The 138401-nt window shown below is 36.3% G+C and overlaps 11 protein-coding genes, 3 long non-coding RNA genes and 3 pseudogenes across 17 annotated transcripts; 7 read left to right on the forward strand and 10 right to left on the reverse strand.

Moving 5' to 3' along the window:
• Window positions 1-1172: 1172 nt before the first annotated feature.
• LOC108857760 (uncharacterized) lies at window positions 1173-2803 on the forward strand. Of its 2 annotated transcripts, none has more exons than XR_001950377.2 (3): window positions 1173-1724; window positions 2186-2277; window positions 2428-2803. It is a non-coding gene; the product is annotated as an uncharacterized LOC108857760 (long non-coding RNA). The 2 variants fall into 2 exon arrangements; XR_001950378.2 differs by having other exon boundaries at window positions 1176-1637.
• A 24693-nt stretch (window positions 2804-27496) lies between these two features.
• Window positions 27497-29305, forward strand: LOC108859851 (putative F-box/kelch-repeat protein At1g27420; annotated as a pseudogene).
• A 454-nt stretch (window positions 29306-29759) lies between these two features.
• Window positions 29760-31859, forward strand: LOC108836660 (PHD finger protein ALFIN-LIKE 6-like). The gene is made up of 8 exons (XM_057010831.1): window positions 29760-30059; window positions 30159-30209; window positions 30292-30427; window positions 30721-30777; window positions 30848-31076; window positions 31179-31409; window positions 31503-31564; window positions 31650-31859. Exons 1-5 carry the CDS (start codon window positions 30021-30023, stop codon window positions 31072-31074), a joined length of 510 nt encoding a protein of 169 aa, XP_056866811.1. The 5' UTR covers window positions 29760-30020; the 3' UTR covers window positions 31075-31076; window positions 31179-31409; window positions 31503-31564; window positions 31650-31859.
• A 921-nt stretch (window positions 31860-32780) lies between these two features.
• LOC108858338 (pachytene checkpoint protein 2 homolog) lies at window positions 32781-34263 on the reverse strand. 2 transcript variants are annotated; one of them, XM_057010833.1, is made up of 6 exons: window positions 33897-34263; window positions 33755-33818; window positions 33573-33668; window positions 33413-33480; window positions 33227-33330; window positions 32781-33130 (listed from the first exon to the last, which is right to left on the reverse strand). In XM_057010833.1, the coding sequence occupies exons 3-6, from the start codon at window positions 33640-33642 to the stop codon at window positions 32995-32997; spliced, it is 378 nt and encodes a 125-aa protein (XP_056866813.1). In that variant the 5' UTR covers window positions 33643-33668; window positions 33755-33818; window positions 33897-34263; the 3' UTR covers window positions 32781-32994. The 2 variants fall into 2 exon arrangements, with proteins under 2 accessions (XP_056866813.1, XP_056866812.1); XM_057010832.1 differs by having other exon boundaries at window positions 32782-33130; window positions 33755-34263.
• Window positions 34264-39254: 4991 nt separating this feature from the next.
• Window positions 39255-39805, reverse strand: LOC130494877 (uncharacterized). Its single transcript, XM_056985700.1, has 2 exons — window positions 39748-39805; window positions 39255-39502 (listed from the first exon to the last, which is right to left on the reverse strand). The coding sequence occupies exons 1-2, from the start codon at window positions 39803-39805 to the stop codon at window positions 39255-39257; spliced, it is 306 nt and encodes a 101-aa protein (XP_056841680.1).
• A 13268-nt stretch (window positions 39806-53073) lies between these two features.
• On the forward strand, window positions 53074-53984 carry LOC108859643 (putative F-box/kelch-repeat protein At1g27420; annotated as a pseudogene).
• A 515-nt stretch (window positions 53985-54499) lies between these two features.
• On the reverse strand, window positions 54500-55484 carry LOC108859642 (uncharacterized). Its single transcript, XM_057011279.1, has 2 exons — window positions 55266-55484; window positions 54500-54781 (listed from the first exon to the last, which is right to left on the reverse strand). Exons 1-2 carry the CDS (start codon window positions 55398-55400, stop codon window positions 54686-54688), a joined length of 231 nt encoding a protein of 76 aa, XP_056867259.1. The 5' UTR covers window positions 55401-55484; the 3' UTR covers window positions 54500-54685.
• A 17993-nt stretch (window positions 55485-73477) lies between these two features.
• LOC108858340 (uncharacterized) lies at window positions 73478-76519 on the forward strand. Its single transcript, XM_056986039.1, has 2 exons — window positions 73478-73704; window positions 74201-76519. Exon 2 carries the CDS (start codon window positions 75253-75255, stop codon window positions 76192-76194), a length of 942 nt encoding a protein of 313 aa, XP_056842019.1. The 5' UTR covers window positions 73478-73704; window positions 74201-75252; the 3' UTR covers window positions 76195-76519.
• A 91-nt stretch (window positions 76520-76610) lies between these two features.
• On the reverse strand, window positions 76611-77426 carry LOC130495059 (uncharacterized). Its single transcript, XR_008934315.1, has 2 exons — window positions 77086-77426; window positions 76611-76973 (listed from the first exon to the last, which is right to left on the reverse strand). It is a non-coding gene; the product is annotated as an uncharacterized LOC130495059 (long non-coding RNA).
• A 1023-nt stretch (window positions 77427-78449) lies between these two features.
• LOC130495061 (uncharacterized) lies at window positions 78450-79727 on the reverse strand. 2 transcript variants are annotated; one of them, XR_008934317.1, is made up of 3 exons: window positions 79228-79724; window positions 78960-79022; window positions 78450-78833 (listed from the first exon to the last, which is right to left on the reverse strand). It is a non-coding gene; the product is annotated as an uncharacterized LOC130495061 (long non-coding RNA). The 2 variants fall into 2 exon arrangements; XR_008934316.1 differs by having other exon boundaries at window positions 78450-79022; window positions 79228-79727.
• A 6588-nt stretch (window positions 79728-86315) lies between these two features.
• LOC108863503 (probable beta-1,4-xylosyltransferase IRX10) lies at window positions 86316-88116 on the reverse strand. The gene is made up of 4 exons (XM_018637950.2): window positions 87900-88116; window positions 87446-87834; window positions 87122-87363; window positions 86316-87032 (listed from the first exon to the last, which is right to left on the reverse strand). Exons 1-4 carry the CDS (start codon window positions 87985-87987, stop codon window positions 86519-86521), a joined length of 1233 nt encoding a protein of 410 aa, XP_018493452.1. The 5' UTR covers window positions 87988-88116; the 3' UTR covers window positions 86316-86518.
• A 272-nt stretch (window positions 88117-88388) lies between these two features.
• On the reverse strand, window positions 88389-89129 carry LOC130494878 (uncharacterized). Its single transcript, XM_056985701.1, has one exon. The coding sequence runs from the start codon at window positions 89127-89129 to the stop codon at window positions 88389-88391; it is 741 nt and encodes a 246-aa protein (XP_056841681.1).
• A 3836-nt stretch (window positions 89130-92965) lies between these two features.
• Window positions 92966-94625, forward strand: LOC108863504 (lecithin-cholesterol acyltransferase-like 1). The gene is made up of 2 exons (XM_018637951.2): window positions 92966-93500; window positions 93573-94625. Exons 1-2 carry the CDS (start codon window positions 93100-93102, stop codon window positions 94501-94503), a joined length of 1332 nt encoding a protein of 443 aa, XP_018493453.1. The 5' UTR covers window positions 92966-93099; the 3' UTR covers window positions 94504-94625.
• LOC108863506 (ubiquitin-fold modifier-conjugating enzyme 1) lies at window positions 94510-95779 on the reverse strand. Its single transcript, XM_018637952.2, has 3 exons — window positions 95268-95779; window positions 95120-95181; window positions 94510-94842 (listed from the first exon to the last, which is right to left on the reverse strand). The coding sequence occupies exons 1-3, from the start codon at window positions 95598-95600 to the stop codon at window positions 94713-94715; spliced, it is 525 nt and encodes a 174-aa protein (XP_018493454.1). The 5' UTR covers window positions 95601-95779; the 3' UTR covers window positions 94510-94712.
• Window positions 95780-96414: 635 nt separating this feature from the next.
• On the reverse strand, window positions 96415-98415 carry LOC108805395 (probable beta-1,4-xylosyltransferase IRX9H). Its single transcript, XM_018577432.2, has 3 exons — window positions 97479-98415; window positions 96918-97167; window positions 96415-96826 (listed from the first exon to the last, which is right to left on the reverse strand). The coding sequence occupies exons 1-3, from the start codon at window positions 98153-98155 to the stop codon at window positions 96656-96658; spliced, it is 1098 nt and encodes a 365-aa protein (XP_018432934.1). The 5' UTR covers window positions 98156-98415; the 3' UTR covers window positions 96415-96655.
• A 9683-nt stretch (window positions 98416-108098) lies between these two features.
• Window positions 108099-109210, reverse strand: LOC130494879 (uncharacterized). The gene is made up of 3 exons (XM_056985702.1): window positions 108929-109210; window positions 108290-108833; window positions 108099-108210 (listed from the first exon to the last, which is right to left on the reverse strand). Exons 1-3 carry the CDS (start codon window positions 109020-109022, stop codon window positions 108099-108101), a joined length of 750 nt encoding a protein of 249 aa, XP_056841682.1. The 5' UTR covers window positions 109023-109210.
• Window positions 109211-118731: 9521 nt separating this feature from the next.
• LOC108860438 (splicing factor U2af small subunit A-like) lies at window positions 118732-119597 on the forward strand (annotated as a pseudogene).
• Window positions 119598-138401: the final 18804 nt, after the last annotated feature.

Raw genomic sequence — 138401 nt, forward strand, 5'->3', positions numbered from 1 at the left:
GAGGAGAACTTCAACATTAGGAATCCAATAGAGGATGTGAGACTTATTGAGAACCTAGCCAACAGCAGCAGCACCAAGAACACTGACTCTGACAAGAAGAAATCGGTTGCAGCCATCAGAGAAGACCAGTTGAATGAAGTCAGAGCGAAAATAGATGCTTTACATGCATTTCTGGGGCAGCCAGTCTGCTCAGCGGAAGAAGGAGAGGCTAGAGAAGATGATAAAGAGGAAGATGTGAACTACATTGGAGGTACTGGATTCCAGAGATATGGAAACCAGAGTGGAAACAAAAATTTTTTTGGCAGTGGTCAGAAGAGTAACTACAACCAGAGTTCACAGTATCAGAAACCCTTCACCAACACAAGAAACTACGGCAACTCAGCTTACCAAAACCCACCGCCACCCACCCAGGAGAGTAAGTTTGATGCCATGATTGATAGAGTTCTAGAAGGTCAGCAGAAGCTTACAGTAGACTTCAATGGAAAGATTGACTCTGTCTTCAACAATCTGACCACAAGGATAGACACCATTTGCACACAAGTTAAGAAACTTGAGAAACAGATTGTCCAGACTGAAGACTCTATCAGGAGGATTGGAACTTCTAAGGAAGTAGGGGAAGGAAATAGGAAACATCACGTGAATGCCATTATAGATGATGATTTCTGGCAAGTGGTGAAACAGGAGAAGCTACAAGAAGGAGACTTTAAAGTGGAAAGTTCACTAAGTCTCGGTGGATCACAATGGTGTCGACCGACACCAACTAGTCCACATCGATCGACATCAATAATGCCATTTCCGGATACGACTGCAGATTGCAACGCGGTTAGAATATTGACACATGCTGAATTCACAGTTTCTCTTCCATACCCACCCACCCACACCTACGAAGATATCGACCGACAAGACGAGCCACTCATCGATCGACACAAAGACGAGAAACGTATCGATCGACCCTTTTCTCCACCTATCGATCGACATGCACCTCTCACATCACTACAAGAAATATGAGTATTGGTAGCAGTTCACGGTAACACAAATTCACTAACTGCTACCAATAATAACAAAATCGGATCAGAATTCTATTGTAGCATTAAATTTAAGCTAAGATAGAATTTCATTAATCCGAAAGGCAAAAATCACTATCAAAGCTGAAAAAAAAACTATTTTGGAGCCAAAAAATTTAAGCCAATTTTTTGGGTTTTCTTTTATTTCCCACCAAAAAAAACAACGATTCCCTTTTCATTAGGGTTCTTATCATTCGTCTCTGTCACCTCCTCGAGTCTCATCCCTGCGTTTCCCCTTTGCTCGATCTCGAGCTCCGACCACCACTCTGTGGTCCCCACTCGCCCGCAATCGAACACGGTGGCGCCTCTTGTCCACTCTCGCCGCCGTGTCTCTGCTCATCAATCCGCCGTGCTCTGCTTCACACCGCAACAGTCTCGCCGTCTTCGTCACGTCGGAGCTCTCATCCATCGTCCATCTCTGAGTCCGTGATCAAACCACAACACGATATCACCTGCTCCAAATCAAGCTTCTCTGGTGCGTTCTTGCTTCACAACCGGCATCTCCGTCTTGTTTCTTTGTCGTCACCGGAATCATGCCACACTGTCGGGATCGAAGTGCAGAAAGCAACAATGGTGATCTTTAAACTATTTGCAAATATGGTCCTTCATCTTTGTAGAGTTTTGTTTTTGCCCCAAGCCTTTACCATGTGCCAGTGAAAGGTAGAAACGAATCTAAAGAAGTCGATTTGATTTCTTTGGACTATGTGCAAATATTGTGATTTATGCGTGTTTGTTTTGTCTCTTTCTTTATAACTCGACACTAGTTTGGTTAGTGGTCTCCGGGAAATTGCAGAAGAAATGGCCGCTTTTGCTTTTCTTTTTTTTTCCTGGTTTGCTTGCTTAATCTCTCTGTTCTTCATGAGTTTTATATAGCCACAGAGAAACTGAATGAAATCTTTCAAGAGTGAAATCTCTCTGTTGCTTGCTTAATCTCTCTGTTCTTCATGAGTTTTCAACTATGGTTCCTTCTACATATTTAATGTTGAAGAATATGTTGAATAGACATGGGACAAACTCTGATTTTTTCTTACCACGTGTGGGGAAGCTACGGCCGAGGCGGTGAAGCCGAAGGAGTAGAGACTGAAGTTTAATTATAGTCTTTTTTTTGACATTTTCTGCAGGAAACCTTGTGAGTTCAGGACAATGGTGGTAACAGATGCTGAAGGTCATCTCTTGGGGAGATTAATTGTGGAACTTTACTGCAAAGTTGTAGGTAAATCTCTCAGCCATCTCCTTTTTCTACAGATGATTGCAGGGCTTTTACTCATTCTTGTGTGGCATGAGTATTGTAAGTTTTGTTTTTCTAATTGATATGTATCTATTGTGGGTGATTTATGTGTGTTTGTTTATTCTGTTGTTGCAGCCGAATGAGCAGTCTTCTTGAACAACTGTGGCAACAAAAAGAAGAGAGAGTAAGAGAGTTCTCTAATGTGCAATCACAAATTGAGAAGATATCCGGAGAGATTGCTGGTGGTTTCTGTAATGAGGTTCCTATATCCTTAGCAATCTTAAAACAACTAAGATCAATGAAGTTAAAACTTATAATTAGAGATACATGATGCAGAGTTCGTGAAGACATGCGAGAGAGGTGGAAAGACTTGATGTGTGTTTTATAAAATTAATGAATAGAATTGTGAGTTTAAGATTTTTTGTTATATTAGTATGGTCTTTGTAGAAAGTGAAATGTGATTGATTATATGATTAACTGTAATCGATTATATTTGAGGTCAGTTCATGGACTTGGAACAAACCAATGTTAAAAATTATGATACTTTTGTTTCAAGCCAGTGTAAAATGAATAAATAAAAGAAACGTTAAAAATGTTATAATGTTAAAATCGGTTACCATTTTGTAAAAAAAAATTATATAAAAATTGTTTTTCTGTATTGTGTAATTTAAAAAGAAAAATCATAACCCTAAACCCTAAATATACCCTAAACCCTAAATATACCCTAAACATAAACTTTCCATTTCAATATTTTCATTATATAACTTTAATCTTAAATTTAAATTCAAAATTTAATCACTTAAAAATATAATCTCAAATTTAAACTCTAAACCTCAAACACTAAATCTTAAATTTACACCATAAACCTCAAACTTAAACCAAGCATACAAATCATAAATCTATTTTTTTCAAACTTATAATATAAATTTTATACTTAAACTCCAAATATATTCTAAAACTCAAACATATACTTAACTATAAATCCTAACCCTAACCACATACCTCATGTTAACTTATATCATAAAGCATTCACTCTTAGTTTTTAATTAAGTATTTATTTGTATCATATTAACCTATATTTTAAAATACAAATTGTCTATTTGTATTTTTTAATTTTTAAAAGAGAAAAACATAACCCTAACATTAATAGACCTTAAATCTGAAATAAATTTTAAACCCTATATTGAAACTCCAAACCCCAAACTCAAGCCATACATACAAAGTCATTAATCTAATTTAGTATTTTTAACATCAGTTCTTAAATTTTCAGGATCCTAATTCTATTATAACTTTTTCAATTATACTTTAATTGAAAATTGTAAACTTAATTTAATTTTAAAAACAGTATAACAAAGAAGAAAAAAACATAAAAAGAGAAAAAAGCATTGACCAATGAAGGAGAATGATAAGGATAACTAATAGATCAATCTCACCGTTGATTGATCTCAATCTAACAGATATAACTAATAGAGTTTTTTTATTATTTTAACTACAGATCAACCAATAGTATACAAGGACGGAGATCAGCCTCTCTTCTAACCACAACCGTTGATTATTCTAAATCTAACGGACAAGAATTCATAAGGTGTAAATATGTGTTTGTTTCTCTCTCCTCTTGCCCCGTCATTCTTCTCTTTCACATTTTCTCTGCTCTGTCTCTTTCTCTCTTCTCTCTATGCCTTAAACAAAATCTGTCTAAACCACCATCTCGATGAATCTGGAATGATGAGTTTGCTTGCCAGATCTTGTTTCCGATCTGTTTCCTTTTTGCGTATCTCTCTGTTTAGTTTGTATTGAAGAACGATGGATTGGCTACAGAGAAGAGTAAGTAAAAAGTTATCCTCTCTAGCATCTCTCTTTCTCCCTTTTTTAATTATAAAAAAATATTTCATCTGATTTAAGATATTGTTATCATTTTGTTCAGACGGTGAAAATGAAACACGAGATCAAAGGAATGATGATTCAGAAAGCAAAGGCTAGTTATCCTCTCTAGCATCTCTCTTTCTCTCTTGCACTCTCGTTCTCTCTCTCTCTCTACTCTGATTCTGATTTTGTTTATCTGCTCTTAGTTAACGAAGGTGGAGGAGGCTGAAGAAGCTTGAAGGTGGTGGTCTCGGCATCAACAGTGGTAGTCTCGGCGTCGACAATGGTGGCTGAGTGCGGTGGAGGAGATTGAAGAAGCTTTCTGTGGTGGTCGTGGCTGGTGGTATGGGCGTCAACAAGGAGTGCGGCGGAGATGAAGAAGAACGTGGTTTAGTTAGGGCTAGTTAGGTTTAGTTAGGGTTGGTTAATAAACCGGGTTTGTATGTAAACCGGTTTTTGTAATAAACCGATATCATTTTGTAAACCAAAATTTCAATAATAAATAATTTTATTCTCAAACCAAATTTATTAGAATTTAATTTTAATTTTAAATTTGGATTAATATTAATTTATAATTTTAATTAAAAATTAATAATTTAAATATATAAATGATAATGAATAATATAACATTATATCTATGTCAATATAATATAATTTACAGCACTATAAAAAGGTCATGAAAAAATATATTATGGCACTAAACGAACGCTATAAAAAGAATAATTAATAGTAGATAATTAACGCTATAATATGTCTATCTAGCGTAGCACACGAAAAACGCTACCATAGAGAAGGGGTCTACTATAGCTGCGGCTGTCATAGCGTAAGTGTTTTCGCTACTAAAACGATACAATAGCGTTTCTACGGCGCTACTAATGTTGATATTTCTTTTAGTGCATACCGAGTGCAACTACCATCGATAGACAGCAACCGAATCAATGCACTCAGACCCACACCGAAACCACAAGCTAATCCTACATAGATTACTGGTAACCCTTCAGACATTACACCTACATCAGAGGGAACTGAAGGAAGAAGGTTAAGGAGTAGGAAGGAGAAGATTCCTAAGAACCTTAAGAGGGAAGCTAATGAAAAAGAGATTGATGGTCTCACTAAGAGAGTTATCAGAATCCCACCAGAAAAACCTTTTGAGGAGGTTTACTTCACAAGCAGATTGTGGATGTTCTTCAGAGAAACAAGGGAGACTGAAAATGACATTAGAAGAAGGTTTGACAATGTCAGAGAAGATATGAGGAAAATGATTATTTTGCAGAAGAAGAGTGATCCTGGGAAGTTTGCAATACCCTGTGTAGTACAAGGGATTGAATTTCCTCATGCACTATGTGACACTGGTTCATCAGTCAGCATCTTACCAAAGGTCATGGCAGACCATCTGGGCCTGCAAGTAGAGCATTCACCAGAGATCTTTACATTCGTGGATTACACTCAGAAAAACTCTGGAGGCTTCATCAGAGATCTGGAAGTACATATTGGTAATGCTATCGTCCCTGTGGATTTTCATGTCCTAGACATCAAGCTAAATTGGAACTCTTCCCTTTTACTTGGAAGAGCATATATGGCTACAGTAGGAGCCATATGTGACATGAACACCAACAGGATGTGCTTGACTTTGATAGATCCGGATGTCCACTACGACCCTGTCAAGCTTGGGAAACCACCAGCCAAATCAGTGGTAAAAGATGATGATCCTGGTATCATTGCAGTTTGTCATTGTGAAGTCGAGTACGAGACAGAGTACTCAGGATCGATCGACAGTACCTTAACATCATCGATCGACACTCGCAAGTCAGAGGAGATCGACAACAAACATCGATCATCGATCGACAGAGACCCACCAGATGATGAACTCGATCTACCAGATCTTTGCTACCCGAATTTCGCCATCCCACCCAGCCGAAAGGAAGATGATTACTCAGTAAGGAGTTGGGCAGATAGCGGATTTCATGAGAGTTTTGCAGTAGACATAGCCACCTCTTCCCACAGTGGAGATCACAGTGAAGAACATGATGCAGGCTACTGGGAAGAGAGAGCTTGGGAAAATTACTTGGAGAATGATAGATTTGCAAATCGATTCCCACAATCGATCGACATCAAACGCCCACCATCGATCGATTATCTATTACATCCAGCAAAACGACATCGTCCATCGATCGACATGGCCAATATCACATCGATCGACATTAACATGGACGACTTAAAGGACAAAATCAGTATTTCACCGATTAGGGCATCACATGGGTATAAAAGGTTGACAACTACAAACACGAAAATTCAAACCTCTACACCTTTTACCCAGCAGCTTCCAGCATTCAGAAACTTATCAATGGAGGACTGCAACAACATGAACAATCGATCCAACCATGCAGCTAGACGTGCACCATCGACCGCCACCACCACATCACCATCGATCGACGCCATCAACAGAGCTCAATCTCGATTTCATGAACCTTATGATATCATGAACGTTTCACTAACACCTGATGAATTTGGAATTTACAGGGACACAGATGGCTATGCAAGAGCAATGGATGGAAGAGTTCTGCACATAACCAGGGAAGACATAGCAGACATCCTCCAAGGTGCTAATGGACCAGAAAACCTGTTCACACAGCAACGTGGCCATCCAGACATCCTAGCTCACGTCCAGGACAACCACCACGTCACCACAAGGGAGGATACAGTTCCTCATACCTTCGGTCAACCCAGGAGTTCACCATCGATTGACATCATTTCATCACTATCGATCGACGGCGGATATCCCGGATCGATCGACATGCCAAGAGTCAGATCGCCCGACAGACGATTGGAGTTTGGACGACGTGCCTTCAATACTGATGGATCCAGGAGATTCAAATGGGAAGCAAAAGATGAATATGGTGTCTACAGAGATGAATTTGGCTATGTTAAAGGAGTTGATGTTGAAATCATCCATGTTACCAAGGAGAAAATAAGGAGACTCAACGGGACCTGTGATACCATTGACAACACTGTTCACGAACGAGTAAACAGCCTATGCAGAACCACTCGCCAAATGAAGGGCGCTATACGTGCTTTGCAGTACCAAGGACAACATTCAGCATCGCTCGACACAATTGATCTTGAGTCGACCGACAGAACTCTCAGCGAAACGACCTACGCGCATTTAGTAGCGTCGATCGACACCGAGTCCTTAGCAGACCAAGATCAGTTTATTCATGACAAGATCGATGCATTACAGAGTGAGCTGAAGGAATTGTCCATATATACCTACCAGACCATCGACAGGAAGGTTGGCAACATCAAATTCATTGAAAATTCTGTCAGGAAGCTTCAAGATACAGTCCTCAAGATATATAAGAAACAACTAAGGTCAGATGATGCCACAAGAAGCTTCGCTTCCACATGGTTCAACAGTAGGAGACACAAGATTGATGATTGCTGTCCAGTAATCAGCAGTTTCTGCACCCCATGAGTCACTCACCTACCACAGTCAAGCTAAACGACTATAACAAAGCGCTGAGTGGGAGGCAACCCACTATTAGGTTTTCTTTTATTTTTCTTTATTTTATTATTTTTTCATTTTTGCTTTTATTTTTCGGATTTATTTTGTAGTTTTTAATTAGATCCAAGTAGAATGATGATTCCGTCGACCAACATTTACCATTCATATCGCTCAATACCACACGACCATTACTAACGATCGACGTACACCACTACGAATCGATCAACACCTTGTCGATCAGGTTTACTCATTCTAATTTATTTTCTTTACCTCACCACCGGCTGTGTTACACTGTCCCAGTGTAATTTAAGTCTGGGGGGAGTTTACTAATATGTGTTTTTATTTTGGTTTTTATTCAAATTGTTTTTCAAAATTATTTTTTCGTATAAGTACTAATAGGAATATTGATATAGATTTATATTTGATTGTCTGACCACTCTTTAGCACCATTCTAGATTACTGATCGCAGATAGTACTGAAGATGCTAAAGTGGATCAACTTGTCATCTATATTCACTAGCTAAGATTGTTTGAAGGAACCAAAGCTGACCTCCAACACTAATACTGACTTATTTGCTTATCTTGGGGCTTGGAAATCACTGGATCGGAATCCTCTTACAAGTCTGGAAGCTAAAAAGCCTGTGTGTTTCTGGTTCCCTTCCTTCTCTCTCTTCAGCGTCTCAAGATCTAAGTTTATGTTATAGAAGATTGAAATGATTTCTTGAGAGGCAGAGGGGTAGGAGTGTCTCCTGTGATCCCAGTATTCTAAATCTCAAGGATGATCACACATTATGGAAACGAGGGATAGGTAAATTACCAAAGACCCCATTATTCGCTACACTTTGTCAAAAATGTATGAGTTACAATGCAAATGTCAATGAGATGGACTAGATGACCTTTGTGGCATCGAAACCTGTTGAAATTGAAACTAATAAGAGATTCAGAGAAGAGAGATGAGGGGAGAAAGGGATCAGAGAAGACTACCTGTGTGTTCAGATACTTGTTGGAGTTGAATCCATGTGTCCTTTGATCGATACTCCCAAGGTAAAGCCTGCACTTTTATTTTATGTTAAGAAATGAGGTTAGTAGAGGGGAATGTCATATGAGATTTGCTAAGTTGTTGACTAGATGGGTTTGGTTGCTAAGCTAGGATAAGGCATAATGAACTTCTGTGATTAGGATGTTTAGACATGGATTGCAAACCCATAGAGTGATGACTTCAATATTTTGAATCTTTGAGTTCCTACTGTTTTCAAACCTTTTCCAAAGACTACTGTTTTTGCTTGAGGACAAGCAAATGAGTAAGTCTGGAGGAGTTGATATACCATGGATTTTACCCGTTTTTAACCATGGTATACTAGTATTTTATAATATATTTAATCTGTTTTCTAGCCTGTTAGGTATGTTTTCAGGTTCAGGAGCATTTCGTGAGAAAGTGATGATTTTGGAGCATTTTGGAGTACAAGAGATGATATACCCGAGTTGACCATTAAAGACCAAGTCGGAAGTCAACATTGCGATTATAATCGATCGATAATCATCCAGAGTTGTCGATCGATGTAGCTGAGAAGATCCGCGTACTAGAAAATTATAATCGATCGATACACATCAGTGTTTTCGATCGATATCGAGGACGAAATGGTTTAGCCGACTACTTCACCAAGACTTCACCAAATTACGAGATTGCCCCTGACGAGTTTTTAACCTAATGGAAATGCTTAAATATTCCTACTAAGTGTTTTTTGACGGCAACCTTCGAAAGAAGCAAGCTTTTGACAACTCAAGAGAAAAGCAGAGAGTGTGAGAGAGAGACTAGAGTTTTATATTGTTTTGAGAGATTGGAGAGATTTCTCATCTCCTTTTGTATTTCTACTTATTTCTATCTATGCAATTCTTTTATCTATCCATTGTCATGAATTGCTTAGCTATGTCTTTGTAGTCTACTTGTTAGATCTAGGGTTTAAATAGGTTTGTGGGATTAGCCCCAAACTATAATTGCTAAGTTGTGGTACTCATCAAATGGATTGCACCCTATGCTTTTTCTAGATTAGCTAACTAGAATATAGATCACTAGGATCTTTGATTATCTTGAATTATCCATTTGAGCTAGCTTCTCTCCCGTTGAGAAGAGCGACAACTCCTCCTTGAGACCTAGTGTTCATTATCGGCTCGCGCCTAGGCATATCTAGAAGCCGTCGATCAATATCCCGACAGGTGAATCGATCGGCGCTGCGAAAGGTGTATCGATCGATATCTCAAAAGGATATCGATCGACTCTTTTTCTGTGTCAACATACGACAGTTGAGACCAGAGATCTAGATTATTTAACCAGTGATACTTCACTTGAGTTAAGCGGCTGAGATCTACAGTATCATGCAAGCAACTTATTAAAGCATTTATAGAAATTATAATCTCCATTCCTGAATAAAAGCCCTATGTCTAGCACTCTTTATCACATTTAAACAACTCATCATATTGTTAGTTAGAGCAACTACCTTGCTCATTTTAGGAATTGTTACTTTTATTTCTATCATATAAACCAACTTCACCTAGGATTGATTAGTAGATTTTATTTAATTGGTTCCCTAGCTCCTCGTGATTCGATCCCTAAGTACTACAGCTGTACCTCTTATTTGAGAGAGTAAGCTCTACTGGGTAATTTGAGCACTATCACCAACCTTCGGGTTCTAAGGAATCTCTGGGTCCTAAAGAACCTCCGGATTATAAGTCCCTCGGGTCCTAAGAGACCTTCGTGTTCTAAGGAACGTCTGGGTCCTAAAGAACCTCCTGATTATAAGTCCCTCGGGTCCTAAGAGACCTTCGGGTCCTAAGGAACCTCCGGGTCCTAAAGAACCTCCGGATTATAAGTCCCTCGGGTCTTAAGAGACCATTGGGTTCTAAGGAACCTCAGGGTCCTAAAGAACCTTCGGGTTATAAGTCCCTCGGGTCCTAAGAGACCTTCGGATCCTAAGGAACCTCCGGGTCCTGAGGAACCTCCGGGTTACAAGACCCTAGGATCCTAAGATAACCTCTAGGTTATCTAAACCCTCCCGGTTTAAAGAAGGGATTCACCCTACAACCTTCGGGTCCTTGGATGAAAAATTCCATTCGGCCTTTGGATCCCTGGACGATAAATCCATCCAGCCTCCAGATCCTCGGATGAGATTTCATACCACTTCCAGATTACCAAAATCACGTCTTCAAAGACATGCCTAGCATCCTCCAGGTTCCAGGAAAAGCATGACATAAGGTCATCCCCGCATTAATTATGGCCTACCTCCGGGGGCAGATTGCAATGTTACATAGTTGGGAGTAGCCAAAAATAAATGGCAGAGTTCAACTAATATTTCCACCTTCTTCATTCAAAATGGACGCTACTACTCGCCGCCAACAACATATCCAAGATATCTTCTCCGATAGAGAGGATCAACAGGATATCTCCAAATACCAAAACAGACTCGCTGAATGTCCCCCTGCCAGAAGTCAAGGTACAATCCTCAGACAAACCTGGAAGTTACAGCTACAACATCCAAACCTCGAGGAGCATCAAGTATACTGAACGCAATAAGGGGACCAGCGCAAAGATCTGAATGAAAGTCCACTATTGCATTTAAAAGGTCAAAAAGGTGCAAGCAAGGCCAACATAATCAACAATGAGGATCCTCAGCTCTAGCATCCGGGTCATATTCAACCTCTTCATTCTCCTATCCTTGCCGAGACTTTCCTTCTCAGAAATCATGGATCCCGACTCATACATTCCTCCGCACGACTCATGAAACCAGAGAGTCCACGAGAAGCGCAAATTGAAGTCCCACCTGAACTAAGGTCGAGTTTAGTTCCAGGAGCAGCACAAGCATCTCGGGTACTCCGTCGACGTCCAAAGACAGTGGATTCACCTACGGACGAGCCATCCTGGTCATGAAGAAAGGCACCACAAGCCTTTGGACCGAGTATCTCAACTGCTAAGAAAATTTCTCTCCTACTCCAAGACCATGACTCCTATATGCAGGCCATCAGAATCGAGAGTGCAACCAGACTCGCCTAGTCCTCATCACTCAGACCAAGCATGTAAGACCGGCTAGGCCGCGGTCAATGCCTCACGTCGCTCAGTCCATACCCTGACCGAACCACTCAATTTTTCAATCTTTATATATACTTTCGCCTAAAGGCGAAGTCTATCTTGGACCTTAGCTTAAGACTACCTTAGTCATTCCCTAGCTTAGATCCTTTCAACTTATGCACAGCGGAATATTATCTATCAACCATTGGTCTTAAACCAATCTAATACTTGTCAGGTCGAATCACCTTAGCCATGATTAGTAGACACAACTACTACCAGCTCCAAGGTTGATCCTGAACCTAATCCAAGTCATACAATAACTGAGGTTCCATTCCCCTAACCATTCTATCTAGATCTATGCAATATTGCTAGATCATACCTTTGCCACATCCACGGAGCTTGATAGCTCTTTGTCTCAGCTGCCTTAGATGTCTAGCTAGCTCATTCAGCTAGCTGAACTGAACCACTTCACTTGAGGTGCCCAACTCTCTTCCAGCTGATCGAGCTGCGAGGTAGCTTTGCCTAGCTCCCCATCCACTCGTCCAACTCCCCATTATACCTGTATAAACTCTCCCCTTAGGTACTTAGTCATTCAACCAACCATCCCCACAGACCAAATACCTTTGGGAAGTCTTCAGCTGCAAAACCCAACGACAAGCAAACATGCTCCAAAAACTAATTAAAATTCATGATAATTCATAACTAAGAGAATGGTCAAGTCAGATTTCTGAGAACTGGCCTCGATCATACTGATCTCGCCCATGAACAGCCCATATGGCCATAACTGACCACCTCTAAATCAATGAGATAAAACTAATCTTTCACCATGATAATTCATGATAAATACCCATTAAGAGATATTTGAAGTCGGATCCTGAAAATTCCTTCAGGAACTATCAGATCTCCACTTACCTCCCCAACCAAGGCCATGGAGAGATTTCTCTGAATCGGCCACTCCATGGTTCAGTACCTCCATGTCTGAACATCATAGAATATGATTAATAATGCCCACCAGTTCCTGAGTCAATCAACCAACCACCCCACATGACTCAGAACTGATGAGTCTTCACTCCTCCTAACCGGCCATGGAACTATGTCCCACTGAACCTGATTAGGGTTACTCTTACCACTGGTGCATCATTTGATCAATCAGATCAGACACCTTGACCCCTCATCCATGGATCAGGTCGTCCATCCTTGCCCATGATCAGATCACACACAGCCTTCCTTGTATAAACACACCAGCACAATACTTGTGGTCCATACCAACAAGTACTAGCCTTACTCCTCTCCTTTGCTTGCTGTTGGATCCAAACGAATTGGACCTTACACTCCACATGGTTCCTCTGGTACTAGGACTCCCATGTGTCTCATCAGTGGGTCGGACTCATGGTTTACACCATGATCAAACCCAACACCAAACCATGATCCATCATTGATCACTATCCAATGAACAGCATCTAACCATCATCCCACATGGATGAGTTAGATCAGTTATGATCCGCCCCTTTGTCCAGGGTCTTGGATTCCTAAGACACATCACAATATACATTCCTCAAGGGGCGTGCCATGCCTGGCCTTGATCCCACCCCAAGAGACACAACACAGACATAAACATAAACATAAACATAAACATAAGTAATCAACACATGTTACCTCATACTTGATCTTGCTAGACCTTGTGCTTCCCTGATCAGGTCCGGCCTTGTGCCTCTTGCACTTGTCTTATTCAGGTCTTATCACATACCTCCAGTATTGATAAGATCTATCCATGGGTCGCACCCATCATCCCTTCCATGGAACTTCCATGAAAACAGTTTCTGCACTGCATCCACCTTCAAGGCTGTTCATGCCTTTGAGAGTGGAGTCCGGCCTTCTCCATTCTACTCTGACCATTTGCGTGTGTCCCTAAGACACAGAGGAAGCCTAGGGTGTGTTCATCCATGATCAAACACCACCCAAGCGTCGTCCATCACTTCTCACTTCAGTACCCATGAAACTGCCTTTCTACACACCACTGCCCTTAAGGCTGCTCTTGGACTTTGAGAGTGAATCCGGTCATCTCCCTTCTTCTCTGGCTATTTGGATGTGTAGTAAGGATGTAGAGGAAGCCTATGGCGTGGCAAACCATAATCAAAACACACCAGAGGGTCGTTCTCAACTCCCCTCTTGATTGCCATCAAAACTGCCTCTTTGCTGCCTTCAAGCCTCTCTTGGTCTTGGATTGTGTAATCCGACCATCTCTCTGTTTTTCTCTGTTTTTCTTTGTGTTTCAGGAAGAAGAATGAAGCCCTGACGTGCCTGCAAAGGCACGGACTTGCCTTCCTTATATAGAAGAAGGGGTGGTTACTTCTTAACCATTGCATCCCTTCATTAACATTTCTGGCCATTGATTTAATCAATGGTCCAGATCACACCTGTTCGCCTAGGGCAGTTACCAGACGTCCTTGACAGCAATAACTACTTCTAGACACGTCACACACAAGCCTAGGCTGGTTGCCCAAGCCCCTGGTTCAACCACAAGTGCCCACCGGCTCACCGGCACACCCGGGTGGTCCACATGGTCCGACCACTGTCCGGACCTGGCCCAACTCCCCAAGACTTAAAAACTCAGTCTAGCTGAGTTGAGCTGATCCCCAGCTGACCCAGCTGAGTGAGCTAGTTCATCCAGCTCAGGGAGCTGACACACTCTTCAGTGAGCTACACTGAGCTGCACTACACTTCATTTAGCTGGCCGAGCTTGCTCACTGCATCGCCCAGCTGCCATACACTTTGTACAGCTCCTTTATACTTGTCTCCTTCTTGGTTTAGCTATATCTTAGCTTCCTGATGCCCTTAACCTTACTTCCAGGCCATGATACCCTTGTGTTTAGGTCACATGAGCTGACTGGTGCGTCTCCTTGCACCATGGTCGATCCTAAGGATCATATCCAGGATCAGGGACATGACAAAGCATACATCCATTGAAGCACGTCTGTCTACATCAGTCCAAGCCACGACATCATGCCTATATGGTGTACCGACGAATATACTACCTGTTCCAGACGACGTGATTATATTGGACCTAGGGTTACCGTCTATTCTCCAGGTCATACATCTCTAATCAGGTTATGAAACCTTTCAGATCATGCGCAAGCACATCCAAGCACTATCGACAAGACAGTTTGATGGCTCAGAATTTGGCATCTTCTTTAGTAGACAAGCCGACGTCGTATCCCGAATTTATCAAGGAACTTGGTACCATGGTACAACTGATGAAGTCCTATGAAGAAGGTCATGTTATTTCCTGCCTTCAAACATGAAGCCAGAAAATAAGGGGCAAACTGTTGGGGAAAAATAATTCATGAGAAGATTTCCCCAGCTTCTGGCTTCCAGGGTCCGACCCCTGCCTGGGTCCGACCCCTGCTCCGAGATCAAGGTTCTGGGCCAGATAATTACTCCTGCCTCTGAGTAAAAAGGAAAACTTCAAGATAAAGGTAAACATCTATATTTATCATAATATGGTTGAATCTCTTTAAATCCAAGAGAAGAAAGAGGAAGTATTCCAATACATGGAGCCGCCTTTAATAAAATTGGAAATATTCTATTATCTAAGGATATATTGAATATTTCCAAATCCTAAAGAGGAGGCATGACTTCTACTATAAATAAAGGGTTAATAAATCCTAAAATGGGAGGTCAACACGTTCATCCACAGAGATCACAAGTTCTACAGCCGCCAAGTCAATATTTCGCACCTAGAAGACCTTCCACTTTGATTCGCCTATGATAGGTTGATCCCGACGATATCTATGAGCTAGATGAGGCTCTATACTCATTGATGCACGTCCACAGTAGAGGCAGACGTCAATCTACAGAAGATATAAACCCCATAGTCAATTCGACGGCTACCAAGGCATGAATTGACCAAAAATACTATCTCCACTGACATGCCTATGGAGGACAAATCCACGCGATCATCACCAACAATATGACGTACCTCTTCATGGCAGCACGTCTATAACTCCATATATTGGCTCAGGCTATAATCTCCAGCTCATCGGCAGGGACACTCTATGCTCCATGAAGCATATCAAAGCTCCATGCTCACTGCAGCATCCCGACAATCCCGTCATCTATTCCGACCATGCATCCTCTACAATAGGTGACTCCTATCAACTACAAGGCCACGTGCCTATCAGGCTACGTGCCTACAAGGCTCCGCGCCTCCATCAGGCTATGCGCCTCCAATATATGAACTACGAATTGCTTGATCCCCTTCCGAGGGGTACGTAGGCAATCCCCACTGTAGGATGCAGCTATAAATCCCCACTTCTTCCATGGTTCCATGACTTAGAACCTGGAAAGAACCTTCAGAACCAGGAACCATCAACTATACATCATGAAGACCTTGAGTCCTTCATTATGGACCCTGCGGGCCTCACCATAGATAGGCAGCCCTTGCCTAACGACCAATACCCCTTGCGGGAACGAAGTCCTTGACGATATATACTGGCCCATATCCTTATGGCAGTATCCTAAAAGCAGGATCTCTTGGTTCATCGACCACTGAAGCAGGAGAAAGCACTGCGACTACTTATCTCCTTCCTCCTATCATTCTGTAGGCTGAGCACGAATCGCTTGTACCATAAAATACCCTAACACCCACCAGCTCAAAGCATAATCATAGAACTCAGTAGCAGCAACTTGAATCTTCTTAGTTTCTGTGTAGTGCTGACAATTGAAGACTAGCTCAATCTTCTTCTCCCATTCTATATAAGCATCAGGGTCAGCCTTGCCATGGAAAGGAGGTATCTTGAGCTTTAACCCAGAATGCTCATCTCTCTGATACCGACGACCTTCATGATCACGTCTAGTTTTCCTGCTGCTATGTCTAGAAGCAGAGCTGTGCCTTTCTCTATCTTGTTCATAATAGTTATCAGTTTCTTGTGATCCAGCATGTTCTTGTCGTTCACGCATATTCCTCCTTGGTTCACGTTGATGATCAGATGATTGGTTTTGTTTCTTTTGGCGCAACACTTCAAGTTTCTCGTCCATCATCTTTTCCATAGCTTCTATTACTTGTTTGGTAGTAGCTTCTTGCAACAGCTTGTTCCTTCTAACGAAAACTGCATCATCCTCTTTGGATCCCATTGTTAATTTCCTGATACACAAGAAGATTGAACAAGGAAGTAGTTCACAGAATAAAATGATATATGATTTGAAGTTAAATAAGGAAACAAACGGATTTAAACAAAACTTGAGGCACACAAAACAAGTTTGAATCTTATCACTTTTGAAAGTTAAACACAAGCGATCAGGATCAACAGAAGATGATATATGATTCACCAAACAATGATCTATGATGGAAAGAACAGATCAAAAAACAATATCACAAGCAATTTCGCAGATCTGATAACGTAACCAACAAGAATACGAAGGGTTTTATGTGGAAATTGATCGAAACACTTAGATCTAGCAGATTTAAACCACGAAACAATAGACCTAGAAATCCTGAATATGAAATCGATCAGATCTAGTGAGAGACAACACAAGAGAACTGATCGATCGATGATTCAATAAGATTAAAAACAGATCTATGAAAATAACAAAGAGAAATCGAAACTCCCCTTCCAGAGTGCTCTGATACCACTTAATGAACTCCTAGGATGCTTCTCTGGATGGATATGGATAGATCCTTGCATAAACGAATCAAAGACTCAAGTTTATCAAGGCTGTGGATCGATTGGTGACACAAGAGGCTGCATAAAGGCTCCTTGATACTCCTAGGCAATAGATCGAATATTACACACCAAACTAAGACCCTTAGACACTGGATATTACACTCCAGCAGACTGGATACTACACACCAGACAGTCACCTCAACAAGGCAAGAAGAGAGAAAAGAACACAAAAGTTTTGATAAAAAAGATGCTTAGATAGATATGAGGGTTTGTGGTGACTTATAAAGGAAGTGACTTATAAAGGAAAAAACTTGAACAAAATCAAGCTTTTCGAAACCTAAAAGCATTTAATGGAAACAGGCTCCATTGGTACTTAAACAAAGATCAAAACATAAAAAAATTTCGAAAACAAAAGATGAAATAAAAACCATAGTCTGAAATATAACATAAGATAGATAATGCATCCGAGATGCACCCATGATACATCATCTAGGAGATGTGTAAGTGAACTTGATGCCTCATTAAAAACCTTAATTGGAAAACTCAATGGGATAAAACCAACCAAGGGAAAAAGAGTACACACAAACCACTTTTCTAAATGATGATCAGCTTGAAGGTAAGGCAGCTTGAATGGTGATAAGTGTGTCTTGGTTTCTCAAGCTTCGACCAAGACAATCCTCTTGCTTCCAAGATATCTTAAGTATACTTCCAACAGCTTCATTGAGTCTCCTTGTTCTTGCACGAGTCATGGGACCTTTGGGAATGGGTAAGGCATCATCTACTTCAGCTGGCTGGTCCTTGATCTCACCATCTCCATCATCTAGCTTGTCCATGATCATATCACTAGCCAAGGCGGGAGCTAAGCTAGGGGACAAAGACACGAAGAAGGATGCCACCAAGCCAAATAATCCGTCAGAGTAAGGTGTACTTTATGGTGGTTTTTAAAAATTTCTGTTTTGAATAATGTCGGATTCAACTATGAAATCCTGTAGAATCGAGTCTGGTCCTAGTGATTTATTTATTTCAGTGTCTCTTTATTTTGTTGGTCTTTGTGTGCGGTGTGGTCATGATCATCTACGAATGGTAGTTGCGTGGGAAAAACTTTATAATACAATCTATTTGCTTCGGGATCCATATGGTCTACTCTTGAGAGAGTTTGGTCTGAGCATGAGGCTTTTGATATAGAAAATATGTGTACAAGTCATTTTAGTGTTATTTTATGGAGTGCTGGAATAGAGTTATGAATAAGGGGGTTAAATCTGTGTCTGAGTGTTATTTTCTCTTTGTAATTTCTTTGGAGCCTGTCTGGATTTATTTATTTATATGGTAGAGATTTGGCATGGGGGTTAGCTTTGACTCAGGATTTTGATTATGGATGTTGTTGTAGGATATGTGATACACTAAAAATAAATATTTGCTACTCCCAAGTTAACAGTTGTAATTATAGTACTTTAGATTCAAATCCAGAGGACCAGTCTACACTTTATTTCTATGAGTTTCAAAATCAAGCTAAGAAGAAGATTTGTTTTGGTTAAAAAGGTGATGATAGGAAACAAGAAAAACAAGAGATTGATTCAATTTAACAAGGAGCTAGTCTAGGGTATTTCATTGGGTGTTGAATTGGAGCCAAACAATTATTCAAGCGCGATGAAGTGCTTTCTAGAACTCGGATCACTCAGCTGGAACACTCCACTGTCGTGGCAGTGATCGCTTTGCAGATCGATCTCACCACCTAACTGTCGTTGGGATGAGAATCGATAGCAAGCCTTAGAGAACATGTCCGATCAGTTCACTTACTACCCTAATATCTACTTTCGCTGATTAGGGATACTAAGCTCATTCAATACATGTCAAGTTATCTCCTAAGCGGTTAACTAGGTGATGAACTTAAGATCTAACATCAAGTGATCAGATTAATGAAAGCAGTAAGAACAGTATGAATGAAGAACAGTTATCAAATCGCTTATCTATGTTTAGCTCATGTCTCAACACCCTAAAAACCCTAGGCGAGCAAGGTCACTACTCAATCATGATGCAAGTAATCAAAGACATAATTCCTGAAATAAATTGCATAAGAACAGAGTAGAAACAAAGGGTTCAGATGATCTTCTCTATGGAGAGAGAGAGAGAGGAAGCCTTCTCCCTTTACAATAAGCAAATCCAATAATCCTAAAAAGTCTCCAATGGTTTCTTGTGTCTCAGAAAGCGTAGAATGATAAAGAGTAATAGAAAAATAAGATATATCAAAGCCACCGGCGGCTGGGAGAGAAAAACAAGGTAATTAAGGCAAATCCGAGATGTTGTATTTTCCTTATTCGTCGGGAACAACCTCGGGATCACTCCGTCTGCTTGTTCTGCTTGATCGGGAACAGTCATCAGACTGTTCTACGTGAAAATCACCAAACTGCACTGATTTCTACCTCTTTTGTTCCAACAGGTCCATCTCCCATCCAGTGCAACTCCAGACCTGTAATGACTCGAAAAAAAACTAGAAAGACTCGATAAAGACTTGAAAACCAATTAGAAAACATATATACAATGATAATACCTTGAAACCGAAAAATAGAGGTAAAAAATCTGGTCCCCGGCAACGGCGCCAAAACTTGATACACTAAAAATGAATCTTTGCTACTGCCAAGTTAACAGTTGTAATTATAGTACTTTAGATTCAAATCCAGAGGACCAGTCTACACTTTATTTCTATGAGTTTCAAAATCAAGCTAAGAAGAAGATTTGTTTTGGTTTAAAAGGTGACGATAGGAAACAAGAAAAAAAAGAGATTGATTCAATTTAACAAGGAGCTAGCCTAGGGTATTTCATTGGGTGTTGAATTGGAGCCAAACAATTATTCAAGCGCGATGAAATTCTTTCTAGAACTCGGATCACTCAGCTGGAACACTCCACTGTCATAGCAGTGATCGCTTTGCAGATCGATCTCACCACCTAACCGTCGTTGGGATGAGAATCGATTGCAAGCCTTAGAGAACAGGTCCGATCAGTTCACTTACTACCCTAATATCTACTTTCGCTGATTAGGGATACTAAGCTCATTCAATACATGTCAAGTTATCTCCTAAGCGGTTAACTAGGTGATGAACTTAAGATCTAACATCAAGTGATCAGATTAATGAAAGCAGTAAGAATAGTATGAATGAAGAACAGTTATCAAATCGCTTATCTATGTTTAGCTCATGTCTCAACACCCTAAAAACCCTAGGCGAGCAAGGTCACTACTCAATCATGATGCAAGAAATCAAAGACATAATTCCTGAAATAAATTGCATAAGAACAGAGTAGAAAACAAAGGGTTCAGATGATCTTCTCTATGGAGAGAGAGATGAAGCCTTCTCCCTTTACAATAAGCAAATCCAATAATCCTAAAAGTCTCCAATGGTTTCTTGTGTCTCAGAAAGCGTAGAATGATAAAGAGTAATAGAAAAATAAGATATATCAAAGCCACCGGCGGCTGGGAGAGAAAAACAAGGTAATTAGGGCAAATCCCGAGATGTTGTATTTCCCTTATTCGTCGGGAACAACCTCGGGATCACTCTGTCTGCTTGTTCCGCTTTATCAGGAACAGTCATCAGACTGTTCTACGTAAAAATCACCAAACTGCACTGATTTCTACATCTTTTGTTCCAACAGGTCCATCTCCCATCCAGTGCAACTCCAGACCTGTAATGACTCGAAAAGGACTAGAAAGACTCGATAAAGACTTGAAAACAAATTAGAAAACATATATACAATGATGTATAAAACACCATATATCAATATGTTCTCATTATATTCTCGCCTCTGATGAACCATGGTTTGTTATTGAAGATTAAATGAGATTACCGGTAATCATGAGAAAGAGGGTGGTGTTATGCGGCATGCATATTCTTTTATAGATTTTAATAATATGATAGAAAATTGTGGTCTTCTAGAATTCTCCAGTCTCGGTAATACTCTCTCATGGAGTGGTAGAAGGAAGAAACAAGTAGTTAAATGTCGTTTAGATCGGGCCCTTTGGAATAGTGACTGGCATAATCTATTCCCATACTCACATGCCGACTATCTGGTGATAAGTTCTAATCATAGACCTATAGTAGCTTCAGTTGAGGATAAGATAATCAAGTTTCGACGACAATTCCGGTTCGTAAGCGCTGGATAGGGGCAAATGGTTTTATGGAATCAGTTGAGAGGATGAAATTCGTGTAGAGGGGGGAGAGATGCAGGAGTTGTGGATAAAATTCATCATTGCAGACACGAGGTCTCAGCTTGGAGGAAGTCAAACCCACCTTATGGGAAAAAAAAAAATACTTTACAAAAGGTTTTGGAGGAAATTCAGAAACTTTACTAAATCAAATGAGGAGGTCTTAGAGGTGTCTAGGAAATTACATGACGCATACCTCGATGAGGAACAATACTGGGAACAAAAGAGTAGGACGACATGGCGTACATATGGAGATCGAAATTCAAAAAAATTCCATGCATTGACTTAACAAAGACGCATTCACAACATGATCATTGGGCTGTATAATGAAGATGGTAATTGGATTAATTCGGAAAATGAAGTAGAAGGGGTAGCAGTTAAATATTTCACAGATCTGTTTCATACAGAATATCCATGGAATATTGATAATTTCTCAGAGGAGGTCCCTACAACGGTAACGGCTAATCAAAATTTAAGACTGATGGAAAAGGCATCGGAAGAAGAGGTGAGAGAAGCACTTTTTATGATGCATCCCCAAAAAGCTCCTGGTCCGGATGGGATTACGGCACTTTTCTATCAGCAATCTTGGTCAATAAGTAAAAAGGATGTAGTGGAAATGTTTAATAATTTTCTTACTACATGAGTTTTTGATGAAAGACTCAACTTGACAAATATCTGCCTTATTCCTAAAACGGGGAGACCTAACAAGATGACGGACTTGAGACCTATTGGTTTGTGTAGCGTTGGTTATAAAATTATCTCGAAGGTTTTATTTTAGCGGCTCAAAGGCTTATTAACTTAATTTCCGAGACTCAATCTGCATTTGTGTCATGAAGATTAATATCGGATAATATCCTCATTGCTCAGGAGATGTTTCATGGACTACGAACAAATAATTCATGCAAGGATAAATTTTTGGAAATAAAGACTGACATGAGCAAGGCCTGTGATCAGGTAGAATGGTCGTTTGTCCAGAAGGCTGAAGATGGGTTTTTCTTTGGACTGGGTGATGTTGATGATGCAATGTATCTTTTCAGTTAATTACAAGATTCTATTAAACGGACAGCCGTCCCAAAGAGAGGTTTGCGGCAAGGAAATCTGCTGTCTCCATATTTATTTATTCTATGTACTGAGGCTCTTATTGCCAATATTCAGAAGGAAGAACAGAAGAAGCATCTAACAGGTTTGAAAATATATAGCAAGGAGAAGCCCCACCATCTCTCATCTCTTATTTGCGGATGATAGTCTGTTTTTTGGTAAGGCTACAGTGGAAGAATGTGGAGTCATTTTAAAGCTTTTAAAAGATTACGAGGCAGCATCTGGACAACAGATCAATTTCTCCAAATTCTCAATCCAATTTGGACATAAGGTTCCAGAAGATCGTAGGGTGGAGATTCACAATTTGTTGAACATCACAAATTTGGGAGGAATTGGTACTTATTTAGGCATCCCGGAGAGCTTAGGAGGATCAAAGATTCAGATCTTTGGCTTTCTAAATGAACGAGTAAATAATAAAGTAAACAGCTGGACAGTTCGGTTCCTTACAAGGGGAGGGAAGGAGGTGTTAATTAAAACGGTGGCCTCGGCAATGCCAACATATGTTATGTCATGTTTTAGACTTCTCAAAGGAGTAACAAAGAAAATAACGAGCACGGTTGCACACTTCTGGTGGGGTGGCAGTGGGAATAAAAAAAGAATTCATTGGTTTTCATGGGATAAGGTTTGCACTCATAAGGAGGAGGGAGGACTGAGTTTTCGAGATCTTCAAGATTTCAACACAGCATTGCTAGCTAAACAGCTCTGGCGGTTAATAGACAAAACAAATTGTTTGTTCTCTAAGGTTTTTAAAGGTAGATATTTCCGGAATACCGATCCTCTGGAGAATCACAGATCTTATTCACCCTCTTATGAATGAATAAGTATTTGTTCAGCTAGATCTCTGGTTAAAAAGGGGCTAATCAAAAGAGTGGGAATAGGGCAGTCCATTTCTATATGGACATATCCTTGCATCTCCGCTCCTCGCCCGAGGTCAGAAAAACCAAAAAATCTTACTCAATTTCTTAATCCATCGCTTATGGTGGAACATCTTATCAATCTGGTTGATCACTCCTGAAATGTAAATTTGCTTAACGCATATATACATCCTGATGATGTAAAAATTATTAGAGGGTTGGAGGTAAGCAGGTGTCAGAGGTCTGATTCTTATGGGTGGAGCTACACGAAATCAGGTAGATATTCAGTAAAGTCAGGTTTCAGAATAGAATCTTTATACCCATACAGGGCTATCAGACCTACACTTTTTTGGACCAAGTATTAAACATTTATTGGCTTTTTCTTGTAAAATTAAGTGTTCTCCAAAGTTGAGACATTTTGTATGGCAAGTATTATCAGGTACGCTACCAGTCTCGATAAATCTAAGGACTCTAAGATCGATTATGACACACCTTGTAGTATTTGTGGGGCAAAGGAGGAATCTACTAATCATGTACTTTTTGAATGTCCACCAACACTTCAAACATGGGTTTTGTCCAGGATTCCATCGCCCCCTGGAATCTTTCCATCTTCTTCGGTGTTTACCAAAATAAGGGGATTTTAACTATTTCCAATGGGTTATGTGGTATTTTTTGAAAAATAGGAATGATAAGATCTACACAAATAGGAACGGAAACGCGCAAGAGTTACTTTGTAAGACTGAAGTGGAAGGCGCGCTCTGGGTAGAAGCACATACAATGGTAGTCGGACAACATGGACAATTACAACAAAATCATGTTGGGAATTATTCGGATCATACCAGAGTTTGTTTAATTGACGGATTATGGAAAGAAGTGGATATTTATACCGGTCAAAGATTGTTCTGCAGGAAGGAGTCTTCAACGGAGGATATGATGGGAGCAATGAATATTCGACATAGCCTCTCTCCTCTCCATGTGGAGTGTGAAATCTTGATATCGGCGATGGAGTACATGAAATTCCTCCAGTTCTCTGATGTAGTTTTTGAGACGGTATGTTCTCAATTGGTGAAGATGGTGGTGTCGACACCGGAGGAATGACTAGCTTTCTCTACACATATAGAAAAATTCAGACGGACTAAGACTTTCTTCCCTACTTTCGGATCAGACAAATTCCAAAAGTACAAAATACTATTGCGGATAAGTTTGCACGAGGTGCGAGAAGTTTTCCTTCAGCTGTGATATATGTCGATTCAACATTTTCGGTTTGGCTATCTGAACCGGTAGTGTCAATTACCTAGTGTCGTTTATTGTTGTAAAAAAAAAGAGATAGACTTGTCAGCTAATGGTATTAAGCATGGGTTAATCTATGATACTATGAATAACACCAGGCTTTTTATGTTGATTATCAGGTAAAAGGTTTGGATGGTTGATGCCCTGTTCATTTCTCACATCCATGTAAACGGAGCAGCAAATTAAGTAGAGGCGTTACCGATTTTTAGAAACGTGAGGATACGATGATTGGATTTTGGATAAGAATACCGTTGACTTTATTTACAAATCAACGGAATATCATGATATAATCTGAATTTGATTAGAGCTTACAAACATTAACGTAGAAATAATAATTCATTTTCAATTGTGCTTAATTTATCCACGAAAACACCTGGTCAACGTAATCTAAGAGGTATCATTTTGGATAATGATCCACGTTACAACAGTTGAATACGCTTCCTGTTTTTATTTAATACATAGTTTTGATGCAAAGAACAATTAAAATGGAGTCGTCGATGTCGATCATACCCAGTTTGAAGGACGACATAGGGGCGATCTGCCTCTCACAAATCCCGCTCAAACTTTCGTGTTCTTTCTCAAGTCTGCCAGCGATGAAAGACATTCCTCAGGAGCGAGCATTTTTACGCCCTTCCGAAGTTGACCGAAGCGGTGGAGGAGTTTATCTGTGTTCTCATGCAAAGCATCCATGGCATAAAATATTCTGAAATTAATATAAAAAGTACAGTAGATGATAACCCACGTCCCTGCGCATAATGATTTTTTTAATGTATATTGTATTTAAATATTATAAATAATATATATTTTATTTTCAATAAAAATTTCAACATTTGATTAGGAATAGACATCAGGTACCATTGTGTTCGGTTAAGGTCTGTTATGTTTGCCTGTTTGGATCTTTTCTAGATTTAATTTGAATTTCTGCAGGTTTGGTTTGGTTTTAGATTCGGATAACCCATTTTTTTTTTATTAAAACTAAAGTTCATATATATTTTAAATTTGGCAAATATAAAAACAAAAATAATGTATAACATATAAATTTGAATAATATATGTCAAAATACTTAAACTTAGCATAAAAGTGTGTTTAAATTAAATATTTGGATACAAAATCGATAGATATTTTAATTATTTTTGGTATTTTGAGTATTTTTTAACTATTTTAGACATGCATTTTTAAATATTTTTATACATTTCTAAGTATTTTGGACAATTTAAAAATATTTCATGTATTTTGTCTACTCTTTTAGATATTATTATTTTTAATTTATATATTGAATTATATAAATCTGTTTCAAATATACTCGGATATCTGAAATATTTTGGTTCGGATCGGATTCTTTTCAGGTTCTCTAGATATCAAAATTTTGAATCTGTTTGGACATCTAACCAATTTGGTTAAAGTTTTGTACTATTTTTTTTATTGGATTTGGTTCGGTTATTTATATTCGATTTTTTCTTAAACCCTGTATTTTTATTGTAACAAAATTTTAAACGAAAGTATTGATGGTTCTTATTGTTTTTGGTATGCAATAATTTTTAAACCAAAACACATTCTACTATGTACGTGAATTATTTAGTTAATTATTAAAAATTGTTCAAGGCTTTTTAAAGATAAATGACGGCTGAACTAAAAATAATATTACCATTGATCACAAAATTTTCAATGTGAAACTTACCATTTATAGTCGTTCTAAAAAACCAAAAATATCATATAAGAAAAAATCTATTGTTTAATTTATTTTAATAATATAAAATTAAACAAAAAATATAATGATAAAAAAATTGTTATCAAATCTTTATTATTTATAATCATTAGTTGTGAATATCAACATAGTATATGTTAACCATATTATGTAATTTCGTAGCTTTTATTTAAAAAAATAATAGATAATATTCTTTTATACACTACTAATTAGTTTGATAGTTAATTTAATAAAAATATAATGTATGTTTACATTGACCAACCTATTTCTTTAAGAATTCTGAGAATAATTCTCATTCTCATGATAACATGTAGATATAAATCATTCTGAGAATTATTCTCGTAATGTTCGAAAGATTAATATATAGGGGGTATCTAACGATTGAAATTGGTCTATCAGTAAATTATGAAATTAGTATTTTGTTTTTTCTTTTCCAAAAAAGAAAAATAATATAAGTTACATTTTCTTGCAATATTTTGCAAGATTGTTTGCCGTATTATCGAAATTGGTCTATCAGTAAAGTATGAAATTAGTATTTTGTTTTTTATTTTCCAAAAAAGAAAAATAATATAAGTTACATTTTCTTGCAATATTTTGCAAGATTGTTTGTCGTATTATCAACAATTTTCATGAATTTTTTATCATAGTAAAAAGCCGATTTTTTTAGTAATCTATCAATACTAACATAAATATATCCAGAATTCACTATTTTCTCATTTTTTATTCATTACTATTCACAATCATCAATGTTTTGTTTACTATTCTAATCAAAATGAGTTTTAAAATCACACAAATAATTAAAATTCAGAATGATACAGTATTAAATACTACTACATCCATGCTATGCATGGACCACAATACTAGTAATCAGTCATTCTCATGTTGCGGATGGCGTCAATATTACCAATCCCACAGTAGTCATCTTTGAAAAGTAAACAGTTGACTATGATTAGTTTAACATGATAACACTAGGTCAATGTAATCCAACTGACATGATCCACGTTACAACAGCTGAATACGCTTCCTGTTTTTTTTATACATTGATTTTGAACATAATAAAGGATGCAGGAATGAGCTAATAATCTAAGTCGTGAAGAACAAGTAAAAATGGAAGAGGAAGAGGAGGAGGAGGAGTCGTGGATCATACCCGGCTTGACGGACGACGTAGCGGCGCTCTGCCTATCACGATTCCCGCGCTCACACTTTCGGATCCTTTCTCAGGTCTGCCGTCGATGGAAGAATTTCCTCAGGAGCGAATATTTCAACGGTGTTAGAAAGTTGACCGGGACGATGGAGGAGTTCATGTGTGTTCTGATGGAAGATATGCCTGGCACAATCGTGTACTGAAAAGTTTTCGACAGCTCCGGGAACAAATTGGGACGGATTCCTAACGTCCCTAACCCTGGGCCAAAGAAGTGGGGTTACGGCGTCACGGTGCTTAACGACAAGATCTTTTTCATCGGTGGATTTATGGGGGGCATTGGCTGTCCAATTGCTTCGGCTGATGTTTACGAGTTCAGTCCTGCTACTAACAGGTCTTCCATCTGAATCTCTCTTCTCTTACCAATCTGATCAATTTGTGACATACAATCCATACATCCTCTCTAAAGAGATCATTTTTTTTTTGGTCAAAAAAGAGATCATTTTTATTTTCATTGATTATTTGAGAATACTATGAGTTAAATGGTAAAATTCCCCTATGGATTTTAATTTGAAATATTACATTGTCCTCGGTAAAACTTTTATTTGGCTCAACCACTGGCATTAAGCATGGTCTTCTGGCCACAAGAATTCAGTGTCGTGGGTTTCTCTTCAGAAGTTGTGTGTTTTCAACTGATTTCTTATTTATCTTGTCGGAATGAGTCTAGTTTTACAACTGAGTTCTTGATTATCTTCGTCGGAATGATAAAAACAGTTGGAGAAAACTGGCAGACATGAAAATACCACGTTACAGCTTTTCACTATCTGTAGTGGATGGCCTGTTGTATGTGTTCCGAGGTTGTACCAAATATGGTTATCCCCTTTCAAGCTATGAAGTATACAACCCGGAAACTAACCAGTGGACCCTTGAGGATAGTCCAAACGCCCATGTCGACATTGGCTTTGCATTCTCCTTCAAGTCCAAAATCTACGTTTTTGGTAAGTAGAAACAAGATAATGCCAACAATGGGTTAAACTAAGTTTTTTTTTTTTTTGAATAATTGATAATGATCTTTTCAGACAATGGAACGCCCATAATCGACATATATGACACCGAAACGAATACATGGGATAAGTTAAAATCAGATGAAATAATGGGTGTTTATTCCTACACTGTTGTGAGGAACAAAGTGTATTTCTTGGACAGCGAACTGTCTGGATGTCTGGGATTGTTGGATCCAGAGACGGACACATGGTTCACAGTGAATGTGCCTACGGAGCCGGGAGGCTCCCAGTCTAAATTAGGGCAATGGAACAACAAAGTTCTTCTGTTTTTACAGAATCCTGTAGGTAAGACCAAAATGAACGCTTTTACTAAAGATGAAGGGTACTACAGGTGGAGAGTCTGTGATCAGATCAAACTCTCTGGTTATCACCTGTTCAACGTTCTCATCAAGTTCTAATTTCCCTAATAGTGTGTGTTTAAGGTTTTGGGGCTGCGAGTCTTTGTGTCTCGCCACAATTACCCCCTCAACTTTGTCAATGATTCTTATATATGTTTGGTTTGTAATGGACCACTGAACTCGTGTGCGTGTGTTTTTGTGTGTTTTGGTGAGTGCAAACTGTTTTTCCGTTTACCCTTCTTGATTTTAAAACGTTATTTTAGGTAGATTTTCTAACTGTAGAAACGTTATTTTAGGTCATTTGTCAGTAACTGACATACTGTGATTGAGTGGAGTTTGCACGAGGTACTACTCAGCAGAGGTCTTAGACAATTCACGATATTGGCGTCTACTAGTGTGAATAGTAGCTATAAATAATTACCGGGCCCTTAAACAAGATATTTTATATGATTGTATAGTTTTATAGCATAATTAGAAACATTGACTATATAACTAAGTAGTTTTCTGCCGGCATAACAACATCTTCAATCTCACTGCATAATTTACTTCAAAATAACTAGAAAACAACACAGGGTAAATTGCCAAAAATACCATTTTCTTTGTACCACTTTTCAATTATACACTAACCAACTTTAGCATTAAATTTTTAATTGACAAAATACCATTCGACCCTTCATTTTATTAATTTAACGTAGCTTTGTTTTCTTCTCCAAATCTCTGTCACAAATCAAACTGAGACAAGCTCCAACGACGGCGGACTCGACAATCTCCGACGAACTCGGCGATCTCCACGATCTTCGGCGAACTCGACAATCTCCGGCGAATTCGGCTATCTTCAAGTTTGTTTGTTGTTATTTTTGTCAATAGAGAGAGTGTTGGCGTGAGGATGAGCTGTTATCGAGGTATACCAATTACTTTGCAAAGCACTCTCCGGAGTATCGTTCCCATGGGTGAAGATGTTCAACGAGTCTCCTGATTTGTCCACTCTCATCGATGTGAGCCCCAGATTTGCTTTGATTTTCGAATTAAAAAATAGTCCCAGTCATTGATTTGATTTGATTGATTCTCTCCGATCATCTCATCTCTTCTTGCAGGTTCCCTTGTCTCATATTCCTCAATCTGTCTACAGAACAACACGCAATTGGGTGAACATGTCTCCAGTTGAATTTAAGTATTTCTCTGCGTTTATACTGCGTGATTTTGATCAGATCCTCCTTGATTTTGAAGCACAACAAGGGGCTGGTGACGACTCCAAATCCCAGGTGGTACAGACCTATTGCAAATAGAAATTCATGCATTGTGAATGTTCGCCGTTGTAAGGGTTTTGTTTCCGCCATGACCACCAAACGCGCTTACAAGCTCTGTATCCTTCTTTATGTTTCTTAATTACTCAATTTTAGAAATTTCTTTGTGTGTGAATCATTGATTAATTAAAGTTCCATGCTTGATCTGCCCTTTTTAGAACATTAGTTTGTTATGTGATCCATTGAGGTCTCTTTTAGGTGAAATAGCATCTGTTGAATCTGTGTCTGACCTTTAGAAGCTTATGTATGTTGCTGTTAAAAACAACGTGCATTTTTTTATGAATTTTTTATTTGGATGCAATCAGAAAGATGTATTGCCATGACTTGGATATTCTGTTTATAATGCTAAAAGGTGGATGCTTTTCCAATGACCATGATGTTTGGGATGTGCTCTGTACTCCAGTAGTTTGTGAGTTTCTACAGGTTTCTCTGTGTTTTTTTTTCCGTAGTCTAATTTTGTTTCTGTTTGACGTGTGCAGCCGATGAAAACTTGTGTCTTTACGGACTTCCAAACGGGTCATGGGAGGTTGATCTCCCTGTCGACGAGGTCCCTCCTGAGCTTCCTGAACCAGCTCTTGGCATCAACTTCGCAAGGGATGGTATGGCAAAGGAAAACTGGGTTTCTCTGATTGCAGTTCACTCTGACTCTTGGCTCATCTCTGCTGCCTTTTACATTGGTGCACGTTTCTCTTTTGATAAAAACTAGAGGTATAACTTTTCCTTCTCTTCCCACTATTCTATGTTCTTGTACACATTGTTTGGTGGTAACTTGTAGTTTTCTTGCCTCTGAGTTGAATGAATTTGTTTCAGGATGAGGCTGTTCCTGATGATAAATGATCTTCCAACCATTTACGAGGTTGTAACCGGCAAAGCAAAGCAATCCAAGGATCAATCTGCAAAAAGTGGCAGAAGCAAGTCTAGTGGTGTCACTCAAACGGACATAAAACTCTTCTTTGAGGCTGTGTGGAGAGGTTTTACGTCTAAGGCTTCTGGGAGATCATCAATCATCCAACTAGAATCGGTTTCGTTGAGTTTGTCATGGTAAACCAGTCTTGCTCTTTATCCAAACCTGTTTGTTTTAAGGATTGTATCCATAGATTAAGTTTCAAAGTATCCTTTTTTTCTCTTTGACAGGCTGAAAGTGCAATAGCTGCTCTCAACTGCAGTGGCGTGCTTCTTGGTTCTTTACCCATAAGGTCCCAACCATTTTTTTCTCAAACATTTTGTGTTACTTGGTTATGAGTCCAAATATTGACGTGTTTTTGATGGTTTGATTCACAGGGTGAGTCCCTCAAAGACACCTGTTCGTTCCCGTGCTGTCCCTTGACAACAACAGTAGCAGCTACAAGTTTATTAGACATAAATATGATTTATCAACTCTCCTATAAACTTGTCATAAACCCATCGAGAAAACAAAAAAAAAAACTCTTACAAACCCTTATAAGAGCTTATAAATTTATTTATAAATATTTATAATTTGATTTATCAATGTTTATAAATTTACTTTTGATTTATAAGAGCTTATAAATGTTATTTATAAGAGTTTATAAATGTTATTTATAAGAGTTTATAAATGTTTATTAAAACATAAAATGATTTATAAAGTCTATACACTTTATACACTTTTATAACTGATTTATAAGACTTTATAAAATGATTTTTAAACTTTCAAATATGATTTATCAACTCTTATAAACTTGTCATAAACCCATCAAGAAAACAAAAAAAAACTCTTACAAACCCTTATAAGAGCTTATAAATTTATTTATAAATATTTATAAGTTGATTTATCAATGTTTATAAATTTACTTTTGATTTATAAGAGTTTATAAATGTTATTTATAAGAGTTTATAAATGTTTATTAAAACATAAAATGACTTATAAGGTCTATAAGTTGATTTTGAGAGTTTATAAATGTTATTTATTAGAGTTTATAAATGTTTATTGAAACATAAAATAATTTATAAGGGTCTATAAGTTGATTATAAATGTTATTTATAAGAGATTATAAATGTTATTTATAAGAGATTATAAATGTTATTTATAAGAGATTATAAATGTTATTTATAAGAGTTTATAAATGTTTATTAAAACATAAAATTACTTATAAGGTCTATAAGTTGATTTTGAGAGTTTATAAATGTTATTTATTAGAGTTTATAAATGTTTATTAAAACATAAAATAATTTATAAGGGTCTATCAATTGATTATGAGAGTTTATAAATGTTATTTATAAGAGTTTATAAATGTTTTTCTAAAACATAAAATGATTTATAAGGGTCTATAAGTTGATTATGAGAGTTTTTAAAAGGACATCTAAAAATTTATAAACTAATTTATTAGGATTTATTTGTTAATTGGCTTTTGATTCATAGATCCTTATAAATGATATATAAGCCATTACAAATGATTTATTAGTTTCTATAAATGACCCACGAACCCTTACAATTTCTTTTTCTCTTTAATTAAGTGTATTGACTTGTAAGAGTTGTTTGCTTATCTTTCCACAATACAACGTACATTAGAGCTTTTGACCTACCAAACAATTTAAATGTTAGATTATTTGATTACAGAGTAGGATCATTGATATTATTGTCTTTTTTTGTTGTACTTTGATCCAGTGATCATGAAAATAAACAAACCCTCGTTGTTCCTTTATAACCCCTTATAAATTCAACCAACAAACCCTTATGTGTAAACAGCAAAGCACTTGCGGCATAACGTAGTAACCGTTGCTTGAGTCCTGATTCATAGATCAAGCTACACAAAAGAAAAGAAAAGATCCAGACACCACTGAATAAATTGTTTCAGAGCCACTACTACTTAATAACCAAGTCAAGAACATAGGAAACACACCTTTCCCACAAGCCATCAAACTCCTTAGCAAGTAGAATCCATTCATTAAAGCTAGAAGGTTGTCCATCAGGGCCCAGCTCCTCACATGGTCCTTCCTCAGTTAACTGTATGTAAATTATAAATAAGTCATGTAGAAGAGAAAGCAAAGATAACTGCCTTATAAAAGTAAATAGGGTCTGGATATACCTGAAAGGCGTGGACAAAAGGCTTAACTTGCCAGAACAAGAGAACATCATTATTTTTCACCCATTCCTCTATAAGATACACAGAACAAAACCATCAGTATATATTACTTTTTGCATTTCTCTATTGGTGATTGGAATCTACTACAGTGACGAAGTAGTACCTGTATCACAAATGCACATTTTCAACAAGGAACAAGTCGTGTGGAGGTATGAGAACAAGGCCATCCACATAGCTCATGCTCCTATTTTCCAGCATCCTAAACCAAATACACACACAAACTAATTCATTATTGAGAAAAAGAAACACGGTAAAGGCAAAAATGAGGAAATGAATTTCACCAACCGTTCAACAGCTCTCTGAACGTCCTCAAGACGGGCAGTTCTTGATGGCTTTAAGGAGACCTCCACTAGAAACACACAAAGAGGAAAGTCATGGAAATCGAATCGAGCAGCTAAAAACGCAAGGAAAGGAGAATAGCGTGTACCAGCAAGTCATTTCATTTGCGTTTGTAGATGAACACGATGGGGAAAGAGGGAGATGCGAGCGTAACGAGGGTAGAGAGTGAGAGGTGAGAGAAGGATCGCAGTCGTCATCCGATCTCTGATCTCGTCGCCGTCGGTCGTCCGATCTCCCGATCTCGTCGCCGTCTTCGTCCGATCTCCGATCTCATCGCCGTCGTCGTCCGATCTGATCTCCGATGTAGTCATGTTCGTTGAAGTTTTCTATTGAAGAAATAGAAAGAGACATGTAATTAGGTTAGAATTTAGGAAGGTCATTTTTGTCTTTTATACATTAATGAAAAGTGTATTTATGAAAATGTCCTTCTATTGGTGGTATTGTTGAATTGTGGTACTACACAAAGTGTAGTTATGAAATTTCCCAAAAACACAGTCATGAACAAACAAATATACATTACTCATGACTACATTTTTCATTCTATTTTTACAGTTGATTATGCAGTTGGTTGAAGATGCTCTAAATTTGCTATTATAGCTCGTACAAGTACTTAGATTCAGATTTTATGTGAATATGTAATAATTTTGTTCATATATTATTTTCACATGTGTTATATTATTTCACTAAATAGAAAACTACTTAGTTAAAATTATTACTCACGTACATGCATAAAAATATATAGAAAACTATCTTAAACAATAATATATCGCTGATTTAAATATGCTTCTAATTTTGAGTATAAGAATCATCATCGATTAACTTACTTAATGTTGAGTATGTTGAGTTGTATATCCCTTTTTTATTATTTGAGGAACACTTTTATTAATTAATTTCATCCTCATGTGTGATTAACACAATTGTCATTGTTTAGGTGTCATTATGAGAGCTCTCTTCACACCAAAAAGACATTTATTGCCTAGATAAATTACATGTAATGTAGTGATTATAGTTTATGTTTATCACATCAAACGTTTGATACCTACGTGTTTTTCTCAATCAACCTGATGGCTAAATGATTCAATACGTCAATATTTAATAATTTTACCAGCCTAAACTCAAATAACTATATCTCTATTTACCTAAACGGTGGTTCATGATGTATTCAAACTTATTGTCATGAACCAAAGTCAAGGAGATGGACATTTTATTATAAATAAGATTGTTCTCTTTTAAAAGAATATGTTCTTCATGACATTTTCAAAACTTATTATTTCTATTTTGTAACCTCAAACAATTTACGGTCAACAACATGTATCCACAATGCCAAGTGAAAAAAATGATATGGTACTGTTTGCATTACGACATACAACTACGAAAGTTTGTTACAAAATCGTTTGCAGTTTTTTTTATAAAGCGCAAGAGAAAAAAAACTAAATATAACATGAGAGTTGTATGCATATTCATATAGGAAGATCATTATAACATTATAAAACCCAAACTATAGTATGGGGTTTATCAGATTTTTATAAAGTGCAAGAGAAGAACCAAACTACACTAATGCTTTTTTAACTTAGAAGTGGTATATTCATATAGACGTATTTGCATTTCTCGGATGTTCCAAAGATAATGTTATCAAAGCCTCGATTTATTAAAACACTCTTTTTGTTAGTTGAATTTTTGGTCAGTATAATATTGTATTAACATATATCATTTGTCTAAAGATATATAATTCAAGTAAGTATAATAAACATATATATAATCCTGTTATATATGACAGAAGTTATATAAATCAAGTAAACAAATAGAGAATCAACCTGTGAATTTAAATTAATGGGGATTTTATTGCATCTCTTAATATCAAATTAAATAATATTGTTTTTTATATTTACTTGATTCTTTTTGCTAATTTTACGTTTGACCGTAATTTATGAGAATATAATTGAGCCAATTCAATATATTTTGTTGATTCAATTATTATGGCTTAAACCCTATTAGTTAAAATACCAATCATATTAATAATTTATGCAATAGCCAAAGTAGGAAATTGATATCCGCATGTTAATCAAATCACATTCTAGCTTCGTTTAATATAGGAAAGTTACTAATAATTTATTTAAATTCTCATTACCAATTAAAAATTATACACAAAATTCTAGGGATTTTTTCCATTAATCTCGCGATGTAATATATTTGATTGACTCAATTATTAAGGGTTAAAACTATTAGTTATTACTATATATAACACTAGATTTTGATCTGCGTTTTCAAGAACGGGGTTTTCTTTAGATTGCAAACAAATTTTATAAATAAGTATTTTGGAATTGGTGTACAACATTATGTTACAAAATCATTAGATCAAAGAAGGAAATCTGTGTAAAATTATATAATTTATAAATTAGTTTATATGAGATTTTGTTTGTACACTCTTGTATAAATCATTTTAGGCATGGACATAATCGAATCTGGATTCATGGAAAATTACAAAATTTGAAAAACAATTTCACCTACGGTCTCTGATCGATTATGGATCCTACCCGAAACCCAACTGGGTATCCAAAGAACTTGAAATGTTTGTGGATATTAATTATATTTGAGTATTTCAGATATGTATTCGGTATTTCGAATGTGTGTTCGGTATTATGAATACTTTCTTAAGTTTTGCATCCAAGTTTTCAGTTACGGTTTCGAGCTTCAGATAAATTTTCAATTTAAAAAAAAAGTAATTTGGGTATTAAAAATGTTTTAAGGTATTTTCCGTTCATTAGGTCAGATTTATGGTAAAATTTTGTGTTTATGGGAATTCAAATATTTTCAGGCATTTGTTTGTGTTTTCGAGTATTTTTGTGTTTCAGTATTTTGGATACGTCGAGTCTTTTGCGAATCCTAAAACGAATCCTAAAAATCCCAAACAAATTCCGATCCGTTACGTACCAAAAAATTATAGGTACTTATAGGTATTTGAATTATGGATCCGGACTCCAAAGATATTTGTTGAACTATTTATAATAAGAGGAGGAGCTGCCAAAAAAAAAGAGGAGGCTGAGTGGACGTAGGATCACACAATTTAGGATATTATGGGTGTGATTGGTTGGGATATAGGAGGTGACTTTAGCTTTAATTTTTACACTAGATTTTGAGCCGCACAACCGCGCGGGTGTTAATTTTTATTTTATATACATAAATATTTGGACTGATGATAAAGTAAAAAAAATTAAATGTTCAGAATTAAAATAATAGGATTACATTTAATAAGAAATCAAATATCGGGTTGTTAACCAATCCGGTTTTGTAGGAGTCGATGGTTATATTATGAGTGATATATTATTAAGCCATATTATTAATAATAAATAAATAACAACTGATTTCTAGTGAGAGTTCATTTTTAAAAAAATCACACATGAATTGAGGTTGCAATATTTAAATGTTTTAATATATAATATATTTAATATATAATATATTTAAATGTTTCTTTAAATATTTCAAATATAGTAATATAGTTTACATGTTGTGAAATGTTTAAAACCATCACATGTATTTGTTTCTCGTTATTATATATTTATATTATTGTATTTGTATTTAGTTAAAAACAAATTAATACGTGTATGGAAAAACAAATTTGATAATTATTTTGTATTTAATTTATGTTAAATTTTTACTCGTCCTTTAAAACTGCATTTCATTTTATATTTTTATGTTTCCTCAATTTAAATAATATATTATTGTATATAAAAAACTAAGATATGTTGATTTTATACACGTATTGTAGTTTGTCATCATATTATATTTTAAACATAAATATTTTATATGTATGAAAATAAAATTTATAATCTATCAATTTAATATAACTTTATCGTATGTATTTCAATATTATAATTTTATTTTAACATGATTAATTATGATTATAAAATAGATAAATGTATGAAAGAATTTTTATTTTAAAATTTGTATGAAAGAATTTTTATTGTTAAAATATTTAGATCAACATAATAATTTTCTTTTAATATGATTGATTTTGATTATATAATTGATAAATATGATATAATATTTATTTTTCATTTTGTAAACAAAAATTTATTAGTATATAATAATATTTCAAAACTAATCACGAAATTAGTTAAAATATTTACATTTAATTTTTAAAAATTAAGTTCTGTTAAAATCTTTTTAAACATATTTTTGAAATTTTAATATATGTGTTATTTAAATATAAGTTGGATTCAATATATTGTTACTCTTATCTATGAAATCCCTAAAATATTGGGAAGTTATTGGTTTTAATTAATTAAGCTTTTTATTGTTAGCTTAAAATAAAATGTATAGTTGAATAAATAATATACATATTAAAATTATGAGATTTTAAAAGAGGGCCCAAACTAAAAAATCACACATGAAAGAAGTCATGAATTCTATTTTAATATATAAGATACAACCTTTAAAATCAACAATCATGCTTTATATTGGTTTTTAAAACTACAATAAAAAAAATAGAAAAAAAGTTGTAACAATCTTATTTTCTAAAGCTCTATCTTTTTTGTTGTAGGAAATATATTTCTGTAGCAATAAATTTTAAAGTTACAACACTTAAATCTAAATCAAAAAATTCTACAGCTTAAATCCTACAGTAAATTTTCTACAGTTACAGCTGAAGTAATCACCCCTAATATTTCGTGATATCCGTAGGTTACTGAAATTTTTGGTAGGAAATATAAGTAGATTTGTTTTGATATTTTGGTTGATAAAAATAATTAGGAAAATAATGTATTTGTGTCGTAATAAACCAAATAATTTAGTTATTCTCTGTTTTCTATTTGGCGAATTGTATCTCTAATATATTATTAACAAAAAATTGTAGAATATATCTATTTAGCATATTCACAAAAAATGGAAGGTCAACATGAGACATCCAAGGAGCTTTTTTCATTTTCATAGACAGAAGTTTGATCATTGGAAAGATGGAGTGTAATGTTTCATAGTTGATAGCTCAATAGAATGATATAATTTCGGTATATTGTGTTAGATCAGTAATTTTTAATGTTGAGAATAATGAGAGGTTTAGAAGTTGTTGGTGGATCATAAGAATGATATACTTTGGTAAAATTATTCAGAAGTCGGTAAATATGCGGTATAATGTAACCGATTTTGAGGTTAATAACAAAAAGAGTATTCAAGGGTTTAATATATGGTATCTACATTAGTGAGCCAAAATCAGTAACAATAAAACATAAGGTAAGACCAACTAATATTAAATCTATTGAAATGGTCCAAACAACTTTTTAAATAGATTTTTTAGATTTCCTTTTAATAGTATTGATTTTTGATTATTATTATAATTATCATGTAACGGTTGATGCATAAGATAAGCCATACAAATATTAGAGCATATACGTTCACATTTATTCAATAAAATAAGCTCAACTAGACCTTATCCAATGCCTTATTTCTTCTATTAACAATTTGGATTTTCTGGATTACAAGGTTTGACGCAATTGGGATCATACGGGTTACAAACCGGGTCATGAATATTTCCGCCACCTCTATTAATTGTAACCATGTCAGGTTGTTTCATGACGCAATTTGGATTTTCTGGATTACAAGGTTTGTTACAGTTTGGATCATACGGGTTACAAACCGGGTCGTGATAATTCCCATCGCCTCTGTTTGGAACAATTGTCCTACCCTCCACAAGATCTTGTCCTAAAGATGTGATAATATGTCAGTCAATCAAAAATTATAATCTCCATCAATAGATTTTACTCTTTTTCTTGATTGTAACCTATCACAGAATTTTAATTACATATAGATTATCTTTTCTTCTTTTTGTAAACATATATGATTCCATCTTAAAAAAACATATATGATTCCATCGTTAATGTGTTAAACTACAAAGAGTGAAGAGTGTTTACGAAAATAGCTACAGAATGGGAAGTAGATTTACTTACGAAGGACAAGACAAAGAAGAGCAACCAAACACACAAGTTTAAAGGAAATGTTCTTCATTTTCCAAAGAAAAATATTATAATTTTGCTAAAAGTTATTCATCCTTCTTTATAGTGCAATTGTGCGTTATGGTTTGGCCAGTATATATTGAAGAATTAATATTAGATTTGATTTGACCATGAATTTAATCTAATAAGGAAAGCATGACTGAAATATGGAAATATTTGACCATGAATTTGACTACATAAATTTCTGTAGATCTTCTATAAATTAATAAATATAATAAATAAATATTCTATTAACATTAGATCAGTTCACAATGTGAAACAAATTGATATACTATGACAAAATTGTATATAAAATTAAAACTTTAATTTAATAGATTATATATTTAATTTGTTTAATCTGTTTTACATAGTACATGTTCATGATATTTAGTATTTCAAATTTATTTATCGTCGTAATTTCATTATATTTTAGCGATTTTTTGTGTATGTTTTTTTTTTGTTTTGTCCATATTTTACCATGTGGTTAGTATTTTATTTTCTTACTTTTGTTATATTAGTTTTTTGTCAACTATTAGTTTATCAGTTATAAGTTTACATCTACATTGTTTTATTTCAACTAACAAATATATAATTTTATATTATCTATTTTCTATTACAATTTTTCTTTTGATAAAATTAATATACATAAGAAACATTTAAATATATTTTTGTTGGTATATTAATTAAATTTTTATAAATATTTATTGTAAAATTTTAAGATGCTTGTTGAACCCCTAAAATATTAAACACGGAACTTCATGTACCTTATGAATTCTAACCAATTAAGTATAAATGTTTTTCTTTATTTATTCCAAGACCCATAAACAAAATGCAGTATTGTAGGCAAATATTCTTGGTAATGATTTCTTTGTTTGGTAAATGGTAGATATAAGAACACAAAAAAACATTTAACTTTTACTCTTAATTGATTCGAATAATCTAAAGTGAGAGTGGAATATTTAACACATAGTTTTTATTCTACATCAAACTACGCAAAATGAATGCTTAAGAAACTGATATCACATTTTTTTCAATGATTTTTTTGGAGTTATCCTTCACAGCCCCATATTATATCCCATGAATTCTGACTAATGAAGCAGAGCTTCGCTTTTTAGTTATTTCATGTTCCATAAGAATAATATTGTGTAGACGACTGTCTTCAGTAATGATCTTCTTCCTTGAAAAATAGTAGGTATGCATGAAAACATTTAGGGGATGTATTCAATCTAGAATTTGAGGTGATTTGATTTTTAATGAGGTTTTAGATGATTTTAATGAATTGCAAGATTAAAAGAATATTTTGTTAAACCACTCTAGAATATCACATAAACCATTATCTAAGAAACTCCACGAAAACACTTTAAAATCACTTTAAAACTTAAAATCTCCACAACTTCAATTATTTTCAGTAAAATTGGATTTCAGAGTAATTTATCAAATGTCAAGTTCAACAACACTAGATTTTAAATAAGTTTTTAAAATCCGTGTTTGAATAACAGTGAATTTTTCATTTTGATACAAATGATCTAAAACTCTCGACTGAATACACCCCCTTAACCTCTACAATTAGTTCATTCAAATAATCCAAAGCCAGGGGAAAATTTAACACAGTTCTCATTCCACATCAAACTCATAACTACATAAAAGTTCTACAACTTCTTTATTAACTTCCCCTTTATTTGATGAAAATACAAAATCCATCTATTCTCATTCCACATCAAACTTGTAACTACATAAAAGTTCTATAACTTTTTACTAACCTCCTCTTTGTTTGATGAAAATACAAAAAAACATTTAACTTTTATTGTTAGTTGATTCAAATAATCCAAAGTGAAAGTGAAAAACTTAACATATAGTTTCATTCCACATCAAACTACATAAAAGAGGCAAATGATATCACATTTTTCTTTAATGACTTTTTGGATATAGCATTCACAGCCCCATCTTATATTCCATGAATTCTGACCAATGAAGTAGAACTTCTCTTTTTAGTTATTTCATAGACCATAAGAATACTATTGTGTAGATGACTGCTCTCAGTAATGATCTCTTTTTTTGGCAAATAGTAGATCTGCATAAAAAACATTTAACCTTTTACAATTAGTTTATTCAAATAATCTAAAGTCAGTGGAAAATTCAACACAGTTCTTATTCCACATCAAACTCATAATTACATAAAAGTTATGTAACTTCTCTACTGATTTCCATCTATTTGATGAAAAACAAGATCCAACTGTAACCTCAATGCAACATGAAATGAGTTATCCAATAGTTGTTGAATGTATGCAGCGTCAACATTTTCGTAATGATCAAAGTCAATTTAATACGTTGTCATTTATCTCCTCCATCCTTGTAAAATGTTAATACATAGAATCTAATTAGATAACTATGAAGATGCAAAAGTTTATCACTATTCCATGTCGTGTTGTTTACACTTTCAACATTCCAAGGTCTTTAATAAGTCTAAAAGTTTTTTTCTTTGAAATTGGAAAGTGCTAACTCTTTTTTTTTCTTAGGCTTCACTTGATTCATCAAATCATTGTAAGATAACTCAAGTTGATTATTAAGATTCTCTATATCGTAATTAGCTTGTGGAAAATGATAAAAACAGATAGCCCAACATATCTCTACATTGGAAGATGATTTGACTTCACCATTTTTACTACATCATAATGTTATTTTTATTTTGGTTCAAAAAATCTAACAACAACAAAACTTAAAATTAGAAAAAAATAAGGAAACAGAAAGAAAAAGTTAAGATATAATATTAATATAACTGTTAAAAACCTTAGATGTTATAATGTCATTTGTTTATTTATGAATCATTGATTATTATTACAAAAGATTCAAACTGATTTGAGACATTCTCTAATTTGCCCAATTCATGAACTTCAATATTTTCTTTGGTCATTGGTAGATATAACAAACTGAAAATGAAGTGGATATGTACAGTTTAACAGAACTAATTCAAATTTCCTAAGCCAGATTAGAGAAGGTAAGATCTATAACAAATACACCTTTTTGATCATTAAATCTTTGAGAAAATGATTCAAATTTATTATTTTTGTCATTAAATCTTTGAGAAAATGATTCAAATTTATTATTTTGAACATTTTGATTTATATTATTTTGGTTAATAGTTGAAGATGATGGAGATCACTTTGAAGTAACAAATGTGATGTAATTGAAATATCTTCATAAAAATTCTTATTTATTTATGATATTGTAATGAATCAATTAGACTAAGAGTATGAATATGCATTATGTCATACATTTAAAATTATATTTTTTTGTGTATTACATGAATTTAAAACAATTTAGTTATAGATATCATGATCTCAAAAGAAATGTGTTTAAATTAATATTCATAATAATATTTCCTATTAAATTTAGATTCATTAAATATGTGAGAAGATGAATATATTTGATTATCTTGATCATATCAATTTATTTATTTTTGCTAATAGTTGAAGATGATGGAGTTCACGTTGAAGTAGCAAATGTGATGTGATATAAATTGAAATAACTTCATAAAAATTCTTATTTGTTTATAATATTGTAATGAATCAAGTAGACTAAGAGTATGAATATACATTATGTCATATATTTAAGAATATACATTATGTCATATATTTAAGACTATCTTGTTTTTTTGTATTACATGAATTTAAAACAATTTAGTTACAAATATCATGATCTTAAATGAGGTGTATCTCATAATAATATTTTCTACTAAATATTGATGTTCAAGATAATCAATTTGAATCATCTTCTCAAAGACATTCAATTTGTATCATCTTCTCATAGATTTAATGAACCAACATTTAATAGGAAACTAGATTATGACTCGCGCTTTAAAAGCGCGGAATAGTTTACTATGAAAATTTTCTTTAACAAACATACAATATTTTGTTAATTTGTAATTTTTCTATATCTCAAATATTTTCCATTTAAATAATTGATTTTAAATTTGAACCGGACCCACGGTCGAACTGGAAAATCTTGTGATTCTATATATAATTCAGTTTGAATTTTATGAAATATTCATTATTTAAAAATCCGATAAAACACTAAAAAATCGCTAAAATCTGAGGATATCCGGTTGAACAGATGACCCGATATGAAACAAATTACTATAATAGTTATGTTCATATGAATATAATTAAATGAAAATCAAAAGAGTATACCAGTTATGTTTATTTAAAAAAGATTAAAAATTGAAATGGGGTATAATTAATCTTTGTGATTTGTCTCACATTGATTATTGCTTATTTTAATGTGTTACTATAAAAATGATCAACTATTTTTGTTTAATTTATTTTGTGTTATGATAATCATTTGATAAAAATATTCTTAAATGTTAAAAGAAAATGCTTATTTAATATATGAGTTTTGTTAAATATTTATTTGAATTTTTTTATATTTTGTTAAAAACAAAAACACATTTTATAAAAACAATTGTTTTGACTACGATGAGTAGCGATATTTTTTAATAAAACTAAAATTAGTTGTTTTTTTTGTCAACTCTACAATTAGTTGTTAAAATATAAAAGATTTGTTTAGAATACGATTTTTGTGGTAACCAATTTTGAAATGATGATATTTACAACGAAACTGTATATAATAACTCCCATATCAAATTTTAAAATTTTCCAATCGAGTTTAGTTTTTATTATTTTAATGGTCCTAGTTATTATAAAAAAATGATTTTAAACATTTTCTGATGTCAATAAAAATCATAATTATATGTTTACAAATGGACCATTGACTATTTCACATGCAATTTTTTTTGGCAAGTTTAAAATTGATATAATAATGTGGTCGTATTGGAAACTTTACAAATGATAATGTTATCATATGTAGAAATAAATATCAATTTGATTAAGTTAATATTTGTTACGGTTCCATGAAATGTCAAAACAATATAAAAGAGGATATACCAGAAATGTGTAATATTTTTCATAACCATATCCATAAAAATAGACTAAACTTTATTTTGTTGGGTAATACTTCACAAATACGGGTATACATGCATATAGAAAAGAAGAAACGTCATAACCAATATCTACAAAAAAAATATAAAATCAAAATTTCCAGAAAAACAGAATTGTGGAGATGAAAAAGAAGATGTAACATGTGTAATTTACTAATGTGTGGGCAATATCTCTTCTTATTTTTATCTATATAATCTATTGGCATTTATTGTTTGGTTACACATCAAGATTAACTACAATGAAATGTTTAGGCTTATATATAGGAAATCTATAGATTTTGTTGCCTACAATAGGAATGGCTAGCGAATTTATTTCAAAAATAATTAAAAAAAAGTAATGGCATTCCATTGTAAATAACTATAAAAATTAAGGGCAAAATCCTATGAGGGATTCTGCTTTAATAATATAGATACTAAATTTTCATCTACCGTATCACAACCTACAAACTTTAAAACACAAAAAAAAAACAATGAGTGCTATGCATTTCAACTCTGGCTTGAAACAAAATATTCTATATGGAATATTATGGTGAAAGTCATAAGACTTTTGTTAAATAATTGTGTTTAGTTTGATAAATGATTGCAAACGATCAATTTTGAAGACACTTTTCACAGTAGTTGTGGTTTTATCAGTTTTTTATTTGTTTCTTTATAAGTTTTTTCTTTCATATTTTATTATTCTATTACTTATGTTTTATTTTATCTTATTTTCATAATTTACTAGTGGGTTTTCTGCGCTTCACGCGGGATGTTTGTTAATTGTGTAACATAATTTTTAATAATTGTTATAAAATTTCATTGTTCATATTATAAGTTAGCACTTTTACGTTTGGACTGCAAAATTCCATTTAAGTATTTCAATTCATCTTAGGTCATTACCATTGTTGTCAAAGAATTCATCTTCATGTTTATAAATAATTTACGTCCTTGAAGCTCAACTATATTTATTGACCATTTAGTTTATAGCGTACATGTATAACTATTTGTTAATTATATGTTTGTTTTTTTTCTTTTGAATATGTATATATCAACATTGTTATATTTTTGAATGCAATTCTAACGTTTTTAGCAGATAAAGAATACATATATATATATATATATATATATATATATATATATATATATATATATATATATATATATTATTTCTGTTTTCTATTTTAAATATTATTAATAAAGTTTATTTTGCTTTGGGTCAAAAATTCAAAGAAACCATTTAGGTAAAGAGCTATCAATTTCTTTGCTAGTTTTTTTTTCATTTTCTTTACAAGTTATGGAAATATAACAGGAGGAAAAAGTAAATGGATGTGTGAATCATAAAGTCTATGGTAATGTTTGAGTGCTTTTTCGTGTTTCTTTTGGGTAAGGAAAAAGATACATAAGTAATTAAAATTACATGTTCAGATACTAGAATTTATATTAAGAAATTGTCCTTTTTATGATTTTTGTAAGCCAGGCTTTGTGATTTGATATTAGATTGTCAAATTATTTCGGACAAACCAACTAATCGCATGACAAAAAGTAAATTCCTACACTAACTCTTCTGGGCTCTCGAACTCTCCTTCTCAATTTTCATGTCTTCCGGTTCGGCACTTGCTTTGTACATGACTACTTTCCTTACTTGCTGCAATCGAACAATCTTTAACTCTCTACTATTGGATTCTTCGATAATTTCTCCATTACAGTCTCCATTGTGGGCCGCTATTTATCATTCTTTTCAGACATAGATCAGTGAGATAAGCCAAACTCTTTTCAACATGTGGATAGTTGTTTCTTAGCTAAGGTCAACGATCATGATAAAATGTTGACTATCAAAAGGATGCTCTTCCACCAACCCAATAGTCTTTCTTTATTCTCTGGCTTGTTCCTCTCAATGGTCATGCTTCTGTTAATGATCTTGTAGAGCACATGACCAAAGCTTAAGACCTTACTCTTTAGGTTAAGATGCCCTGTTGCACCTATTCAAGAGCTGCATAGTCGTGTGTTACAACTTTGGATGAAGTGTAAGACGATAAAGATGTCAGATAATAAATACTAAATGATTCATCATCTTATACTATGTGAACCATAACTAAACATAACTAAAGGCACACCCCAAAAAAAAGCACAACTAACCCAAAAAGGTAAAGTAACATTCAAGACTTACTGCAATCGTGACATGCATATTACCGCCATAAGGTTCCTCTCTTGGAAGCTCCGAATCTGATAATTTTTTAGCCAAAATTTATCATTTAATTAGAGGGATTTACGACTAGATTTATCATTTAAGATATACATCACTTGCCCAATCAAATATACCACACACTATAAATCACATATTGACCAGATTGTGTGTCCTAAATTGGCAAGAACAATCAAAATCATCTGTCATAAACCAGGCTTTTTGTCATGGGGTTTTCTCGGTTTTAAAATTGTACCTTAATCGTGTGTAAATAAGCCAATCCTTCTCTTGTTCTTCTTGCGAGACATAAACCCAATCAATAAGGTAAACAAACTCTTCTTTTGGTCTGTCAATTGTTTTTTCTCATTCCGCTGACAATCTCTAAAAAGACAACATCGAAGTTATAGAAATATGTTAAGTAACCTCTAATTGAATACTCAAGAACCATGTAACCTCTGCATCAATTGAAATGCTATAAGTCGATATAAATTCTAAAAGTGAGCTTTTAACTAAGTTTTGGAATACTCACATTGTTCCTGCAGTCTCTATGCTGATATGTGTAATCTCTTCCACGTTAAGTTTAGCTAGACCAAAGTTGACAAAAAAAGCTAGACGGCAATCAGATAAGTTAATATTTTGAGACTGTTCAAAAAGCAAAATCTTCACATATACAATGGGCCTGGCCAGAATGAATGAAAAAAGTCCATACATTAGATATTCTTTGGACGGGAATAAAATAGAGCCATAGAAATTTTGCAGACGGAAAAAAATATAATAAATGAAGAGTTGACACGTGGCGAGAAAACCCCCCTTCTCTAGAGTGATGTGGACGCATGAGAGGGCAGATATCTCTACTTTATTGTATAAGATATATATATATATATATATATATATACAATAAAGTAGAGAAATTAAAAGATATATATCTTTTAATTTCTTATAGATGTTTACTTTTTTGTTACGGTTTTTAAAATATAAGAAAATAAAATTAAATTTCGCTATATATAATTTATATTTGTATATTTCCTTTATCATTTATTCTTATTTTTTATTTTTTACAATATTAAAAGAAAATGAAAATTTTAATTTTAATTAGTCATTTAATATGCAAAAAGACACTAAAATTATTAATGAAAATTATGTATAACTTATAATTCATTATTGTTAATTTTTTAATTGATCATTCTAAAAATTAATATGAGAACATCACATAGAAAAAAAAGACTTTTCAAATATTAAATAATATTATTAGAAATTTATAGATGATTCAAAAAATATGACGTCTGAAATGCTATAACAATACTTATAACCAACCTTGATAAATAAGGAAACAACAACTAAATTGGACCGCAAGATAGGCTTGTTAGCTAATGGTGCTATGAACAAGGTCATCATGGGATCGAACTAGTGGTATACCGTATTTTGAAGAGGAAAATAAATCTATACCATATTTTCAAAAAAAGAAAAAAGAGAAATTTATACCACTAGTTTGAGAAGCTTATTTTATCTTATTTACATGTAGGTTTTGTACAAACGAAGTAAGAAAATCTTTTAAAGATATTGAGTTAACTACACCTAATGAGAGCCCTAATTAGTAATTTAAACATGATGGAACATAAACAGATCTCAGCATGTCTTTTGTTACTAAAGAAGACGAAAACACCCTTCCCTCTTGAAAAAACGTTCTGACACAGCATGTGAAGTGAAGTGGTGTGTCAGACAAGTACAGACGTGTTCTGTTTATAGGTCAGAGGCTAAATCACGTTTGCTCCAGATATTGAATGACTGTTTGTGAGTTCTCTTCCACAAGAGATAAGCTTTGTTAGTAACCCTGTTCGGAAAATGAGCACTCGGCTCGCCAGAAAAGCGTGACCCAGTAGCACACCGTGGCGTTTTACTCCGATTTGGTCAATTCATATGGAAAAAATAAAATTTCTTTGTTTTGTTGATTTCTAGTTCGAAATCACATAATATGTGATTGATCTGGTCTGTTTATGTTATAATCCACAATATTAACCAGCATCAACAAAGAAATCGTAAGAAAAAAAATTTAAAACAGTTACCAAAATCGCAGAGCACAAGGTTGAAGATGAAGCATTAAAATATCTTATGTTTGGGGAAACTCAGAATATGCATATACACGTCAACATAAAGAGATAACATAAACATAATTTTGTTAACAAATTCATATACTTTGTACATGTAAACCACTATGTTAGCAGTTAACCTAGGATTTAGAAGGTAAATAATACAATGTTTTTATATATACACATACTTATGATGTATCAAAATATAGTTTAATCTATATTGATAACAGATACATATGTTAATATCGCCTAAATCTATACATATCTTACAAAAATAAGATAGTTAAGTTAATAGATACCCGTTAAATAAACAGTTAAAATTTATACAAATATGTTAGCAGTTAATCTAGGATTTAGAAGGTAAATAATACAATGTTTTACATATCCACATACTTATAATGTATTAACGTATATGTTAATATATATTGATAACAAATACATATGGCAATATCTCTTAAATCTATACATATCTTATAAAATAATATAGTTAAATTAATAGATATCTGTTAAATAAAAAGTTAACATTTACACAAATAAATAGCAACTAAAAAATTGTCGGGGGTGTTATGCATGTCGATGGATCGTCAGCCATATGGCTTGCTCAGAAACGGCGGAATAGAGCTCATCACCATTGTCGTGGAAGCAGAAGGAGAATTCGCCGTATGTACATATTAAGAAATCGATCCCATTTCTAATCCCAAAAGTAATCAAAGATGTCATCTTTATCGATGTAGTGATATCCCACAGATCAAATCATTAGCATATGAAGTTATATAGCCCATGACTCTGCATAAAACCTGAAATCTGTGAACATCATTTTTAGTAGCAGTGAACTATCTCACAAACATATTTTGAGTTTCCAAAGATTTTTTGTTGACTTTTAAGAGCATGAAGATGACCAAACGCGCTGGAGAATGGAGGGTTCTCTTCAATGGCGATAATCTTTCCAAAGGTTGAATTCATAAAAACTCCAACACTTCCGATTCAAGGGCCTTCGATAATCAACTCGGTCTTTTTTATGTTGTGATATGAGTTGACACGCTCTCCCAAAGGTTCCTCTACAGCCGCGAATATTGTAGGGGGTAGCTGAAGACCTTCCATCACAAAGAATAAAGATGATCAGAGAGATTGTAATCGGACTCGTCAACCCAATTAAGGTTGACGCCTTCAGCCAAGTTCTCTGTTGGAGAAGAAAGAATGGACAGGATGGTAACCTAATTTGTAGCGAATAATATTAGAGTTAGCAACGACCAAACATGGTATCAACTAATTTCAGAGTTGGAGGGTACCTGACACTCTTGGTCGATATCACTAGGATGACCCGGTATGACATGGAATTTGATAACAGTTAAAGGTTTTTCTACCCTTTGTATGTGCTCAGGCTCTTCTTCTTCACCTTTTCATCATCGCTGTCGCTGTCTGAATCAACGACGACAACCACCGTCTCGTTAGGGACAACTTCCTCTTTTAGTAGACTCAGTCCTCTTAATCTTGTGATACGAGTTGACTCGTTCCAGAAAGTTCTTCGTCGGCGGCGAACATCTACTCCGGAAGGTTTAGATCCAACGATGCCATGGTAGCACCTTCAATCAGATGAGACTAGGCTAAGAAATTTGGATTATGATGTAGTGATAAATGATGGTATCGACAATTAAATTGTGTAGTTGGAGGATTTAAGTTTGAAAGAAGAAAATTGAAGAGGTGTTATTGCAAAAACAAAAAAAAAGAAGTTGTGAGTGTTTAAAAAAAAGAAGGAAGTCGTGATTCTTAAGAAACCTAACGGATGGTAGTGTGTGCTAGAGAGAGATGGTGGACCTCGAAGTTTCTCGGGAAGTCCGACTTGCTGACACACAACAGGGACTAGGAGAGTAGGCGGTATTGTGAGATAGGGACAAAATGGGAAAGAAAATAAGAGGAGTTTGGCTTGGGTAGATACTCAATTTGACCTCATAGTAGTGGTATGTAAGCCAATTGTCTCATTCTTTTAAGATCACCAGGGCGGTATTGCCAATGTTTTTAGGGTATATAAGAGATTGACCAAAATTCAAGTCATATCATTAGATTTAGACTCTTAACGACTGACTATTAAAATAGTAACATAAATAAATAAGAAAAAATTGAGTAGGAACAAAATAACATAAAAAAATATTTTTTTTTTATATACTAATTTTGATAAGAAATGTATTTGTTTGATAGTTTCTTAAAATTAAATCAAAGAATTATATGTAACAAATGTTTTCATAAATAGTACTATTATTTATAAGGAAGTAATAGGAATTGATTATTCTCGTTAATTCCATATGCACCATTTAGAGCTATTTGATGTTGAAATTAAGGAATTATTTTTGTCTGTAGCGATATTAAATCTAGAGTGAATTGGTTTAAAACCAAAAAAAATGATGAAATTAATAAACTATCTTTTTAACGCTGATTTATTATGATATTACAATTATTAGGAACATTACATAGACAATTCGACAACCGACAATACTACCTGTCTTATGAAGATCTACGCCTAACTGCATCATCTGAGCCGTCCTATGAAGATCCATGTCTGACCAGATTTACTTGCACCATGTTGAAGATCTCTTGTAATCCTTCCTTCCATAATCGCATAGTTGCATGTAATCCTTCCTTCCATAATCTGCATAGTTGCCTAATAAATCGCGTTCTCTCCTGGAATTGAGAAAATCTGCAATAAATTGCATAGTCTGGGAGTCGAGAGTCGAACCCCAGACCTGGGTGTAAAAGCCTTTAGACCTTAACCATTAGGCTAAGGTGCTTCCACAATTAATAAACTATCTATGATGTGATAAATTTACTTTCTATCAACTAAAACACCATGGTGTCAGATTTAGAGTATTCACTTAATTAAAATATAAGTTGTGTATATAGACGGTAATTTCTCTTAAATCTATTAAGGAAACTTTATTTTTACTAAAAATACATGCAACACGAAGAGAATGAAGTGTATACATATCTAAGAGCATTGGGGAATTCTACCAATTGGAGTTCTTAATATGTATATATGTGTATGTAGTATGTATATATTATATATGCATATATATTGGAGGTGCTCTAAGAGCATAAATATCGGTGGGTTCTAACATTGGTTCTTAGTGATTTTGGTGTGGGGTCCACCATTTTTTTTCAATTACTGAGCTAATATGTCCCAAAATAAGGAACATCCCAAAAGAAGAAACGTCCCAACTGTGTCCTTAACTCTTTTTTTCTTATTCTGTCATGCGATTGGTTTATTTTTCATTTATTTTTTATTTATATTTTGGGACAAAAGAAAATTAAAAAAAAAAATTTTACCTAAGGATTTTCACAAATCCTACAAATAATGATGCCCTAATGTATCTACATCACTGGTTAATGATCTTTGATGTGTTAAATTCCGGTTTGTAATAGACTTATAATTTGTAACTATTTATAAATGGATTAGTTCAAATTTCTTATACTGTTAGTTATTTCTCATCGAACTCATAATGTTATATCTTATAAATTAAAGCCATGCCCCACTAATCTCTATATAATTCCAATAACTTTGAAACCGAGCAGAGCTAAATCAAGCGACCTCCCTTTTTGTCCCTTTCTTCTTCTTCACATCTAATTTGCTTGGATCAGAAGAGGACTATATATGCAGCCACTTTCTTCATGCTGCTGCTACTACTACTCTTCTTCAACATTCCACTGAACAATGGCTCTGACTTTAATGGTCTCTGTTTCGGGCTGCTCGGTTTGATTTCACAAAATCGTGAATTTGATTTTGAAACTTGGCTCGGTTTGATTATAGTCTTACAAGCAATAAAATAGAAATAACCAATCATTCTCATGTTACGAACGGTGTCAAATATTAAAAACGTAACAAATCCCATAGTCGTTATGTTTGAAAAGTAAACAGTTGACTATGATTAGTTTAGCAAGATATAAACACTTGGTCAATGTAATTCACGTTACTAACAGTTGAATATGAGTACTGTCTTTTTATATAGTAACTTGAACATAATAAAATGCATGCAATGGGGGCTTAAAAATCCAAGTCGTACAGAACAAGTAAAATGGAGTCGTGGATCATACCCGGCTTGACGGACGACGTGGCGGCGCTCTGCCTTTCACGAATCCCGCGCTCATACTTTCATCTCCTTTCGCAGGTATGCCGGCGATGGAAAACCTTTCTCAGGAGCGAGCATTTCAACGCCGTTCGAAAGCTGACCGGGAGGATGGAGGAGTTCATGTGCGTTCTGATGGAAGATATGCCTGGCACAATCGTGTACTGGGAAGTTTTCGACAGCATCGGGAACAAAGTGGGACGGATTCAGACAATGGAACAGCCACAATCGACATATATGACACTGAAACAAAGACATGGGAAATGTTAGAATCAGATGAATTAGCGGCTGTTTATTCCTACACTGTTGTGAGGAACAAAGTGTATTTCTTGGACAGCGAAAAGCCTGGACTTCTGGGAGTGTTTGATCCAGAGGAGAACTCATGGACCAGGGTGTTTGTGCCTACGGAACCGGCAGGTGTCCAGTCCAAATTAGGGCAATGGAACAATAAAGTTCTGCTGTTTTTACGGAGTTCTGTAGGTAAGACCATGATGAATGTTTTTGATGAAGAGGAAGGGTCCAAGTGGAGAGACTGTGATCTGATTAAACTATCTGGTTATCACGTGTTCAACGTTCTTATCAAGTTCTGAATTTGCCCTTTGACTTCATTCTTCTTTCTAGTGTGTGTGTACCGTTTTGGGGCTGTGACTCTGTGTGTCTGGCCACAATCCCCCTCTACTTTGTCAATGATTCTTATATGTTGAACACAAAGAAGAATGAAGAATACGATTTAAATGCAAGTTGTCTGTTGCTCCATTTATGATTTATTTTAGTGCAAGTTGTCTGTTTTTCTGACTGTTATATAACCAACCTTGATAAATAAGGAAACAACTGAAATGGACCATAATATAGGCTCGTTAGCCAATGTTATTATGCATGAGATAATTTATGATACTATGGATAAGACAATGTGTGATGATGACAGACTTTTCATGAATAGCCAAGAATATATAATAAGTCAGGAATAGGCTACACCGCTTTGGCCAAGACCAAGTTTATGAGAAAGGATGCAAGTTGAACAAACATGAAGCCTTGATTGATATATGGTTTATATTTACAATAGTTGGTTTGAATATTGTGGCATGTGTAAAATGTTTAGTTCGTGTGATGCATGATCTTTTGTTGCATGTTGTATGTACAAAAGGAGTAAGCAAGTCTCCGAAAGCACCAGGGGGTGAATCTAGCCTAGAAGTATGCAAGTGCTACTGACTTTGAAACCAATAACTTGCCCCGGTTATGTTTAACTCATCGTGTCATATAACTAAACAAAAACGAGGTTAAGGATTATCCAAGTTGGTGTTTGTTGCAAAGACCCAAGTAGCTGACCAAAAAAAAATTCTTAATGGACAAATAACAAAAGAAAAGAATCATTACTCTTGAGAAACAAAAGCTTCTTTTGTAAATCTCGTGGCAGATTGAACATGTAAAACCAATAAACCCAAGAACACAATATTTCAAACATTATTTGTTGTTAAACCATGTCAAAACAAAGACTTCATCTACCATTATAAATGACTAGGCTTATCTTCCGCCTTACTCATTTTTTTACCGCACTGGTATAGCTTTCTGTGTTGCTAACTCCCGGAGAACTTGATGCGTCGGATGTACTACACGCCCTTAGAACAGCTTCATTCTGCAAGAGAACCTCAAAACTATTAGAACTACTAGTGTTGAAGAAGATACAAGCATATTAAGAGATAGACAAGCTTTGCATGATACATCAAAATAGCAACAGTGACTTTGCAAGTAAGTGTTTGTCTTGTTGATAGGCCAATGTAAATTCTAAAACAAAAAGAAAATTCTACAACATAACTAAATCTGATAGACTCTGTTCTTAGTTTGAAAGAGAGATAAGCCTATCAAGAACAAGACCTTGAAAAGCATAAATGATTACAAACTAGAGAATTGGCTTTAACAAAAGTTATTACAACAAACTAAACAAAACCTATAAACCAGTCTGCAATGGAACTCATCCCATGAACATTTTGAACAAGAAAAACCAATAAACAGAATCCTAATCCTAAAGATTGAAGATTCTTATACATACAAATCGAGCTGGAAGTCGGTCAACCCCCATAAACCCTAAAAAAGATGAAGAAGGGGAAGGAGAGAGTTACCTGCCAAACGCGACGGAGGCGGGTTTTGGCATTGGCTTTACGAGTAGAGGTAAGCTTGATTCTCTTCCAAATGAGCCCACCCGAATCATGCTTCTTCACAATCTCCATCACCCTTGTTCCCCAAAACGCACCCATTCTCTCTCTTTCTCTCTCTCTCTCTCTCTCTCTCTCTCTCTCTCTCTCTCTCTCTCACTCAATCTCCAGACAAAGCAAAACGAGGGGTCACAGATTTGTTTGGGCTTTGCACTCTATCAGCCCATTGCTTAATAGTAAGATATGCAGCCAATTTACACTTCTTACAGACCTTATCATCTTTGACCAAAAAAAACAGACCTTATCATCAATTTTGTTTTTTTGTTTTTTTACATCAAACGGCTGATCTATTACCTGGGTTTTAAAAGTCGAATGGCGACCGGTGGCGAGGGGGGGCTCGACACTCGCCACTCGCCATGGCGTTTCATGGCGATCGCCTTGCGTATCACCTGCTCAAAAGGTACATATTCCTAATAGCATCCATCAATTATATGATCTTTTGAAAAAAACATAGGAAATAGAAAACTAAAATCAGTTTTATTGATAATTTAAACATCATGAAGCAAAAACACCAAATGAAAAGCATAAAACCAAATTCAAAACATAATCCAAAGTAAAGAAAACCAATTCAAAGCAAAACAAACACAAAGACTCTAAAACTCAGTTTCAGAGTCATCTGGAAACTCCCACTCCTCATCTTGCCCGAAACCACCTGCTTCTAGTTCCAAATCAATTTCCGGTTCATCCTCATCAATATCAACAAGAGATAAAACAGTGGGACCTGGACCATATCGTTTCTCTCTTGTTTGAGTTGAAGAAGATGCTATCCCTTTTCCCTTCTCCGCAGCAGTAGCTTTTCTTCCTCTAGTAGCGTAGGCAGGTTCCTCAGCTCCTGTGGCTTCACTCACAGCACTCCATGTCAGATCTTCATTCTCGAAGACATGATCATCTAGCTCATCACTGTCAGAGTTTCCTTCCATTTTCCCCATCAACCATTCATTGCTTTCATCAATCTCCTCTAAGATAATAGGATCAGTAGCGTCACTTCTCTTCATGCGACGCTGCAAGGCTCTGTTGTACTTGACAAACACCATATCATTCAAACGATGTTGAGCTAAACGGTTCCTTCTCTTTGTGTGAAGCTATAATAGATTGAATCAACAAATCATTAGTGAGTTTAAGATCAAATGTGACTATGAAATAAGATGAATATAAAAACGATTTACAAGCTCAAAAACACCCCAGTTTCTTTCACATCCAGATGCACTGCAAGTTAAGCTAAGTACTTTCACATCAAAGTCTCTTAGATTAGGAGCTGATGATCCATAAGTAGACCACCAATCAGCTGAAAAAATTTTTATAAGATTAGTTTAGAAGTAAAGTTGACAAAACAAACATATGGGTGAGTCTTTTACCTGGTGCTTTCATCTCTCTTTGCCTTATTGCCATGTTATGCCCAAAGAGACCAGCAGCCTTCTTAAACAAATCAAGCTCGAGCATCACTTTATCTTGAATCTCACTGTCCGGAACCAGCCTGTTGATACAGTTGTACAACCCGGTCTCAACTTCCTCAAACATCCTCAGGATTGGCGTAATGGATAGCTGGATTCAGGAAGTATCCAGCTGCGTGAAGAGGCTGGTGAAGCTGACAATCCCACCTTCGATCAATGATCTCAAACACATTCTCATATTTCTCTTGCTTCATCTTGAAACTCCTTGCAATAGCCTCTTTAGCTCTGTCCATAGCCGCATATATGTATCCCATAGCCGGCTTCTTATCACCATCCACCATCCTAAGCACCTTCACTAGTGGACCAGTGAGCTTGAGGGCGTAGCTAACATTCCTCCAGAAGCTTTCTTGTAGAATGTATTGCTTCAGCTTCTTTGCCCCTGCTTCCTTTGGCCATTTGCTCTTGTTCCAATCATCAGATGTGACCATCTTCTTCAGATTTGATTGCTGAATGTGGAACTGAGACATGGTGATAAACGAGGTGGCAAACCTCGTTACAGCAGGCCGATGAAGATTGTGCTGATTGGTGAACCTTCTCATCATATTCACCAGTGGCACACGGCAGTAGATGTATCCATTCATGAGGATACATTTCTTCAGGGCATTCTTAACCGGCTCCAACTTCCCAATGTCTTCTAGCATAAGATCAAGACAATGTGCTGCACAAGGAGTCCAGTAGAGGTTTGGTCGTTTAGCCTCTAGCAATTTCCCTGCAATTCAGATCAATGATCAATCTCAGTTTAACAATTAAAATGTTTAGAAAGTAGTTAATCTTTAGAAAAAAAAAAAAATAGACAGTACCTGCTTTCACATAATTAGAAGCATTGTCTGTGATCACTTGAACCACATTCTTCTCACCAACTTCTTCAACCATCTCATCAAGCAGTTTGAACAGCATTGTTGCATCTTTCACCACTTCTGAGACCTCCTTAGACTTTATGAAAACAGAGCCCTTAGGAGAGTTAACTAGAAAGTTAACTATGTCCTTTTGGACCACTGAGTCACGCCATCCATCCGACATGATAGAGCACCCTTTAGCAGCCCACTCGTTCTTGTGTTGAAGCAACATAGTATGAGTGTTAGCGACTTCACTTTGAAGGAGAGGTACTCTGAGCTCATGCATACTAGGTGGTTTTAAACCCATTCCATACTGCCCAATGAACTCTGTCATCTCTTTGAAAGAGTCATATGTGACAGCATTGAACGGAATACCTGCATCATAAAACCACCTAGCTATTGCAGCACACACTTTGCCCCTTAGCTCTTTGTCAGCAGGGCCAAACACATGCTTCCTGTCCTTCCTTCCTTGCAAAATGTCCGGAGGAGTTGAAGTGACAAACCTGTCAAAAAACAGAGAACATATAAATATTTGTTTGTCCAATGATCTAGCAAACCAAGAAGCAAAAACAAAAACTATATACCTGTCCAATGGACCTCTCTTCTTCCTCTTGTTAGCGTTAGCTTTCTGTTTAGGCTCAACTTCAATAGCCTCACCATCGATATCATTCAGGTTAGGTTCGTAGGTCATGGCCTGAGCTGCCTGAGCTGCTCTTTCAGCAGCTTTATTGGCTGCGTAGTCACGCAACTCAATTCTCACGTGCTCGGGACAAGTTGGACACTTGATCACACTGGTGCTGTCTCCAATCAAATGGTGTTTCAAACGCGAGACACCTCCATTGGTTTCTTTCAAACAAAAGATGCACGTCCACTTGTTCCTGTTATTAGGCAGAGAGGTCCCATACTTGCGACCTGGATCAACTTCAGATGCCCCTTGTTGAGATGCTCCACCTTTTGTTGCGCCTCCTTGGGAAGATCCTCCAGTATCAGACATGATGAACCTTCAAAGAAGAAGCAAAGTACATAAACTTGAGAAAACATAAACTAAAAAAAATGTTAAGCTATGTATATAATACCACAAACTCTACATAAACGTATAAAGTTCTAAACACAAGCTAAGTAAGTAAACTTTAACAAAAATATGAATGATACGTGATACATAAGCAATTGACGTGAATGGAGAAAACATGAATGGTATGTGATAAAGAAGATATGACACTATGAGCCTTATATGTGATCAGCTAGATGTGTTAAACATCACAACTTTTAACTAAGAAAACAAACCGATAAAGTAAAAAAGAGCTTGTGCCGTCAATAGCTTAGAGAAAGGAAGAGAACTTGTGAAGAAGTAAAGGGATGAAGACCTATTATATAGTACATTGCTTAGGGGTTTTTGCGTATATTTAGCGTATATTTAGAGGATATTTACAGTATATTTAGAGTATATTTGGAGTATCTTACACGTATATGCTTTTTTACTTAACAATATCGATTTTGAAACTTTTTACATCGTAGCGACGCAACGTTTGACTCATTGTATGCAGGTGTAGCGAGGAAAGGCGTTCGACATACGTACCTTGCGAAGCATTGGGGTGATGAGTCGTTTTGCCTGTCACCTCATGTCGCCACTTGCCATGGCAACCAGAGCGTTCGCCTTTTAAAACCAAAACTATTACTCAAGCTTGAAGTGGTCTGGAGAACCAGACCGGAATAAAACAACCAATGTAATGCAACTCCCTATAGAAAGAACGTGCTATCTTAGCTAGATAATCAGACGATACATTTTCAGTTCGAGGAATAAAGACAATTGAGAAATCAGGGAAATTGTTCTTCATCTTCTGCAGCTCATCCAATTCAGTGGAGAAGTTAGGCCATGCTCTTGGGTCTTAAATCATTGAGATAAGATCCTCACAATCCGTACCGAAAGCCTGGCACGTGGATAGTTGAAGCATGCATTCTATTGCCCATAATAGGGCCTCAAGCTCTGTGTGAAGTGGTGAGATTCTTCGTGGTTGGTTCCTTGCTCCCAATAGTTGTGTTGTTCCTCCTGCAGTTTTCCATGTCCATCCATAGCCACTACGGAATACGTCATGTGTCCATGAGCCATCTATCAAACATCTCTCAGAATTTGATTGTTGTACTGGTGGCCTCGTAGTCATGTGCTCTTCCTATTTCTTATTCGCCTCAAACCAAACATAACATTCTGATTCAGCATGTCTGACGGTCTCCACCGGGTCTCTGTCTAATCCTAGGAATAGCTTGTCATATCTTACTTTCCAAATGTACCACATCATCCAACGATATGGGTCTCTGTCCAGTTCAGGATCCTCTATATCATTTTTCCTCCAGAACAGGTGGAGTCGGGGTTGCTGCATTTGCCCATGTCTGTAGGGCTGGGGGACACTCAAATAATGCATGGTTTATCGTTTCATCTTCTGCTCCACATCTAGGACAATGATTGTCACATCGTATATGATGATGTGTTAAATTACTTGTTATTGCCAGTTGTCCAGATATCGCCTGCCAAACAAAGTGTTTTAGCTTTGGTGGTGCCTTTATCTTCCAAGCAAATGCTTGTAGTTTTTTAATGTTCGGTTGCCCTTGATCTTCCACTCTATTGAGAATGTTTGTAGCTACCAATATCATGATTTAACAGTATACATTCCATTCTTTGTGTAGCTCCAGCAATATTTATCCCGTTGATAGCTTTGACTTATGGCCAAGGATTGGATTAATGGGATATCATCATGGTGTATATAGTTCCAAAGCATTTCTAAATCCCATGTTTTTGGTTCTTCTGACATAAGATCTCGAGCTGACATCATTGGATGAACCACTGGTGCTACTGGTCTAGCTGGTCTTGCTGGTATGATCGGTATCCAATTGTCTTCCCAAATCCTGATCTCATTTTCTGAGTGTACCTTATGCCTTATGCCTAATAACATTAATGGTTTTGCTGCCATTATACTTGTCCATCCATAAGAGGGTTTGTCTACCATATTTAGCCGCAAGGGCATGCTACATCTGAAGTACCTCCCTCTGAGAACCCTAGCTACTAGAGAATCTGGATTTTGTAGGAGGCGTCATAGTTGTTTTCCCAGTAGGGCCAGTTTGAATTCATGAATCATCCTAAAGCCAATTACTCCCTCTTCTCTTGGTTTGCAAATATTTTCCCATTTAACCCAATGTATTCCTCTTTTGGGGAGGTTTGAGCTCCACCTGAACTGTGCAATGGCACTAGCTAAGTTTTCACAAGTCTCCAATGGTAATAAGAATGTCGACATAACATAAGTAGGTAAGGCCAGTAAGATAGACTTAATGAGCACTTCCTTTCCTCCTTTTGTTAACCATCGTCATGTCCATCCATTCACTCGGTGTTGTAATTTCTCCTTCAGGAAAGCAAATAATCTCCTTTTCGATCCACTAATGTCCTCAGGAATACAAAGATATGTTCCCATTCCTCCTTCATTTGTAATTCCAGTTGTACTTTTAATGATCTCTTTCATCGTCGCAGGTATCTTTTTGCCAAAGAGCAGGGAAGATTTGTCAAAGTTGATACATTGTCTTGAAGCTTTCTCATATGTCTTAAGAACTTTCATGACTTCATCACATTCATGGGGCACCGCCTTACAAAAGAACAGGCTATCATCAGTGAAGAGAAGGTGTGATATCGGGGGGCTAGCGCGCGAGGCACGCATCGCCGTTATCTTACCTTGATTCTCTGCATGATTAAGAAGGTTAACGAGCGCTTCCGTGCATAAAATAAAGATGAAAGGAGACAAAAGATCTCCTTGACGTAAACCCCTGTGTGGAGTTATATTCCCTCGAGGTTGACCATTGAACAACACATGGTATTTCACCGATGTTACACACCGCATAATCCATTCAATCCACAATTCCGAGAAACCCATTTTGCGCAGGACCGCACTAATGAAATCCCATTCTAGATTATCATATGCTTTGCTCATATCTGTCTTTATTGCCATTCTTCTATTTCTTTTTCCAGAATCTGTACGGAGAGCATGGAACATCTCCTGTGCTATTAGAATATTATCAGATATTTGTCTTCCAACAACAAAGGCTGACTGGGTTTCTGATATTCGGTCCGGAAGTATTTTCTTTAGCCTCTGGCATAAGACTTTAGATATAATCTTATAACTCACATTGCAAAGACTGATTGGTCTAAACTGAGACATTTCGTTTGGTTTATCTTTCTTAGGGATAAGACAAATATTAGCATCGTTAAGGCCATGTGCCATCATACCCTCAAAAAGAAATGCATTAACCATACGAGTTAAATCTTCTTTCACTGTACCCAGAATTTCTGATAAAAGAGGGCTGTCATGCCATCAGATCTAGGAGCCTTTTCTGGATGCATCGCGAAGAGTGCCAATTTGACTTCCTATTCTGTGACAGGAGCTGTCAGATCCATATTATTTTGATCAGAGATCGTCGTTGTGACATTGGCCAAGGCGTCGTCTATGAGCTCTGGATTGGAGGTTTCGAAAAGTTTCCTGAAATAATCAGTAGCGATGGCTACTAATTTGTCTTCATCTTCCACTAGATTCCCAGCTGAATCTAGACCAGTAATTTTATTCCTCGCTCTTCTCTGTCTCACTATAGCATGGAAGAACATCGTGTTCAAATCTCCTTCTCTCAACCAAAATATCCTGCTCTTTTGCTTCCAGTATCTCTCCTCAGCTTTAAGAGCCTCAGTGAGCTCTTTAAGTGCCACTCCTATCTCTTCTGTTGTAGCCTCATCATTAAAATAAAAGTTGTCTACCTTTGCCTTGAGCTCCTCAATTTGCTTTGAGGCATTCAACTCTTTTTCTCTTCTCCATTGTCCAAGTGCCTTTCTACAACTGGATATATGATCCATGATAGTTTCATTAGGTGGAAGGTCTGGAGAATTCCACCCATCTGAAATTACTTGGCCTATCTCCTCGCTATCCATCCATCTCTTATCGAATTTGAAAGATGTTCTTTTCTTCATCTTCTTGGTGAGAATATCTGCTAGTACCGGACGATGATCCGACCCCCACATTCTTAGGTACTGTACCTTTGTATGTGAAAATTTTTCATGCCATTCCTCATTCCCAAGTGCACGATCCAAACGATATCGTACATTCCCAGTGGTCCGTTTTCCACCCATGATAACTGGTTTCCTTTGTATGGAAATTCTAGCATACCACAATTAGAGATCATTTGATTGAATGAAAGAAATGATGTATCAGATCTTTTTTCCCCTTCTTTCTCATGGTGTCCTCGTATTTCATTAAAGTCTCCAATCATGAACCAAGGTCCATCTCTAGTGGTGGCAAAACGTGTAAGGCGTTCCCATACTTGATCTCTTTTATCTAACACAGGATCCCCATAAACGAATGTCATGTAGACATTTATTCCATTGATGACTGCTTTTACATCAATCATTCGATTATTCGAAAATAAAACAACAACGTGAAATTCATCCATAAAAAACAAAGCTGAACCACCACGTTGGCCAAGAGGCTTAACGGTAAACAATTTATTAAAACCTAAGTTAGCCTGAATGTTTTGCAACAGCAGCTTCCTATTCTTCGTCTCAGAAAGGAACAAGAGTCATGGGCGATGCTTCTGACACATCTCTGTGAGGCGTCTAACTGTGAGATCGTTCCCTATCCCTCGACAGTTCCAACTGAGTGTCTTCATTGATGAGGGTTGGGCGGATGTTTGGCATCCACCATACCTCGTTTCTGGTTTCCTTGACTAGTCCGTTCCTTTCTTGAGCTTGTTGATGTCCTTCCCCTGCCTCTACCACTCCCGTGAAGTGTCGTGGGTCTTACACTGATTCTCTGAGATGCACGGCGAGATCCTTGCTGTGTTGCTGGGAACAACGATCGAGTAATGCTTCTTGTCATTGCCTTGCTTCCTTCGGCTTCACCAGTGTCCGATTCAGATGTCTTACTCGCCTCAATCATAAGGATTGGGTTCATTGCCATAGCATGATCCTGTGATTTCAAACCACTTGCAGAAACTGCCGGTGATTGTGCATTTTCCAGCTCTTCGCCCAACAAGTCATCTTCCTCCATAACCATCAACTCATTGCCTAACGCCTCCTCCATGTACGCGTCCACATCCGCTTCCGCTTCATCCTCCTGATCAAAATCAGTTAGTGCATCTATTTTGAGCGCATTATATGGAGGGATTAAGTCCTCTGTGATATCTTTTTGGGCAGAAGCACTGGCTCCTGAGTCAACTCCAGTACGGAATGTAACATTAGCATCAGCCGGCTGTGTTTTCTCCACCAAGACTTTCGTGACAAGTGAGCGAGGCCTTGAACCCGATGAATTCCCTGTACCAGTATCAGATGTCGACTGATCCTTGATCTTGATTGGCTGATTATGTTTCTCCTTCCATTCTCTTCCTTTGATAGGTTCATTCCTCTTATCATGGCGTACGTAAGAGTAGGGGTTGTAGCGAGAATCTTTCTGTTCAGGACGGCTTGAGTAAGACGACCGCTGTACTCTAGAGTACGCTCCATTGGATTCCTTAAGAGATTTATAAGGAGCAGCAGATGACCTTACGGGTCCATTGTTTCTCGGTACAGCAGATGTCTCCTTCAGATCCCCTCTAGGTCGCATTCGGTCAAAGACATTGTCTCGTGTAACAGGTAAACCAGGTAAGATACTCTGATTCTTCGAACAATCTTGAGCTTCATGTGTCATAAGACCACATGTGGAGCAGTGTTTAAAAAGCTTCTCGTAGTGGAGCTTGATCGTGATGTCGATCGTGGTATTCTGCTTGGTCCGAGTTTGGAGCTTTCTCGTGAACTTTAGGGGCTTAGAGGAGTCGATATCAACTTTGATTTTGCCTTCTGGAGCATCTATCTTATCAACCTTCCCTAGTCTGTCCCCGATTGCTTCAAGATTCTTATGGGTGCAAAGATGGAGACGGATCCCTTGTAGATGTATCCAAAATGGTACCATAGAAGGATAGTTCTCGTCAATCACAGGTTCCCAACGTACAAGGAAGAACATACATAAATTATGGTGAAAAGGGCCCTGGTTTAAGACAGACATAAGGTCTTCTTCACAATCGAATTTGACAGAAACCGGCCATGGCCAAGATCGCAAGCCGTAATCTTCTCTGACATACAGCATTGTTCTGGCATTGCCACAATAAGCCTCTCAACATTCTGTTTTTTCAAATAGAATCTTTCCAATAAGAGAAATACTGTACTCCTTGATGAGTTGCTCATCTTCCTGATCCGGTAGGTTGATTGCCTCGTCATCATCCTCCTCAAGTTGAATTCCTTTTTCTTTGTAAGACGCCATTATCATACAATGATACGATAGAAACAAAGTCAAAAAGGGAACGACGTAACATAGATCAGAGTTCGTAACATAGGCGTTGTATGGAAACAGAGTCGTAAGGACCGAGCTTTCGTATTACTTCTAGATCGGAGAAGATTCACAGGTCGTTGCGGCAGTGGCCGTGTGTGGAAGCAGAGTCGTAAGAACAGAGCTATCGGAAACAAGCCTTTGGATCGGAAAAGCGATCACAAAAGCTGAGTTATGTGGAATCTCAGAGAGCCTTTGGATCGGAACAGAGCTATCGGAATGGAGATGTTATGTGGAAGCAAAGTCGTAAGGATAAAGCTTTTCGTGACGTGATGATCAAGGTACGAGAATAAATGGAGGGATCGCCGAGATCGGACACTTATAGACGGCAAAGACCGATCTACAGTGTGAGACTATCCGAGGATCAAAGGATCACTCAGATAGGGGATGGAAACGCACAGAGATGGAGTCGTCGTCAAGCCGCCATCGCCATTGAGATCGCCCTCAGAACTATTAGGGTTTATTATTTTGATCGGAGTTTTGGTAGGACAGACTCTCTTAAGTGCCTTATATTTCATGAGTATATTTTTCTCTTGGTATGACTTAAAATCTGTGTGTCAAAGCTAAATTAAAAGACTATGCATAGTCTTAATAATATTTATCTTAGTTTCCTAATTTTGCAAATACATATTTTCATTGTAACTGAAATTTGCGTGTTGTCCAAATTCTTCGGAGAAAATCAAGCATGGTCTTTTGACTGTTTTTCAAATTTTCTAGAGTGAAGTTATTTATATTTATTTAATTATTTTATGGAACTAAATTTACATTTTTAAAAAAATTATAATTTCGAAACCAAGCTTAAGTTGTTTGATTTGTAAACAGTACCCACGGAAAACCATTCTACTCCATATGTTTTAAAAAGATACATATCCTAGATTTTTCACATATACTAAAAAACAGATTAAATTTGATTGTAAATACATTATTTTTGTGAATAGCAATTTTCCATAAATTTTAACCAATAGAAATCCAATAAACACTATAATTTTTTTGAAGTTAAATTTTTTTATTAAATAATAAATTGAAAAGGTAAAAATGTATCTTTTGAAATATCTTTTTTCCTAAAATGTGGATCTTTATATTTTTCATAGTTGTATTATGTAAATGATATAAACATTTGTATTATGTAAGAGTGATATTTACATTTTTTAATCTTTAAATAAAAAAATAATAGTTAAACTAAACCTATTGTATAACCTCTTTAAATTAATAATCTATAAATTAATATATACTAAAAATATCTATAAAATAATATAATTTTATAATCTCAAATTATATTTTTGGTTCAATTTGTATATCGATGAATTAATTATCTCCATAAATTAATAAAATTATAGTTTTGGTGTAATCCCAACATTATTAATTTATAAAGGTTTCACTGTATATCAATGTGTCGTGTTTCAAATTTAATAGAATAGATTTCTAAAATGCATATATCATAAGTGTATAGTTATTCAACTTGATATATTTAAAATTTCTAGAAAAATATAAAACAAAAATATACCTGCCCTTATATATCACTCTTACATAATACAAATGTATATATATCACTTACATAATTCAACAATGAAAACTAAATTTCTAAAAAAAATAAAACAAAATATACCCATCCTTCAGAATCTAGTATTTTCTTAAATGAGTAGTAAGAAGTTTTAATGACTACATTAAAATGTTGGACTAAACTTATATCAATAAGTAGTGCTGGATTTGTTGGTTAGCCTGTCCAGCTACGCTCCGTTGCGGATTGAATCATTTTTTGATTCAAAAATTCAACCCACTTGACCCACAAGTAGAAAAAATGATATATGCACCCACTCTGCTTAAATTAATAGATAACTCACGAGGCCTGAGGATAATATTAATAATATATCTTAGTTAAATTATTATAAATATTCTTAATTTTAATTATTTTATGATCATATTTAAATGGGTCTGGTACTTAACAATGTATTTACTAAAGGAATCATAAACAGTGAAATATTTATACTACTATCAAATATTCTTATCACAATTCGTAATAGCATGTGGCAGACCACGTCTAAATCAAGTCGACAGTTTTGATTTTACCAAAAAAGTAGGAAAGATAGAGTTATATAAATTGTTAGTTATACATATCTCCTGTTCTAAAATGTGCCGCCCTTGCCGGAAAGTCGCAGGGCGGGTCGAAGCCGCGGCGATTAGGCTGTAATCGGATAAAAAATCGGATCTTGTGGAGAAACTTTGTTTTTCTCCGTTTAAACTCCACAAATCGAAAACAGTTTCATAGATTTATCAATACTTAGTACATATCTAGCAAAAGAATAAAGACATCACTGTAAAATTGGAAAAAAATGTATCCGCCATAGTTATTAGGTTTAAGGTCATGTTCAAAGCAAGGGAGAAGATAAATGGAAAATGTCTTTTTTGCCTTTCGTTAAAACTGAATTAAAAATGACCAAAAATAAAAATGGGGACTCGAAACCAAGCCTCTTATGAGCTTTCCAAAAGCGATGGCCACTGGGCCACATTAGATTTCTTGTTATTTACTTAAGTGATCTGTATATATACGATAATTTAAATAAAATTAGAAAATTCCCCCCGCATAATTTCTGCTTACTCCCTGATTTTTTCGTTAGGCGCTAGGTCCGATCCGACCGCCCGACTAGCGCCTAACGAGTTCTCGAACAGGTATATATCAATCGTTTTTGTAACCTTGAACAATTAAAAATTATATACAGATATACACACACGCATAAGCAGTTATATATAGCAATCTTTTTTTTTAATTGGACTCAATTATTATCAACAGGACATGTTTATATTTTAATAGTATTGATTTCATACTCATTGATGAAACAATTACACCATAGGACACTTTCAAGTTATTTATTACAAAATGGGGCAGTTTCTTCTACTGAGACAGTTTTTTCTAACCAATTGTCTTTTTCCAAACGAGCTAGTTAACTTCTAACCAATTATATGACTAACTAATGATTGTGTATTGGCGGGAATTAACCTCATCCACACATCTTTATCCTACATCAATGGCCCATATTAATTATGCATTTGTGACAAGACATATATCTATTTCTTTTTTCAACAATTGGATTTTTTTGCTGTACTTTATTCATCAACGATTCAGATTTTTTTTGTTTGATTAAGCACATCTCTATTATTTTTTTTTTGTTTTTTTTAAAGTTCTTCCGGAAAAAATCATCTTTTTTGATTACTACTGCTAAAAAAATTTTGTTCACTTATACCTAATTAACCTAATCGTTTTACCATAATTTAACGTGCTCTCTTATCACCCACATATTCCCATGGTCGACCATTACATGATTATCCCCGGAGAATGGACCACCATCAGCTCTCTATGGGAGTTTGTAAGCGACTATTTTATGTACGTTATTTCAGGTACCAAAAAAAAACAAAAACTAATAGATGCGGCCGCTGTGGTGGTTCTAGACACAACGAGACCAACTCGTTGCTTGTTACGTTGTACACTCACCAAATGGATTGTACTATTTTTGCTGAGTTTGATTTGTGTCCACATGTACATCCTCCATCAAACATATAACTACACTTGGCTTGTTACGCGAACACGTTTTCACCTTCAACAGACAAACATCCCTCAATTACATATGCACTATTTTTAGACGTTCACCAAATGTCTATTAAGAGCAATTATTTTTTAATAGACAAAAACACATGACATATTTACCGGTTGTACACATATACATTCTCTACATGCCTCCTAACGTACACATGTACATTCTCTATCATGCATATATAGTGGTCTTTTAAATGTTTGCACCTACGTATACATGTACACCCAACAACATGTACATAAATTGTTCTGTGTTTACCATGCACATAGCAATACCTAAACACGTCTTCTTAAGTTGTCTATGCTATCACCTTATACACATGTACATCGAAAAATATGAACACATATTGCAGTGTTTAAGACAATCACCTAGTGTCTATTAAGCCCACTACAAAGTTAGCAAACAAAAACACACGACATTTACAAGTTGTCCACATGTATATTTTTTACCGGTTGTATACATGTACATTCTCTATCATGTACATTTACAAGTTGTCCACATGTACATTTACAAGTTGTCCACATGTACATTCTTTACCGGTTGTACACATGTACATTATCTATCATGCACATGGAAAAACCTATACATGCCTCATAACGTACACATGTACATTCTCTATCATGCATATAAAGTGGTCTTTTAAATGCTTGCACCTACGTATACATGTACATCCAACAACATGTACACAAATTGTTGTGTGTTTACCATGCACATAGCAATACCTAAACATGTCTTCTTAAGCTGTTCATTCTATCACTTTATACACATGTACATCCAAAAAGATGAACACATATTGCAATGTTTAAGACAGTCACTTAATGTCTATTAAGCCACTACAAAGTTAGCAAACAAAAACATCCAACATTTACAAGTTGTCCACATGTACATCATTTATTATGCTTGTCCATTAACAAAACATGTACACATAATTGAAGCATTTTAAACATTTATCCAGTCCATATTTAATCCAACTTATCCGTTAACAAATCATAAAATGCATAAATAACATAACATAAAACGCGTATATACCAACGAGAACCAAAACTAGCAACCAACACCGGCCCCTCCTCCTTTGTTGGCGAAGAAAAGCACTTACTTAAGTCATCCTTCTCGTTCTTCCCACTATCTATATTGGCTCCCTGTTCATGAACTTCAGGTGTCACCCCAAGCCCACGATCTTTTTTACCTTTCCACTTCTGACCTTTTCCGACGCTTGTTAGTGCTCTTTCTTTTCATTATGTTTTTCCATTTTTCCATCTTCCTCGTCTGCTTCTCACACACACCATTCAACCTACCAAGTTCACTGCAGATCTCTTTCAAACAGCTCTCCATCTTTGCGTGTTCTCACCATCTACAACAATCCCATGTTTGAAATATTCGCTCATCATATGATGTTTCAGACAAGGTCCACCCTCACTTTCATCAGGATCTTTTACTTTCCTCTTTTTTTTTATTTGCCTCGTTGTATACAAAAAGTGGCTCTCCAGCATCATCACCACCCTAATCAGACTTCGTAAATTAGGGTCTTTCGCCTAGCAGCCTAAGCAAGTACTCAACCTTCTTATCACACTTGTCTTTATCCCAAAGGCCCCAACTCTTCTCATGTTCCCCACGTCCATGTGTACGTCTACTGTATTGGTTGCATATTTTTAAATATGTGTACACATCCACAAACAATGTGTACACACGCACTACATTTTTTGGTACATTAAAATGATTGTACACGCATACACTTACCCAGTAACAATGCTTTCACATCCTTCACCTCTGCTTCTACCGCCGCTGCAACCACCAAACAACAACGGCGAATCAAAAACCCGATTCGCTCTTGACTAAGAAATAAAAAAAAAAAGTAAAACTCAAGGGAATATTCACCGTCGGCGATCTCCTTCCCACATATGCTCTGTATTGTATTCATCGTACTCCGTCGCTCGTCGTCGGTGCTTTCTACCAGAAAATATAAAGTCTGCTCTTTCTCCACACTAAACTCGAGTCTCTGATTTTCCACGTCTTCCTCAGATTATGTTTCAGAAAATAAACAAAAAGGACAGAGTTTTACCAAAGAGAAGGAAAAGCACGTCTCTTTATTTTTTTATTCAATTAAGTTTTGAGTTTGCATCGGGTTCAACACCTTTTGAATTTTAAAATGAATTGAAAAACCTAACTAAAAACATAAGTCAAAAGCACTAGTTCGTGTATAAAGCAAGGGCAAGTTAAGACATTTCACCCAAAAACTACCTCTCCCGAACAAACTGTCCTATCTTGTAATAAAAACTCAGAAACTGCTCTGCGGTGTAAAAAACTCTTGATTGATACCAAAGTTAATATTGCAATGATCGGGAATAAGTTTCATCAATATGTACTTGCACTTTGATGTAGGCTTAGACCATGTGTCATAATATAGTGACTTCTTTCATATGACCAGTTTATATTGCAAGTTACTTGAGACTATTGTTAGAGAGACATTTAATTATGATCGTATGGCCGACCTTGTTAACCTTACTTGAAATAAATTTAGCTGCTGCCATGTCCTTGCAGAGCATTATTCATAACTTATACTTTGTTTTACTCTATTATATTTGATTTTTATAGCAACACTGATTCAATAGCCAAATTTTTTTTATGAATTTATACCTAACTATCGTATCAGTATATGTTTTTGTGGAAGTTATTTAATGAAACAATTATTCTGCAGGTTATATATTATTTTTTTTATAAAAGAAAATAGGTAAACCTGGGTCACACAGACCTAATCTACGGGTGGAAGATGAAGTCCACGGATAGACCCTCTCACAAGTATTCAAATGAGACTTAAAACATGGACCCATATTCATGTGGTGAACAGATGCATCATGAGCTAGTTCCTCTGATAGGGTTCGAACTCGCTATCTAGACAGTGGCACCCAAAGTTACTTTTTACGAGGGTCACAAAAATGGGCTTTGGCCCAATCTAATGTATAAAATGAAAGAAAAAATAGAATCTGAGATCAATGGGCATCGAACCCGAGTTTTAGGGGTGTCAGTGGAGCACTTTTAGACCAAATGAGCTGAAATTATTTCAGTAGGCTTATGTAAAAAGGAAAAATGATAGCTGGCTACCTGAAGTATTAGCCATCACATGGCTAACCATGCAAACTAAACAAATGTATACTTAGCTACACGAAGTATATGTTATGTATGACAACATCCCTCAACTTAATGATATTATGTAATTAATATCACGAGTTTATTTTCATTCATCCAAAAATTAATGTAGGTGACAGAGACCGTTTAAATATCTCGTTTCATCAATTAAAATATTATCATCCTCACCGTAATTTATGTAAAATTATATTTTAAACCGAGTTTTAAGAATTTTTTTAACAAAATTTAATTTACAAAATAAATATTTTAATATTATTTGATAAGTAATATTTTAGAATTTTTATTTTAGTGTATTTGAAAAGTATATAATTATATTATTTATATTTATATAAATTTGAGAGTCATATAAAATATTATATATTTATTTTTAATTATAAAACTTATTTAACGTCAATCTGACATTTTATTTGTTTAAAAGTTATTTGATGTCAACTTAAACCAAATATTATCTTGTATATATATTTATTAATAATATACTTTTAAGAATAAATGTAATCTAATAATACAAATCTAATATTACAGTTTTAATAAGTTTAAGTGAATGAATTTTTTGTTTATGAAAATATAAATAAAATAATTCATTAATTTAATTAATTTTGTATTAAAAATAAAATTTTAGAGTCAATATATAAATAGACATTAAGTTTTATAATAAAAAAATTATCAGATAAGTATATATCACATAATTAATCAAATGAATTACAGAACTATATTAAATTTTAATAATAAACAGATTAAAATAATTTTAAAAATAATCTTATATAACTTTCAAATTTAATAGGAAAAGTAATATAATTATATAGTTTTCAAATTCACTAAAACAAAAAGGTAAAGCACTACTAATCAAAAAATATTAAGACATATTGATTTTGTAAATTAAATTTTGTTAAAAATATTTTTACGCTTTTAAAATGTGGTTTTAAATCTAATTTTAGATAAATTACGGTCATATTGGTTATATTTTAATTGATAAAATATGATATTTAAACGGTCTTTGTCATCCACATCAGTTTTGGGATGAATGAAATTAAACTCGTGATGTTAACTACATAACATCATTAAGTTGAGGGATGTTGTCATGTATAACATATACTTTGTGTAGTTAGGTATACATTAGTTTAGTTTGCATGGTTAGCTATGTGATGGCCAATACTTCATGTAGCCAACAATCATTTTTCCATGTAAAAACACATATATTTGTAATTTTACAGGTGTTATGTGACCCTATTATTTTGAACGTGGATCCGCCTCTGTATGTGGGTACAGGTAAGAGTCCGGTCTTTACCATTGGGCCACGATGATTAATTCAGGTTGTATAATGTTACGCAGCCAGAAAAGTTGAAATAGATGATATTGTTACAAGTACTGGTGTTTGAACTGATGTCAAGGTAAATTTCTTCTCTAAATTCGATAATGGAATATACGTTTAAAATCATGTGTAAAAGAGTATCCGGAAGTTATAACAAAACCATACAATATACATGTTTATAAGTGTCGCTGCCATTTTTTATTTAAAGTCATAATTGGAAACTCCACTCTTATAGACTTATCCCACGGATAACGATGCTCTTCAAACTCCAAAAGTCTTGCATAAGTAGGTATCCAGCTAGATTCATTAAACTGAATTTTAGTCAAGTCGTTATTTGAATATTCAGAAGATGTAACGTAGGATGTAGAAAACCGCGTAGTTTACAAAAAAAATAAATGTAGAAAACCGCGTTCTTGAATGAGAACACGTAGAAGTTTGATACTTCAACTTTATATGTTCACTATACTGTTGATTTTGTTTGCTTCGATCTATATATACACACACTACTGGTCGAGATGTGAGAAAATATACAACAAAATGAAGAAAATAATACGATCGTTTCTTCTTCTAAGTTTGGTTCCTATACTTCTACGTGTATCTTTTCAGGTTGGTTTGACCGAGGCTAGATTCCGTCACCTAGGTAAGTCTGTCTTTATTTTGGAAATATTTTTCACAGTTTTCTTTATTTTGGTGTAAACTTCTTTTTTAAGTTTGGTTTCTGACAGAAAAGTGAAACCATTTTTTCACCGTATAGTTTAGTAATCCTTCCGTTTCAAAAACCGTTTCAAAAATATAAATATTTTAGATAAAAAAATTGTTTCAAAAAGTTACATTTTTTTATAGTTTCATTGTATTTTTGTCAACTAATAATGAAAAATGGTAAACTTCAAAAACATTAATTATTTTTTGTAAAATCTTATTGGTTTTAAAATATAGAAAATTTAAAATTACATAAAATTATGCATTTATAACTAAGTTTTAATGGGTTTTATTAAAACGTGTGAATATTCTAAAATATTTATTATTTTGAAACAGAGAGAATATTATCTAACAAAATCCTCTAATTACATCTTTCTTTTTAATTGAGTAATGTGCTAAATGGTGTGGGTGCTGTGAAACGAACATACCAATGATAGGAACACCAATAACAGAAACACGGATGATAATCGCAATACCTTCCCTGTAAGCTCAATAACTTGGAACTTGAGAAGCTGCTGCAGTGGTGGAGTTTTGGTTCGTGTACTTGTGTTACACACACAGGATGGTGTGTGACACACGCTTCGAAGAATAAAAGGAAACATCAAGATGTGATGATATGGAATATTTCTATATACTTGGTTGACGAAATATGCATTAAAGGAGCGTGATTAGATCACAAATTGGAAGATTTGGTGATGCTAAAATATAGGAAGTATTATATTAGATAATAGGAAAATATTATTTAATAGATATTGTGGCTTTTTCTTAGTATTAGGGTTAAAACTTTTAACGTTGTATTCTCACAGAAACACAGACATGGGTTTGGGGTTTCAGAAGGTGAGCGATTTGTAGAGGTGATCAATAGGGGTTGATTCACTCAAAGGGTAGATTAAGAATTGGTCTGTGTCAAGCCGTGTGTGGCGTTGAGTAATTCGGATTAGACAAGTCTTTGTAAAAGATTGTTTAAGTGATTCTTAATAAAGAGATAGTTGATCTTGGAATTATTTTGTGCCGTCTGTTCTCGCTGTATCTCGAAGAGCAGGACACCTAAACGAAAGAAAGTTCTTCGAACCAAGGTGAGATCCTGAGAAGAGAATATGGCGATTTTGGCACAAAATATGTTGCTGTTGAATGATGTGAATTATGGGTATTGGAAAGTGAGAATGAGAGCAAACCTACGTGGGGCTGATGAAGATATCTGGACAGTTGTTCAAACTGGATGGGAAGAACCGTTTGTGATGCAAGAAGATGGTTTGAAGATATCTAAATTGAAGACAAAGTGGACAGCAACAGAGAAAAAATTTTCAAGGTTTAATGCAAAGCACTGGATACAATCTTCAGTTCTGTAGATGCAAAGCAATTTGAGCTTATTCAGGGATGTGAATCAGCTAAGGAGGCTTGGGATATACTACAAAATGCTTTCGAGGGTACTGCGAATGTTAGGAGGATAAGACTGGACTTACTTGCATCACAGTTTGAAGACATAAGGATGACTGGTCAAGAGAAGATAGGAGATTTCAGTGCGAAGCTCAGCTCCATAGCCAATGAAGCACAAGTTTTAGGTAAAAAATATGAAGATGTAAAATTGGTGAAGAAGTTTTTGCGATGTTTGCCTACTAAGTTTGCAGCACATAAAGCAGCGATAACATTGACGATGAACACTGATGAACTGAAGTTTGCTAAGGTAGTAGGGATATTAAAGGCTGAGGAGATGGAATTGAAATCTAAGTGTTCAAAGCCTGCTCAAGACTCTCGAATTACAGTTGATGAAGACATCCAGAAAGCTAAGAAGCTTGAAGAATCTATTCACTTGGTGATTCAGAAACTTGAAGAAACCATGAATCTTTTGAATAAGATGTCCAGCGACAGACTACCTAGAGAAGAAGAAAGACATAAATGGCAGGCAGTGGTGTGTTTTAATTGTCATGGTATTGGGCTTGTCAAAACAGAGTGTCCATCATTCAAGAGAAAAGAAATCAAGTGTGATGGATGTAATGGTTATGGGCACATAAAATCAGATTGTGTGAACACCAAGAAGATGAATATGAAGAAAAGTTGCACTGAAGTGCCAGAAACAAAAGAAGATGCTCTCAATTTCGTGTCTCTTCATGGAGTTATAGGATCTGAAAAAGACATCACTGAAGGTGAATTTCGTGCGTCGTGTGTGTCACACACCAATTCAGATGCGTCACACAGTGATACAGAAAGTGATATAGATGCAGATCTTCTAGCCGAGTATAAGGTTCTCTTTGGTAAATTTGCAGAACTCAGTTACGAAAACCTACAGCTCATCAAGGATAAAGCTGTCTTAAAAGATCAAGTCAACACCCTAGAGATGGAACGGACTGATGTGAAGGGTGAATCAAAGTGTAGGGTGAGAGAGGATGATAATGAAGACGAGCTTCAGTCTCTTAAGAGAGTTATTGCATAGCAGAATCAAGTTCAACAAGAGTCTGAAATAAAGTTTCATCAGATGAAACAACTGTTGAATCAAGAACTTGAGAAGAGTCAGCTTCTGGAAAGACAACACTACAAGAAATGAGGGTATTAATAGCGACCATTAAACGCTATGAGTTTATTACCATAGCATTTCCTTAAACGCTCTGACAGCGTCCGTTATAATAGGTCCGACATTTTTGATAGCAGATCTGTCATATGCTATAATTAATTAAACAACAATAGCATTAATTTCTATGCAATTGTTAATATTTATAATAATGGATTGATTTTATTTTTATAATAATGAATTGATTTTATTTCTTAAATGCAATATTTATTTCGAATATTTGTAATAAAAACAATTAATCATATTATAGACACTAAAAATAATTAAATGATTAAAAACGATAATTAAAAATTAAATTTTATTATTAATTAAATTTTTTTTTACAAATGAAATCATTTTATACATTGACCAAGAAAATTAAACCAAAACCTAATAAACCAAAAAAAATGAAACCAGACCTAATAAACCAAAACCTAAAGCTGTGGTCACCTACACCACCACCATTAGGTTTCTCTGCCATCTCCGACTTAAGCTTTTGTTTCTCATTGACAGATCTCGCCAAGCTTCTCGCTCCCTCCTCTTTTAGGCGCAGGAGACGCCATGTTCAGCCTTTTGTAAGATGGGTTCGGTTATCTCAGAGCCACCTTCGATGATCTCGTACTCAGAATCATCTGTCTTTCCAGCACTTATCTTTGAAGCCATATCTGTACCAGGGAAGAAAAAAAAAGAAATTCAAACTTTAATAAATTAGATTTATAATCAGAAACAAGTTGATATCAGAAACAGAAACAATAGAAAAGAAGCGATCAATCTTACACTTTTTCAGCTAATATATGAAGAGTTTAAACGCAGCAACAAAATCAGAGAACCTTAATCTAACAGATTTTGACAACCACAACACAGATCTATCAGTACTTAGCATGAATATGAAAAGATAAATCGAAAATCAGAGAGTCTAGAGAAAGAAGAAGAGAAGGAGGCCGACGAGGAAGAAGAAGAGAAGGAGGCCAAGGTTTGCTAGGGCGTCGAGCACGGCACCCAGTCGCCTCTCTCTCTCTCTCTCTCTCTCTCTCTCTCTCTCTCTCTCTCTCTCTCTCTTTTGACCTCGCTCTCTCTCTCTCTCTCTCACGCGATCTGTTCTCAGAAAACAATTAGAAAAAAAAAATCTCAAGCGTTGATTCAGTGTGATCTAACGGTGTGGAGAGTTATCCGCGTCAGACCAATAGAAAACAAGGGTGGAGATAGATAGGAGATTGATTTTGGACCTTTGATTTAAAAATCAATCAATGGCTCAAAAAAAAACAGTACAAGTTATCTTCTTTTTTATTTATAATAATGGTAAAATTATTTAAACTTTAAATAATTTGATATCATAATTTAAAAAAATTAATCTCTATTTCTTATTTAAATTTAAAAATTATGTTATTGGTTAAAAATTAAAATTTAATGTTTTATGTGATATAGACCAATATGAGGTATGTGATTTGGAGTTTAGGGATTGAAGTTATATTATAAATATATTGATTTATTTAGATTTTATAGTTTGCATAACTCCATGATTTAGAATAAAATAAGTGTTATAAATTTAAAACTTTATAATTAAATATTTTTATATAGTTTGAAATATGATATAGGGTTTTTGAAGTATAAGTAGGGCTATGGGTATATGTAGGGTTTGTATTATAATGTTTAGACTTGAATGTTTATTTATGATATATAATCTGAGTGTTTGGATTAAAATGTTAAAAGTAAAAGATTTATGTATAGAATGAAATTAAAGATATAGAGTTTGGAGATATGTAGTTAAGGTTGTTTAGGGCATGTTTAGGGTTTAGAATTTAAGGTAATTTATTTTTTATTTTTTTATAATTTATTATTAGTGTTGGATTTTCTCTTTATCATATTAAGGTAAATTTTTATTTATTAATCAGTGCTTTTAAAATCATTAATAAATATAATTCACTCTAGTAAACACACAAATAAATCATTAATAAATATAATTTGGATGTGATACAGCGATTTTATCTTTTTAGGGTATGTTTAGGGTTTAGGTTTTTTTTTTGAGAAAAGTATTATTTTTTTCAGGATGTGTTCAGGGTTTAGATTTTGATAACATTCCCATACATTATCATAACCCTCTCTCACTACAGAAAATGTATGATTTTCTAATAAAACACAAATAAGAAATAAAATTCCATATGTTTTTTATTAAACATACAAGGATTTGAGATAAGGATTTAAGACAATATTTCCAACTTCCAAGTACGATTTGTGATGGCTAACTCTACGTTCATGTTTCAAAAAAAAAAAAACTCTACGTTCAACCTATCAAAGAGCTGCATACATTAACATTCAATCTCAAACTCTAATCTCTGCTCCCATCTCATCTTCTCCAACCAGCTTCTCATCTTCTTCAATATCAAAACTCAGACCAGCTCCCATGGACCATCATCCTCAATAACGAGCTTCTCCACTTATATCTTCACGAGAGCTCCTCTGCCTCGTGTTCTGCTTCTCACTCCGTCTTGAACCTATCTCAATGCCGCTGCATCTCCGACTCATCGCTGAAACCAGAAGACACATGATCAGTGGTATTTTGATCATGAGATTCATCTATAACTCTAGTTCCCTGAAAAGGGAATAACGAAGTAGAACCATCAAAGGCAGAGAAGCTATGTTGATGGTGTGACCTTATTCAAGACCAAGACCGCTGCTTTCACAGCCTCATCATCAATAACTTTCTCGTAGGTTGCCTGGAAAAGTAACTAATAAGAGTTATTATGTTCTATCAACACAAAGAGAAGCAGAGACTTTCAAATAAAGAGATTGACCATATCAAACATCCTTTCTCCTAAAGAACCACTCAGACCAAAAAGTAATCATGCGAATCAAACCCAAAACGCACACATCTTGTAAGAGAGGGATCATTCAAATTATAGACATGAAATCGTCAAAAACCTGGAAATGGGGGGTATAAGTCATTGTTCTGAGATTGGGAAGCGAGGGAGGGAAAGAGTGATTTTGAGATCTTCGAGCTTCTTCTGAGTAAAAGCTCTGAAAACATATATACACACAATTGAGATGATAAAGATTCCAACTTTCAAATCGAGAATATGTTGTTAGAGATAGAGCTTCAGATAGTGGTGGTCGCGACTCCGTTGAAGACGGAGACCGGCGAAGGCGGATCTGAGAAGCGATGGTGGTGGAGGTGGTGACGAGCGATGGCGGATGGGAGAGATGGCGTTGGTGGTTGTGGTGACGATCGACGATGTTACCATCCCTGCAACTCCGACAGCAGCTCTTTCGTAGCTTAGTCTCCTCCTTCACCACTAATACTCTTTATCTCAATTTTAGAAAACACATTACAAAAAACGACAGGAAGTAGACAATGAAATTAAAGCTTTGGATTTTCCAGAGAAACAATGAAGAAAAAGAGAGTTTCTTTATGAGAAAGATTTTAACCGGGATGTGAATAAATCCGGGTGAAAGATCAACTTAGAGTATTTTGACTAAAAATTGAGATATTCACACTTGGTATAGCGTTTAAATTTTGGATCTAAAATGGTAAAATGTCTACACTTGACAAAATTAGGCGGCTAAATTTTTTTATTTTCCCGCGATAATAAATATAGCGTTTTAAATTAACAAACGCTATAGAAAAATCAAGTGTTAGTATATAATAGCAATAGTGTTAGAAACGTTATGATATAATGCTATTAATACTCATATTTTCTGTAGTGTAACTTGCTGAGAACTACAAGAAAGTGAGAATGTTGAACACTGGATCAGCAAGTCTGGATCATATCTTGTCAATTGGGCAGTCTCCAAAAATCAGGTTGGGTTTGGGTTATAAAGAGACGACTTCACAAGTGGTTGACAAGAATGAAGGAATTAAGTTTGTAAAACGCTCAATTCCAATTGTTTCAGCTGAACAAAAGGATGAAACTCAAGCAAAGACTGTGGTTCCAAAGATACAAGACAGAAAAATTGTTGCTAAGCGAATAAATGGCTGTCTCTTTTGTGGTAAGACTAGACATACTATTGCTTTATGTTATTCTAGGAGAAACCAGAATGAGCGAGCTTGGAGGATGAACTTTTGTTATGTGGAACCTAGAAGATATGGACATGTTTGGATAGCTAAGAAGGATTTGTATCCTAAGTTTACGAAAGGTGTGTTAAAAGTGGCTGTTAAATTTTGAAATATTTAGATTTAGATTTTGTTTTTATTAAACAATGTTTCTCCTTTCATGAAAACGTGGTTTTTTGTTTTATGCATTCATTTATTTATTTATTTTATCAATAAATATGTTTCCCTTTCGTTTGATTTTGAATGATCATGGTTGATGTTCCTTTCTTATTTTTAAATTGATTTTACTTATGTTTTGGTTACAAAATAAGTACAAATCATATATTTTTAAACCCAAGAACAGATTGGGACCCGAACCCGAAAATACATTGGGTTGTACCGATTCTTTGAAGATTTACTAACCCGACCCGAGCCCTATAGAACCTGAACCGGTCCCAAACCAAACGTTAAAATAATCCGAATATGACTAATTTTGATAAATCCAAAAAAAACGAAACCCAATTGGATAAAACCAAAACCAAATTGAGACCCCAAATGTCCGGGCCTAGCCAAGACAACAATCTAAAATGAAAGTCCTTCCCAATCAAACACTTGGGTTGAATAAAATAGATAGTTAGACAAAAATATATAAACATTTTTATTGTTGTAAACTATAAATATACCTTTCCGAAAATGTGGATTTGATAAAAAGGTTCCGTAAATATTTTTAAATGAATAGTTTCTATATCCAATAACTACTTAATTAATATATTGTATTAAAATTATTAAATATAGCCATTATAATGTTTTTACGTGAAAGATTTTGATGTTGTTGTGATTATGAGTAATCTATATATAGTTATTATGTTTAGGATATTGTTAGCTTAAAGATTCTTTAAAGAATGGAGAATATTGAAGATGCAGATTTCTAAGATGTTCTGTATTAGTTCGTGAAGTACTACAGGAGGTACTACAGACGTGTCTTATGAAAATGAAACTGAATGGTAGATTGAGTTTTGTGATGTGCGTGAACTTGATGAGCTTGGAAAAGGAAAGAAGATATGTGCTTGAAGACATATGGACGTTTTCCATAAAGTAAAAGGGAGTTTACTTGAAGATGAAGTTTTCCATTAAGGTAAATGGAAAGTTACCTTATGTGTATTGGAAAGACTTGGAGAGCAAGTGGAAGACTTGGAGAGCAAGTTGAAGACGTAAAGAACAAGTAATGGTCTGCTATATAAGGAGGGACGTGCCTCATGAGAAAGCTAGACCTCATTGAAGAGAGAGAGGATCTCATTGTATATTGGTGTATCTGCTTGGTGTCGAAGCAGTGTCTGTAGTAGTTGTCGATGGAGTCTAATATTGACTTAGTTTGGTGGCGTTGGTGTTGGCGCTTTGTGTGATGGAGTTAGCCATTGTGTGTAGCTCGTGGTGAGCTGTGTGTGTGCTTGGAGGATCAAGCGTTTTGTGTCACTGGTGTGCGTTGGGTGCTGACGTACTTGGTGAAGTACTTCCGAGAAGTGGAAGATCGAAGCCTAGACTCAGGGGGAGTTTAGCAAAGGAGGTTTCATTGAAGAGGTCTGAGAAGATTGCAGCTGTAGAAGACAGTGTGCTCTGGCGTGTCCGGATGGGATCCGTTGTATTCCTAATCTTTGTAGATTGCTCCTTAGAAAAGAGTGGTAGACACTCGTGTGTGTTGTACCATATAGCAATTGTAGGTTGCTCCTTGTTCTAAGTCAATGAAATCTGGACAAGGTCCCGGGGATGTAGGAAACGAACCCCGTTAACAAACTTTGTGTGTTTTTACTTTCTGCACTAGTTTTGTCGCTCTCACTACATTAACAATTGGTATCAGAGCGGGTCACCTAAGTTACTGGTGTGATCTGGGAGAGTGAGGACAAAAACTTGTTCAGGAAGTAGAACAAAGTTTGATTGAAGATTGATGAAGATGGCGTAATGGGATTTCTTCATAGATTTGGAAGTTGCTGATCTTCGAATTGGTTTTTGACCATGATGTGACTCATAGGGGGAGATTAAAGACCTAGTTTTCAAACCAGTTATGATGAGTGCACATGCATAGTCAAAAAGGGGGAGATTGAAGATGCAGATTTCTAAGATGTTTTGTATTAGTTCGTGAAGTACTACAGGAGGTACTACAGACGTGTCTCATGAAAATGAAACTGAATGGTAGATTGAGTTTTTTGATGTGCGTGAACTTGATGAGCTTGGAAAAGGAAAGAAGATATGTGCTTGAAGACATATGGACGTTTTCCATAAAGTAAAAGGGAGTTTACTTGAAGATGAAGTTTTCCATTAAGGTAAATGGAAAGTTACCTTATGTGTATTGGAAAGACTTGGAGAGCAAGTGGAAGACTTGAAGAGCAAGTTGAAGACGTAAAGAATAAGTAATGGTCTGCTATATAAGGAGGGACGTGCCTTATGAGAAAGCTAGACCTCATTGAAGAGAGAGAGGATCCAATTGTATATTGGTGTATCTGCTTGGTGTCGAAGCAGTGTATGTAGTAGTTATCGATGGAGTCTGATGTTGACTTAGTTTGGTGGCGTTGGTGTTGGCGCTTTGTGTGATGGAGTTAGCCATCATGTGTAGCTCTTGGTGAGTTGTGTGTGTGCTTGGAGGATCAAGCGTTTTGTGTCACTGGTGTGCGTTGGGTGCTGACGTACTTGGTGAAGTACTTCCGAGAAGTGGAAGATCGAAGCCTAGACTCAGGGGGAGTTTAGCAAAGGAGGTTTCATTGAAGAAGTCTGTGAAGATTGCAGCTGTAGAAGACAGTGTGCTCTGGCGTGTCCGGATGGAATCCGTTGTATTCCTAATCTTTGTAGATTACTCCTTCGAAAAGAGTGGTAGACACACGTGTGTGTTGTACCATATAGCAATTGTAGGTTGCTCCTTGTTCTAAGTCAATGAAATCTGGACACGGTCCCGGGGATGTAGGAAACGAACCCCGTTAACAAACTTTGTGTGTTTTTACTTTCTGCACTAGTTTTGTCGCTCTCACTACATTAACAAATATTTCTTAATCTACACTTATCTAAAATCATATTTGGTTATAAATTATATATTTTTGAAAGGGTCCAAAACATAAATGACAACTTTCAACAGTAGATAAAAATTAGTTATCTATTTTAATTTAGATTTAACTGTAACATTAAAACAAACATGAACGAAAAGAGCGGAGGACAGTAGACAACTTTAAAGCCATCAAGAACTGATGGTGAAATGGTGGTCTTAGGCAGACATGGTATGTGTAGGCAGTGCCGGTCCGGAGTTCTTGGACGCCTAAAGCGCATTAGAGAAATGATGCCTTTTAAGAGCAATTTTTATTTTAATCTTTTTAGACTAGCAAAAAAACCAAAACTATTTTTTTTTATGATGCTTAAATTTCGTTAAGAAACCCAATAGACTGGTGTATTATATAAGATTAAATACTGATCTAAAACGTTTTTCTTATTTAATAAATTAGCAGAAAATATTTTTGGTTCATATATTTTTTTTTGCTTAAATCATTGGTTCATATCACAGCAATTTGTTTTCTATATAGTATATAGTTGGCTGATTATACGACCCAACAGTAAATTTTATAGGCTTTCAAAACAATAAATTTCATGTATGTTCTTAGTTTTACAAAATACAGACAAAAATAATTGGGACCAAAATATAATTAAAAGAGGAAACATGTATATAATTTTGTGATTGATTAAAAACGGAAACTAGATTTTTGTTTTGTTTCTAAGTCGATTTGTATTACTGTATTTGTATGACTATTATTTCATAAACACATCGAAAGGTACACGGAAACTGTCAATAAATAAAGGTCATAAATGAATCAGATTCTTTCATTTAGTGTAATGAAAAAGAATTAAAAAAGTAAGAGTCAAGAGTCGAACCTGCATGCTTAAAATATAAGAAAAAGATCTTATACCACCCAACCAAAGATAATTGATTGACAATATTTGGCGCCCCTTAATTTTATACTCAGTTTGGCGCATAAAGCCCAAGCTTCACGGGCTTTAGCCCATGCCGGCTCTGTGTGTAGGTGGGAGAGTTGGAGCAATTAGGTGATACGCATGGAACGCTTGGCTTCCTTCTCTTCTTTAGTGTTTTAAGTGGGAGGCAGACCAAAAGCTGGAGGAAACACCCAAGTGTGACCAATTATACAGAACCACCAACTAAATTGGTTACTCTGCATTATTGGAGTATTTTTAGTGGTTCTTATGTCTTCAGTATTTATTTTGTTTTTTCGATAATATTTGTTTTATGTTAAAATATGCTGGCTATCTAAAATCTACAAAACTTTGATTTTATCTAAAATATAGTAGTTTCTTTATTTTTATGTATAATATATTTTCTTTATTTTTATATCAATGAATTTTTTTTCTTCCTCATTTATGTGACATATAGATACCATTTATATTGATTTAGTTTTTAAAAATTATTTATTTAAGTGCGGCTTTTGATTTGTATAATTTACACCATATTTTCTATATATAAAATTTATTTTAATTTTGCATCCTACTTTTAATTTCAAATAATGTTTTATTCTTGTGTTTGGAAAACTTTTTAATATTAAAAATTAGTGAGTTAACTAATTTGATACTAAATAAAATATTTATCAAAATATAACTATATTTTTAAATCATCCAAATAGAAAATTATTTTTAAGAAAAATATAGTAATATAAATAATTTGTATTTATACTATATTTTAGTAGATCGTTTTTTATTTACTTTCACAATTCAAACGTATATTTTAAACCGCTAGATCCGTTTAATCTATACTTGTACCTGTTTGATTTATTTTTTTGTACCTCTTAATCCGTTTGATCTACTTTCGTTCTCGCTCGATCCGTTTAAACCTTTAAACCGATTGATCCGCAACGATCGGTTTTTTACATTCAAAGCCTGAGTTGTCAGACAACTCGACCAGTTTTGTCGTCGTGTGTTTAACTTTATCACAAACAAAGCAATTTGTGGACACCAATAGTGCCTACTACTTTAAATCTATAAGTCCATTGTTAGTGATCAAGGATTTTGGAAACTAATCGTGTGTTGAGCAAGTTAGGTTAACTAACATGCTGTCTTGTGGGGCGTTACAATTAGTTAACAATAGGTATGGGCATTCGGGATCCCAATCGGGTTTCGGTTTTATCCAATCGGGTTTCGGTTATTCGGGTTTATCAAAATCAGTCCCATTCGGATTATTTAAAAATTCGGGACCGGTTCGGGTTCTATCGGGTTCGGATCGGGTTAGTAAATCTTCCAAAAATCGGTACAACCCAATGTACTTTCGGGTTTGGGTCCCAATCGATTCTTCGGTTTAAAAATATCTAATTTTTACCTACTTTGTAACCAAATCATAAGAAAATTCTATTCTTCGGGTTTGAAATACCTAATTTGTAACTTTTTGTAACCAAAACATAAGTAAAATCGATTTAAAAATAAGAAATGAACATCAACCGTGATCATTCAAAATCAAACAAAAAGGAAACATATTTATTGATAAAAAACCAAATAAACGAAAGCATAAAACGAAAACCACGTTCTCACGAAATGAGAAATATTGTTTAGTGAAAACAAAATCTAAATCTAAATATTTCAAGATTCAATAGCCACATTTAACCATCAATCTTCATGTAATAGTACCACCAACCTTCATGTAATAGATAAGTATTTTAAATATTCAATATATATTAATGTATTTTGAATACATATTAGAAATTGAGAACATATTTGGTACAAGATCTTTTTGGGGTTTGGAATGTTTCGGGTTCTATCGGATATCCATTTAGATTCGGGTTCGGTTCGGATAATACCCATAACCCGTAATACCATAAAACAAGATCCATTCGGTTTTTATTTCGGGTTCGGATCGATTCAGATTCATTTTTATCGGATCGGATTCGGTTCGGATTTTCGGGTTCGGTTTATTTGCTCAACCCTAGTTAACAATGTGAAATTGTGAAGAAAAAAGAGAGTGTAGTTTGATCGACCAAAGAGAAGGTGTGCATTCATCTTGATCCCATATATCTACAAAAATAATCCACCGGAGAAGTATGCGCTACTGTGTTTTTAAGCGATGAAAAGAAGAATAACATACGCTCTTATCTCAAAAACAACTCATCGGTGAAAACCAAAGTCAATAAAACAAGACACGGCTCTCTGAATTTACCAAGGCTTAAGGTCACCAACGGGACCAGCGGTCCAGTTCAGTACCTTCTCACCTGCTTTCAAGTATATGCTTCCGTCATGGGGTAACTTCCTAGCTAACCCGTTAAGTATCTGATGAAATGCGTCCCCTGGCTGCGCGGGTTGAGGGAAGAGCATGGCTTGTTTCATCGAAGGATTCGCCAGGAGTCTCTGTTTCCTGAGGATCACTTCTGTTGGTATTGAAGTTAGGATCGTGTCTAGTTCAGGGACGTCTTTTTCCGCAACAAAGACTCCTATCTCTTCCCAGGGGATGGCGTCTGCGAAAGGCAGCACAATGTCATCCGCTATAATAACCGGAATGCACCCAAACACAACCGCTTCAACTAGCCTGGGGCTCCATGGAGCCCATCCTAGAGGACATAGACAGAAGATGGATCTTTGCATGTCTTCGTAGTATGTTGTCGGGTGGTCTGTTGAGATGTCGAATAGAGGGTTGTTCTTGAAGTTTTCCCACACCGCTGCTCTTGCGCCTCTATAATAAAGGAGACATATGTTAACATTAATAAATTTAATTTTAAGATAAACTAGAAATATAATGAAGAATGGTGAAAAAATATGTACCTTGCATAATAGCCACCTTCTGGGTCGTTGTTAACATCATAGAAGAGACCACGGAAGTAGACAAAGATAGAGCGTGGAATGTGTGGAGGAAGAAGATGGGTCTGCATCTTCAGTGGAGGTGCAAAAGGGGGAATAGTGATGGAGCCTTGGTCCAAACACACATGGTTCCTCTGACCAAACGTCTGAACCAAAGTAGCACGCTGGAGCAGCGGAAGAATCCCTCTTTCAATAGCTTTTTCCTCCTGTATAAAAATGTCAAAATCACTAAACTATTCTACAAAATCTTAATTAATGCAAATAAACTTCATAAGCAATCAATCTAACCTGGTAATGGAAGCAAGCACCAAAGTCATGGGGCACAACAAAGAAGTGATCAGCACCTTCGGTCTTATTCCAATAAGGCCAGTTGGATGAGATGAGTTGAATAGCGCTTCTCATCATACGCGGGGATTTAAAAGGCAAAGGCAAGCCGGTAGGAGTGAGATCGCAAGTTGGGTAGATAGGAGCGTAGAACCAATCAGCTTCGTCGGGGTTACGCGTTCGGACAGGACTAGACAAGAGGAACGTGTGCATGAAGATCTCAGCAGCGAACATGTGGGAAAGACAACGAGGGTCCTTTTGAAGTAGCTTCTTGTTGTACTTGCTTGGAAGCTCGTACACGTAAACCTTAAGCTTCCCTACTGGATTGTCCTCCAACACATCACCAGCACTTCCTGCAAGAAAAAAGGTTTGAGCAAATCAAATAAAAATGTAAACGAATTTGAACAAGAACAAGTACCTGAGATACGCTCTGTTCGAACATTGTGTTGAGCGGAAGAAGCGGAGAGGAAGAGGAAGAGGAGAATGGCGGAGAGGAGATTCGTCATTGTGGGTGGGGCTTGTCTGCAGAGAGGAGAAAGAGAAGGGATTTAAGGGAGGAGTATCGTTGAGAGGTCATGGGGGAGAGTGGTTGACAAGCTTACTTCCAGATTAGGTTTTAGGTTTTTTATTTAATTAATAAGAAAGGGAAGAAGAAGCTAATTTTGAAAATGAAACGGAGAAGAAAACGAAATAGCTTCAAGTCACAGTTAAGTCTTGAATTTTTTTTGCTTCTCATTTACGATTATGGTTTGACTACTAATTGTCCATTGGACCCTCGTTAAACTCCACTCCACTGGCCCATTATAATTATATATATTTTTTTTGAATGAATGCTAAATTTATTCAAAAAAAGCCTTATTACATCAGATGCATACTGTTTAGTTTAAAGAAAGAAAACAACAACTTATTACATTCTATAACTGAACCAAAGTTGTATCATATCTTCCATCCCTTTGAGCCTTTTCTTACGCATCATACTGATTTTGTTTCTGATCCCCTTATCAAGCATTCTTTTAATGACTAGCAAAGGCAATAACTTCTCACCATGCCTAACTTTGTTGCGAACTCTCCACACTTCATAAAGAACCGCTTGAAGAGAGTACCTGATAAGGAAGAGACTCTTCTTCTCTCTCGATGTGTCACAAACTACTACCATAATCTCTTCCCATCGATTAGTATAAGAACTCCCCATAACACCTTTAACTATAAACTCCCAGATTTGAGTTGAGTAAGTACACTCAAAAAAAAGATGGTCTTTCGTCTCCTTTGCAGACTTACAAAGCACACAGGTTTCGTCAAGCCCCCTACTCCATTTAGTCACTCTGTCTAGAGTAGACAATCTATCCAGTGAAGCTAACCATGCTATAAATGCATATTTCGGAGTAGCTTGTGAAATCCATATACCTTTAGCCCAAGCACAAGAAGGTTTACTTACTCTCAACTGCTTCCAAATTTCTTGAGTAGAAAACCTCTGCTTGTAACCCGACTTTCTTTGCCAAACGCCAACATCTTTACTCCCTGAATCAAGCCTGCTACGAATGTTACTCAGCTCTTCTTCAATCTCATTCAGAATACGCACCCGATGTCTTCTTCTTCTCCTAACACATAATACAGCTTCCTCCACCGTTGCATACTTCTTCACCCCCATGTCAATAACTCCTCTGTCGCCAAATAAGTCAAATAGAACTCCACGCATCGACCAATGATCATACCAAAACGAAGTATGTCTACCATTACCCAACTCCTTTTTATAAAATATCTTCGCCACCTCTCTTAGCTTCAACATCTTCCTTCACATCCAAGATCCAATTTGTGGATTTATTTTAACTTCCCAAAAGCTTCTTCCCTTCAAAAGCTTTTCACAAATCCATTTACCCCACAGTGAATCACCAGTTAGCATTCTCCAGATTAACTTGAGGCTATAGACTTTGTTAACTTCTCTCAGATCACGGATTCCTAGCCCACCTTCACTCTTTGTGCAACAGACATCCCTCCAAGCCACCTTAGCGTTAGAAGATTTTAGAATAGGACCCGTCCATAAGAAAGCCGAGCAGATTTTCTCCACCTCTTTAATGCAACTGCAAGGAACACGGAAAACTGCAATCCAGAAGTTCACTATGCTGATAAGTACAGAGTTAAGGAGTTGTAGCCTACCAGCATAGGACAAAAATCTGCAAGTCCAAGTGCTAATCTTGCTTCTAACATGTTCCAAGAGAAGATAATAATCTTGTTTCCTCATTGCTTGAGTCATGAGAGGGAGACCCAAGTAACGCACCGGTAATTCACCTTCTGCAAATTTGAAGTTCGTCAAAATACTTCTCTTCTCCTCCACTGAGATTCCCGCCATGAAAATAGTTGATTTTTCCACACTTATACTCAGCCCTGACCATACTTCAAACTCATCAAAGACCGACAAGGCACCCTGAACCGATTCTCTTGAGCCTTCAATAAGCCCATTATAATTATATACCAGTATGAATAGCCCTTTTTGTCTCTCTGTTCATGCCATATCCTTCACGTGTTAGCTAGCCATTCCCTGTAACAAGATTTACAAGAGCCCCGTTTCTGAAGCTAAAAAGGAATTAGTTACCAAGTGGGTTCCGAATGGCGACTGGCGAGTGATGTTAATGAGTTATTTGTGTAATAATTCAAGACTAGGGTGAGACCCGCGCCCTGCGCGGAGTGAGATAAGCACTTTTACCGATTTTATTTTCCAACATTACGTATTTTATAAAATTAAAAGAATACATTGTAGAAGTATTAAAATCTATATAATTAAATATAAACGGGCAATATATAAGATATTGATTTTTTTTTTGGAAATAGTAAATGTTATTTCCGGTTCAAGATATAGTATAGGGAATTATCTAGAATCTAGACATATATATTTTTAGGAAATGGAATATAATCTACATACATGATATAAATGAACTTATTGCCATTACTATTATTCTTGTATTTATTGTTTTATTGCAATTATAGTATATTTTGTTCTTAATTACTTCACAATTGTCTAAAATTATGAATAAATAATTTTTTCCAGTGTTCTGCAAACATCAGGTTACAATTAATTGAATAACGGCCTTTAATATAACACCGAATACTTCCACCGTTACTCTGTTTAGCAATATACTTTTTCGCGCAATTACAAATGGTATTGAACTATATATATATATATATATATATATATATATATATATATAATATATATATATATAATTTCATGTTTATATGATTTAAGAATTAACTATGGGTTCAAAGATATTATAAATAAAAGTTTAAAATAAAAAGATAACCGACAGAAAAACACTAAAAGAATATAATACAAGTTTTCGTGAGGTTTCTAACAGAATGACGTAAATCCGAAGATAATATCTCGCCTCTGCAGTTGTATCATCATTTTCTTAACCTTTGGTATAATCTTATCATTTTTATTCTTTACAATATTCAGTTATCTGTAGTTTATAAAATACAGTCTTATTTTCGGACAAACTCAAAAGGAGGTGATTGAAATCTTTTTAAGATATTTATATAGAAACTACCCTAGACAACCCAAAATAATCTATCCTATCATGCAATCAATCAATATCAATCTTTGGTATTAAACAGATACTTCTTTGATACTCATGTCTAAAATGCAGAATGAGTGTGTGTATTTCAAACGTCGAGCTATATACTATTCTATATATAACATAGATATAGAATAGATTATTCTAAAAACATAAATGTAAACCCTAAACCCCAAACCATATACTTTAAACCCAAATCCTAAACCAGTTAATATATATTAAACATGCATACGAAATAAAGTTTTCCCTTACATATCATAGATCAAGCTAAATTAAACAGAACTGAAACAGAGACTTCATAGTATTTCTTTTTATGATTCTATAGATTTTGTACTCGCATATAATACAAATAACCATATACACTAAAACCTCTATAAATTAATAATCTCTATAAATTAATAAATTTTTCCGATCCTGAGTCGGGCCGGTTTAAAAAATGATAGAATTCGATAAATTAATAAGATAATAATTTTTTTGAAATCCCTATGTAAATATACGGTCCCAATAAAATTATAAATTAATAATTATAAATCTTATGTATACATATTTATATCTATTATCTTGTATTCAAAAATTTTATATAGACTTCTATAATTTTTTTTTGTCAACAACTTAATATTATAGGAACTTAGCCAAGCCAAGCTCGAGGAACATTGTTTACAAATACTACATGATTTATAGACTTCTATAAGTTAGAATCGCTTTTAAAGGATAGAATTCTTGGAAGTAGAATTACTTCAAATAAAATAGGCAAAGTAATAAATAAAATAATTTGAAAATGGAATATTAATAATATACATAAAGGAAAACAATAAAGATTAAAAATTTAATTAAATTTAAAAATTACACACTGAAATTTTATCTTTATAAATTATTAAATTATTAATTTATCTCTATAAATTAATAATTTATTAATTTATCTCTATAAAATAATAATTTATTAATTTATCTCTATAAATTGATAATTTATTAATTTATCATTACAAATTAATATTTATTAATTTATAATGATTAATTAATACCTCTGTAAAAATTAATAAATTTTCTCAGTCCCACCCGGCCGGAATAAGTTTTGTATTAGAATTATAGAAAAATATCTTTATTCTCCGGTATTAAATATTACTCTAATTAATATGCATAGTAATTGGGTTTCCATATATAAAAAAACATTATAAATGTTATTAAAAATATGTTACAAAAATAGAAGGTGTGAATGAATGCAAAAATCAATTAGACCATCCTTTTTTCCTTTTGAAGGAAACTCGACTAATAGTTCAATTTTCATTGCCAAAAAATAAGGACTTAGGTCTCTCTATTTAATAGCAGTAATATTTGAGTTTCCATATACAAAAGAACATTGTCAATGTCATTAAAAATCAGAACAAATATAGAAGGTGAGAATTAATGCAACAATCACGTAAACAAAATCACTCAAATCAAGAAACTGACGTATTTCCTTATATACACATGCGAACATGAAACTATATAGCATATTTATACGAATATGCATGTTTGTCCAATGGCATAAACCGTAATATCCTAAGATACTTAAGCATTCTTTCAAAAAGAGGCTGAGAAGGAACCTCGTGCCGACACGTCGTCAATAATGGCAATTCCGAAAATATGTTACTCTTTGAAGGTTACTCTTGTTTTTTGCTTCTGTTTTAATATTAAGGGGATTGAGCATTAACTTGGAAAAAAAAGAATAACGTCTAAACTTGGTGTTGTTCTTTTTATTTCGCCTTTTTTCCAGTTGAATAGCTTGCTTCAATTTGAATACGTAGTTAATTACCACATCATAATATATGGCAAATAAATAAAATAGATCGGGAAAGAAATATCTAGAGAGACTCCAGATGAGAAAGCGGTTTCCATATCACCATAAGTTTTGATACACACTGCTTATCTTAAAGCCATACGTTTTTTGCTTGGACACCAGTCTGCTCTTTGGTTTTGTCTGAAAATTCCACTTTCCAAAATCGATGGAACTTTTCTCCAGATTTCCAGCTTTGCGCAGACACATAAGAGACTCTATTTCTTAGAGAGAACATGAACAAACCATCTTCACTTCATTTGGTAGCTGTCATAATGATGCTCATAACGGCGACAATGACTTTAATGTGTCAAGCTACGGGTAACGTCCACCCTATTATTCTGATTCCAGGAAACGGCGGTAATCAGCTAGAAGCAAGACTCGACCGAGACTACAAGCCAAGCAGCATCTGGTGTAGCAGCTGGTTATACCGTACCCGTAAAAAGACTGATGGATGGTTCAGGCTATGGTTTGATGCTGCAGTGTTATTCTCTCCCTTCACCAAATGCTTCAACGAACGAATGATGTTGTACTATGACGCAGATTTGGATGATTACCAAAACGCCCCTGGTGTCCAAACCCGGGTTTGTCATTTCGGTTCGACCAAATCACTTCTCTACCTCAACCCTCGTCTCCGGTATAGTAACCTTCCAACGTTAACCGGTATGAATGTTATATCAGTTTGTTAACAAGATGTGATTTGGTGCAGAGATGCAACATCTTACATGTCACATTTGGTGAAAGCTCTAGAGAAAGGATGCGGGTATGTTAACGACCAAACCATCCTTGGAGCTCCATATGACTTCAGGTATGGCTTGGCCGGGTCGGGTCACTCGACCCGTGTAGCCTCTCAATATCTACAAGACCTCAGACAGTTGGTGGAGAAAACGAGCAGCGAGAACGAAGGAAAGCCGGTGATACTCCTCTCCCATAGCCTAGGTGGCCTTTTCGTCCTCCATTTCCTCAACCGTAGCTCCCCTTCATGGCGCGGCAAGTACATCAAACACTTTGTTGCACTCGCTACGCCGTGGGGTGGAACCGTTGAGCAGATGAGGACATTTGCTTCGGGGAACACACTCGGTGTCCCTTTTGTTAACCCTTTGCTGGTCAGGCCACAGCAGAGAAGCTCAGAGAGTAACCAATGGCTACTTCCACATTCCAAAGTGTTTGAAGACAGAACTAAACCGCTTGTGGTTGCTCCCGGGGTTAACTACACAGCTTACGAGATGGACAGGTTTCTTTCAGACATTGGCTTCTCTCAAGGAGTAGTACCTTACATGACGAGATTGTTGCCTTTAACAGAGGATACTGCGACTCCGGGAGTGCCGGTCACTTGCATATATGGGAAAGGAGTTGATACGCCGGAGGTTTTGGTGTATGGAGAAGGAGGGTTTGATGAGCAACCAGAGATTAAGTACGGAGATGGAGATGGCACAGTTAACTTGGTGAGCTTAGCAGCTTTGGAGTTGATTCACAATGTTGAGAGTTTGAAAACGGTAGAGATTGGTGGAGTCTCGCATACCTCTATACTTAAAGATGAGATTGCACTTGAAGAGATTGTGCAGCAGATAAAGATTATTAATTCTGGATTAGCTAAGAGTGAACAAGGACAGTCAATTAGTCAGGTTGAAAGTAAGTAGAACTAGTTAGTTTTCGTTAAATACATTAAATGTTGTGTAAAGTGGTTATGATCCAAATTCACTGGAACAAGACAATGAACTTCCACAAACATAATAAAAAGGATAAAAGACGTTTGCAAGTTTTTTATAGAGAAGACCATCCGCTTCAGAAATTTATGAGTTCAGCTATAACTGACTAACATAACCTCTCAACTCTGAGATAGATAGACTTAAGATTCAGTAGAGGAGGCTGCGTCATCTTTGTGCTTAATCATGCCAGAGTCCACAAGGATTGGAATCTCTGCAGCAAGCCATGGAGCAAGCCCCAAACAAAGTGCATGTGCTATACCAAACCTAGGACTGCATAAACAAAACAAAAAAAGCCATTCATCAATGCCAAGAAAACAAGAAACGGATTGCATTAAACCCAAGCTCGCGTAATAAGAATAAAATGTCCACTTCAGGTCAACAACTTTCATTCCGACCTACAATACAGCTTAATAGGGGAGTTTGTTGGCCTAACTGAATAAACATCGACAACAAACAAATGTAAGAAGTAACATCTTAAGACGAAAAAAAAAGAACAGACTAAACTCTGATCTAAAAAAAACAATGCGAGAAGCATAAATAAAGTTACCAGTTTTTAGCCCAGAGCGGCTTGAAATGAACAGTCAGGCAAATCTTCCCACCTCGATACATCTTACATAAAACCAAGAGAGAGAGGAAGAGATGAATAAAGACAGACCAAACCCAAATTGAGAAGAAACCTAGAAAGCCCCCCTAACCTTTTGGGTTTTGCCGTCAATCTCAGGCAACTCAAGCTCGGGAGCAGTTGCAGGGTAGGTGACGGGGATATCGAACTGGAGATCGAACTCGTATTTGAGGAGGTTGTGAACGTACCAGCACTTGCCAGTCCAACGCGTACCTTCGGGGTTGGAGGCGGAGATGCGGAACCAATCATTGTCGTTGGACTTGTTCATCTGTGTATACGCGATCAGTGACTTGTACTCCTCTTTAAGCCTCTGTTTCCATGCATCGCCGTCTCTTGGTCCCGCTTTTGTTGTCAGAAGAGGGATCCGCGTTAACGTCGACTTCGTGCTCGGATCCCATCCTTCCATTTTTTTCTCTCTTGACGATCTGTAACTGCGTTTTCAACCCTAAATGTGTTTTTTTCTTCTTTTGCCTTGATCGGGAATTGATTCTGATTCCTCTTTAGCTTGCTTGCTTTTTGTCAGAGGAGGAGCATCGGGACCACGCAGAAAGAAAGTGTAACCGAAAATATCAAACCGGTTTTGAATTAGGCGACTTGGCTGTCTAAACTAGCTTTTGGTTAACTAACCACAAACAGCTCGCATTGTAAGTTTTAAGAAGTAAAACGACATGTTGTTTTTCTAAGTCTTGCCGACCCAGAAATTTTTAAGAGTCGGTCAATTCAAGCCATTCCGGTCTTTTTCTGTGTTGCAGCAAACATTTTTTCTGTGCGCCTAGTCTACCAAATTGCCTAATTGCTCTACGCTACTTCTGTGGCGCCGAGATACTTCTCCTTCAACCTTGAGAAACCCTAGAAGGTAGACACTGTATGGTAGCAATCTTGTCGATCGTTGTTTGCTACAAAGAGAAAGATAGTTTTAAATTTTTAATTACAAAAAGATAGCCATATTGAGTTTTACATGGATTAGATACCTGTGAGCTACTCTCACAAGTCTTCGTAAGGGTGTCGTGAGCAGAAATGTCAAGAGTTCTAACCAGCACGTCTGGCTAAAAAACAATCCAGATGGATGCATCTCACTCACTCACATTTTGGGACAATCTTACCATGAAATTCTGTAGAATTGTTCTAAGAAGCGTGGGAAACCAGCCTAGAAGCACCATTGTTTGAAGCAATCTAAATATTTGAGACTGTTATAGACACAAATATGAACAATTATCCAATGAATGTGAACGACTAGTTACTTTGTTCATTGTTGTCTGGACTCAGACCGTGTATTGGAATATGTCCAAAGGAAGCAAAAAAATAATTCCATCTCGTACTAAATACACCAAATTCAAAAACATACCAAATTTTCATGGTCTTGAACTTCACCTTTTGCTTGTACGTTCCTGAACACCTGAGACTTCAAAAGTTCCTGAACCCTAGTATAAATCTTTACCAGTCAAAAGTCGTATCTAGGAACTATCTCACAGTAACGACAGCTTCGAGATTCTTCTGCATCACCCACCCTTGTGGATAAGGGACATCTAGCGCATCCAAGTGAAGATGCCAGTTCAGTATCCTCGAACAAGCTGGTGGAACACCTTCCATATCGCTTTCATCTGCTACCACCTGCTCTATAAATGTTGTCTCCTGCTTGGAAAACACACCATGTCATGTATAAGTAAGATTACATAGACGGTTCACTGCGCCACCAGAGATAAAAGGAAAAAAAAAGTCATACTTGGAAACCTTCCTTCACTGTGTCTAGTTGGCGGGTTGGATGTGAAAAAGGACGTTTCCACCTTTTAGGGTCCCAGAGTATAGTGCTGTTGAAAGCAAACCCTGACATATCAACATGGAACCTTCGTACTCTTTTACTCTTTTCATTAGTGTGCCATCCAATTACTTGACTTCCATTGCATACTGGACCCTCGAGGATGGCTTTGTTTTTGCTTGGCGCCAGCATTGCAACAGGCCAAGTTCCAAATCGCCTGCACAAATGAGATAGATAAAGCATAACGAATTCAAATGATGGACAAATCTTCCAGAAGAATATAAGCTTTTGGATATCAAGATGTCAGCATCAACACTAAGCATCTCCAACAATACTAGGATCACTAAGACTGCACGAAAAAAGCCACAACAAGATGCGAATTAAAGAAGTGTATACCAATAGAGTTCTGCTAGACTGAAACCGAAGCACAGTCTCTCAACAGAAACCAACTCAATGATGTAATAATAACTCTAATTCTCACAAACTACCAGGCAATATAACATCAAAGACCCACTCTTATTAACTCACCTGATCTCTCTCAAGCTTCGGAACAAGTCAAGAGAGTAGACATTATCATCATCAGCAAAGTAAACAATCCCATCAAGCTTATGCAGCTCAATATGTTCCAAGGCAGTGTTCCTCTGATGAACACCTCTATCCTTAAAACTCGTCATGTTCCTCTTGCAAACCAAGTGTCTATACATCACCCCGGTCTTCCTCAGAATCTCAGAAGTCTCGAACGACGCCGCATTGCCCTCCACCACTATCCACAGCACAGGTGGCTCCACCAGCCTCAGCGTTTGAGCAACCCTGTTCAAGTAATACGCCTGCATCGCTCGATTGTACGTTGGCGTCACCACAATCACAAGCTTCCTCGGCACAACCAAATCCAAATCCTCCGCCACGAAGCTTACTCCATCCACACCTATCTCTTCCCGTTTCACGTTGCTGGGAGGTTTGATCTGGAAGGTGGAATGATCTGTACCGTTCATGTCATCGATTTGGCCGTACGGTGTCATACCTAAGAGGAAACCGATGAGAAAGAAAGCGAGGAACTGGTAAAACGGTCGCCGCCATGGACCTCTGCGTGAGAGAAGTTGGGGGGAGTTGTGTTGTTTAGTGGTGCCTTTCTGAGAAGGGGATGGTGCTGCGCCTCCGGGGCGATTGTGATAGAGCGGCGAGAGAGTTCGCCGGATTGAAGCCATCTCAGATGCTTACATGCTCCGAATCAAACATTGAGAGGGATCAAGAGAAGCAATTCGCAGGAGGATTTCAAGCTCAAGTCGGAGTTGGTAATCTCGTTTAGTCTTCTTACTTGCCGATTTGGATCTGTCGCCGCGGAGATCTAGAAAGAGGGAAAGTTGCAGGGGAAGAGAGAGAGTGGCCAAGAAAGAAATTAGCTACGCAGGTTCGTGTGACACGTGGCCTGGTTATGGCTTGTGAGAAAAACATTGTAAAATGGTAGGGATGGCTGGCCTGGGAGTATAATACACCAACAATATTTATCTCAATCTTTTTAATATCATTCATGAGATATGTCTAAATTAAAATCATGATATTTGTCTTATTCTGAGAGAGTGGGGTTAAATAAAATAAATAAATTATTAGTTAGATTTAAGATTAAATAGCACTAAAAAAATAAAATGACCAAAATAACTTCTTTTTGTTTTAAAAATTTTAATTTTTATTTATTTTGAAATTTGAAACTCATATCTAAAACTCACCTCTTAACTCTAAACCATAAGTATAGATTAGTTAACTCAAATTATATAAATGCATATTTTATCCTTTAATAAATAGTTTCTATTTTTTCTTTATGATAAAACTTTTTATTTTTAAAAAATTGAGATGGACTGGAGATAATCTAAGCATGTCAAGTTCCCAACTGATACTCTCTTTATATGATAATTGTAGTTTAAGGTTTCACACATATATTCAAACATATATTTGTTTTGTTTTACCTCTTTTAGTTATGTACACTATATGATTTTGGTAATTGCTAAAAGGGAATTGTAACAAATATGTTGATATTTAGTCCAAAAAAAGATGTTGATAAATAGTTATATATTCTTGGAAAGTAAAACCTAGGAGATCTTACATTCATTTTTATGTTAGAAAAAATCTCTTTAATATTAGTTGAGAATTTATATTCAAAAAAAAAAAAAACGTGACATTAGTATATAAAGTAATTTCATAAACGAAAAGTACACAAAAATTATTTTTGATATCTTAAAATTACCTTTCCTTTTAAAATTAATCTTAAACAACAATATCAATCTTTAAAAAAGTATTTTATAAATTTATTTCCTCTGATATAGAAGTAAAAATTACTTAAACAACATTAATTGAGATATTTTCTTTGATTCTTATATTACATAATGATGTTATCATGATTTAGTTCATTTGTTAAATAATATATGTGTATAAGGTTTCAAAAGATTATTACATTGGTTTATTTTCAGTTTTTTTTTTCATTTACGCAACTATGAAGCTGATAATCATTTTAGTATCTTATATTGTTTTTTTTATCAAAAGTATCTTATATTGTTAAAACACATATAAATATAGTAAATTATGCATAATTTGCACATCTAAGTTGAAGAACTAAACTAAATACAGTAAACAATATTATTTTGATTTAACCTAACTAAAATAGTTGACCAAAAAAAAAACCTAACTAAAATAAATAAAATTATGGTTCAATTTGGATGAATAGATGTAGTTCAATACAGTCAGAAAAAAGTAAGTATACCAATCTAAAGTTTTGTACCTAAAATAAAAGTAAAATGAAATATTATTATTTATTATGATATCTTAATTATTTTATACATATTATCTATGAAATGACTCCAATTAATATATGTAACTAATAAATTTAAACAATGTTTTAATCTTTTTGTAACTAAAACATTATAGTACATTTCAAAGAAGTGATGTTCAATAAACTCAAATATTTTAATAGTTAATAATATGAAAATAATCAATAACTTCTTACAAAAATAATAAAATGATATTAAACTTATAAACAAATGAAATAAATTGTTAATCAATTATGATAATCTTTATTTTGTAGATATTTATATTCGTGCATGGGCATGAAAAAATCATCTAATTAGTGTAATATTTTCTAGGTTTTACTTTCTAAGAATATAGAACTATTTATCAGCATATTTGTTGCAATTTAGAAATACTATTTTTAGGTTGTAAAAGTGTTACACATAATTTAACAAAAATGATGATTTCGTAGAAGGATGGGTATTTCATAAGGGTACCATAAAATATGTAGAATCAACTGTATCTCCTCAAAGTATGCAAGTTATCGACGAGTACTTCAATCACCACTAGATCATCATATTATTTTGATACATCGTGCATGTAACAATTCATAATTGAGGTATTTCACAAAACCTCCCATAAATTCTTTGCCAGGTTTAAAATTATTCAGTGTTTTTATCTTGTGTTTTTTGTTTAAATCTTATGCACACTACTTGTAAGACTATCAACAATAGTTTTCACTTTCAACATTCTTCACATCATCTTCCCTCTCTTCCACATCATATTTTCGCCTTTCTACCAACTAATTCAACACCCACTCAATTTTTAAGTTCAACACATTTTCCTATAATTTTTTTCTTTCATAATTTTGCTTTCTTATATGTTTTTTTTCATTACATATTGAAATTTATTGATTAAAATTAAATTGAAATAGTTAAGAATTATAATTATTGATCAAAATTAAATAACAATAGTCTAGTTGGGATTCATTTCATTAGAAAAAAGAGAAATATAAAGGCAAAGGTTTAATGGAGTCTAATAGAAAATTTATAGTACAAATAGATGAACTTTTTTTGTGTTCAAATCAAATGAAACAAGTTTCTATTTACAGAATTTGAAAATGATAAATTTTGATGTAAAAATAAAATTTAGAAAATAAAAATTTATGAGATAATTTATATCAAATAATTCAGATGAAAAAAAATCAGAAATATCTATGACTCATAATTTAGTGACAAGTGCTCATTGGATTCAACATTGTTGAATTCTTTCAACCATACTTAATACACATAGGATTCAATTTGTTTTTCAATAGACCATTGTACTTTTTTAACTATTGATTTTTTAATTCAATAAGCCATTGTAGATAGTCCAAGCATAAACCTTTTCCAGAATTTTATATTTATCTTGTTTACGTCTTATTTTCTCTTTTTGATGCAATTTTTAATTTATTGATCAATCAGAAAAGGACATTTACAAAGAATGGGCTAGCTAAGAATGAAAAAAGGAAATAAACATATACCTATAAAAGACTTTATGCTATAGAAAATCTAATCAAATGCTTCAAACCATCTCCAGAGAAGACCATTTAAGGGATGATCCAACAGATATCTTAGGGATATGATCCTATCCTTGATTCCTTTGTTGATTACTGTAGTCAGTTGCTCACTCCCTTGAGGAGATTGTAGGTGCCTGCGACCATTCCGTGCTCGTCAAACATTGTAAACTACTGCCTGAAACACCATTCGAATGAGAATCTGATCAACCTTATTTGATGCACCAGTTTGAATGAAGCTAAACATGTCCTGCTAATCCGGGTTAATACTCCTTCCTACCAGTCTTCTTGCTAGACGGTCCCAAACGGTATAATAATATGGGCAGACAAAGAATAAATGATCTCGAGTCTCGTCTTTTTCTCCAAAATGAGCACAACCTTGTTGGATACCCCACTTTCTGTGACACTTTAGCTTGCAGCTGCTTTAGGCATTTGACCAAACTTAAACGTGACAGATAGAGACAAACTGAGATTTTCAACTCAAGGTAACAAAAACATGATTTCTCTGTAAGAAACCATTGAAGAGTGAGTGATCAATAATCAAATTACGGATCTCCTGTACTAAATGTTGATAGATAATCCCCGAGCCAATCTAGAATGTTATATTGCAATGAAATGAATTTTTATTTGATATTCAATAAATAATAATCCATCCGTTTAAATTTGTAAGTAGTTTTTACATAAAATTACTAATATTAAGAAATTTATTACTTTTTAAAAAGTATCATTTAATATATAAATTCAACCCATTATAAAAAGTTAACATATTTTTATTGGTTGCATAATATACAATAAATGCAAAAGCTACATTGAAATGTTAAAAGAACTACTTATATTTTGAAACAAAGTTTTTTTTTACTAAAACTACTTAAAATATGAAACGGAGGAAGTATATTTTATGGAATGGTATAAGAAATAAAGACTAACTTCTTTTCTCAGCTGGTTCTGAGATCATTCTCTTTTCCTTAAATCTGTCTGAAGATTATTAAGGTGGTGGCTGAGCTGAGTTACATGGTGTTGTGCACTCTTCAGAAATGTGTTTTACCGTCAAATTGTTTGCAAGCATTGATCGCTGAAGCTGTGTGGGTTTAACAGAAGCAGATGAGCATATATGAAGTATGTCTTCCATCAAACTTACTTTCCATAACCCAGAAAAATTCCATAACTAAAAAAAGGAGATGCAGATTGTATATTAATTATGGTCTCCAATATCCTTCGTTTCTAAGTGTCACCTACGTAGATAAAAATGAAAAAGAACTAAACGCAATTGATGATTTTCCAAATATTCTAATTAAACAAGAAATATAAAAAACAACACAATCTAATTAACTATATGATAGTGAACATAATCGGCAATTGAAATTTAAACTGGAAAAGGAAGGAAAGGGAAGATGAGGAGGTCAAACTTTTCATCATTGAAGAGGATGTTAATCCTAAATTTAGTGCCTCAGAAAAATGAAAAAACCCAGCCGGCTGAAATTTGAAGATGGTAGTCCATCATTGTTGTAGGTTGTGCTTGTAAAGAAGAAATATACATGATTCGGGTGCAGCAATGAGATTTAGAGAGGACATCATCCCTTTTTATAGGATCAAAATTTCTGGTTTACAAAGTGCTAGGTGAATTGAAAATTAAATTGGCCATAGTGGGAGAGGTGGACTGAGGAACTCAATGGTGAATCTTAATAACATGATTTTAACGTTTAGCGGAAGTGTTACATTTACCCATACGGCTCTGAACTGGTGGTGGGAATCATAAGAGATGAGACGGCATCAATGATGCACTACAAGAAAACAGATATTTAACGAGGGCCATTTTCCTCGTTAATTCCTCGTAAAAGGATGTTTACGAGGAATTAACGAGGAAAAGAGTTTCGTCGTTTATCGTCCGTCGTAACAAAACTTTCGTCGCCATTTCCTCGTACAATAGCGAGTCTACTATTTCCTCGTAAAAACGAAGTTAATATTTCGTCGTAAGTTCCTCGCCGCTTTTCCTCGTAAATCACTCGCAGGCTTTCCTCGTAGAAGCCACGCGGAACACCCGTCATTACTTACACGTAAGATCCTTGAAAATAAACCTCGTAAATTCGATGTAACTTCCTTGAAAAGATTCCTCGTGAAGTCCACGTAAAGTCCTTGAAATATTTTCCTCGTAAAAACCTCGAAAGGCTTTCCTCGTAAATTCCTCGGAAATCTTTTCGTCGTAAATAACTCGTAGAGTGCCAATTTTCGAATTAATAAAAATATTATTTGATAAATATAATAATTATTAATTTAATAAAATAAAAGTATTTAAATATTGGGTTTATAAATAAATTTTAAATAAAATTCAGAAGCAACAAAATATTTTATATATAATTAAGTTTTGGATTTTATAATACATAAACCGAAAAAAACTAAAAAAACTAAGGCTCGTTCATCGCCTCGTAGAATTCCTCGCTCCTCCTCGTAACATCCTCCTCGTTATGTGTGCCCGATGACTCGCCTGGAATGGGATTTTGTTGTTTCATGTTCCTCAACAAAGCTTCCCATTCCGGATTTGTGGACGCTATAACGTCAATGAAGGCCTCGAGTCCACTCACACGGCTTTTGGTCGCGCCCAGCTCGGAACGCAACTGAGTGACTTCTTCGGTCTGTCTCTGAGCATAAGATGATGTCGCTCTCGGGACATCATTGACGGAACCGATCCCCAACGTACGTCCCTTTTTCTTAGGGACAACCTTAAAAACAAAAAAATTATATTTGTTAGTTAAATTTAAAAGGTAAATTTAATGAATTAATAATTAAAAAGACATAATGTTAAAAAATTTACCTCCTCGTAAATCTTATCCACTTCAGTTGTGGATAAGGTAACCGGTAATCCGTCGGCGGACTGCTGGGTCAGCTGAGTCTGGCGCTCCTAAACCCGATCAATTACGTTGTTGTAGATTTGCTCGGACTTGCCATCTAAAAACTGGCCCGCCTTGTTCTTGTGGGTCCGCTCGTAAAGTTCCGGAAGAGTCGGGAGACGTCCAAACTCTTTGGCCTAAAAACATTTAAGAAAATTGTTAGAAATATATTTAATTATATTAAAAATAATAATTAAAAAAATTAAATATTTAATTACGTACCATTTGCAAACGGACACCGGCATGGGGTTTTTGGCCTGTAGAGTGTTGCATCGGGCCGTTACCGTGCTCGTCTACCGTGTTACGGGCGGCAGCACAAATGTTTGCGATCCTAATGGAGTTGGGATCCTTCCAGTAACGGATGAGGCCGTCCCAAACATCCGTGGTAAGCTCAGCGGGTTTGCCACGGGTGTACCCCTTGACGATCCAGGCACCCTTCCAGTTGCAAACCGTGTCCGACAAGCGAACTTGCGCCTTCTCGTAAAACGCCTTCCTCACTCTCTCACTGACCCCGATGGACCAATGATACTTTTGCTGCAAAAAAAAATTTAATAATTGGTTAATAAAAAAAATAATAATTAATTAATAGAATTACTTACAGCGTAAATCTTGAACCACGTCTTTCGGATGTAGATCGGCGTCAATTTCCAGTTTGGATGCGCCATGGAGAAGTAACCTTTAATCGTCTCGGTTACATCTGTCGCAAGGCAATTGTCAACCCCAAACCTGGAAAAAATGAAAATTTAAATTATTTAATGAAGTTATAAATTAAAATAATTATTTAAAAAATGCACTTACCACAAAGTCCCGTCGGGTCTGTCGGGGTCTATGATTGGTAAACCAGCTCTGCCTGGCATACCGAGAATATCCTCGACAGTGTACTGCGAGAAGGGAACAGTAGGTGGCACCATGAGATCGGAATGAACAGCGGCGGGGATCTCAGGAGGAGCTATCGGAGGAGGCACCGGAGGAGCCATCGGAGGAGCCATCGGCTGAGCCATCGGCTGAGCCATCAGAGGAGGCATCGGCTGAGCCATCGGAGGAGGCATCAGAGGGAAGAAATGCTGAGTCTCGGGAACAGACTCCTGATCCGAAGAATCTGAACCGCCGGCACCTGAAGAAGAACCTGGCGGGTCTAACTGACTACCAGGCTCACCGAATATCTCCCTGTAGTGAGCAGAAAGCATGCGCTGGCGAACCTGCAAAAATATTTTTTTTTGAGATTATGATCATCAATAATTAAAAAACTATCATCAATAATTAAAAAATCTATCTAACGAACATAAAATCCGTAAACCCATCTAAATTCCCTAAACTAACCACCTAAACTAACCACCTATCTAAATTGTCTAAACTAATTATGGGGGCGAGGAAATTACCATTTTCGGAGAAGAGAGGAATGGGGGAGGAGTTGGAGACGAAATGGGGAGGAAGTGGAGAGGAAGTTGGGAGGAATGGAGAGTGTGAGGTTTGTGCGGTTGTATATATAACTTACGGAGGTCTTGCAATTTCCTCGTAAGTTTACGAGGAATTAAAGAGGCCCGTGTTTCTGTTCCTCGTAAAAACCACGTAACCTTACGAGGAAATTGCGAGGCCCGTCCCAAATCAAACGATGAAATAGCGAGGCCCGTCTTTCTGTTCCTCGTAAAAGCCTAGTAAGTTACGAGTTATTAACGAGGTTATTTTCTAAACCTCTAAAATCGAAACCCCAAACCTTAAACCCCATCTTTCTTATATTCTACTTCATATATTCATAACATATCTTCTTTTTAACCTCAATATTCTTAACATTTCAAACCTCAAAATTTATAACCACAATTCTTTAACTTCTAATATTAATCTCTTCTTTCTAATATAAACTTATACAAAATCAAATTATTTATTTAAATTTTTTATCTTAATTGCAACAAAAATATAATCCTTTGAAGATTTGAAAATATAATCCTTTGAAGATTTAAAAATATAATCCTTTGAAGATTGAAAATTATAAAATTATTAATGGGGTTTGGAGTTTGGGATTTAAACAAAATAGATAAGAAAGATGGGGTTTGGGGTTTAGGGTTTAGGGGTTTAGACAACATTTCTCGTTAAAACCTCGTAAACCCACGAGGAAATAACGAGGAAGTAAAAAAAAAACAGAAAGCCTCGGTAATTCCACGTAAGCTTACGAGGTCTTTACGATGATTCTGTCTTACGTGGAATTAACGAGGCCCGTGTTTTTCTTTTTTTCTACTTTCCTTGTTATTTCGTCGTAAATTACGAGGAATTAACGAGGTTTTCTTTCTAAACCTCTAAAATCAAAAACCCCAAACCTTAAACCCCATCTTTCTTATATTCTACTTCATATATTCATAACATATATTTCTTTTAACCTCAATATTGTTAACATTTCAAACCTCAAAATTTATAACCACAATTCTTTAACTTCTAATATCAATCTCTTCTTCCTAATTTAAACTTATACAAAATCAAATTATTTATTTAAATTTTTTATCTTGCAACAAAAATATAATCCTTTGAAGATTTAAAAATATAATCTTTTGAAGAGTTGAAAATATAATCATTTGAAGATTTGAAAATATAATCTTTTGAAGATTTGAAAATATAATCATTTGAAGATTTAAAAATATAATCTTTTGAAGATTTGAAAATATAATCTTTTGAAGATTTAAAAATATAATCTTTTGAAAATTATAAAATTATTAATGGGGTTTGGAGTTTGGGATTTAGACAAAATAGATAAGAAAGATGGGGTTTGGGGTTTAGGGTTTAGGGGTTTAGACAACATATCTCGTTAAAACCTCGTAAACCCACGAGGAAATAACGAGGAATTAAAAAAAAACAGGAAGCCTCGTTAATTCCACGTAAGCTTACGAGGTCTTTACGACGATTCTGTCTTACGTGGAATTAACGAGGCCCGCGTTTTTCTTTTTTTCTACTTTCCTCGTTATTTCGTCGTAACCTACGAGGAATTAACGAGGTTTTCTTTCTAAACGCCTAAAATCAAAAACCCCAAACCACAAACACCATCTTTCCTATCTTCTACTCTTCATATTCCAATCCCAAACCTCAATCTTTTTTTTTCTTTATAATCGAATCACATGCATTAAGTCTGAAAATCAATCATATTAAAACACAAATACATCAATCGGATACATTTTCGTCATCACTAGAAACATCATCATTTTCATTAAACTCGTCTTCAACAGCTTCGTCTGTGCCATCGTCGGTAAGATCTTCATACTCATGATTATGCGGATCAATGAGAAGAATGTCATCAATTTGTTGTTCAGGTTCCTCGACTTCATTTATCTGTTCTTCTTGCAATGGTGGTTCTTCTCCACTAATGATTCGTCCTCGAGGTGTAACTTTGATCACAGATAACCAATTTATTCCCGATTCTCTCATCCGAGGGTATGGAAGGTAGCTAACTTGATCTGCTTGTGAAGCTAAGATGAAAGGCTCGAATTTGTTGTACCTGAAAATAAAGAAAACATAGAAGTAAGCTTATTCTGCTCATGTATGCCAAATAAAGAATTTGTTGTATCTTCGTCCACCATTGACATCAACTACACCAAATTTGTCAAACCGAACACCTCTGTTGACGACGGGGTCGAACCACTCACATTTGAAGAGGACGCATTTCAGCTTCAATATCCCTGGAAATTCCACTTCGATAATCTCTGTCAAGATACCGTAGAAATCGGTTTCCCCTTTCACACATATTCCATAGTTACTGGTCGCCCGCTGTCTACCATACTCATATGTGTGAAAAGTATAGCCTCGTGTGAAATACATCTGTGAAGTGGTGACCTTTACATGTGGAGATTGAATTACTTCATGTAACCACTTAGGATAATCTGCATCGTCGTCAAAATCAACCTGCAAAAACAAAGTGAACGTTAAAATACAAATCATTTATGAATAAAGAGTTTAAGTTAATACCTGACTCATCAACCACTTTATAAAGTGTTGATCTTTCCTTTTGTCTACGTCAGTTGTGGATATACCAGGGAATGTTTCTTCGACTTGTGAAACAAATAGGCTGTAAAATCACATTTTATATTAATTAATATTTGGCAATTATATATATGTGTTAATTTATACGTGTCCATTTATGTTACCTTTCAAAATAACGAATCAATGGATCCTCACAATTGAGTAGAATATAGGTGTGTGCACTATGAGCGTCTTCTTCACTCGACCACCAAACCTCTTTTGATTTCCCACCCAGTCGCCCAATCTGGCTAAAGATGTCTGGAACACCAGCAACTGCGTATGTTGGCGCGACACCACCATCATCATATCTCCTTGGAGCTCTTTTCCGAGTACGTACTTTTGACGCAAAGTAGTACGATGTGAAGTGAGAAGTTTCTTCCGTCAAACTTCCAGCAATTATAGATTCTTCAACCTTTGCAAGGTTCTTCGCTTTTCCCTTCAAATATTTCATGGCTCGCTCATACTGATATATCCATCCGTAATGTACAGGTCCACGAAGCAATGCCTCATATAGAAGGTGGATAGCTAGATGCTCCATTACGTCAAAAAACCCAGGAGGAAATATCTTCTCCAAGTTGCACAATAAGATGAGAATGTTCTCTTGAAGCTGTTCCACGACTTCTACTTTAAGGGTGCGGGTGCTCAGATCCCTGAAAAATGCTCCAATGCCTTGTATATTCCAAAAACAATTATACACATATTAGTCATATATATTTCAAACTAAATCATTATATATAAAATAACTGCAATAAATAATATAGTACCTGCAAGTGCTTCATGTACGTTTGTAGGAAGTAGCTCCGCAAAAGCAAAGGGAAGTAGTCGTTGCATAAAGACATGACAGTCATGACTCTTCATCCCGGAGAACTTTTGACCCTTTTCAACGCATCTAGACAGATTTGAAACATACCCATCGGGGAATTTCACTTCTGATGCTACCCAGTTGAACAACACCGACTTTTTTTCTGAAGACAATCTGAATATCGGAACAGGAACTTGCCCATTGCTGTTTATATGTAACTCGCTTCTTGAGCAAATATCCGGCAAGTCTAAATTCGATTTTATGTTGTATTTTGTCTTCCCCGGGACATTCAATATTGTATTCATGATGTTCTCAAAGAAATTCTTCTATATATGCATCACATCGAGGTTGTGGCGCAGAAGAAGATCCTTCCAATATGGCAACTCCCAAAATATACTCTTCTTGTGCCAGTTGTGATGAACACCGTAAGAATCAGGCATATTAGGGGGAACATGCCAATTACCACCACGAGGAACTGTTTCCAAAGCTCCATAGTAATCGAGTTGCTTTTCAGTTTCTTCTCCAGTTAAATATGGAGGAGGAGTGTCTCTCACAACCCTTTTGTGCCTAAACAATGTCTTGTTTCTTCGGTACGGATGGCCAATGGGAAGAAATCTATGATGACAATCGAACCAACTTGTCTTCCTCCCATTCTTCAGTTGAAACGCATCTGTCGCTCCATTACAATATGGACAAGCTAATCTCCCATGTGTAGTCCATCCCGACAACATCCCATAGGCAGGAAAGTCACTTATGGTCCACAAAAGCATCGCTCGCATCGTGAAATTCGTCTTCGTTGAGCAGTCATACGTTCTCTCCCCTGTTGACCACAAATCCTTCAACTCTTTTATCAGTGGTTGCAGGAAAACATCCAGCGACCTTTTAGGATGTTTCGGACCAGGTATTAAAATGGTCAAGAATAGCAACTCCCGTTGCATGCACATCTCCGGTGGCAGGTTGTATGGCGTAAGAAAGACTGGCCACAATGAATATTGTCTCCCTGACATTCCGAATGGACTAAATCCATCTGTGCATAATCGAGATACGCATTCTGGATATTGCTAGCGAATTCCGGATATACTTTGTTAAAATGTTTCCAGGCTCTTGCATCTGATGGATGTGTCATCTCACCATCCGTCTGAGTATGCTCGGCATGCTATCTCATCTTTCCAGCAGTCTGCTCTGATTGGTACAATCTTTTCAATCTGTCTGTAATTGGTAGGTACCACATCCTTTGGTACGGTACCCTATTACGTCCCCGTCCTTGCGGCTTGAATCGTGGCTTCTTGCAGAATCGACATTCTTCTAACTTCTCATCATTTCCCCAGTAGATCATGCAGTTGTCGATGCAAACATCTATCATCTCCGAAGGCAACCCAAGACTATAAACCAGTTTCTGAATCTCATAATAAGAATCAGCAGACACATTGTCTTCCGGCAAATACTCTTTGAACAAGTCTGCCAATTCATTCATGCAACTTTCAGGTAGATTGTGATCAGTTTTAATATTCATCATTCTAGCAGCCAACGACAATTTAGAGAGACCTTCTCTACAACCACTGTAAAGTGGTTGATTCGCCGCATTTAACATTTCATAAAACTTTTTTGCATCTATGTTAGGTTCTTCATCTTCATCATGAGCTACGAATGCATCAGTTACCATATCATGAACCCTATCAAAATCTACCATCTGCTCCTCCTGATGGTAACTATGTTCATTATGCAAATGATGAGCAACCGGTTCTTCCTGAAAATTGCTATTACTACTACTAGCTTCATTCTGATCATAATTATTATAACCTTCTCCATGTTGAAACCAGATATAGTAATTTGGCGTTAAACCTCTATTTATTAAATGCTTCCAAACATTTTCACGATTTGCCAATTTCGAATTGTTGCATTTCCGACATGGACAGAACATCTTACCGCTTTCTAGGGCGAGCGGTGTGGAATCTGCTTGATGCATAAATGTCTCCAGTCCCGCAATGTATTCTTTCGTCACTCTCCCGTTAGCATCTCTATGCATATACATCCACCTCCGCAACTCGTAGACATTCCCGGAGCCTGACATTTTTTTCCTTTCACGTTTTTCTTTTTTTTTTTCTTGTTGGTGTGTTTAAAATGATGTTGAAACTTCCATATTTATAGAAAATTTTCGAATCTGGTAGTTGAAGTTTTGCGATGAATTTGCGAGGAATAGGTAGGTAGCAAAAAAAAAACGTGCTTCAAAATTCCTCGTTAAGTTCACGTATATCATTTCCTCGTAAAGATGACGTAATCTTACGTTGATTTAACGAGGAAAGTATATTTCCACTTTTCATCGTAAAGATAATGCAAGCTTTACGTGGTCTTTACGAGGAAAGTGTATTTCCTCGTTAAGCCCACGTAAAGTTACGTGGGCTTTACGACAAAATATTGTCTCCGTTATTTTACGAGGAAATAACGAGGTTTACTTCTTTCTTTGTAATTTCCTCGTAAGTTCCTCGTAAATTTACGAGGATTATATTTCCTCGTTAACTTTCCTCGCCAAAGTGCTGTTTTCTTGTAGTGGATGGATGTTAAGCCAAAAAAGATAATGATAGGTGTTAGTGGGATAAATAATTAAAATATATTTTTTCTGTTTCATAATAAATATTATTTTAACATTTTTTTCTTATTGCATAAAAAATATCACTTCTCAATTCCAATGCAAATTATACTTATTTTCATCTTAAATCTGATTGCAAACTGCATTGATTGTATAAATACTTTTATTTATCTCAAATACTATTGGTCAAAGAGTTGTAATTAATAACAACTTACATATACTTATGTCACTTTCTTAATCGGTGTGAAAATATCAAAATAATACTTATTCAGAAACAGAAGAGTATTAACGAAAGCTTTTTTGGCCCATTTGAACTAATCTGCAAACGAAACAGCGATCTTTTGATAGAACGATGACTCGTGTCGATTTCTACCATTTTTAAGATAACCACGTGGCTTCACGAGAAGAAGAGATATTTTTCTATATATAGAAAGCGAGATCTGTAATCTATATATATGTTGAATCTTTTCATGCTATATTCTTTTTACTTGTTTTCTCAGTTGGTAATTAGTTTGGTCTGGTGAAATGCATAATCACAGTCATTTTTTAAGCAAACAAGTATGATCAGACTAGTCATGGTAAAATCAATTTCCATGATCAGATCAGTGTTTTGAAATAGCTAAATCAAGTTGACCAAATCAACTAAAGTAGCTTTATCACTTATATAAAGATGCACCATCACACATATTGCACCCAAAAAAAGATTAACCATAATTTTTCAGGTGTTTTACATAATCAACAAAATTTATAATCAATTTATTTTAATTAGCCTGCAAATAATAAATAAATATATTTACTTTCAGATGTCATACTAATCATATAAACCAGACATTTGTTATGAACCGAGTGGTTCAGATGAATGTTTATCCAAAAGATACTTACTAGGCTTTGGCCCATTAGTGGCACATCTTGTAACTGGCCCATTAGGATTTCAGACATTGTAACTCTTTATATAAGGAGCTCATATTCGACATAATAACACATTCACAACACGTTATCAGCACGATAGCCTCTAAGCCACGAGCCTCAAAACCAAAACCCTAAGCTCAAAACTCATTTTCCTGTTTTGATCCAAAACCCTAAAAAAATTAAAAAAAAAAAACTAATTCCGGCGCGACCTTCAAACCGGCATAACTTTCAAACCGTAACGACTCAGACGCCGAGCGACCTACCAAACTGAATATCTTGAAGAGAAGAATCTATACCCGGAAACCTCGCGTCGATCGGATCTGAGACGCGCCGCCACGCTCTGTTTTAGTGCGTGCCGTCAATTGCTCAAGAACCCAAATTTTGACTCAATTTCAAATCGATCGTTCTCCCAAACCGTAACGATCCAGAAGACGTGCGACATATAAATTTGAAGCTATTAAAGAGGAGAATCCAACGCCGCAGACCTCATCTCAATCAGACGCGTTCTCTACGACAGCTACAAGCCGCACCGTCAAAATCAGAAATAAACCTAAGGCTGCAAACTTCTCTCTCTAGTTTAGTTTACAGCCGATTATCTTTGATCTTACTAACTCTTTTTGATAAATTTCTTTAAGTAAAACAAAGGATCCCAGTAAGATCAATTGAGGTTAATATTTCCAAAGGAACCAAGGAGCGAATCGAATTAATCCAAAGGTAAGTCATCAAACCCTAATTTTGATTGATCCGATTTTTATGAAAAATGTTTGAGGTTGAGATTAGAAATTTAGAGAACTCGTATACCCTGGTTGATTGAATCATTAGGTTGCTAGATTTGATATAATAATTTTGTTTAATAAACAAACCCTAAAGTTCATGAAATTTAAAACTTGTATAAAACCCCAAACCGAATCGGATTATGAAACCCTTTAAACCATATCCGATTATTAAACCCTCATCTAAACCGGTTTATGAAACTTATAAAAACCAAATCCGAATTGTGAAAACATTAAACCAAATCAGTTTATAAATTCCTAAACCAATCGATATTATAAACCCTATTTTGGTAGATAGAAAGTTTCAATTTTTAGAAAGTTTCAATTTCTAGAAAGTTTCCATTTTTAGAAAGTTTCCATTTCTAGAAAGTTTCCATTTCTAAAAAGTTTCCATTTCTAAAAAGTTTCCATTTTTAGAAAGTTTTTGGAAAACTTTTGAAATCAGTTTCTCAGAACATATTACTAAGATCTAGCTTATGAAACACTAAATATTTCAGATGTCGAATTCCTCCATCATAATATCAGGAGAAAACTACTTGCAATGTGTGCAATGGGCACAAGATATTAAGACCGTACTTGAGTCTGATAAACTATGTGAACGCTTCACAAAGGGTAACATTGCAAGGAAGATAGAACTCCTGAACACTCGCCATCATCTCTGTCTAAAACTCAAAAGTCCATATCTAACCGATGATCCCTCAAAGCTTTGGACAGATCTAGAAAATAGAAATTGTATCCAAGAGGTTATACATACCAAAGCTTTACGAGAATGGATCAACCTCAGATTCCAAGACTATAAGTCTGTGGGAGAATATAACTTTGCACTACTCAGAATAGTTTTCGAAATGAAACTATGTGGTGAGGTAGTGACTGATGAAGATATGTTGGAAAAGACATTCTCCACCTTTCACCCTACCAACTTATTGTTACTACAACAATATAAAGAGATGGGCTTCATCAACTATGCATCTCTAATAGCAAGATTGTTGCAAGCTGAGCAAAATCATGAGTTGCTAATGAGCAGTAGTGAAAGAAAGACTACGGGATCAACTCCATTGCCACTGGCTATTGCACTACCAGCCGACAAGGCTGACTTAGAAACCAACCATGTCAAGAGAGGATATGGGGGATGGTCTAAGTTGTGCAATAATTGTGGAATGAAAAACCATTCGGGACAGAGATGCAGAACTCCCAAGTATCTAGCTGTTCTTTATCAGAAAAACTTTAAAAGAAAAGCCAAGATGGTTCGGAAAGATGAAGGAAAATTGTCAAAGATATTCTCATGGATCAAGGAGAGTGTGGTCGGATGGATCACAAGAAAGATTAATCCAGTGAAGCATAAGAGAATAGATCACCATGATAACTCGACATCAAGCTCTTAGTGTTCTTACTTAGTTATTTCATACCTTTCTGTTTTTCCTTTAACATTATTCACTTCCTAGTTTTACTATCTTTGAATTAATGAAAGTTTTATTTTCTAAAAATAAAATGTCCACTCTTGTTCTTAAAAACAGAGATGATCTTACAAGATCAAACCATACAATCTTAAGATTACACACGACCATAACTTGTACCTATTTCCTAAAGAAGTACATGTTTGGACACACTAAGGTCGTGTGCACTGCATTCACATTTGAGGTTATGTACACAAAGAGAGGACGTGTACACTACTCATTCTTATAAGTGAAAGACTTAAGAATTGATGAATGGATAGTCTCAAAATTGAGACCATGGGCAGAAAGGAAACAAAGTGTTTCATCAAAGTAAAACTGTCCAAAGAAGATTGTATGATGGCAAAGACTACAAGTCCTGGTAAAAGCTAAGTGAACTCACGTCTAAAAGTATTCAAATATGATATGTCCATGGGGGTAAGTGTTAATCACTCCATGTAACATGGACATACACAATATTGAAACATCAAAGAGTTCACAAGAACAAAGATAGTCTTATCCCATTCGGACTAAACTAAAGATAAAGGAAAACATGTTACTTCAAAACGTCCAAGTGAATATAGATTAAAGTGCTCACGTTCCAAAAGGTTTGATTAACATTATATGATCATGGAGAATGTAGAAAAACATCTCATGACTCAATGAGGACACGAATATTCATAATGAAAGGACAAGAACAGATAGAAAAATCGCCTAAAAAGGCTACATATCTTTACATGATCCACATTCTAAAAATATTTTAAGAATGTATGATATGCCCATGGGGAAAGGATAAGAATAAAAACCCACCTTTTATTCTACATGGACATACACACACAGAAGTGAACATTGATACCCATCCCATTGACTAAACCAGGTCAAAGGCCAGACACATCTCATCTTAGTACATAAAGAAGTGCCACTTATAAATTATATTGCTCCACCACAGAAATATAAGATGAGAGGATGGGAATAGATGTTGGATACATTTTATATAAGTTCCCCACGTTTCTATATACCTTGAGCTATCCACGGACAAGTTGTTTAAAGCCTAGGTACACAGATAGTCACCTTAGTGAATCCGAACATCCAACATTAAGGGGAAGCTGGATAATAGAAAATTATATGGAATCAAAACATTCTTATATTGGCAAGATCCTCAGACTTTAGAATGAGTTCTAGAAGTCCATAAAGTTTATACAAAAGCTAGCTTAATATAATTGCCAGATTCCTGACCCGAATAGAATGACTAAGTCATTTCTACCAGCTATGAATGCACCAAATAAGATTTGATGTTCAAGAGAACACAATCAAGTTGCTACTGAATCTAAACAAGTTAGATCAATAAGTTCTAAAGATAAGATCCCTCAGATATTAAAGTAAGGTGCAAATCCGTGGATGAGGGACTCCTAGACATAATCAAAATGTACATGTACAAAACTGAAACCGTGATCACGGATGAGGAACCATAATATATGGTTGTACCTAAGGTACCTAATGATGCTTGGGACGCCAAGTTTCAGGGTATTGAAGGACATAATAAAACCTCAATAAGATATGTCATGTTTAGGACACAAAGGAACAAACGAGTACTCGAAACTAATGATATAATATGCACAATGTAGCACTTGAGATCATGAGATCAATGAGGATCATGAAACCCACGTCCATATGAAAGCATTCAAACATATGAGATTAAGATCACATAAGAAAGTAAACGTGGAGTTAAGAGAGGATAGGTCCCATAAGTACGGACACCTCTAGATGCTAAACCAGTTGGACAGAAAACAGTCTTTGTGAAAGAAATTTCTATGGCGAGATACACTTAATGTGCACGACCATATGCATAATATTAAGCATGGTCATGTGCACAAGGATAATCACAAAGACCAGGAATCAATTAAAAGGAGATAAGCTCCTTATGTTGGATGCAACAAACATTGAGATTCCTCGATAAGTCTGGCACATAAGAAACTTATACTTGTGGTTCAAGGATGTAAACCGCCTGATTATATAAGTCCACTGGATAATATAGATATAAGTCTCAGAGGACATAGAGTTGTCTAATGCAACAAAGTTCTCGAGAACTAGAGTATACAAGAATATTTTGATCTAAAGAAAATATCCTAGGAACCTCTGGAGACACTTCCCAAAAGACTATCTAAAGAAAGCATTGAAATGAATATTTTGGGAAAGATTAAGTTTTGGGACAAACAAAGATTGTTTGGGACTACAAAGTAAGTATCTTAAATATACTTAAAGATGAAATCCTTGTGCATGAATAAGGCATAGATTAACGATAGGCATGAACCATTATGTAAAGCCTATAAGGTTCATTGACCCTAAATGCTTACTATAAAATCTATGGCTCGCCCCACTGTATGGTAACATAGTCCCATAGTCCCTATATCTGGACATAGACCCATTTGGTCATAAGGACGACAAGAAAGTTGTGCCTTAGTTCGTATACAAGCCAATGCAAAACTCATGGTCGAATGTTTTCACTTGGTCCAAGTACTGACCCACTTTGTTCTAAGAAGGCACATGCATGGTCACGAGACCACCTAAGATAGGTCACGGATCCTTTGATCCTAGATTGGACAGAGACATATTTCCTTGGTCTAGAAAAGACTCAAGGCACATCCAGATGTCAATATTCACAAGTGAAACCATAGTTAAGTTTAAACTTAATACTATACGTCTAAATAATTTCAAAGTGCAGTATGATCATATATGTTGTTAAATGATCAAACCATGAGGCATTGGAAATAAAGCCATACATGTCCCTTGCCAAAGGTGCCATTGGCGCCTTGCCTTAATGTGTTTGTTATACACATACGAACATGAGCTTTGAACTAAGCTTATGTTATTTCTAAATATAAAGGCAATGGGACAGGATTGAAATATCCTTTTACTAATGTTTGAGATTATTTTATACTAACCAAACCCAAAGATGTGTTTGCTTGGTTTTGTTTTGATTATGATACAGGTTATAAATTGGATCTATACATGGATAGTTCTCAAACAAGCAGTATGCACACGTTGGAAAACAGATATGAAGAAGTACGAGTCCAACCAAAGACATGTCAACCGGCTTCTTCACCATGTCTACAACAGCACCACGTCCATGAGACCTTCCTATCAGTCCAGGACGTGCACATTAGAAGACCAGCTCAGAGACTTGGCGCCCATGGAGTTCACCAGTCTACTCATGCGCCAACCTCAGGAGCATATACGGAGGTACAAATCAGGGGAAGTAATACATGTTTTACTCTTTTTCCTTCACCATGGTTTTGTCCCACTGGGTTTTCCTGGTAAGGTTTTAATGAGGCAACACCAAGTAATTGGTAAAATGTATCACGAGTCCAAAATGATTTGGTATCACTCAAGATGGATACAACATCCAGGGGAAGTGTTATGAACCGAGTGGTTCAGATGAATGTTTATCCAAAAGATACTTACTAGGCTTTGGCCCATTAGTGGCACATCTTGTAACTAGCCCATTAGGATTTCAGACATTGTAACTCTTTATATAAGGAGCTCATATTCGACATAATAACACATTCACAACAACATTAACGTTTATACTTTATATAAGTAAAACCTCATTGTTCCCCTACTGGCTTTTGTGCAGTGAAACAATTTAGAAAAGGAAAAGAAAAGTAAAACCGCGGTGAAATATTTTAGCCAAAAAAGTAAAAATTTTATTCTTATAGTTTCCTTTATTTTAAAAATTATATTCAATTAAATATAAAAATCCTCGATCCTATCTTTCTCTCACAGCTCGCAAACCCTAGATCATCAATCCGACGGAGACGTCAGCTCTTCGTCGGCAATCTCTTGTACCGGCGGCATATAATCACAGATCTCTCAATCTCTGTAATACTTTGTAAGCATGCTTTCTATTTATTCGCTTTGGTCGTTTTAAGAGTGCTTTGCTTATTGGCAGTTTATGTTCTCCTTCTCTATAGATTTTGCTTCTCGCCTCTTTCCCTTTCTTCGTCCATGTATCTATCTTCTTACATAATATCCGATTTGTTGGATTACAGGAGATTAGCGTTTTGCGATGGCGGAGCATTTGGCTTCATTTGGTACGGAAAAGGACAGAGTAAACTGTCCCTTCTACATCAAGATTGGAGCTTGCCGTCACGGTGACCGTTGCTCTCGTCTCCACAACCGTCCCACCATCTCCCCTACCTTCATCCTCTCCAACATGTACCAAAGACCTGACATTATCACCCCAGGCGTCGACGCAAACGGCCAACCTCTGGACCCTCGCAAGATCCAATACCACTTTGAGGATTTCTTCGAGGATCTCTTTGAGGAACTCGGCAAGTTTGGCGAGATTGAAAGCCTCAATATTTGTGATAACCTTGCTGACCACATGATTGGCAATGTCTATGTTCAGTTTAAAGAAGATGATCAGGCTGCTGCCGCTTTGCAGGCTCTGCAAGGTAGGTTCTATTCTTGACGCCCCATCATTGCCGATTTCTCTCCTGTCACCGATTTTCGGGAAGCTACGTGTCGGCAGTATGAAGAGAACAACTGTAACCGTGGTGGGTATTGTAACTTTATGCACGTCAAGCTTGTTTCCAGGGAGTTAAGGAGGAAACTCTTTGGGAGGTCTACGCGGTCGTACCGCAGTAGGAGCAGGAGCAGGAGTTTAAGTCCCAGGACAAGAGAGAGTATGACCGGCGTGATCCTCCTCACAGGAAGTTTAGTCACCGGGACAGAGATGGCGAGTTTTACAGGCATGGAAGTGGGAAAAGGAGCAGTGAGAGGTCGGAGAGGGACGGTTCAAGGAGGAGATATGGAAGCCCTCCTAGACGAGGAGGGAGCCCTGGTGGTGGGAGAGAAGGAAGCGAGGAGAGGAGGGCAAGGATTGAGCAATGGAACAGAGAACGGGAGGAGAAGGAAGAGGGAGGAGCTTAAGAAAAAAAATATAAATGCTATGCAATGTGGTGGATTCTGCTGTCAGCTTCTCTGCGGTTGTTGATGTGTTCTGTAGTCGGTAAAATCTAGTGATGGGTTTTTCGTGTGGTTGTTCTAATTCGGGAACTTGGAATGAGAGTGGAATAGATTATAAGAAAACGTTGAGGTTAACTTTCTTGTAGTTTTGATTAGGACAGACTGTTGGTTGCCTCGCGTCCCCTGATCTTATTCACCCGTCCTCCTTAGAACTTTGTACTATCTAGTGTTGGTTTAAAAGAGTTCAGTTTCCTTTTGAACATTTTTGCGGATGATATGCGATAAAAAGTGTCTATTTCGACCCTAGTTTTACCTTCTTTTTTTTCTTCGTAACACACCCTAGTTTTACCTATCGTGGCTATTTCTTCCCAAATTTTATACGGGGGAATTATACATCTTGTATAATATAAATATAATAAATATGAGATTCTTTCCAATGTATTCCTCTACTTTTTTTATTAAAAAAAATTCTTAAAGATTCTTTTTAGTTTTATAATTAACACTCTTTCCTTTAACTTATAACTGGTGAACATTAACCAATTCATTATATTTTGAATTTTTTTCATAAAATTACAGTATTATTTAATTTGAATATTTTATTACAAAAACATAAACAAAGTAGACATATTTAATCATCATTATTACTATATTTTTTCATAAATAATCAACTAATACATTATAAAATGAGAAATAAGATTTTTTATCTTTGATATTTTTGAATCGACTTAAAAACTTTTGGAATCAATTATTTTCATCATCTGATATTTGAAACAACCAACAATAAAATCAACAAGTTCATGTCCATCCATTTCGTTTGGACAATATTCTAACGATCTTTGTAGATTCGGAAGTAATTTACCAGAATATTAAATTGTTCTAACACTACTAGAAAATGCGGCTGTAACAACGACACTTTACGAGGAAAATAATTCTTCGTAAATTTACGAGCTGTTTACGGCGAAGTTACGTAGAAATATGTTTTCGTCGTAAAGCCGTTGTAAAATTACAAGAAAATACATTCGTCGTAAAACAAATGTAAGTTTACGAGGACTTTACGTAGAAAATGACAATTCGTTGTAAACTCGTTGTACATGTACTAGTGATTTGCGACGAATCATGTTACCGTTATTTTAGGTGGAAACGTGTATTTAGTGGACTTTAAATTAACTAATTTCATTGTAAATTAGTTGTAAATGAGATATAAAAACGATGTAAAACCGTAGTAAACATTTTCGTTGTAAAATCCATGTTATACCTTTACCTACCAAATTCGAAAATTGTCTATATGGTCATTTCTCAATTCTAACAACACACAAACGAATACAAAGAAAAAAAATCCAAAAAGTTCAAAAAATGGCTGATGGCTATAATATTTACGAGTTACGAAATTGGATTTATTTGTATAAAGATTCTACCGGTAGAGTGACAAATGCATTTCTAAGCGGGCTAGAGACATTCATGCACCATGCGGGTTGTACACCGATCACGCAGGAAAGCGGTAAGATGTTATGTCCTTGTTGGAAATGCAAGAATTCAAAATTTGCTTGTAGTGAAACTGTATGGAAGCACTTAGTAAACAGAGGATTTACACCACAATATTATATTTGGTATAAACATGGAGCGGGTTATGGTGGAAATGAAGCTAGTAGTAGGTATAATTTTGAGGCTGCTGGTAGTAGTGAAGAACCGAATCATTTGCATAATGAATCTAGTTATCATCAGGAGGAGCAGATGGTAGATCATGATAGGGTTCAAGACATGATTACTGATGCATTTTTAGAAACAACTACAACAATAGCTCATGAAACTGGAAATGTAGAAGAACCTAATTTGGATGCAAAAAGTTTTATGAAATGTTAGATGCTGCAAATCAACCAATCTACACTGGTTGTAGAGAATGCATCTCTAAATTTTCTCTAGTAGCTAGGATGATGAACATTAAAACGGATCATAATTTACCTGAGAATTGCATGGATGCTTGGGCGGAGTTGTTTAAAGAGTATTTGCCAGAAGACAACGTGTCAGCTGAATCTTATTATGAGATTCAGAAATTGGTTTATAGTCTTGGGCTGCCTTCGGAGATGTAGATGTTTGCATCGACAACTACCTGATCTACTGGAATGATGATGAGAAGTTAGAAGAGTGTCGATTCTGCAAGAAACCACGATTCAAACCGCAAGGGCGTGGAAGGAATATGGTACCGTACCAAAGGATGTAGTAGCTACCAATTAAAGACATGTTAAAACAATCATACCAATCGGAGAGGACTGCTGCATGGATGAGGTGGCATGCTGAACATGTCCAGAAGGATGGCGAGGTCGCTCATCCTTCAGATGCAAGAGCGTGGAAACATTTCAACAAGGTATACCCAGATTTCGCTACAAATATTTGGAATGTCTATCTTGGGTTATGCACCGATGGATTTAGTCCATTTGGTATGTCTGGGAGACAATATTCTTTGTGACCAGTTATTCTTACGCCGTACAACCTGCCGCCGGACATGTGCATGGAACAAGAATTTCTATTCTTGACCATATTAATCTCTGGGCCGAAGCATCCAAAACGGTCGTTGAATGTATTTCTTCAATCACTGATACATGAGCTAAAAGAGTTGTGGTCAGAAGGGGTAAGAACTTATGAGTTGTGGTTGGAGCTACATGACCATATTTAATTTTATTAATTATTAATGTTTTCAAAATTTTGTTTGTTTCAGTAAAGGTGGCAGTGGTCCTTAGGAATCACCGAAAGGGTGAAGAAGGAGTTCTTGTCAAAAGCAAAGACCCACATTACCAACACGGTCTCAGATTGGAAGGATAAGTTGGAGATCTACGGTTATGACGGGAAGCCCACTGAGGTCACAAAGGATGTATGGGATGGCCACATCGCCTATTGGAAGCTACCCAGCTCGATCCGGAAGGCCAACTCCTGATCCGCTTCCCGTAGGACCAAGAATAAAGACGGTCATTTGCCTATGGTTCATAGAACCGTGCAAAAACCTCATGCCGGGATCCGTCTAGAAGTTGTAAGTTTTAGTTATAGTATTTATTTTATTAATAAATTTTAATTTCAATATTTAATTTTTTATTATTCATGTTTTGTAGTTTGAGAAGACCGGAGTTTTGCCGTCTCTGTCTGCTCTCTTCAAGATGACTCACGCCACACCAGACGAGACTTTTGCTGATCCTGCATCCGAGAAACTCTTCAACATTGTGGCTGCTCGGGTTGAAGAGCGAGAGACGCAACTAACCCAGTAGTCTCTGGATTGATTACCCGTCAAATTGACGACGGAAGAGGTCGACAGGATCTTCGAATAGGTAAAATTTAAAAACTTGTTTAAATTAATTTGACTATTTCAATACATAATATACTATTTAATATTATTTTTTGTAGGTGGCTCCAAGAAAGAAGAGACGGATGGTGAGAATAGGTTCTGTTAACGAAGTCGCAAGGGCGACTTTTTCATACTCTTCGAGACGGGACCAGGAGACTTCTTGGATGCAGGCTCGATTGGATACCCAGCATGTCCGTTTGGATTCTCTTGAGGATCTGTTGGATGTTATGACGGTGGGAAACTCGAACATGTAGAGAGCATTGGCGGCCAGCGAGAAGCTCTCGGGATGCAACATGGGATACCGGATCTACCGATACAGCAGGCTCTGCGGGACCGAGCGGCCCCACCAACTACTTCAATGATTTGACGCTCCCTTAGATTTTTTTTATTTATAATATTTTTTTGTATTTTAAAACTTAAATCTTTTTATGACATTTATTTTCTAAAAATTTTTTTTGTTTAATTTTTTAAATTTCCAATTTTATTATTATAAATAATAATAAAATAATAAATAAAAATAATATTTTAAATAATGATAAAAGATGTAAATTCGTTGTAAATGTTACATGGACTTTACATCGAAGTAGTCGTAAATACATTGTAAACATTTACATCGACTTTACAACGATGGACATGTAAAGTCCTCGTAAATGTTACAACGTATTTACATCGAATATTTACGAGTATTTTACATCGAAGTGTTTACAACGTCTTTACGTCGAAAGTTTACGAGATATTTACAACGAGTGTTTACGTGGCGTTTACGACAAAACATTTCCTTCTGCTTTACGACGAAATAGTTTACTCGTAAATATTACGTGGCGTTTACGACGAATCTTCCTTTATAACGAACGATTAACAACGAAACGCGTTCCGAAGTTAATTCGTCGTAAACCCCATTTACGACAAATTTACAACAAATTCGGCCCTCGTAAAAAATATGTTTTCTTGTAGTGTAATATGCTGTATTAATTAATATTTAAGTTCAACTTAAATATGTTATCAATATGTAAAATATATGTGGAATTCCTAATAATTAAACGATAATTAATAATTTTAGTTTTAAATATAAAATTTAAGTATTATTTGTTAAAATTAGAGTTTCACATGAAATAATAATATTATTTATTTATTTTGTTTATAACTGAAAAATTAGAATATTATGTAAACAAAAAATAATTGGGTTTATATATATAAATAATGTATTTCTACATAAACATTTATTTTAGTTATAATCACAAAAAATTAAAGATTTATTGTGTAATTAAAAAAAATATGTTTCTATTATAGAGAAATGCTATTTTCTCCTAAATATAGAGAAGAAAATAGCAATCTCTACTTTAAAAAAAGAAATAGAGGTATAATGGAATAGATTTTACTCCATATAGAGAGGCAAATAAAGGAGTGGGTTTGAAATGTTCTAAGGAAAAAAAAGTTCTCAATCAATTTACAAACACAATTGTTTCCAAAAGCGCCATAGAAATTACAAGATTACATTCATCATAGCCGTTTTAAAAATCGGTCTATGTCACTAGACACTTGCCATAAATCGGTCTACTGATTCTTTTTTGACTGGTTTCTCCGCTACCACTTGCAAACAAAGCCTTTGCGGTTTATAGCGGTTGACAGCGTTTCAAAACAATCATACAAACTGCTACAAATCGCTTGAAATCGCTCCGAATTTTTTAAAATCAAAAGCTGGTTCCAACTAGCGTTTGCGGTTGCGGACGGTTGCGGGTGGATAAAAATATATATTTTAAAAATATTTTATAATTTAATTAAAAATTAAATTTGGAAATATTATAAAAAACTGTATATACACATTTTAGTGAATGTTGAAAATTTTGTTTGAATTCTTGTTTTAAATATTTAATTTGGTTTTTATATTCGTCAAAAGTAAATTTTAAAGCACAAAGAAAATTATATACTATAAATATAAATATGCAATAAATAATTTATTAACTTATAAATTTATTTAAATTCCGAATAATTAGCATAAATGCTAATCATATACAAATAGGCAATTCTCTAAAATGACACTAAAGTGAGTTTTTAACTAAATAATAATAACTTTTTTGAATAATTTGATTTTAAATTTTATTTTATTTTTTGAATTCTTTATTTAATTTTTTTTTTCCAAACTTTTATTTTGAAACTAAAAGTTCTTTTTGAAACTATTTAAAAAATATTTTAAAATGGAATATTTAAAAGAAAATCTTAGACCCCATCTCTCAAAACTTCTTCTTTCAAATCTAAATACTAAATCTAGATTAGTTAACCATAAATGTATGACTATCTATCTGCTTTTTAATAACATTTTGATCATTTTAACCATTATACACTACATTTATGATAAAAACATTTTTTAATGTCACCCCAGAAAGTTTTTCAATACAAAATTATAAAATGCCTAATTACTGCAAACGATTTTTCTAACGTTGAACGTCATTGTCACCTCCTATCCCGGTCGACCCATCCGACCACAACACCACCAACCAGATCTCGCTGCCCGTGACGGTGTCATTTACTTTACAAGATATACATATTACTTTAGTTTTCATGTATAAAAAATGTATTTGTCTATTTGTACTTCTCATTAGCTGGGTATACATTATATCTTGTCTACTACTGATATTAATCACATGATTAATCAGTTACGTAGATTAATAGATATATGGATTGACCACTTGGAGAAAGGCGTCGCCATCTTCATTAGAAATACACCGGTATCGTATGAAGCTATATGAATTTTGCAATAGTTTTCTTACATCACATGCAAACAAATGTCGGGAATGGTAGTTTATGGACAAAAAAAACTGCTGTTTTATTGATTAAAGGTTGCATCAAAACATAGGTCGATGTAAAACCCGATTTAGGTTCAACTGGTGTACCGGATAATAATTAGAGGAAAGATAATTTGTAAGATCACAAGTTCGAATACCACAAAAATATAGCTGCTTTTTAATTGGCTGATCTGAAAATATGATGGGTTTAAAGCTTACAACTTCTCAATTCTGAAGAAATACTAAAACCTTGCATTACCATATAAAAAATAATCCTAAACTTGTCTGTTAATTGTAAAAATTGTTAAAGATAAAAATAAAATCAGATAGTGATTATCTATTCAAAGAGATAAAACTTATCTCTTTTAGTTTGTTTTTTTCTATGACGTCACTTTGTTTAGACCGACTTCTCTCCTCTGTATAAAGATATTTCATGTCTATTTGTAAACTACAATATACAGTAGAATAAAAAAGCTTTCACTGCTCTCTTTCTCTTGTCACTATCACTCTTTTCAGAAGTTATATAATATTAATCTAGAGAAATTTAGGTAAATATACACAATAAAGGTTGAAACTAGCCATCTATACATGATGGAACATAAATGGTCATCTTCTTGCCTTTTAGTACTAGAAAAGACGGAAAAAACTCTCACTCTTGATAAAAATATACTGACACAGAAGTTACCACAAAAAGATATATCAGTCTTGCAAAAACGTCAGTTGTAGGTCAGAAGCTAGATCACTTATCCTCCACACAATTCATCTGATTTTTTTTTCATAAATGCTTGATTTTGTAGGATACTTTCTCACCACATAATATGTGTTGCATGTTATGCTTTATCTAAAAATTTACATTATGATCTAAAATATTATAACACATTTAAACAGTATATATTATAACACTTTAAAATAATCTATCAAAGGAAGTGATGGAAGTTTAGCAACCTAATCATGTAAAAGGTTACGTTTCAAATATGGATTGATTCGTTAATTAAGAAATTAAAATCCAGAATATATTTTGGAGATATTCTCTTTAAGTATTGATATCACTCAAATTACCCTAAAAAGTGAATTACTCTCTCAAATAAGAGGTTCAGATGCAGTACTTAGGGATCGAATCCACAAGGACTCTAGGATTACTTCAAGGCTTAACTAAATAGAATTAAGAATAGACTTAAGGTTCAATATGTTTTAAAGCAGTAAATATTAAGGTGAACAAGGGAATTGTTCAGCAAATGAAGTGAAGGTTGTTTCTAGATGAGGAAGATAGCTAGATTCAGGTATTTCTCAGGTATGAATTTATGTAGTTTGAAAGTGACAATAGGGCTTTAGTCCATGAACTCAATCAATTGGTACGACCAGTAGGGTCTCCTTTACTAGATCCTGGATCTCAACTGTCGTTTGTTGATCTCGGAAAAGAGTCGATCGATACGACTATGTCTTAATCGATCGATACACCTTTCATACAATCGATCGCTACAACGATGGTTGTGTCGATCGATGGTAATTCTAGCAAGCATTATCGATTTGGTTGAACACGTTCTCTAATGATCTAGACCACCTTTCGCATGAGTCTAGTCAGTTAGATCACTATAGTTTATTTCAGGGTATTGAGAGTATACAGTTGGTTATCTCTTCAATCCTAAGATCTAGATTTAAGGGTGATCAATCCTAAATCTAGTATTAAGAACAACTAAGTGAAAGAACTAATTTAACAACCCTAATAGACATCACAATCTCATCACATGATTCACCCTTATGAGAAACCTAAATCTAACAATTAGGTTTACTCAGACATATTCATGAGAGACAAGATCATGATGGTTTGAATAAAATTTAATATGAAATAAGGAACACAAAGAGTAGTGAGTAAGATAAAAAGGGAGTTCAAGATCTTCTCTGTTTTGCAGTCTCAGATCTATCTCTCCAACTCTAACTCTTCTCCTAAGGTAGCCAAATTGCTTCTCTTCTCCAATAGGTCTCTAGGCAAGTCTGCCTCTAAAATGATAGAAACCCTAGTATATAAAGCCTAACAGGCGGCCAGGGACTAAATGTGTAAATAGCACACTTTGTGATACACGAAAATCTTCTAAGTCGTAGTCCATTGATATATGGTGTTTTTCACATCATTGTATATATGTTTTCATTTGTTTCAAGTCACTAATTCGTGTCAGTCTAGTCCTTTTTGACCTTTTACAGGTCTGGAGTTAGTAGAAGGAAGAAGAGAAGGTGCCTGATGAAAAGAAGTCCTTTTGGAGCATTCCTGCGGAGAACACTCAAGAGAACAGCCCCGAGACTGTTCTCTCGCAAGCGGAACAAGCAGACGGAGTGATCCGGAGATTGTTCCAGACGAATATGGAAACTCCTATTTCGGGAATTAAAGCCATGTTGCCCTAATCTCTTTTCTTCTGATTGGCGCCTCCATATAAAAACGCCATCTATCTATTTTCTATTTTTCTTACGCTAGTTTTACAAGAGAACACTGAGTATTTTGCGATCTGCAACTTGTAAGGGAGAAGAATCCATCCTCTGATAGAGAAGATCATCTGAACCCTATTGTTTCATACTCTGTTCCTATGCAATTTTATTCAGGATTTATGTCTTTGTTTATGTGCATCATGATCGAGTAGTGACCTTGCTCGCCTAGGGTTTTTAGGGTGTTGAGACATGAGCTAAACATAGATAAGTGATCCATAACTGTTCTTCATTCATACTGTTCTTACTGCTTTCATTAAACTGATCACTTGATGTTAGATCACTAGTTCATCACCTAGTTAACCGCTTAGGATGATAACTTGACATATATTGAATGAGCTTAGTATCCCTAATCAGCGAAAGTAGATATTAGGGTGGTAAGTGAACTGATCGGACCTGTTCTCTAAAGCTTGCAATCGATCCTCATCCCAACGACAGTTAGGTGGTGAGATCGATCTGCAAAGCGATCACTACCACGACAGTGGAGTGTTCCAGCTGAGTGATCCGAGTTCTAGAAAGCACCTCATCGCGCTTGAATAATTGTTTGGCTCCAATTCAACACCCAATGAAATACCCTAGGCTAGCTCTTGTTTAATGAATCAATCTCGTGTTTATTTTGCTTGTTTACTATCGCCTATTTCAACCAAATTATATCTTCTTCTTAGCTTGATTCTGGAACTTATAGAACTAGAGTGTAGACTGGTCCTCTGGATTTGAATCTCAAGTACTACAATTGCAACTGTTAACTTGGCAGTAGCAAGGATTCATTTTTAGTGTATCAAGTTTTGGCGCCGTTGCGACGGGGACCAGATTTTTTTACCTCTAATTTTCGGTTTCATATCTAGTCTAAGATATCTAACTCGTGTTATTATCTTTGTTGCAGCTGATGATCCAGGTGCATGACCAGTAGACACACTCGGAGCAACGCACAAGGACCATTGCATCAGCTTACCAACAAGGAACTAGCGAGATTGGAACGACAGAACCGTCAACAGCCGAGATCAACGAACACCAACATGGGTGATCATCCAGATGATCTCACTGCTGCACTTGCACTCATGCAACAACAGATGCAGCAGATGCAGCAGACGATCCAAGCGCAGCAAGCTGCTGCCGAGCAAGCTGCTCTGAATGCTGCGAACCAGCAGAACCAACAGGAGGAAGTGGTCCAGATCGGCCAGAGAAACTTACTGCGTAATCTGCCTGCTACGCGATCTGCCATAACCCCTCCACCGTGCACTAGGCAAGACTTCGAGATCAAGCCAGCCTAGATAAGTCTAGTGCAAAGGAAGATCTTCAATGGACTTCCTGCTGAGATACCAATGGACCACATCGAACACTTTGAGAAGATGTGTGGTTTCACTAAAGCGAATGGAGTACTACCCGCTTACATCAAGTGTACTCTGTTCCCTTTCTCTCTTGATGGGAAAGCTGCTCGCTGGCTTGATTCACTACCCATAGAATCACTCACCACTTGGGAACAAGTCCGAGAGGCCTTCTTAAGCCACTTCTACACAAAATCGAAGACGGCGGCTTTGAGACAGAAGATCGTGACCTTCAAACAGCTGGTGGACGAGCCGTTCTGCGATGCTTGGGAGCGATTCAATGTCTACCGCAGAGAGTGCCCGCATCACGGTTTTGAGGAAGACTATCTGCTGGGAGTGTTCTACGATGGAGTAGGCTGGGAGTACAGGAACGCTTTGAACTCAGCCAGTAAGGGAGACTTCATGACTCAGTCCACTCAAGGTGCATTCGAGTTGATTGAGAACATGGCCTCAAGCTCAGCTGACAATAACCGCGAGACTGATCGCACTCAGAAGGTGAAGAGCATTGATAACAGCAAGATTGATGAGCTCTCTGCCAAGGTCGATCAGCTGATTAAGAGTAACCAGAACCAGGTCTTCATCATGGAAGAATCCCCACAGGATAAAGCTACCGCGGAAGGCACATCAGAGGCAGATCAGTCGGCTGAGGATCAGCATGAAGTGAGTTATGTGAATGGGCAAGGATGGCAGTTCAAGAACTATCACCCGAACCCTGACGTGAGGAACAATCCCCACCTGTTCAATGCTCCTAAACCAGACGATAAAGCTCAAGGAAACCAGGATCAGAACAGTGGATACCAAAGGCCTTATGGCAATCAGGGAAGAACCTTTGTCCTCAACCCAGCTCAGAATGCCCAATTCCACAGCTAGAAACAGCCGGTTAATCAGCAAGCTGCACAACCGACTCAGACGGCTCCGCATGATGACATGAAGAGCCTCGCCAATATGATGAGCCAACTGCTCCAAGGACAGCAGATCCAAGGGAAAGCACTGAACCAGGTCACAAACGACATCAACACCAGGATGAATCATATGTTCAATGACCTGAGTGTGAAGTATGACAATGTCTCAAGCCATATGAGACAGATGGATATTCAGATTGCTCAGACTGCTGAGAATGTGAAGAGACAACAAGGAACTCTCCCTGGAAAAACAGACAAGAACCCCAAGGAGTGCAATGCAGTAGGTTTGAAGAGTGGAAAGCAACTGCCTGATCTAGACCCCAGGAGATTCACATCGGCTGAGAAAGGGAAGCAAAAGGAGTCGGATCAGCCACCTAAAGTTGTACCCACAGATGAGGATGATGCAGAACAACCTACTGAGACTGTTCCGACTGAAGCAGAGCGACCCGCTGGGGTTGTTCCACCGACTGTAGCGCCTTCTCCTGCTCGTCAGTATGTACCGAAAGTGCCTTACCCTGTTCCAGCTAAGGCTACACGCAAGGATAAGGAAGAGATGAAGTGCAGGAAGATGCTGGAAGACCTAACTGTCAAGCTCCCTCTGATGAGTGCGATCCAGATGATACCATCCATGCGTAGCTTTGTCAAGGGATTGATCTCTGGGAAGATATCTGATGACAGCGAATTCATGATTGTCTCTAAGGAGTGCAGCGCAGTGCTCCAGAACAGAAGGATCAAGAAGTTGGGTGATCCGAGAAAATTTGTTCTCTCGGTTCAGATTGGGAGAACACTTTTCTCATGCTCACTGGTCGATCTAGGGTCGAGCATAAACCTCATGCCATATACTGTGGCTAAGCGCCTTGGATACTCGGACTTCAAGCCTACCAGGATGTCCCTAGTGTTTGCTGATCGATCTGTGAAGTCTCCAGTTGGAATCCTAGAAGATCTTCAAGTTCTGGTTGGAAACACAATTGTTCCTGCCAATTTCGTTGTTCTGGAAGTTGAGGAAGATTCCAATGATCCCTTGATCCTAGGCAGACCATTCCTCTGCACTGTTGGAGCTATCATTGATGTCCGACAAGAGAAGATTGATCTCCACCTTGGGGATATTGTGATGAAGTTCGAGATGGATCAGATGCTCAAGAAACCGATGCTGGATGAACAAACTTTCACTGTCCAAGAAGATGGTGATCCATTAGAGCCGCATGAGGGAATGATAGAGGAGATTCTCACCGAGGATCCGCTTGAACTCGCCTTAGTCAGAGCTGAATCCGAACAGAGCTTAGAGAGTGTTGATGCTGATGCCTATGCCAAATTCCTGGATTCAGCCAGGAGTATTGAGAGAATGGTGGCGAATCTAAGTCTGGGGGAGAACAGTGAGTCCAGCACAGCGACTGGAACAACCGCACCTCAGAGCCCGTCTGTTCCGGCAGCTCAGACCGATGACTCATGGAGCGAGCTGAAAGCTCCAAAGGTAGAGCTCAAATCCCTTCCCAAGGGACTCAGGTATGCATTTCTTGGACCCAATTCCACATATCCTGTCATTGTGAATGCTGACCTGAACAATGCAGAGACTGCTCTGCTCTTGTGTGAGCTGAGAAAATATCGTAAGGCTTTGGGTTATTCTCTAGCTGACATACCTGGAATTTCACCTGATCTGTGCATGCATAGAATACACCTGGAAGATGAATCGATGACTTCTGTAGAACATCAGAGGAGGTTAAACCCAAATCTAAAGGATGTTGTAAAGAAAGAGATAATGAAACTTCTAGAAGCAGGTGTGATCTATGCGATCTCTGATAGTAAGTGGGTTAGTCTTGTGCATGTAGTACCTAAGAAAGGTGGGATCACTGTGATAACCAATGAAAAGAATGAATTGATCCCCACTAGAACAGTTACTGGTCATCGCATGTGCATTGATTTTCGTAAGTTGAATGCTGCGACTCGTAAGGATCACTTCCCACTACCTTTTATTGATCAAATGCTTGAGAGATTGGCTAACCACCCTTACTATTGCTTTTTAGATGGTTATTCAGGTTTCTTTCAGATTCCCATCCACCCAGATGATCAGGAGAAGACGACGTTCACGTGCCCTTATGGAACATATGCGTATAGGAGGATGCCCTTCGGCTTGTGCAATGCTCCAGCGACCTTCCAGCGATGCATGATGTCGATTTTTACTGATCTGATCGAAGACATAATGGAGGTTTTCATGGACGATTTCAGCGTCTATGGGAGCTCCTTTCATGTATGTTTGTCAAACTTCTGCAGGGTGCTGAAGCGATGCGAGGAGAAGCATCTGGTGCTGAACTGGGAGAAATGCCACTTCATGGTCAGAGATGGGATTGTTCTGGGACACAAGATATCAGAGAAAGGCATTGAGGTGGACAAGGCAAAGATCGAGGTCATGATGAGTCTGCAACCACCAACTTCAGTGAAGGGAATCAGGAGTTTCTTGGGACACGCTGGTTTCTATAGGAGGTTCATTCAGGACTTCTCTAAGATCGCGAGACCACTCACTCGGTTGCTCTGCAAGGAAGCTCAGTTTGCCTTTGACAGCGACTGCTTAGCCGCATTCCACACGATCAAGGGAGCCCTAGTCAGTGCACCAGTTGTCCAACCTCCAGACTGGGATCTCCCTTTTGAGATCATGACAGATGCAAGTGATTTTGCAGTGGGAGCAGTCCTTGGACAGCGTAAAAACAAGAAGCTTCACGTGATTTACTATGCAAGCAGAACCTTAGATGAAGCTCAGTGCCGATACGCAACCACAGAGAATGAGCTCCTTGCCATCGTGTTCGCTTTTGAGAAGTTCAGATCCTATCTGGTTGGATCAAAGGTGATTGTGCACACAGACCACGCAGCTCTCAAGTACCAGCTTACGAAGAAGGATGCTAAACCGCGGCTCTAAAGATGGATTCTTTTGCTCCAAGAGTTTGATCTGGAGATAAGAGACAAGAAGGGGGTTGATAATGGAGTAGCAGATCATCTCTCCAGGATGAAAGTGTCAGATGAGACAGTTCTTGATGTGGAACAACCGATGGAGTACGTCAATGCGATTGGTCTGCGCAACATGGAGCAGTCGTCACCTGTCATCAAGGACTGTTCCCGCGTAGAAGGGGCATTCGTTGCAGTGATCCAGAAGGAGTACCCGAACCTTCCATGGTTCGCTGAGATTGCCAACTTCTTGGCAGCTGAGAAAGAGCCTTTGAGGTTCACTGGGAATGAGAAGAAGAAATTTCTAAGGGAGGCAAGGCACTACTTCTGGGATGAGCCGTATCTCTATCGGCAAAGCAAGGATGGGATCTTCAGGAGATGTGTCCCAGAGGCTGATATTCCAGGGATACTTCACCACTGCCACGGTTCCTCTTATGCTGGTCACTTTGCCACATTCAAGACAGTTTCTAAGATCCTCCAAGCCGGTTTCTGGTGGCCCACTATGTTCAGAGATTCTCACGCTTTCATATCTCGATGCAATTCGTGCCAAAGGATGGGGAGTATAAGCAAGAGAAACGAGATGCCTCAGAACTACATCTTGGAAGTTGAAGTGTTCGATTGCTGGGGATCGATTTCATGGGACCCTTCCCAGTCTCTCACAAGAACGAGTACATCCTAGTTGCTGTGGACTATGTCTCCAAGTGGGTAGAAGCGATTGCTAATCCAACCAATGATGCGCGAGTTGTAACCAAGATGTTCACCTCCATCATCTTTCCAAGATTTGGAGTGCCTAGAGTGGTTATAAGCGATGGTGGAACTCACTTTATCAACAAGTTGTTCCAAGGATTGCTGAGCAGGAATGGTGTCAAACACAAGGTTGCAACCGCCTATCATCCTCAAAAAAGTGGTCAAGTGGAGGTTTCCAACAGAGAGATCAAGAACATCCTGCAGAAGACTGTCAACACCACCCGCAAGGACTGGTCCCTTAAGCTTGACGATGCTCTATGGGCGTACAGAACAGCCTACAAGACCCCTCTAGGGACCACTCCCTATCATCTGGTCTATGGCAAGGCGTGCCACCTACCTGTTGAGCTAGAGTACAAGGCCGCTTGGGCTGTCAAACTACTCAACTTCGACATCAAACCCGCCAAGGAGAGGCGAACCATTCAGATCCACGAGTTGGAGGAGATCAGGCATCTGGCCTATGAGAGTTCTAAGATCAACAAGGAAAAGACCAAGGCGTTCCATGACAAACGGATCATCAGTAGAAGCTTTGCTCCGAACGATCAGGTCTTACTCTTCAATTCACGGGTTAAGTTGTTCCCTGGAAAGCTTAAGTCCAGATGGTCCGGACCTTTCACCATTAAGGAGGTTCGCCCTTATGGAGCTGTTGTGTTGCTGAACACAAGAGGTGGAGAATTTGTTGTCAATGGTCAGCGTCTAAAGCCATAGCTTGCTGACACAACAATCGATGAAGGTGTAGAGATACACTTAAGCGATCCCCTCAAGCCTAATCGGCTCATTGAAGTCAAGCTAGTGACAGAAAACAAGCCCTTGGTGGGAGGCAACCCACTGGTGAGTGTAAATATTGTTTTCTTTTTGTCTTTATCTTTCTAGGAACTAACTTGCAGGTTGAAAAATCAAGAAAATTCGAGATCACTCCAGGAGAACACTCCAGCGGTTTGTTCCGCCGATTGTTCCAAGTAAGTGCTCGAACAAAAAAAAAAGAGAGAGAATGGGAAGCGGTTTTGATGGACCTATTTAAGGCCCAAACACTCCACTTCCCCACTTCATCTCTCTCGCCGCAAACCACCACCCCCCCCCTTAGAACCCTAAATCGCGAACACACATCTCTCTCTTTCTCATCGATTTTGGTTCTAACCTCTTGGGATTCTCTTGAGATTGGGTTGTTTTGCAGGAATCACCTCTCCAATCAAGGTAATCGGACAAGAACTCTCCCCTTTAGCGCATGCAAATCGCGATTTGGGAGTGATTTCTTGGGTTCTCTTTTTCCTTTATGCTTTGCGATTTCATCCTAGGTTGTAGCTCTTGATAGTATACTAGCTACTAGGATTGAACTCATGATTGATTTTCAATGGAAGAGGAACCGATTTGTTGCTTGTGATTCTTGGCCTTTGCGATTTCTACTGTTGAGATGGAGGCTTGTGTAGGTTGTCTAGTAATCGATGGACTTGGATAGAACAAGAAGATTGGATTGTTCCATCGTTGCTAGAACAACCGACGAACTGTGCTGATGTTGTGTTGCTGTTGTTTTGCAGATGCCTCAAAGATGAGAAACGCTAGAACAGCCAAGAGCATAGCTTCTCCAGCCGCGAGTGCTCCGCCTGGTTACCCCATGGCCCGAACAAGAATGAGGGCGCACCCATCGACCTCAATGATCCGATGCTCCTTGACTTCAACGTTGAGGGATGGGACAGGGAGTCGGCAGCGATATACAACAGGCTCCTCCTGGCAGAGATCTCCACGCGGTTCGTGCACCAGCCAACACTAAGCGCTTTAGGCCTTGCACTGAGGTGTTCGACACGATGCAAGCTATGTGATTCATGCCTCTCTGCTACCAGGCCTGTTCTCTACCCAGACTTGGTCAGGCAAGTGCTCGCGACGTGCAGGATCACTTACCAGAACCCCACTGCGCCTACGTACGAGAACTGCTCCTTCCCTTCATGGCTGATGGAAAGTTCTGCACCATCTCTCTCAACGACCTGAACGCGCTATTCGAGATTGCAGACACGCCAAAGGGGGTTTCAGTGGAAAAGAAGTTCAGCCGGCAGACACTTTTGGGATCTCATCGCAGCCGGCAAGTTCACCTCTCGCAAGGCCTATCAGTCGCAGATCCGGAACCCTGCTATCCGGATCATTGCCAAGATCGTGTCCAATGTCCTGTTCGCGAAGGAGTACACCTCCAAGATCACGAATGGAGAGCTCCAGGTTCTCTACACGGGACTTGAGGACGAGATGCGCAGAGAGAGACATCACCCCGATCCAGGAAGTCAAGACCAAACCCAGGGTTCCATCTCATCTCCATGTTCGCTGACCGCAGAGACACTGATTCGGACTGACGATAAGAAGGATCGATGCGGCAGTCTGCTCACACCATTGTTCCAGCACTTCAACATCAACCTCGGCTCCTACAAGGTTGTCTCTGAGGGAGTACATCGATACTCCTTACCTGATCGCATGTCACATCTTGCGCGACGAGACACCTACAAATTCCAGGATAAAGAAGGGAACCCTCTGTACTGCAAAGCTCCTATGCCAGGGTTCACAGACTTCTTATCCCTGGAGAACATTGTGTTCTCACTCGATGAAGAGCACCTCTGCGATGATCCGAAGGCGCGGTTCAGCACGATGATGAAGACATGGATGATGTGGAGCATGTGACTCCACCGGCTGATGGTGAGGTATGACTTGGAGGACTTCACCGATGTGACTGATGATCACGCCTACAGACTCTGGATGGTTGATTCCCAGAAGAAGAACAACAGCCTCATGAAGAGGATACTCAAGGCGATCACAGGCGGCTGCATGGAGCGCATGAAGAGCGGTACGCCGCAGAGAACAAGGCCCCCAGGCAAGGAACACGCGGGAACATCGACTGGAGCAGAGAGACTGCTGAGGAACAGGAGGACAGCTGGTAACTCCGGTAGCGTCGATTCAGACTGAGTTCGAAAGGACTATTTCTATCCCTTGTCTTATCCATCTGAACTATTTTATTTTTTATGTTATTTGCTACTGTTTGGTGTGTTTCAGCTTCCTCTGATTTATTTTCACAACAGGGATGGTGTGAACAAGAATGAGGGGCACCATCGACCTCAATGATCCGATGCTCCTTGACTTCAACGTTGAGGGATGGGACAAGGAGTCGCAGCGATATACAACAGGCTCCTCCTGGCAGAGATCCTCCCCACGCGGTTCGTGCACCAGCCAACACTAGGCGCTTTAGGCCTTGACACTGAGGTGTTCGAACACGATGCAAGCTATGGGAGTCATGCTCTCTGCTACCAGGCCCAGGTTCTCTACCCAGACTTGGTCAGGCAAGTGCTCGCGACGTGCAGGATCACTTACCAGAACCCCCTGCGCCTACGTACGAGAACTGCTGCTTCTCCTTCATGGCTTGATGGAAAGTTCTGCACCATCTCTCTCAACGACCTGAACGCGCTATTCGAGATTGCAGACACGCCAAAGGGGTTTCAGTGGAAAAGAAGTTCAAGCGGCAGACACTTTTGGGATCTCATCGCAGCCGGCAAGTTCACCTCTCGCAAGGCTATCAGTCGCAGATCCGGAACCCTGCTATCCGGATCATTGCCAAGATCGTGTCCAATGTCCTGTTCGCGAAGGAGTACACCTCCAAGATCACGAATGGAGAGCTCCAGGTTCTCTACACGGGAACTTGAGGACGAGATGCGCAGAGAGAACATCACCCCGATCCAGGAAAGTCAAGACCAACCCAGGGTTCCATTCTCATCTCCATGTTCGCTGACCGCAGAGACACCCTGATTCGGACTGACGATAAGAGGATCGATGCGGCAGTCTGCTACACCCATTGTTTCAGCACTTCAAATCAACCTCGGCTCCTACAAGGTTGTCTCTGAGATGGAGTCATCGATACTCCTTAACCTGATCGCATGTCAATCTTGCGCGACGAGACACCTACAAATTCCAGGATAAGAGAAAGGGAACCCTCTGTACTGCAAGCTTCCCTATGCCAGGGTTCACAGACTCTTATCTGGGAGAACATTGTGTTCTCACTCGATGAAGAGCACCTCTGCGATGATCCGAAGGCGCCGGTTCAGCACGATGATGAAGACATGGATGATGTGGAGCATGTGACTCCACCGGCTGATGGTGAGGTATGACTTGGAGGACTTCACCGATGTGACTGATGATCAGCCTACAGACTCTGGGATGGTTGATTCCCAGAAGAAGAACAACAGCCTCATGAAGAGGATACTCAAGGCGATCACAGGCGGCTGCATTGGAGCGCATGAAGAGCGTAC

The sequence above is a fragment of the Raphanus sativus genome, chromosome 5, assembly GCF_000801105.2.
Source record: "Raphanus sativus cultivar WK10039 chromosome 5, ASM80110v3, whole genome shotgun sequence".
NCBI classification, from domain to species: Eukaryota; Viridiplantae; Streptophyta; class Magnoliopsida; order Brassicales; family Brassicaceae; genus Raphanus; species Raphanus sativus.

Bases quoted from the DNA above. Each gene is read 5' to 3' on its own strand.
- LOC130494879 (XM_056985702.1), bottom strand. From the start codon at position 109,022: ATGAAGAGTCATGACTGTCATGTCTTTATGCAACGACTACTTCCCTTT. The intron at 108,834-108,928 runs GTACTATATTAT...GGAATATACAAG, and splicing joins CGTACATGAAGCACTTGCAG to GCATTGGAGCATTTTTCAGG. The intron at 108,211-108,289 runs GTAACATAAATG...GTGATTTTACAG, and splicing joins TTGATTCGTTATTTTGAAAG to CCTATTTGTTTCACAAGTCG.
- LOC130494877 (XM_056985700.1), bottom strand. From the start codon at position 39,805: ATGAAGAACATTTCCTTTAAACTTGTGTGTTTGGTTGCTCTTCTTTGT. The intron at 39,503-39,747 runs GTAAGTAAATCT...TCACATCTTTAG, and splicing joins TCTTCTTTGTCTTGTCCTTC to GACAAGATCTTGTGGAGGGT.
- LOC108859642 (XM_057011279.1), bottom strand. From the start codon at position 55,400: ATGGGTGCGTTTTGGGGAACAAGGGTGATGGAGATTGTGAAGAAGCAT. The intron at 54,782-55,265 runs GTAACTCTCTCC...GTTCTCTTGCAG, and splicing joins GCCTCCGTCGCGTTTGGCAG to AATGAAGCTGTTCTAAGGGC.
- LOC108805395 (XM_018577432.2), bottom strand. From the start codon at position 98,155: ATGGCTTCAATCCGGCGAACTCTCTCGCCGCTCTATCACAATCGCCCC. The intron at 97,168-97,478 runs GTGAGTTAATAA...TCATTTGTGCAG, and splicing joins CGAAGCTTGAGAGAGATCAG to GCGATTTGGAACTTGGCCTG. The intron at 96,827-96,917 runs GTATGACTTTTT...TTTTCCAAGCAG, and splicing joins CAGTGAAGGAAGGTTTCCAA to GAGACAACATTTATAGAGCA.
- LOC108858338 (XM_057010833.1), bottom strand. From the start codon at position 33,642: ATGTGGATGGCCTTGTTCTCATACCTCCACACGACTTGTTCCTTGTTG. The intron at 33,481-33,572 runs GTACTACTTCGT...TGTATCTTATAG, and splicing joins AATGTGCATTTGTGATACAG to AGGAATGGGTGAAAAATAAT. The intron at 33,331-33,412 runs GTATATCCAGAC...ATTTACATACAG, and splicing joins CTTTTGTCCACGCCTTTCAG to TTAACTGAGGAAGGACCATG.
- LOC108863506 (XM_018637952.2), bottom strand. From the start codon at position 95,600: ATGGAAGGATGGGATCCGAGCACGAAGTCGACGTTAACGCGGATCCCT. The intron at 95,182-95,267 runs GTTAGGGGGGCT...GTTTTATGTAAG, and splicing joins TTGACGGCAAAACCCAAAAG to ATGTATCGAGGTGGGAAGAT. The intron at 94,843-95,119 runs GTAACTTTATTT...TTGTTTATGCAG, and splicing joins CCGCTCTGGGCTAAAAACTG to TCCTAGGTTTGGTATAGCAC.
- LOC108836660 (XM_057010831.1), top strand. From the start codon at position 30,021: ATGTTCAACGAGTCTCCTGATTTGTCCACTCTCATCGAT. The intron at 30,060-30,158 runs GTGAGCCCCAGA...CTCTTCTTGCAG, and splicing joins ATTTGTCCACTCTCATCGAT to GTTCCCTTGTCTCATATTCC. The intron at 30,428-30,720 runs GTATCCTTCTTT...TAATGCTAAAAG, and splicing joins CAAACGCGCTTACAAGCTCT to GTGGATGCTTTTCCAATGAC.
- LOC130494878 (XM_056985701.1), bottom strand. From the start codon at position 89,129: ATGGGGGTGAAGAAGTATGCAACGGTGGAGGAAGCTGTATTATGTGTT.
- LOC108863503 (XM_018637950.2), bottom strand. From the start codon at position 87,987: ATGACGAATCTCCTCTCCGCCATTCTCCTCTTCCTCTTCCTCTCCGCT. The intron at 87,835-87,899 runs GTACTTGTTCTT...TTTTTCTTGCAG, and splicing joins TCGAACAGAGCGTATCTCAG to GAAGTGCTGGTGATGTGTTG. The intron at 87,364-87,445 runs GTTAGATTGATT...ATTTTTATACAG, and splicing joins GTGCTTGCTTCCATTACCAG to GAGGAAAAAGCTATTGAAAG.
- LOC108858340 (XM_056986039.1), top strand. From the start codon at position 75,253: ATGACTGGTCAAGAGAAGATAGGAGATTTCAGTGCGAAGCTCAGCTCC.
- LOC108863504 (XM_018637951.2), top strand. From the start codon at position 93,100: ATGAACAAACCATCTTCACTTCATTTGGTAGCTGTCATAATGATGCTC. The intron at 93,501-93,572 runs GTATAGTAACCT...GATTTGGTGCAG, and splicing joins TACCTCAACCCTCGTCTCCG to AGATGCAACATCTTACATGT.